The sequence below is a fragment of the Eurosta solidaginis genome, chromosome 1, assembly GCF_040869045.1.
Source record: "Eurosta solidaginis isolate ZX-2024a chromosome 1, ASM4086904v1, whole genome shotgun sequence".
Classification (NCBI taxonomy): Eukaryota; Metazoa; Arthropoda; class Insecta; order Diptera; family Tephritidae; genus Eurosta; species Eurosta solidaginis.
In genome coordinates, this window is record NC_090319.1 from 36,362,694 (window position 1) to 36,487,608 (window position 124,915).

Below are 124,915 nucleotides of genomic sequence, written 5' to 3' on the forward strand. Positions count from 1 at the left end.
CCTAGAATAGGTAAGCCACCTCAGCACAGCAGCTAGGTTTATGTGCAACGATGTAGTTCCCAACAAGACTGACATCCCTGCTTCGCTAGAAGTAACCTACTGGCCAATCGGAAGCACCAAGGAAGATCAACTATTTATCTAACTGTATCAACTAGATAATTAAACTCACTGAGTGGAGACGAAATTATTTGAAGTAAGAATGCTATGCTACGAAAAGTTATACCAGTCTAGTCATTACTTGACTAGACTAGAGGTCGAAAAGTTCAAGAACAAAGTGAAAGTGGTTAGAAGCGATCCCCAGCAGCATTCTTTGAGGCGGTGCAATGACCATCTTAATCGGATAGGCCAAAAATTCAACACAGCTCTATTTAGTAACAGAATATGTTCCTTTGACCAATACTCGAAAAACTTTACCACGACAATGAGTTTTCCCTCCACTTAACTGAAGAAGGTACGTAAAAAACGAAGAATCAAAATTAAGTAGTAAGTTGGCAGATCTTGCCTTTTAGTTAATCATCAGGGATATTCAGAGGGAGATCGTGCAAGTCCAACGCTTTCTTATTTGACTTCAAATTCCCTATGCACAGATCGGGTAGTCCTAGCTCTTGATCAGTCCACCTTATACCTATACCCAAGGAAGGAAAATTAATGAAAAATTGTCACATTTAAAACATGAAGTTCGCCTTAGTGTTTGGAGGCTACAATTCAGCGCTATCACCGCGATCTTGTCACCCTACTAAAGGTTGTGAAACCTCGCGCTTACCCATCTTACACAAGGTCCATCGGTCCCAGAATGTACTACAGGTGGTCAGCGGAATTCAGAAATTTTTGTCATAAATAATTATGGGGTCGACTTGAAAGACTGGCACACCGATGGGGTGGCTTAAATTTTGGCCAGTCGCAAATTCTTTATTTCTATACTGTAAACTCACACCGAATGAAATCCACAAGTTTTGTGGTGAGGATACCAAAAGGATGAACTGATGATGGCAAGTTTGCCGACGATGCTTCTAAACCAATAATCCTAAAACCATTTGGCGATAATAGTTGGGCACCCTACAAGATTTAGGCTAGCTCGCGCTTGCCTATTTAACCAAAGATCCCAGCGCTTTTTCGAAACATGAATGCTTTCGACATGAAAGACTGACCAAGTAAGTTAAATGTTTGAAAGTCAACCACTATTCTCTAACTCTCATTTCACTCCTCCTTCGAGCTAACAAAATAGGCCAGATGGATGAATGGATAAATTTGGAGCCAAAGTGCCCTACGGAACCGTAAGAGGTCGACTAAGCGCTTGGCATATATACTTGGCTAGCAAAATCAAACCGCTCTATGAGCGGCGATAGGTCCGAACTTTCAAGTAACTATAAAACCAGCAGAACTCATAAGACGCGACACTTACCTTGGCATTGGATAGCAGGGTAACAAGGGGAGCAGATAAGCCCACGGAGCTCTCTCTGTTTCTGCTCATTTGGGATAGCCCCGCGGTAGCATCGTGGTGGGTTTGGTTGCTATCCGAATGTGGAGGAGTTTTTTTAACTCCGAGATTGAGTTGCATTGCAACCGGGTGCCATTACCCTTAGAATAGAACAGGTGTTAGATAGGCCTCCAACCCCACCAAAGTGATGGTGTGCCCACTCACATCATCAATTGGCACCAAGGTGAGCGAGTCTTAGGCGCTGGTCAAATGTTGCTTTGATCCGTGTGCATTGCTATATGGAGAGGTTAGGCCGACTACGGCAGGTACTCACGTTAACCCAATCAATTTCACGACCATTCATCTGGTGAATATTGTGGGAAAGATGGCTACGGCGTTAAACAGGCTACGTCATATGGGTTTTTCACCCCTGGTCTTCCACGTACTTACCGTCTTTAATTTTCCTTTCTCTCAAAAGAGATTTAGAGAGTAGACAGGTTTGCTTGGTCGAAGTTTAATAGGAGGGGATTGGAAGTGTTTTATATCAGAATGTCGATGTATGCTACAATTTAAAGCAGCAGGATCAATGTGGCATCTTTCAAGACGAAGCTACCGCTACTAAGGATGCGGTGGGTGGCATGCTATCTAGTGTTACTACGGTTACATAATCGTGCATACGGGTTTAGGCTCATATCAGTATCCGCGGCAACTGAACCGATTGTAGATGACTTTAGAGAATTTAGAGTTCCGTTGGCGACCTTTGGTCTGCTACTGTACAGGCGGGGCTGGGCAGCTTATCAAACGCTGAGCGGACACTACCTCATGCAGGGTATCGAGTTTCTTCTGCCCAAGTTATTGACTTGAGCAAGGCTCATCAAATGTGATTAGAGTTTTAAAGTATCATTGAGGAGTTCGTCTAATAGGAGCTCGTGCGATACGGTCGCATTCACTTCTAGATGAATTATTCAGGCTAGAGATCGGTCTTACTTATTCGGAGCTACGCAAAGATTCTCTATGGCTTACGTTGTCGTTAACTTATTTGGTATTGCAACCGCTCGACTTAATCTAGCTTCATCTGCTGAAGTTCGCTTTGTTGGATCGATATTGTAAAGAAAGTACAGAATAGAAGGCGAGGATTAGAGGGCCAATAACAATGATACGAGTCTCGACTTATTAGAGCTAATAGTAACTGAACAGTCTTTATGGAAATTCTACGAACTTAACGTCTCACTGCAGGGATGCAACAACCATCATCACCTCCTATCCCGCCCACTTGGCAACCAATGGAAAATTGTAAAAGCAGTCCTTACCGCCCGCTCGATTTATCACACCCTGCGTGCAGTATAAGCAAATCAATAAGTGCATGCGAGTATGCAAAAAAAAAAAAACAAAAAAAAAACGGTCGCACTTTAAACAGCTAAAACAACAAAAACGCGATTTTTATAAAAATAAAAATTAAATACAACAACAGCAACGTCAACTGCGGGGCATTCGTGTTCGCAGGCAAAGTTTTTGGTTGAAGTTATTATTTTGCTGACGCATTTTTGTTGTTGTTTTTTCAAAATTTATTTATGTAGACATGTACAAAAAAGCAGCACATTTCTTGTTTTTGTTTTACTTTTCTTCTTTTTTGTTAGTGTTGTTGTTGTTGGTTTCTTTTGCTGATCGTGCAAATGTTTCTCATCTACGCCGGCCGCGGCCTTTGTTGTTGTTGTTGTTGCCGCTGTGGCTATAGCTGCGGCATTGATTTGGTGCCACCAAAAGCGTACACATATTTTAAGCAACAACAATAATAAAAAGATAAAAATAAGAAAAAATCAAAATAAAATCAACAACATCACCATAGCCTTGCAAGCATTGCATACTCACACAACAATAACAAAAGCGCAAAATACCGCGTTCAACAACAAAAATAACAACATCAACCATACAAGCACAGTTAACAAAATCAAAAACCAATACAAATGCAATTGGGCCGTCGCGGTGGCAGCAAAGATTTTTTCGATTCGAACAGATTTGAGCAGAACGTCTAAAGTGTTTTCACAAAATTTTCAGTTGAACATCACAATCCGTTCGAGTCGCGGATAACTCCGATAATAAAATATTGTAAGTACCTACCTGCTGTTACTGATCAATTGACTAACTGTTGTTGATTGTCCGATTGATTGATTAAGTGTGGTGTGTATCAAAAATAAAAAAATAAAAAAATTAACTAACTAAAAAACGTAAAGGCATTGCGCAAATATTTTTTAAATATTTTTTTTTTCAATTAAAAATTAATAATCAATAAAGGATCAGTGGTTCGTGATAAAAATTATTTCTAAAATTTCTAAAAACATAAGTTTATTATAAAAATTATTAAAAATGAAACTAGATGAATTTGTGTGCAAGTGTTTTACAAACAAAAAAGAGAATATTTTTGAATAAAGGTAAAAAATAAAAAATATTAAAAAATAAAATATTTTCAAGGAAAAATATATTTAATTTTTGAGGGTGTATTTGTGCGCATAAGCTCATTTCATGTGAATTTCAGTGTTGAGCTTTTGCTAAAAATAAAATTATATGCTGCGCGAACTTCTCATATACGCAATGTTATGTAATACATGCCTATATATTTTTAAATATTTGCGAAGTTTTATTTTTTTGAAAAACTGCTCGAACAAAAAAAAACACAAATTTTACTTAATAAAATTTTTTTCTTTCATTAAAGCAGCATAAGTCTATAAAAATTTTGCAAAAATCCTTTCCCGCAAACCGCAGTTAAAAAAAAGAAAACAGAGATTTCAAAAATCACTACATGCGCTGAGAATCGATGAAGAGAATTAAAATTGTTCCAGCATAGTTTTTATTACTGGAAGAACATTTATTTTTTCTCAGGACTTCAGAAATGTTTATGAATAAAAAATAAAAATTTTTGTTTTTATCCACCGCAAATAGTTGTTGAATCAATTTTGCACAAAATTGTTGATTCCTTAAACAATCAAATCAACAAAAAAAAAAAACAATTCATAAAATTCAATCCACAGCTCTGTTTAAAAAAATAAATAAATTTTTTTTTCTAATTGAACAATTTTTTTCTAAAGTTTTCGACATTGCTTCTTCCAGGGCCTGAATTCAGAATTTTGGGTGTGTTAGGCGTAGCACTGTTTACTTACAATTATCAATGTCACACTGTGAATACCAATAAAAGCTGTTAAAACAACAGATATCCGTCAACATGAGAATAACAGTGGCTGTTGATATGACCGAAATTAGTCATAAGAACAAACAATGAGCGCTGTGAGCATTAGTTTCTCTTTAAACTTCTCTTTAACAGTTCTTCGTTGTTGAAATGATCAATGAAATCTGTTCTTTTACCAAAAAAAAATCGGTTAGTTTGATTAAGAATCTGCAATTTTTACATGTTAATTTGAGACCAAAAGTTTTTCATCTGTTGAAATAACTAAACTTACTACTTTCTTGAAAATAAATTCGGTTGAATTAACCACAATAGGATAACTTTTACTGAATGTGTCTTAATTAAAGAACAACAAACCTGATCTGTTGATTTTACCATCTTCATTTCTTTCGTTGTGAACAATCCGAATTTTAAAGGATTTCCCGTTATCCCTTATCAAATTTGGTATAGAAACAAGCCGGTTTCAGCATTGTACCATCCTCAGTTCCATTTTTCATGGTTTGTGACTAAACCAAATTTGTACATCCTAAATCAAATTTGTACATTTGTACAATTCTACAACTTTTTCAATACAGATATTTAAAATCGTTTTTGACTCCATTGGCCATTCAATAAAGAAATAATGACTTAATTAAGAATTTGTATTTTGTATGGAAGATTGAGCTCAATTAGAGCTCGACTAATCATTTCATTACCCCTTTATGTGAAATTGGTCTTATGTGTTGTTTTTATGTTTTAGGAGGATTCGGAAAATTTCGAGCTTCGTAAAAAACAAACGCGGTCACGACTTATATCAAATTTGTTTAATGAAAACTCCCTTCCATTTTACGTAAAGGTTGTGTCATTAGGGTGTTCCAATTTCAGACAATATATTTTTCTGCGCTACCTTGGAAAAAAATTAGGACATTTAAAAAAAAAAAAAACTATATGCTTTGTTTGAGGAAACTTTTCAATTCCGTGTGGATTTTTCATTACTATTTTTATTTTTTTATTTATTTTTTACTTACCCTTTTTTTTCAAAAATACGCGAACAAATATTGCAGGCAAGTTAATTTCTACAAAAAATTCCTTCTATGATAATATCATTTGAACAATAGTTATATCGCTGAAGAAATAAATATTAATAAAACTGTTTTTTGTTTTTTTTGTCACAAATGCTCGACAATTTTTACTCATCTAATCCCACTTGATATCCAACGTCATTCTCGAAATATTCTCCAACCTTTCACCGACTCAGTTTTCAAGTTCTTTCTCCATTTGTTCCCCAACCTTTGATACATTTTGAGAAACTTATTGTTCTCGAGTTTATGTCTCCAACATCAGTTTCCAATTGTTCTCCAACCTAAGAGACACTTTCCTAAAATTTATATTCAGGATATATCTCCCAAACGCTTAAGATTCAGCACTTCGTGAAATTAAATATTAAAATGATTACCTTTAATGTATAGTGAAGTTTTTACTTAGAGAAGAAGAAATACACCTGTAACAAATAAAAGTTGAGCGAATGATATTTTAAAGAAACGAGTTTAAAATTTAAGTAAAAACAATAGTCGATATATACCTGACGTTATAAATAAACATATGTTTTATTTGATTTTCATTAAAATACTGCAATATTAGAATTTTACATTTAGCTCCAATTCTCGAATCACGTTTGAGCACAAGCTGAGAGATTCTCCTCAAGCCTAATTGTTTACTGCGATACAGTTAGTAATATTGCAAACGGAATTAACAAATTAGTTTGAATCGGATCTGAAAAAAAAACTCGCTGAAGCTGCGTACAAGTGACACATATCTTGGTTAAATGTAAGATAAATTACGAATAAAATAACGTTGAACATTTTTTTGATCAGCAGTTTAAGCTGATAATATAATTTTTGGAGCAAATAAAGGAAGTCCCAGAAAAATCTATATCAAAATACTTTAGAAAAAAATTTTCAAAGCGAGGTCGCCCTAGAATGTGGCTTAGCAAAACCTCCCATAATGAAAAGCTTCATTAAAATTTACTGAAACCATACGCAGTTTTGGTAGTTTTATGGGTTAGTAATGCCCACATTATCATTTTAGAATTCGTCAAATTCGTCTATTTACCTAATTCTAGAAAATTAATTAGCACAATAAAAAAACTATAACTTAATAAGTTTCACAAATAAGAGCTGCCTTTACCAATTGATATTTTTAACATGTTATTTGTGAAAAGTTTGGTTAATTTGGGCAAATCCTAGGGCCCATTTGGATTAATAATTACGTGAAAAAATTTGTTTCTTAAGGCAAAAAAAAAAAAAGAAAAAAAAAAAACAATTCAAATTAAAAATTATACACTCTAATGTTATGCTACATGCTTGTTGCAAATGGTATCCACAAAGTTCAACATACGAGTGGCATAACCGATAATATAACAAACCGCAAAAAGCGTTTAGAATTACAATATTTATATAAAATAATAGGAAAAACTGTGCAGAAAAGAATATTTATGTGTATTAAAATAAATAGATAATAAAAAAATAAATAAAAAGATAACTTAATAAAAAACAAGTAAGGACGGGACTGTCTTCGGCTGTGCCGAAGACTTCATACCTTTCATGAATGGGGCTGCACAATAATCTTATCCCATTCGTAATCCCCAAATAATGCGCTGTATAAGATAAGAAATATATAGTGAACAGATGTACATGCCTAACCGATTTTAAGATAAATATAAAAAAATGACAAAAAACCCCCTTATCTGAATGATAGGTTGCATGGGATATATATTATATATAGCTCCGATCGAAATGATTTTTACAGGAAATCTTCTATGATATATTAGAATAAATATCACCAAATTTAACGTTTTTATATTGGAAATTAAGGGAGAAATGGCTAAAAATATTTCTATCTGAAAGATCGGTTGTATGGGATATATATTATATATAGCTCCGATCGAAATAATTTTTTCATGAAATCTTCTATGATATATTAGAATAAATATCACCAAGTTTAACGATTTTATATTGGAAATTAAGGGAGAAATTTCCAAAAATCTTTCTATCTGAACGATATGTTGTATGGGATATATACTATATATGGCTCCGATCAAAGTGATTTTCTCAGAAAATCTTCTACGATATATTAAAATATATACCACCGAGTTTCACGTTTATACTTTCTAAATTAAGGGAGAAATGGCCAAAAATCCTTCTATCTGAACGAACGGTTGTATGGGATATATACTATATATAGCTCCGATCAAAGTGATTTTTTAGGATATCTTCTATGATATACTAGAATATATTTCACCGAGTTTCACGTATATACTTTCTAAATTGCGGCAGGAATGGCCAAAATCGTCTTATCTGAACGATCGGTTGTATGAGAGATATATGTTATAGTGGTCCGATCATACCGGATTCGACAAATGTCGAATATAATACAAAAGTACATCCTTGTGCCAAATTTCATTGAGATATCTCAAAATTTGAGGTGACTAGTTTGCGTTCAAACAGACAGACGGACGGACAGACGGACATGGCTATATCAACTCAGTTCGTCGCCCTGATCAATTCGGTATACTTAATAGTGAGTCCATCTTCTATATTTCTCAACGTTACAAACATCGGACCAAAGTTAATATATCATTTCATGTTCATGAAAGGTATAATAAACTGTATTAGAAAGACTAATACCAAAATAACATGACACGTTGCCGCAAAAAAACTAATTTCGAAAATTGGATTTATTTAAGTAACCACTTTGTCTAAATAAACTAATCCGAAAACTTACTATGAAATCTTGCATCGCTGACTTCCGCTGTCTTTTGTCTCACTCCCTTCACCCGCCTCCTCTCCCACTACCTTCTCTCTTCCCTTTTTCCCGATTTTTCCCTCTCTCTATTCATCTTCATTTACGTCTTTCTCTCGCCTCCCTTCCTTTAATCTTGCTTCTGTTTCACTCTAAAAATCTAAAAGTTCTAAATGATCGCGAAATTATCCCGAATTTACCACGAAAACAAATTCGATTTCATCCAAAGAAGTTATCTCAAACTGACCCAAAAAACTGATGCTTGAAGTAAAATAGCCCCAAAAGTATCTTCAAAACGAACCCGAAATTATTCAGCGATAGTGCGTAAATGTTCCCGTAATATTTAACTTAAATACGCTTAAGAGTGGTTACGCTTAGATTTTCAAAATTCAAAACAATCGTCAAACTGTCTCTTCAAAAGTATAAATTTTGAACGCCGAGGCCGTATCGTGTCATACGATAAGTGATCGAATGTAATTTTTTTAATCACTATGGCTACGATATGGCGTACCAGATTGATGAAATATGTGAACTAGGGACAACGAGTACTCATTAGATCCATAATATATTATTATCTTTTTAAATACATAGTTTGATGGCCTAATTTTTATCGCTTGAGTGAAAATAGTTTTCGATCCGTGATCGTATGTTACGATTCGGCCGCCGTTTTTTACTTTTTCAACTTTGGGCTTGAATATCTTTTAATAGTTAAGATAAATTTAAAAAAATCTATCTTTGTCAACCTTATTTGAGAAAAAGGCAAATGTTTTAGAGAAACGGGTAAATGTCAGGGTCTGTATTTTAAACTCACGGTTTATTTGACGACTGTTGCAGTTCAATACATTTACATACCGACTGCTGAGTGGAATATCTCCTCATCTCGGTTGACAGTTGGACAACGCCCTATAACATAATATTTTTTTTCAAAAAGGTTCTTCTCAGAATTGGGTTGTGGGAAATCAGAATTTTTTTTCTATTGCTCTGTCAAAATGCAATGAATTTATGCTCAGATAAGATGTTTTTGAAACAAAGTCTAAGATAGAGCGCTTTTGAATAAGTAGGACCTGCTTCAAACAAAAACTGAAGAAGGAAGTTTCTCAAAAGTTTTTAGATACCTTAGATACTGTTTAAAATCGTCAGCCGAGTTGAGGTGATTGATTTTCCACTCAGTAGTCGATATATGATGTGTACAGTGTCTTATTTGATTTGAAAAGGATTTCATTTGAAATGAAAACAGTTTCAGTTGATTTGAAAGAAGTTTAGCTTGATTTGAATAAAGTTTCATTTGTCTGGAAAACAGTTTAATTGTACCAAATATGATGCTATATAATCATTTTTATATCAGCTGGCAGTGAAATAAAAGACTGTAACGCGCAAATATTTTCCCATTTAAAATAAGAGCTCATATTTGTTGAGTATATCCTGGGTATTGAGAAAAAAGTTTCTTCCGATCACCCTAATTTTACATTTCTATGCATGACCCATTACTTCTTTCTTTACATATACACTTATATCTATGTAGGTAATTCGATCCCTACTTTGGCATTCGGACGTTGGCCCTCGACTGTTAGCCAAGTCATTCAGTACTGTTCTAAATATAATAACGGTATACGTCAAACAAAAAAGCTTCACGCGAGGATCGTGAGTGCACACATACATATATGTGTGTGTGAATACAGACACAGGAAAGCTTTTTAGAAAAAAAAAGAATTTAAAAAAATTAAATTAGTTTAGTCTAACACATGCATACCCATTCCAAGTATAACGTAATGGCAGTGTTGGTGTATTTCTATTTGACACTAAGCAGATGCTTGGAAGCGTTGGCGTGAAACATTCATTAATACATCGGAATATATATGGAAGCAGAGAAATTTGTATCAACGGAATTTTCAAATATGCAAATATGCACATGTTTACATTCATACATACATACATATTTTTGAGGCAGACACATTTTCGATTCTCTGAAATTTCCTAAGAAAAATCAAATAAAAAAAAAAAATGAAAAATTCTTGACACCTATTTTTAGCTCCATAATGAGTTTGGACACTCTAGGCCTCACTGGAGCTGCATACTAATAAAATATGCCGTTTTTTATAAATTGCGGCATCATCTGCTAATTACCGTAGCGTGGTGTGTACAGCGCCACATCATTCCATTCAAAAAAGTTTGTTTCAATGACAGTTTCTACAAAGAAAAGGTGCTCAGCAAAACTAAATGTCGTTCTTCGTATATGCAGCTCGGAGGTGCAACAAAACAGGAGGCATTATAATATGAGTGAGCAGCTCAGCTCAAAACTTGTACGAGCCAATTAAATCTACAGCACTTTACAGTATGTCATGTTATAACATACATTTAGGTGTGCTAGTTTAGGTTAGGTTAGGTGGTAGCTACCCTAATAAGGGGAGCTCACTTGGACAACATGAAGGTCAATTGTGATACCACATGCAATAAAATAACGGTAACGTCGATATAGCTACTTAGAGAATCGTTGGGTAGCAACGACAAAGCTCCGAATGATACCGATCTCAACTTTGGATAAATCCTCGGGAGATCCAAGTGAGTTGCGACCGAAGTACTTTCGCCTAGTTCTGGCAAAAGCTGGGCAATCAATCATAAATTGATTTGGTGATTCCACCTTATCATCCTCCATACAGCTGCAGCAGGATGGATTTTCCAGTATATTGAGACGTACCGCATGGATACCCATGGGACAGTGCCCTGTCAGAACCCCAATGACCATTGATAGGTGAGCCTTAGTGAACCCAATTATTTCGGCAGACCTCCTGACATCCACTTTCGGCCACACAGATCTTGCTACCCTGTAAGACGTGGTATCCGCCCAACGTTTGCTTTGCTGACTCGAGGCCCACCTATGGAGGAGCAATCCACAGGTGGCCAGTGGAATCCCGAAAACCCTACAGCCATATTCATCCGGTTCAGTTGTACCGATGCGGGCTAAGAGATCGGCTTGACAGTTACCCGAGATATCACTATGGCCCGGGACCCAGATAATCTTAATTGTAAAATAATTCGATGCAATCGCAAGCGAAGTCAGGCACTCCCAGACCACCCTCGATCGCACTGTAGTTGAGCTCAAGGCCTTGATAGCCGCTTGGCTATAAGAGTAGATGTTAAATTCCCTAACCGTAGTAGCACTGGATAGCATTTCATCCACCGCACCCTTAATCGCAGCAACTTCCGCTTTCAATACACTGCAGTGATCCGCCAACTAAAACTTGCGGCTTACATTTAGCTCTTGACAATAGACCCCCCTTTCCGTCCAACTTCGACCCGTCCGTGAACAAGTTAACCGGTCCCATGTCCCAGATAATTCCTCTTCCCACTCCTCTCTAGGTTAGGTTAAGAGGAGCTAAATATCCACCTTCTCAACCTCAGCAAGCTAAAACCGGGCACGCAGAAATCTGAGTCGTCTTCTTTGCTGTCATGTACATCGTCAAGAGAAAATGATTAATGGGCTTCTATTCCTTCTCATTCTTATAGCTTCTGCAGAGGGAGCTTGTTGGTATGCGCCACCGTCGGGGCATTGGTCACTACCGCACTTGACCTGTGATAACACCAGTAAATTCTCCTACTGCATATTTGCTTAGTTTGATAGGGATGCTAGTTCATTTCCAAACATGACCACAGCAAGTACATTACCCTAATATAATATTCCTCGATTTTAGTCAGGAGATAGCTCAGCGGTGGTCGTATGGAGCTGGCCGCGTTGCTTATGTCCATTTTGAAACCTTTCCTGGTCACCTCAGCTGCATATTAATTTTTTTCCAAATTGCTGAGATATTGAGACGAAGTGTCATTTTGAGTTGTTGTTTTAACGCAAAATACCGTCCTCGAAGGCTCAGGCAGTCTTAAAAATAACGCCAGTTCTTTGCCACGTTTAATCCAGGCGCTTCGGTACTAGCCCGACTGCCTTCGAGTCTTTGGTGCTCTATATATTAGTACAATTTTACCACAGGTATACCTAATGCTGGAATTTTCAAGGCTCCTTAGTCCGTTGCCCAGGTCTATGCATCATTATCATCAGTGAATGGCGTAACAAGTTACGTTAGTCATAACTGTCGCCTATATGGAGCACAAAATAGTATATAGTCTTTCAGAACATGTCGCTTCTAACTCAGTAGAAGTATCTTCCTTCATCTACCGCGAAACAGGGGTATCGATAGAATACTTTCTAAGCCGGACAGTTTTCACATATTCGCACAACATGGCAAAACCAGCGGAACTATGTAAATACTTGCGTAAACCATGTACAGTCCTCAACTAAATTTTTTTCGATATTCAATTTTGGTACCAGACACGGGACTACAAATCTTCATGAGTGTGGCCGTTCTAAAAAGATTCGTTTCCGGGATCCGCAGCAAAACTATTTCTCTGGGCCGGGATTAGGTTCAACACCTTCCCGGAACAGTAGAGTATGGAGCAGTCCTGCTGCAAGGATCTGCTATGACGATGACAATTTGAGGGAGAACGCAACAAATTAAATGTAATTACACGGAAATGTCAACCTTTGGTCGGGAAACCTCACGAATCGCTCCGGTACATAGAGCCGGCTGCCGTAAGAACCGTGGATGATCTCATCTGCTGCTGTTATCATTCGTTTTTCTGCGTGGTATATCTCCAGCCCAAAGCTCGATTTTGCTCGGTTACATCTTTTGGTCGAAGTTTGCCTCATATGTCTGCGTAGTGCGCCTTTGCAAGAATAGTGAGCCATAGCAAGGAAAGCGGTTGAGCTTCTTATAGCAGGGGCATCGGTATATAGTCCAGAGACTGTCATGCTCATTGGGACCACAAGCGGGAAGAATGGTAATGCCTTTAAATTACTTACTAGCATCCTCGGCGAGTATCGCGCTCTTGCTAATATTAGACAAAAGACATTAAACATGTTTATCTGATAACGGTTTATAGACCAAACCCATTGGTTTTAGCTTAAGTGTAGCATTTTTGCAGTGCTCAAAGAGGGTCGAATATGAACCTTCGCTTAATTCATCTTTCTTTACCGTGCTTTATGTACGCAGGCACCTACAAATGTACATGTGTATGTGCATAGCTATGGGCAATATGAGTCAAGTTTATGGAATGCTTCATATTTAAGACTGTCCATGCAAAAGTCTCGAATATCACATGCGACCTATAGTATTTGGGCATAATGATGTGCATAATGTTGTAAATATATAAATTTACATTTGCATCCATATGAAGTTTGCAGCTTGTATGAACAATACAATATGTACAATGGTGTTCACATAAATAGCACATTTTTATTTTGCAAAAAAACAACTAATGTTATATTTGGTTAATTTAAGTGAACTAGGTGTTTTAGTTCTTAAAACTCTTAACAAAAACTTTGAAATATTTATCAATTTTAGAGTGAAGTTTTTGTCTTAGTGAAGTATGGGTCGTCGATAATAAGTCGATAACACCACGATCACAAATAGGTAGCACGCTGATAAGAAATCGTTAATCTTTCGATATCAAATCGCTAGATTTTTGATAGCAAATCTATCTTCTATATCAAATAGATAACTTTTTTATAAAATATCGATAAATTTTCAATAAATAATCGATAACTTTTGTATAGTTAACTGATAACATCTATTTAACATATCGATTTCTGTTTGATTACGAATCGATAACTTGTCGATAGCTTTTTGGTAACATATTGATAAATAAAAGAACACCTTTCGATGGTAAATCGCTAACTTTTCAATAAAACCGCGTTAACTCTCGATAAAAAATCAGTAGCTCATTGCTAACCAACGAAGGTCGACAGCATTTTTATCTCTCTGTATTTCTGCATTTAAGGATGACTGCCAGGTAGATACCATATATGCTGACTTCTCAAAGGCTTTTGATAAAGTTTTACATCAAATCTTATTGACTAAACTTCAGTATATTGGACTTCATTCTGTATTCTTATCTTGGTTAAGATCGTATCTGTCGAACCGGTCTCTATGTGTTGAAATCGAGGGCTGCAAGTCCCACCCTTTTTATGCAACGTCCCGAGTTCCTCAGGGTAGAATTATCGGGCCTCTGATGTTTGTGCTTTTTATAAATGTTAATGGCTCCTGCTTCTTTTCGTCCTCTTTCTTTCTATATGCAGATGATTTAAAGTTATTTCATAGAATTAATAGCTAACCAGATTCCCTACTCCTACAAAATGACCTAAATAATCTTATTGAATGGTGTAAGGACAATAATCTCTTCCTTAATATGAATAAATGTTTTCACATGTCTTTTAGTAAATCATCTAAATTACATTCCACCTTTTATGATAACTGAGTTGTTCGACTGGTTTCGGTCAATGAATTTATTGACTTATGGTGTTGTTTTTGATACGTATTTTTCTTTTGTCAATCATATCTCTTATATGCTTCCCAAGGCTTACAGAAGCCTTGCCTTTATTCGTAGATTTGCAAAAGTCTTTAAGGATCCTTATAACAGGAAGAAAATTTAATCGTTTTTGTTTATTTTCACTCAACTTTGACGACCCAATTCCATCCTATTACTCGCGCTGCATGCTTATAAATCTCCAACCCCTCGAAACCAGAAGGGTAGTACATCTGCTAATTTTCATCTATGATCTCTTAGCTGGCTCTCTTGATAACCCAGCTAGCTCTCTTAGCGAAGGTGTCATTTAATGTACCTAATCGGAGTCTTCGAACAATTTTCCATTTTAGATGCGTACTTGCAGGTATAGTTATTGTAGTTTTGACCCAATTTTTCGGGCGCTTACTGAATTTAACAGACCTTCAATGAGGTTTTTTATTGATTTTTCTTTGTCGAGAAATAACTTCAAGTCAACTCTGGAAGAGTACCTTTAATTTTAACTTGCAATATCTTGTTTGTTATTCATGTTACTTACGTTTTTCGTTGTAGTTTTAAGTTGATTATTTGTTTTTCAGTATTTAATTACTTTTGTATCCAGTCTGTAAGATTATTTCTAATCATAGACTAAATAAATTAAATTAAACATGAACAAATCAACAGCTCGTCTATGCCTCGTCGATGACGCACCTCGTCCATTACAAACCGATAGCAAATTGAAGGCACGTCATTTTGTTTCGGTTCCGGCTTCATTTTTGGCTTCAGTTTTGACTTCAACTCTTTCCTTTCCTCTCCACTATTTTTCTTTTTTCTTTCCTTTCCTTTGCTTTTCTTGCATTGCCTTTCGTTTCATTCCATTTCCCTTCCGCCCCTTTCCACTTGTTGATGTTTGCACATCAAAAATAGTATGCGCTATTTGTGTGAACAGCGCTGTATGCCTTAATTTTTGTATGAAAAATGTGTTCAGATTAAAATTCAGCTACCATAAATTGCACAGTGTAATCATAAATATGCATTCCCTTGTCCCATGCAGTGTTCTTTTTTTTTCTTTTTGCCCGTAAATAAATTACTCGTAAATCAGTGACGAATAATTGTTGACCAAACAATTTATTTATTTACCTTTCCACACCATCTACTCGTCATTTGTCGCTCCATATTTTCAATTCCATTGATACTTAAGGTGTATGTGCTTTGAATTGATTCCAGCTTACAATGGGTAAAGGAATTTGGGTTCAGTGGCTTAACCCACATCTTAAGAGCGCTTCTGAAATGTATGTAAAATATGTACCATTTCAACTACTACTTTCTTTAACACAAATGATTTATGGTTAAAAATGTATGATAGTAGCCAGAAGAAGATCATGAAATGCGAGCAGGGACTGTAACAGCTTAAATTTTTGTAAAAAAAAAATTTAAGAAACTGACTCTAAAATTAGAGCTTACGATTTTTTGTCGAACACAAGCGATAATCCCGAGACCCGAGAAATCGAGAACTCGGCTTCTCGCGAGATTCTCATGTCTCGAAATACTCGTAAATTTCGCGAGCTTCTCGACATTCAACTTGGTCGCTGTTTTGACAGTATTTATATATTCAATTAAGTTGCTGCAATGGCAGTACTCTACGCATTTCGGTGTTTTTAAACGGTTTTATTTAGCTTGAGTTGACAGGCCGCATGGCCGCATGCACGGCTGCACGGCCGTTGGGAACGAATATTGTAATTGAAATTTAAGTAACTTCCCGATAAGCTACAAGCATGAAACTTGGAATATAGTTCAGAACCCGATGACAATGCAATAATAAGAAAAAAATCGCCGCTAGGTGGCGCATGGATAGAGATATTCGCAAAAATCGTATTTGTGGACCGATTTGGCTCATATTTGGAACACTTAATACATACAAGAATAGAAATCGACCTGTGAAAAAAAAATCGCCGCTAGGTGTCGCATGGATCGAGATATTCACAAAAATCGTATTTGTAGCCCGATTTGGCTCATATTTGGAACATATAATACATACAAGAATAGAAAGCGACCTATGAAAAAAAATCGCCGCTAGGTGGCGCATGGATCGAGATATTCGCAAAAATCGTATTGTGGTCCGATTTTGCCCATATTTGGAACACATAATACATAGATACATGAATAGAAAGCGACCTATGATGCCCGATTTGGCTCATATTTGGAACAAATATTGCATACAGTCCGGTAGAAGTGACATCAAAATATTTTGGAATTGGAGGAGGGACAAGCATACGTGGCGCAGAGTCGAGTAAAGTCTTTGGAAGGATTATGTATTGGGGACTTAGGTTGTAACAAATTGTCAGAAAAGAGTCCTTGTAATAATGAGTCACTAAATGAACTAAATAGAATGAGAAATAATAGGCAATTAAATAAAGACTAAAAACTTGAAAATAAAATAATTAAAAAAAATTTTTTAAGTTAAACGGTTTTATTGAAAACAATACTTACATGAAGTAATAATAATACGAAAAGCTAGAAAATAATTAGGTAGGTCCTAGGTACTAGTCATCACACTCCTTATCAATCTATGGCGTTGATCAGACAATTAAATAAAAGCGTTGGACGCGTCATATTTCTGCTGATAGTGATAAGTAAAACTAACTGAACCTTAATCAGTCACATTTTTAGAAATTTCACGCGCCCAACGCTTTTATTTAATTGTCTGATCAACGCCATAGATTCATAAGGAGTGTGATGACTAGTACCTAGGACCTACCTAATTATTTTCTAGCTTTTCGTATTATTATTACTTCATGTAAGTATTGTTTTCAATACAACCGTTTAACTTAAAAAAATTTTTTTAATTATTTTATTTAAAAGTGATATTGTGGAGATTTTCGTTTGTGCTCCAGAGTAAATCGTAAGCTCTATATAAAACAGCCAACGCATTGATTAAATAGAATTTCGAGAAGCTCGCGAGCTTTACGAGTATTTCGAGATTCGAGAATCTCGCGAGAAATCTCTTCGCGAACCAGTTCGAGAAATCGTAAGCTCTATTTAAAATTAAAAGTTTAACTCTGATTTTATTGATCTCCGACACTTCGCAGCCATGCGCTGGGTTTCGCGCCTTTCCTGCTTGGTCGATCATGTGCAACCCAATGCCATCTGTTTATCTCGCCCAATCGTTTTTTTTTTTGTTTTTTGCGGGAGGACTGAAAAATGCCTAATGCACCATAATTGCTGCCGTCGCAACAACCGTGTGTCCGTAGACTAAAAAACAGCCCCGTTTTGGAACCGTCGTCCACCCCGGTACCACTTTCGCATTACTTCAGGGCGGCGTTCCATATTTCTCATTTTTTAAGAGCCTACTGTTGTCCCTCGGTCCAGGTTCCCGTTATTTGCTCTGAGTGTCGATTTAATCGCCACTGCATTTCTCAGCGTTCCCTCTCAGCATCCATCAGGAGTGTCATGACTATAAATGCCATTTTGCTCACTGCAGCCCGGCACTCTTTCCTCTTACACATTTTTGATACTAAATTTCTCGTGGTAGGGTCCTCCTCAAAAACTCTATTTAAGGCGAGTCTTTCCTCGTGAAAACGGGGGCATTGGAACATGACGTGCTCTGCGTTTTTCAACTCCGTGGTACACATTGGGCAAAAAGGATCTTCCTCTATCCTACGCTTCCATATCTCGCCCAATCTAATTGAAACGTCTATGGTGCTAGCTCATCCGCCTTTTCATTTCCATGTATACCCATATTCTCAGAGGCCCAATATTGATGTATATATTCTCCCTATCCCGATTCTTTGCAGGAACTGCTTAAACTATAACAAATTTTTAGATGTGCTATCAGAGATTATGGACTTAGCTGTCAATGTAAAAATTAACACGGCTGCAGTTTAAGTTATTTTCATCCACTGTTTCTACTGCTTTAGTCGCGGCTACTACTACCGCCAAGCGGTTACTAAGAGAGGCATACAAAGAGCTCCATGAGAGCAACCAACCAAATACCCATAGATTTTACCAAGAAACAAGTTTTCAAAATAATCCACCCTGTCTTGAGGTGGCAAGAAGAAGGAAGCTTCACACCATTTAGGGGCTGATAACACGGCACAGTTTACATAGGCAACAAAATGTCCATACCGTTATTGTTATTTGCGTACAACTACTCCCAGAAGATTTAGAAGAGTGTTAAAGCAATGGGAAATGCTTTGTTGGAGATGAATACGATAGGCCCCTTTACTAGAACCTGCCGCTTCTCATCCGACTGTCGCGGGAACGTCCATACTATATTTCTGTTTAGCGTTTACAATAAGAGACTTTTCAAGTTTCATCAAATGATCACCGACGGATCCCATTCATTAAGCCCTGAGGTTTTGTCGTCCATGCACTCGGACGTAATAACATTACGTTTACTATTTTCATGCTCCTTGAAATACGATACCTTTTCCGAAATCCATGTTATTCGTCCACTATCACGTTAGGTATGCCTTACCAAAAACTGTAAGACTAGATCCCCTTACCTTGCCTCATTAAAGAGCCAAATAATAATAATAACTTGGTACGATATAGCTCTAAGGCGATTTTGGCCGAGCTTCTCTTTCAATTTGCGTCGGGATACTTTTTAATTTTTTCTACAAAGAGGGTGAGACCTATATCCGGATGTATCTAAAAGGCAGATGCCTCAGACAAATAGACACACTTTTTATAAACGGCCTCTTGAACTCAGGATCTTTGTTGTGATAGACTGTAACGCTACTCATCCAAAAAATAGCTGTTGGAAACAAAAATATATTTGATAAGGATCGGAAACGAAGGAACATAAAATTGGTTGACCAATACCAAAAAAGCAGTTACAAGTTGAAATTTAATGAATCTTATACATGATTCTGGGAGACATAAAGTACTAGTTGAAAAAAGTGCGAAAAAAAGAAATATGGGGCAACTCGCTAAGAGCCTGGATTTGTAGAAATCACGGACGAATCCAAAACGGTATGTAGAGTAGCAGCTGGGTTCTTTGCAAAACTTCCAGTCCAGCGAAGGAGGTTCTTGTATTTTTGAAACTTGTCAAGGATAGCATAGCTCAGCACTACCCAAACGAAGCTAATGATTTATGGAATCGTTTCCAGTCCTGCAGAGAGAAGTTTTCCCTAACAATTAACATAATGCAAACTTGAGCTTAGGGTCTGTAATTCATTGTATTCTTCAAAATTTAAACCAGAAAAGTCATACTACGTCCTGATAGTACATTTAAAGGGTAGTATAGGAACTATTTCCAGGATCAGCGGTGAACTGTTCGGGGATAATTTTGGGATATTTTTGAGATATTTGGTAGTAATGTTGAAATCGTTCTGGGACTATTTTGATATCGTTTCGGGATAACTTCGGACTTTATTCACATTGTTTTTGGTACTATTCCGAGAACATTTTGGGAAGGTGTTAGGGAATATTTCGAGACTATTTCGGGGTTATGTCGAAATTATTTTGAGATCGTTATGGGATCACCTTGGCATCACTCCAGCGCCATTTCGCGATAATTTTGGATTTTTGTTAGCGAATATTTCGTAATTATTTCGAGACTATTTTGGAATCATTTCGCAGGGATTGGGAAGACCAATGAATACGAGAAGTTATCGGGCTGTTATGGTTATCGTATTTTTATCGACATGTTATTAATTTGTATAGACGTGTTATCTGCTTGTTATCGATAACAATTTATATCAAAGAGTTAGCGACATATTATTGGTCAATTATCATCGTGTTTTTGGTTTATTATCGACAAGTTATTGCTTTGGTATCAAAAAATATCGATTTTCGTATGAAAATTTATCGATTTTTTATCGAAAAAAATATCAATATTATATTGATTTCATTACAATTTCTGCTGGGAGCAGTTGAAAGAACAAAGTGATAAAACTTTTTTGTAGCAATTCAGTAGCACGTAGTATTTTTACTTCCCTTATATTAGGTCGGTTGAATGTTTGTCCGCTTTTCATACAAATCTTGCAATCGATTTTTAAGTAACTTTTCATTGAGCTACAAACGTGAAACTTTTCACATAGGTTAGAACACCGTGACAATGCAACAAAAGGAAAAAAATATCCGTTAGGTGGCGCACGAATTTGAAAATTTTCAAACCGGCTTTTAAGTAATTTCTCGATGAGCTAGAGACTTGAAATTTCAAACTTAATTAAAAGGTCGATGACAGCCGATAACACGATATAAAAAGATGCACTAGGGGGTGTACGGGATGAGATATTTAGAAAACTCGTACGAAACGGAGGGAATTTTGGAATTGATTTTTATGTAAGTTCTCATTGAGCTACAACTGTATTACATGACAGATAGGATAAGACGCCGAGACAATTTAAGAAAATGAGAAAAAAATTCCGTTATGTGGCGCACGGATCGAAATATTTAAATAAGAATTTGGTGTTTTGAGATCGATTTTAAAGTAACTTCTCATCGAGCTACAAACATGAAACCGCAGTTGAAAGTTGAAACCTGGTTTTAGGTAACTTCTCGATGAGCTAGAGGGTAAAAATTTAGAGCTTAATTCAGAGGTCGATGAGAGCCGATGACACAATACAAAAAGTTTCGCTAGAGGGCGTACGTACTGAGATATTTGGAAAAATCAACCGGAACGGAGGGAATTTTAGGGTTGATTTTTTTATTGAGCTACAAGCGTAAAACAGATAGGTTAAGACACCGAGAAAATGTAAGAAACGGAGAACAAAATAATAATAAAAAAAATTTTAAGCACTTCGTTTATATAAATGGACAAAAATCAGCGAATAATTTCTCCTTATATAAAGACATATTCTTACTAAACTTCAATTTTTAAAATTTGACATAGAAATTGCAAAAATATTTACGAGAAGTAAAAATTTAAAGGTGGAGCGCAATTGATTGACTGATAATATCTCCTTTCCTACCAACTTTCCAATCCAAGTAATGCGCGCTGATTTTTAGCTGATTTTTGTCCATTTATATAAAGGAAGTGCTTAAAATTTTTTTATTTTATTTTTCTTTTTTTACAAAAAGTATGAATGTAGTTTGTATTTGTGCATAATTTGATTGCTTTTTAAAAATGAGTTGTTATAACAGTTACACTAACAAAACATAAATAAGTAGGTAATATTAAATCACTTTTCTTTTCATTTCGCACATGTGCCTATTTCAGTTTCTTCGAGTAAGCAGAGCAAACACAAAACCCAGCCACCATGGATGCCATTAAGAAGAAGATGCAAGCGATGAAAATCGACAAAGATGGAGCATTGGAACGCGCTTTGGTTTGTGAACAGCAAGCACGCGATGCCAACACTCGCGCCGAAAAGGTTTGCGATTTTTTTTTTTTTTTATTTATTTATTAATGTAGTTATTTATGTCTTTATGTAGTATATAGATATAGCCGCCGATCAACTAACAAATAATCAGTTTAACAGTTATTGCAATCGTTCACACGTATGATTAAATAAAAAAAAAATCAAATTTCTATTTAAGTGGCTCTCATTGCAATTTTTTTTATTTTTCCTCAAATGAAGTTTGTATTTGATATATGCGTTTGAAAGATATATTAATTAAAGATGATTTCACGCACGTGTTTACTGCGTCAACAATGCATAAAGATAAGTTATCTTTAAAGAAAAAGGTGAATTAATTGATTGCAATAATTTGATTTTCGAAGCGCTGGTTAGATCGTACAAGAAATATTGGAAAAAAGGGCAAAATTTTTTACGCGGAAAATTTTTCGTGTGGTATGAACTAAAATTTCATGAAAGCCGAATGAGAATAACTTGCCACTTTATTCGATAACATAAAATTTTGGTGCTCATCTAAGCTTAAGCGGCCGAAGTGGATTAAACTTTAGAAAATTTTAACGGAATTTTAAACTCGCACTGAAAAACCGGGCCTTAACCCTAGTTCGGCCGACGAGTCATTATCCCCTCAAAAAATACATTTTTAATAAATTTTTTTAACTAATTTTCCATAACATTCTAACTTAATGCATTTTAAGTAGAAAAAATATAAAATAAGGTTTTATAAGTTTAGTCATAGACAACTGTAACGCGTTGAACACTTTTATTCTTTTTCTGGCAGTCACCGGGGTGACTGCGTCGACCAAAAGTAGTTGTAACAAGTAAGGAAGGCTAAGTTCGGGTGTAACCGAACATTACATACTCAGCTGAGAGCTTTGGAGACAAAATAAGGGAAAATCACTGTCTAAGCTTTGGGCAATTGAGGGCGAGCAGTTTAATAAGAGTTATAAATGAGTAATTTTATGTGCTTGTAAGCGTATGAGTCGTGGCACAGTGGCTGACGTACCCGACCAAACGCCCGGGGTTGCGGGTTCAACTCCCACCAAGCATTCCTTTTTTTAAATTTATAAATTATTATTATTAATGGACTGTATTGAGTTTATGGGGTTTTTGATTTAATGTATTCCATTTATTGAGTTGGGTGGTTTTAGTGTTATTGGTGTGTTTAAGTCATGGGAGGATGCATAGCATCAGTACACCTTTTATTTATTTAATGTGGGGGCGAGCACTGGGGGGCTCTGAGGCTTCGCTCTACTGAGCCACCTCATCCTCTATTTGAAGAACCCTTTAAAATGTGATATGGAGGCGAGCACGGGACGGCTCTGAGGTATTGGCACCCCATTTTCTACAAGAAAAACCTCTATTTATTTAATTTGGGGCGAGCGTTGGGCACTCTGAGGTTTCGCTCTAATGAGCCACCTCATCTTCTATTTGAAGAACCCCTTCAAAGAGTGATATGGAGGCGAGCACTGGGCTCTGATGTATTAGCACACCATCCGAAGAACCTCGATTTTAATTAAAAAACTCAAACTATGTCTTTTGAATATTTCACTAACCAGTTGAGAATTACAAGCACACTCAATGGCTACTGAAACAAACGAACGAAAAATGTTCATAGTTTAAGTCGCTTAAACATACTCCCCCCTTAGACGGCTTAGTCGTCTAATGAAACTTCCATACGAGCCAGTCATCCGGCTCGAAAGACCATGTCTAAGCTTTGGGCAATTGAGGGCGAGCAGTTTAATAAGAGTTATAAATGAGTAATTTTATGTGCTTGTAAGCGTATGAGTCGTGGCACAGTGGCTGACGTACCCGACCAAACGCCCGGGGTTGCGGGTTCAACTCCCACCAAGCATTCCTTTTTTTAAATTTATAAATTATTATTATTAATGGACTGTATTGAGTTTATGGGGTTTTTGATTTAATGTATTCCATTTATTGAGTTGGGTGGTTTTAGTGTTATTGGTGTGTTTAAGTCATGGGAGGATGCATAGCATCAGTACACCTTTTATTTATTTAATGTGGGGGCGAGCACTGGGGGGCTCTGAGGCTTCGCTCTACTGAGCCACCTCATCCTCTATTTGAAGAACCCTTTAAAATGTGATATGGAGGCGAGCACGGGACGGCTCTGAGGTATTGGCACCCCATTTTCTACAAGAAAAACCTCTATTTATTTAATTTGGGGCGAGCGTTGGGCACTCTGAGGTTTCGCTCTAATGAGCCACCTCATCTTCTATTTGAAGAACCCCTTCAAAGAGTGATATGGAGGCGAGCACTGGGCTCTGATGTATTAGCACACCATCCGAAGAACCTCGATTTTAATTAAAAAACTCAAACTATGTCTTTTGAATATTTCACTAACCAGTTGAGAATTACAAGCACACTCAATGGCTACTGAAACAAACGAACGAAAAATGTTCATAGTTTAAGTCGCTTAAACATACTCCCCCCTTAGACGGCTTAGTCGTCTAATGAAACTTCCATACGAGCCAGTCATCCGGCTCGAAAGACCATGTCTAAGCTTTGGGCAATTGAGGGCGAGCAGTTTAATAAGAGTTATAAATGAGTAATTTTATGTGCTTGTAAGCGTATGAGTCGTGGCACAGTGGCTGACGTACCCGACCAAACGCCCGGGGTTGCGGGTTCAACTCCCACCAAGCATTCCTTTTTTTAAATTTATAAATTATTATTATTAATGGACTGTATTGAGTTTATGGGGTTTTTGATTTAATGTATTCCATTTATTGAGTTGGGTGGTTTTAGTGTTATTGGTGTGTTTAAGTCATCCTCTATTTGAAGAACCCTTTAAAATGTGATATGGAGGCGAGCACGGGACGGCTCTGATGTATTAGCACACCATCCGAAGAACCTCGATTTTAATTAAAATACTCAAACTATGTCTTTTGAATATTTCACTAACCAGTTGAGAATTACAAGCACACTCAATGGCTACTGAAACAAACGAACGAAAAATGTTCATAGTTTTAGTCGCTTAAACAATCACCATGTTGGAAAATGAACCTAGGGTAACCCTGGAATGTGTTTGTACGATATGGGTATCAAATTAAATGTATTAATCAGGGTTTTCAAAGGGAGTGGCACTTAGTTGTATATGTGAAGGCGTTTTCGAGATATCGAGGAAAATTTGGGTGACCCAGAAGAACAATATCCCGGCTAAGAAATCATAAGGCGTGAGGTAATGACGGACTATCCGCCGAGCTGTTCAAACATGGAGGTGAAGAGTTGGTAAAGATTACTTATCAACTCCTATGCAAAATATAATCGGATGAGCGCATGCCTCTAGATTGGAATTTAAGTATGCTCTGCCCAATTCACAAGACAGGCGATCCCGCAAAGCGCGCCAGTTACCGCAAAATCAGACATAGTAAATCTACTATTGACTAAATTTTTACGATGCGCCAGATTCTGGGGAAGATTCACTATAAGATAATCGACACTCACCATCTTTTTGTCGACTTTAAAGCAGCCTTTGACAGCGCGAAAGGAAGTTGCTTGTGTGCTGCTATGTTTGAATTTTAGTTCCTTGCAAAGTTGAAAAGGCTCTGCGAAATGCTAATGAGAAACATCACTAGCTCCATAAGGATTGGGAAGGACCTCGCCGAGCCGTTTGAAATTAAAAAAGGTTTCAGACAAGGCGACCTTTCGTGCGATTCCTTTAATATAATGCTCTAGAAGATAATTGTAGCAGCAGAGCTAAACCGCAATGGTACAATATATTATAAGAGCGTACAATTACTAGCATATGCTGAAAAAATTTATAATATTGGGCTCAACAACCGCTCCATGAGTTCGGACTTGTATGGGTCTTAAGTGGGTCTTGTGGTAAATGGGACAAGACGAAGTACTTGCTGTCATCCATGAAGGAATTGGCGCATCAGCGCCTTTGCAGCCTAGTCAATGTTGACGGATATAAATTGGAGACTGTGACGGATTTGGTCTACTTCGGAACCAGCATTAACAGCAAAAACAATGCCAGCTTAGAAATCAAACGGAGAATAACTCTTGCCAACCAGTGCTACTTTGGAAGCTTATTAAAAATAAATCTCTCTCGACTAACAAAAATTACGTTCTACAAGTTCTCATCATACTTGTCTAGATATATGGCTCGGCATCATGGACGGTGTCGAGAGAAGATAAGATGGCCCTTAGAGTGTTCGAGAGAAAAGTTCTCCGGACGATTTATGGTGCTGTCAGTGATACCGACGGCATGTATTAAAGGAGATGTAGTGATGAGATGTATGAACTTTATGTAGATTTGAAGAATAAAAGTCAAAGGCCTCGCTGACTAAGTCATGTTATGTGAATGGACGAAGACGCTCCGGCGATGAAAGTATTTTAGTCGACAATGCAGTGTGAAAGTAGAGGAAGAGGGAGAACTCCACTGAGCTGGGATAGGCAGGTGGAGGAAGACTTGGCCTCCCTTAGTGAAACAGGGTTAGCTGGCGTGGCTTGTTACGAAATCGCTCACGCGGTGAAGCACCAATTAATAACAATAATTATTATATTTCATTACATTGGGCATAATTATAGAGAAGTAGCTAAAATTGATTTCCAAAAAACGTATTCCTCTTTATATGAGTACTTTATAAAATATTTGGACTTTTTATGTGTATGTACCACTATTTCAATAACTAAACTTTTTTTTATTCAATTTGTATTTCTAAAGGCCGAGGAGGAGGCCCGTCAGTTGCAAAAGAAAATCCAGACAGTTGAAAATGAATTGGATCAAACACAAGAAGCCCTCACACTTGTTACAGGCAAATTGGAAGAAAAGAACAAGGCTCTACAAAATGTAAGTAAATCGTTTCTCTTCGATTTATATTTTGTTAGTATGAGTAAGTAGTTTATATGTAATCAGTATTTATAAATAAGTTATAAAATATTAATAATTTTATTATTTTTAATAAGTTGTGGTAATTATCATGAAGCAGGTCAAGTGTCAGGTGAATTTTCTTATTCTCATTTTTTCTGTATTTTTTTTAAATAAAAAAAATGTGCTAAGCAGAAGTTCAAAAAATTGGTTTGGAATGGGCTATATGATATTATACTAGAACATATATATAGAAGGGGGATTTAGAACTCGGAATATACGAAATAATTAACCCCTGTAGATGAACATATTGTTAAGTGCCTCAAAAATGTAAATTTCATTGAAATTGTTCATTCGTTTAAAAATAGTAATGTGGTTGAGTTTAATATGAATTTTAAATTTAAAACTCGTAGTACACCATAATACTGTGGCGAATGTTGACATCACTAAGCTGTTAGTAAATAATCAACAACAACAAATACAGTAAGCAGCCAAACTTATGTACATGCACACAAAACCAGCAGCTCGAAGTGAAGAGATATCTCACACATACACACATGTAGTCATCAGCCGAAGTACACACGCATATGACTATGAGAAACACATACACTACAAATATACATGTATATCGTTGGTAACCAAGCAGGAGATTCTAGAAGGTGAAACGTCTAGACCTTTGGAGAAATATGCTGACGAGGCAACAGAGAGTATAAAAGCAGCGCAAGCTGCGGAATGACTAATCGGTTTGATTTAAACACGCTGTTGTGAAGTACGTGATATCGAAGTATAATTGTACTACTTCCAAGTAGACTACATAAAGACCATATTGCAATACTGAACATTGGAGTGATTTATTTAACAGTTTAGCGATTCGAACGATAGCAGAAGGTTTGGAATAAATGGAGTTTCCCGAAATTCGTTACAATACGATTATCACAGCATGCAACAATTTGTTTGTCCGGAATCTACTTATTACTTATTTTACATAAATCGTTCGGAATCAGTTTATTATTTCTGTTAAAAAATTCTGTTAAAAACTGTTTGCATTACAAGTGACATGCAACTGAATATCATTATTTGGTAGAGCGTGCCCATTTTCGCTCCAAAAGTCGAAATTCGTCTCTCGCTGAGAGCTCAATGCTTTATTTGACGACAGCACTTCGTTTTCTGGAAAGTTTCATGGTCCAAAGAAACAGAAACTTCAGAAAAGTGGCCTAAAAATTGTTAGTCTACCTTGAAGTGCACACAAAATATAACTAGAAAAAAGAGCTGATATTTTCCCTTTCCCGAAAATTTTTTCGGCACACTCCTGAAACCAAAATCTTGGAACGAAAATTCCAATATGAAAAACTTAGGCTGACTCAATTTAAACGATCAGATTTAAACTAAATTTTGTAGATTTGTTCAAGATAAATAAAATATTTTGAGAAGTTCAAACTCGTAGAGGCAAAGATGAGAAGTGGCTTTCTCATTTTGTAGAGTATCGTAACAAATTTTGGGGATTTCCTGATAATTATGCACCTTCTGCTAATGTTCGAATTGCTGAACTGTCGAATAAATAATTCCAATATTCAGTATTGCGAAATGGTCTTTATTTATACTACTTTGGGTAGTACAATTATACAATATTTCGGCGGCCACCGTGGTGTGATGGTAGCGTGCTTCGCCTACCACACCGGATGCCCTGGGTTCAAACCCCGTGCAAAGCAACATCAAAAATTTAGAAATAAGGTTTTTCAATTAGAAGACAATTTTTCTAAGCGGGGTCGCCCCTCGGCAGTGTTTGGCAAGCGCTCCAGGTGTATTTGTGTCATGAAAAGCTCTCAGTGAAAACTCATCTGCCTTGCAGATGCCGTTCGGAGTCGGCATAAAAACAGGTCCCATCCGGCCAATTTGTAGGGAAAATCAAGAGGAGCACGACGCAAATTGGAAGAGAAGCTCGGCCTTAGATCTCTTCGGAGGTTATCGCGCCTTACATTTATTTTTTATTTAATTCGTTTTTTCCCAACTTGCGCTGCTTTTATACTCTCTGTTGCCTCGTTCGCATATTTCTCCCAAGGTCTAGACTTTTCACGACATTGCCTTCTGGAACAGTTTTATCTCATACTTGGTTATTCAATTATATGCGTGGGGATGTGTTCCTTTACTAATTTGTACCGTAATATTTGATGTAGTTATTGTAGACTTATCAAAAAGTGAAGACAGAACAATAAATTGATAAGTTCAAGGCTGATTTTTTTGAGTTCAAGGGAGCGTGAGGAAGAAATTTATGCATATATATGTATTTATATTATTAAAAATATATATAAGTATTTTAGTTTATTTAACGTTACATTTATTTGTATATAATTTCGTTATAATATTAGGATATATTCAAATACTCTTTTAAAATTTTTTGAAAACAGAGTAGCTCGAATTAAACAATTTCCACTTTCCTCGCTTGCACGGTATATATGAAGGAAACTATTTAAATAATAAAATGTATTTGTCATCTTAAGGAAGGCTACGATTTAAAAAAAAATATATATATGTATATTAGGGTGGGTCAAATTTATTGTTGAAAAGGCACATCCAGTTTCTGAATCTTTGGGTCATACTGAGTAATATTGCCCATGGGACAGGTCTGACTGATTAATTTCGAGCCTCCCTAATTTTGTTAGAAAATAGTTTTTTTTAGAAATTTTTATTATTATTTTCGTTAGAAAATAATTTTGGCTATTTAAAAATTGAATTTGCAATATGGAAAAGTAAAATATTCGTCGCTATAGGGCGCTTTCCTACTATTTTTCCAATTTTCTCGCTTCTTTTTGGGGAAAATCGACGAATTTGTTGCAAAAATCGATGAATATTTTACTTTTCCATATTGCAAATTCAATTTTTAAATAGCCCAAAATATTTTCTAACAAAAATAATAATAAAAATTTCTAAAAAAAAAATATTTTCCTATAAAATTAGGGAGGCTTGAAATTCATTTCAGACCTATGGTCTCATGGACCATATTACCGTATGACCCATAGATTCAGAAACTGGATGTGCACCTGAAGTTTTTTCCCCGTACAATTTGACCCGCTCTAATGTATATATGTATATATTCAGTAGAGAAATATTTTTACAAATACGAGATGCACCATTTTTCCAAAAGAACTTCAATGGCACTATCATTTTTACCATCGCTCAATTATACGGTTGGCTCATCTCATTAGTTAATTGATTTTTTTCATTTTCATGGCAAACGCAAAATATAACCAACATATTGACAATTATTTACTGCCGTGGTCGTAAAATTTAAAAAAAAATTTGGTTCATATCACTCTAAGTTATTTTTTTAGTGAATGCATCTAATTTAGGGCATTATTTTCCCACAACACACGAGAATTGGAAAGTTTTATGTCAAGGTCGTAGCCAGAATTTTTTTTCGGGCGGGGGTCCCACATTTTTAAAATGAAAAATTGCTTTGTTAAGTTTTTATTATAAATAATGGAATAAAAATTCATAGGTGTACAAATGCTAATTCATTTAAATGAAAATTATGCACAATAGGGTGGATCAAATATATTGTTGAAAAGGCACATCCAGTTTCTGAATCTATGGGTCATACTGAGTAATATTGCCCATAGGACAATAGGTTTGAAATGAATTTCGAGCCTCCCTAATTTTGTTATACAATTTTATATCCCAATCGAATAGCGGCTCTCACAAATAAAATACATGAAAATAAATGTCAAGTTCGGATTCGCATTGGGATATAAAATTTTCTAACAAACTTAGGGAGGCTCGAAATTCATTTCAGACCTATGGTCCCATGGACAATATTCCTCAGTATGACCCATAGATTCAGAAACTGGATGTGCACCTGAAGTTTTTTTGCCCATTTTTCCCCATACAATTTGACCCGCCCTAATACATAAATATAAACAAGTAATTTTTTTTAAAGAAACAACAAAAAGGTAAAATAATAATAATACGCGTCATACGAAACAAAGACATTGCTTAGTGTACATGTTGCAATTTCTTACTTATTATCCAAACATGTAAGGTAAGTAAGTTTATTAGAATTTCAATTTAATATTAAATTGAGGCATCTGGACCTTTTAGCTGCGAATTCGTTTATTACCTCGGCTGTTTCAATTTGAAACCAACAATGTGTACTCGTTATAGCTAAGCCATTAAGTCTTTGCTCTCCCGTTTTCGTAAACATAGTAGAAATAAAATTTATCTACCCAGCTGGTGGATCGACATTCACCATTTCGGATGATGACAGTTTTTGAGTTTTAAGTTTCAATGATGAGATTTAAAATTTTTTCCATCAATAATCTTCATTAGTGAGAAAATATATTGAAACATTAATATCTAATAAGGAAATTAGAAGGATCCGATTAAAAAAAAAAACTCTTGCCCAAACAAAATAGACAATCAGAGCACACTGTAATCAATATGGGCTTTGAGCACTATTTATAAAGAAAACGGAGAGCTCATATAAACAAAATATGCACTTCGAACATATAAAGAGGAAAGCGATCGTAAATAAACGATTTCCACACAGCTATGAATGCTACCAGAAAATATTTTGACGATTTTGATGACTTCTCGATTCGTTTCACTAATTTGTCAAATAAATGCATGCAAATGCGAATATTTTGCTTTATCCACTATAAAAAGTAATTAGTAGTACAAATTCACCCTTTACTGTACTACTGTCGTATTACACTTACGACGCTACCGAATTTTCATTCTTTCCAAAATTTAAAGAATATGGCAAACGAATGCTTTTTAAATTTTTTATTTTAATTTCGCCAACGAAATTTGGACCTGAGCTCGTATTTGCCCAAATTTTTCCGTAAAATTCGTGCGCCAAAAAAGTTCGAGAGCGAAGTTTCAGTTGAATCAAATCATTCGCCTCAAAATAGTTACATATAAAACTGCAAACGATTTTCTAAAAAATTTGCTGAAATGTTGCCTGTATATTCCATTCCCCTATTACTTTTTGTCTGCGGCTTGACTACATCACCGTAACCAACACCATCATCATTGCTTTAGTAGCGGGTGGAATTTGACAAACAATTTAATATCTTGTCAAAGCGTTGTCAATCCTAAATTCCCTTCGAGGCACTTTGACAGATAACTTATCAAATCTGTTATCGTACATAATGATCCGTACATATTTTCACTCAAGTGTAAATGACCATATTATCTATACCGTGAGCAAAAGTTGGTATTTTGTCTACAAAATTGTTTGTTTAAAACTAAAAATAAAACATATGTAATTACTCCAAATTCCACATTCGGTTACGCTAAATCTATGCACTCAACTGTTTGACTTCATTTATCATAAAAGATTCTGGAATTGCACGTTCAAAAACGTGTCAGTCACGTCAAAAACTCTAAAATAGCTAACAAATTAGTCAAATCCATACGAAATAATCAATCAATATGTCAACAAAACATTCCAGAACATGCGTTAATCCTATGCAATGCAAACACGCCATTAGTTACTCATACGCAATGGCATCTCAAAATGAGCCATGCCCTTCCTACATACAATGCACACATACTACACATGTACATAATTCGGCAACGGTGATTTATAACGAAAGTTATCAACAGAGTTGCTTGAAGCTTATTTCCTTATTATGTTAACATAAAAGTACACCGCCATTCATTTTCAACTAAGCACTAAGCAGTAAAATCTGTGTGGCAGCGCGCGTTGCCAACTACTTCTAGAAAAATGCTTTTTTATTCGTTATGTGTTTTTGGTTATTTTTAAATTAAGAATCTCAGTGTTGTGTGTTAAGAAAAATGCGGAAAATTTACATTTGTATGTTTGCATGTATGTATGTATGTGAAGAGTACCACCCATCTCCATATACGGCGGAAAGAGTTAAAACAACAACAACAATAAAAGCTTTTAGAGTAATATTGAAATATCAAATAACCTATGAGAACAGTGTGTTGGGAGCAGTAAGCAACTGAGCTTTTTCTCTCTGCTGATTTCTGTTTGTTTGTGCGCTTTGTTGAAAGATTATAGCTTGCGGTTATTTCTTTTTGTTTGAAAAGTAACACATTTTTTTAGTTAACCTAAAATTTAGCGACTGTTATTTGCCAGATTTTTTTTTGTTCGCGAAAAATGTTCCATCATTTTCATCTTAGTAGGAAAATGGGAAATATATAGGAAATAAATATGGCAGAATTTTTCCGAAGTGTATGGTCGGCACGTAAATTTTTTAAATGCAATTTCCGAATTTTTTTATTTTTGTTTATGCTGCCGCTCTTAGTTTCGAAAAAAATTTAGAATTTTGTACTAATAGCCACCTTTCTTCTAAAAATGTTCGGCCCAAAATGTAAGGTTTTTTCAATTTTATGTGAAAATTTTATAGAAATTTGTCGAATACTTTGATTGTTGAAAACAAATAACGGAAAATACTTTTATGACGCGCATAAAGCGATGTGATGTTATGCGTAAATAGAAAACTATCGAAATACTATAGGCTCATTCCATTTCAAGACACCCGGTCCGCGCAGGACATGATTTTTGATTTCGATTAAATTTTAATAATTTTTTTTCGGATTTATCGGCAATTGAATTCCATAAAATGCTGTCGGTATTTTATTCACCTATTTTTTCAACAGTCATAGCATATATTAAAAAAAATTGTTTGTTTAGTATTAAGTAAAAATGTATGCATTTTTTCAAAAATTTATTTCTCAAAAACGTTACTTTTTTTGTTTAAACTTTTTCTATATTGAGTGAACAGTTCATATTTCAACTTGGCTAAATGCCTATTAGCTGAAACTTGTTGTTTCGAGATATGAATTTTTGAATATTAAACATTATTTTCCCCCATTTATTGATGCAATGCATTACAGCATACAATAACTTTGTCGAAAATTAACCGATTCTCATGATTTTTTCTTTGAAATGTTTGTTATTACTTTTAATTTTATATAAATTTATAAACAATTGCATATAGTTACAAAAAAATTATATTTTAGTATTTAGTAAAAATTTATGACTTTTTTTCAAAAATTAATATTACAAAAAACCGTAATTTTTTTTTTTTTAAACATTTTCTATATCGAGTAAGCAGTTTATATTTCAACATGGGTTAATATCCCTTCGTCAAAACTCGTTGTTTTCGAAATATGAATTTTTGAATATTAAACTTTTTTTTTTCCATATATTGATGCAATACAAATGAGCATACAAGGCGATCAATGCCAAATGCTTAAAATTAATTAAAATATCACATTTATTATTGAAAACATTCATTTGTTATTATTTTTCTGAAATACAGTGATTTTTTAACAGGACATGGCAAAGGCTCTTGTGACGGTATTGGAGGTTTAGTGAAATATTTTGCCATATTCTGAAAAATAATAACAAATGAATGTTTTCAATAATAAATGTAATATCTTAATTAATGTTAAGCATTTGGCATTGATCGCCTTGTATGCTGTAATGCATTGCATCAATAAATGGGGGGAAAAGTGTTCAATATTCAAAAATTCATATCTCGAAAACAACAAGTTTCGGCTAATAGGCATTTAGCCAAGTTGAAATATGATCTGTTCACTCAATATAGAAAAAGTTTAAACAAAAAAAAAAAATTAAAACATTTTTTGAGAAATTAATTTTTGAAAAAAGTCATACATTTTTATTAATACAAAACAAAAATTTTTTTTAACTATAGGTATGCTATGGTTTATAAAGTTATATAAAAGTAAATATAATAACGAACATTTCATAGAAAAATCATGAGAATCGGTTAATTTTTGACAAAGTTATTGACAGTTGAAAAAAATAGGTGAATAAAATACCGACTGCATTTTATGGAATTCAATTGCCGATAAATCCGAAAAAAATTTTTTTTGAGGCAAAAAAAAAAAAATATACGTGTTTCATTATTTTGACCAAAGAACAACAAATTAAAATTTCATCGAAATCAAAAATCATGTTCTGCGCGGGCCGGGTGTCTTGAAATGGAATGAGCATATTGATATATTCCGATATATTGATGTTTGCTTACTTTCAATACTACGATCGATAATTCGTTGCCATGGATAATAGCCTCTTTAGTGTAAAGTATATTCACATATACACTAATTAATAATATGCTAAAATGTAGCATCACTATCCCGCATTATAAATATTTCAGAATTATTGGTGACACACTTTTTTTCAATTGCACGGCTTTTTCTTTGGCAGATATGCCAAATTTCAATAGTATCAAGTTATCGCAACTGCACATCAATAGTATCGGTACATATCGATAGGCAAAGCTATCGATGGTGATCAACCTCAATTGCTTTGTGCACTCTATCTTTGACGGTATATATTTTCGAAGTATTTTGATGCGGTGTATCGAAATCTGGCCTCAAAATTGCTCTATCAGCTCTGGTTTTTGCGATATCCCAACCTAAAAGTGCAAAAAGCACCGTTTTTGCACATATTTGAGGTTATGTAGCCTTGCAGATGTTTTCTTTCACCAAAATTAAGGGATGGTATCTTTAAATACTTTAAATAAAGATTTCGATTCGTCGCATCAAAATACTTCGAAAATATATAGTCCGGTTTCTGGGTCTGAGATGCTGTCGGCCTGTGTAATCAATGAAAAAATCAATTATTTGAATGTTTTTTTTTTTGAAAAATAAAATAATCAAAATTATGTATAGAAATAATTTCTTTAAATAAATGAGTTAAATTAATAAATTGAAATAAAATGTCTTCACATTACATTATGGAGTATCAAACAGTTTGCTCGCATACACTATAAAAGATGCTTCCATATGAAAATATACTTGACACAGAGCTAGCCACAATTTATTGTTGTTGGCCGCCTGCCATACAATTTCATTCTCTCTGTACACATATGCTCATGACCTCGACGTAGAGAAAGTGGAGCACATAACAACAGCGCTACAAGCAAATGGCAAAATTTTCATATGCTCTCCCACCACACACAAATATACGCACACACACTACACATCAATGTTTGAGTAGAATAGCAATAGGGCAGCGGGCGTATGCTCTGTTAATTCTATTACATACGATCACAGTGGGGTCGATGGGTTGATGGTTGACGGTCATGAATTGTATTGTGCTGCAACTGGCAAGACAAGTGGAAATTTTTGAAAGAGAGACAAACAAAGAAATAAAAAATAAAAATTAGAAAGAGAGAAAGTACACTTTTGCAACGCGCACTATGCGATTGGGTGGAAGTGTGGCGCTGTTATGAGGGTATTCATATGCACAAACAAGCAAACACAACTTAATGTAGTAGGGGGTGTATGAAGCTTGACTCACTTAAGATATGTGGAGATCACAGAGAGTGCAAATACTGTACTCACTGATCATATGGAACACGGGGAGGAGTAGTACCTAATTGTTATAATAAATATATGATGATCAAACTTTAAATATATGTTTGTATGCGTGTAACGTATCTACTACTACTATCTCTCGTACATGCCACATTAGAGAAACGGCAATAGAAGTGGAAGCAGCAGCAGCATTAGCTATAACTATGGTTAGAACTAGTAAGTGCAGCGAAATTAAATCAACCTAGCAATGTGGAAGTGAATGATGCCGCATAATTAAATTCGTAGAGTCATACTACAATTAGGCATATACAGCGATTTTAAGTGGATTAAAAAGAAAATGCGATTGATATAATAAATAAAATTAAAGGAAAAATTAAACTCTGTTTTTGTTTAATGCAAGTTAAACGAAATTTTAGTGTTTGAATTGAGAAGAAAATAAAGAAAAAACAATGAAGTTTGGTATATATGCAAAAGTTGTGTGTAGTGAAATATACGCAAAAATATATTCACATATGTAGAGAAGTTCAGCACAGCTCTCTGAATGCCGGCGCCGGTTATTGGTATTGGATAAATTGACGTAATATTGACGCAAACTCATTTGCAAACGGAAGCACACAAATCGTATAAGCAAATATAAAATTAAAATCAAACAGTTTTGAAATCACGCGAACTTTTATTGTAAAAAATCTATCAGTGGCAAAATCATTTAGACTGAGCAAAATCAAATTTTTTAGTTGGAAATAAGCGCCTAAAAACTACTGAATTGGACTCTCGTGAAAAAAGGGAAAACGATTAATGATTACAAAACTTAAAGAGCAAAAAATTGCAAAACTTTTATTATAAAAAAAAAAAAACAAGCAACAAATTAACAAATTCGCATTACTTGAAAAGTCTATGCTGCACTAAAAAAACTGAATTGGCGGAAAAAGTGATAAGTTTTAAAAATGTATTTTGTGATAGAATACAAAAAAACAATGTGATAACACAAACTAACAAAGCAAATAAAAAAAAAAATGCCGCACAAACAGAATCATTAAAGAAATAACAACTTATGTAAACAAGTCAAAGTACACGAAAACCTATGTCATTGACGGCAAAGACATTTGAAGACAATAACAAGTGTGCAAATAATTAGGAATTGATAACAAATGTCTACATAATTAACAAGTATACAGCTATAACGGTATCACAGTGTAACACAATAAATCAGATTTTATAAAAATGCCAAGACCTAGTTTACATATAACAAGATTACATTCATTTTTTTTCTTAACTCCTAATCGCTAATTAAACCACTTAATTTCCCATATAAATTTTTTGCTCCGATTATCGGTAATAACGCACTAATTTTAAGGGTGACTTATAACCTTAAAACCATAACCAGATAAAACATCAGATCGAACGTACCTTAAGCGCCAAATACACGACACGAACATTTCCGCGAACATTCCCGTTATGTCATGTTTCTGCGACCTTTTCTGTCGTGTATGGTGGTGTTTACCAGTTCGCGCAAATGTTCGCCAGAAATCAAAATATTTTAATTTTTGGCGAACATTTGCGCGAACTGTTCGTGCGTGTATGGCGAAATAGCACATAATCGTAGTAATTTCTGAACGGAACATATGTGCGCGGAAAAGTAAAATGGACAATAAAAAATTTCTGAGTGAATTTATTGAAATGTATAAATCAAGAACTGCTCGTTTTTTAAACCATTCTTTGCACCAAATTCTTTTTTTGCGATCTTCTCTTTTATTTTACGCTTAATTGCCACAGCGAGCAATATTGCTGCAGCACAATTGTTGTCCGTATTCATCGCTGTCTGAAAGAGAACTAATGTTCGGCCAAAAGTTCGTATGGTGTATCGCCAAAGCTGCGAACAAGATTGCGGAATGTTCGCGGAAATGTTCGTGTCGTGTATTTGGCGCTTTAGGGAAATCAATGTAATCGATTAATGGTGCCATACCATAACGCTAACGCCATGATCATACAATAGGCAACCAATTGGTTTTTTGTTTCTCGCCATATCCATAAATCCATAAATAAAAATATTTGAGTTGGTGAATTTAATAATTTTTGTTGATTTTATTCATTGTTTTGGATACGTTATGACTAAAAGACTTATTTTTTGTGGAATATGTTTGTAATTTTTTGTGCTTTCTTCATTTTTCGCCATGTAAAGCTTCGCCTTGCAGATGTCGTTCGGAGTCGGCGTAAAACATGTTGGATCTACATTGGCCAATTGGAAGAGAAGCCTTAAATATTTTCGGAGGTTATCGTACCTTTATTTTTAAAAGTGCATGTGTAATCGTGGTCGTTGTAAATGTTAGGTTATGACTTCACAAAAGTTTCACATTTTATTATAGATGGTTTAAGTCTGGAACCACTTGTCATAAAAAGTTTCTACGATTAGTCAAGTAGTAACTTTCGCATTGATTCAAAATCGAAAAGCTTATATTCGATTTCAATGTAGAATGAGATGGACTAATTGTCATTATTCGAATACTGATGGTTTCATAAATTCAAATTAGTTTTCGGAAACTAGTCAAACAGTGACAATTGATTATTTTATTGGGCAACAATTGCTGATCGATTATTCTAATAGTCGATAATCAAGAGTTCTACCCCTTCAAAAAACGCGAGTACTCTATAAGTAATGTAAGGAGTACTCCTTTGGGAGTATAGGACTGCTCCCAATCTGATCTGTATTCATACAAAAAATGTGCTCCAATTAACATTGCGATGTCCTAGGAGAGGAGTAGGTGATCCCACTCTCGCTTTGTTTGTGAGTATTCCATAGAGTAGATACGTGGGAGTACATTCCAAAGTACTTTCACTGTAGTACTCCATGGAGCACCCACAGAGGATCATATGCCAAAGCACTAAAGAGGAATTGTGTTGTCGGAAAGAATTATCGGAGTGAATTTAATTTAAAATGAAAGTAAATGAAGAGGGGCAATACAACTTTTATATTTTATACTACGAATATTCTTATGTTATTTAGCAATTGCGTGAATAAAGGAACTAATATTTCTCTATACTATAGTATGTATACATAAAACCAGTGCGCTGTTGCATTTTATCAGAGTTGCCATAGTAAAATTTTATCATCACTTATTTGTATGCAATATTTTACTTTTGGCAACTCTGTTCGATCGTCATCGTGTTGTGATCACGGTCGTTAAAAAACGAGCAATGATCGGCTGATGGTGGTCCGTAAACGCGTTGCAAAGGAGTATTGTTAGAGTACTCCAACATGAAGAAAATGGAACACGTAATCGAACAATTTTTGCAGGTACCTCTTACCACCAAATTATTATAGGGGAAATGAAAACAATCCAAGGCGCCGTCATTTATTTGGCCACTACGGTACACATATGTACGATATATCAGTGAATGTCGCCGAAGACTAGATTCTAGAAATTTCAACTCAACATCAGTATAAACCTTTTATGAGTACCTGGACGCGGGAGTATTACAAACATTGTGTGTTTGCAGAGGAGTTTCTTCCAGATTTCGATAAATTTCCGAAAAAAATTAGAGAGATAATTAATTGTGTTTAGAGTAATTTAAGATATGGTTAAAAGTACAATACCACCGAATAATGCATGCCGATAGTGAGATCGAATGAAAAGCTTTACAAGTACCAAGGATGCATCGTAACGTTAGCCATCATCCAATGATTTTTCTAGCTCTATATTTTTCTAGCTCTAAAATTTTGTAAAATAATAAATGGTATTATCTGGTTTATTGCGCTATATTGTGTAACGGTATTAATATTAAGACAGTGGCTATTCGTTCGGAAAGAACTAATTTTTATTGTCCAGAATGAAGTAAATTTAAGAAAAACTGCAAAAAAATATCAAACAAAAAAAAAACATTGGGATATTTAATTACTGAGTTTTCCGGACGAATAGGGACAGCCTGATATCAAATCGAAACAAAATAAATCTAAAACGAAAGTATCTCATTTTAAAACTAAAAATTAGAACACTAAAGCCACAAATGGAGTAGTGAATCACTGGATTTTTATAAACAGAATATTACTAATATTTGCCTTAAATTTTTGGTGTATACAAAATTAGCCAAAAAAAGAAGAAAAACAACTGAACAGCTTGCACTCTCATTATGATTCAGAGAACATTGTGCGATCAAAACAAAGCAAATATTAATGCATGGCAAATAGTGAATTACAATAAAAAGAAAGCGCAAGCAAAAATTATCAGCAAACCAAAAGGAGGAGGAAGTATTGGTTTGAGCGGTAACACAGACCTAATAAATACACAAAATAAAACTACTAAAGCCTCCAATAAATCAACAAAACAACAACAACAAACTATAACTGTGAATAGTCCAAAAAGCTCAAGGACAAAAACTTCAATAAAAGCAAAGCAATTGATTTTGGCACACTGTGCCAGCAGTGCAGTTAAGAAACTAACGCCGACGCCGCGTACACCCACTACCGGTGACCAAATAAAAACAAAAACAGCGATAGTTGGCAATTTACCAAATCAGTGGCAGCAGCCAAAACCAAAACATACACAACACAATCAACAACAACAAACAGCCAGTGCTTCCGTGCATTTTCGGCGGCGACGAGTTCATCAAGAAATTCGGCAAATTAAACGCGCTTACCGCCATCTGCTGACAAGTGGTGGTTGCGATTGGCAACAGCACCATCAAGTGGCCACTAGCGCACCAAACGCATGTCAAGCGAAGCTAAACGTCAAGTGTCAAACGAAAGTGTCAAATACTAGCTGCACAGCTGTGAAAAGAAAGAAAAATCAGAGAACTCAGCAACAACAGCAGCGAAAATCGCAAAATTCTTGTGTAAAAAATGCCCACAGTGGCGGTGGTGCAGGTAACAATAGCAGTGGCCGTGGCCACAACAGAAAACTTAATCAGCACAAAGGTAAATCACAACAGCAAAAGTGTAGAGAAAGTATAGCAACCAACAAGGCACGAGTAGCTTATGCAGAATCAATTATTTCATCGCGTTGGGATTCCATTGAGGAGCAATTGAATTATTTGGATAAATTACTTTATTACTGCGATGATGATGAGGAGAATTTGTGTTGTGTTTGGAATTGTTGTAATATAAACAAAGTAGTTTACGGCCGCAGCAGCAGCAACGGTGGCAATATAAGTGCCACTGATACAACAGAAATATACAACAGAATCGACGACGACGACGACGACGCTGATTACGAAAGTGATTGGAGTATGCAGACAGACATGTCTGCGCCAGGTAATAAAAACGAAGTAAATATGGATGCACAATCCACTACAAGTGGCGCTGAATCTGCATCCACCACAACAAAATCGCCCATTGCAACTACCTCGCTAAAACGACGTGGTCATCAGCATCATCCACGTTTGGCTGGTGCACGCCGTTCTAACATACCAAATGTACAGGAAATACTCGCCGCCCTTTATCGTGGAGATTCACAAAGTGTACTCACCAATTTGCGACAAGCTGTACACGGACAAGAAGAAGAGGATAACAGCAGTTCAACAGGTTTAGCTGGTAGTATATGTAGTGATTTAGAAACAATTGCCTCATCTACAATAGATGACAGCCCAGCCTTTGCAACTGATGTAGCAGCATGTGATGAAGAAGTAGACTTGCATTTGAGAAAAGCATCAATACTGCACTTGCCACTCACCGATTCGGTAACCACGTCAATGGGTAGCAACAGTCCAACGCCTACAGACGATAGTAGTATGGTTGATGAAGGTGTAGTAAGTGCACAAACACCCACGATAACGACGACGACAGAAACCACAAACACAACCACAGAGAATGTAATGCCACCAAAATCACGTAATAAAACTAAATCGAAAAGTAGCAAAAAGGATGAACAACGTTCAGCAGAAAAGAAAAATAAAAAAATAAAAAAGGATAAAAGCAAACGTGCATCTGCTTGTTTAGACTCAGCATATGTTGGCTACGTTGAGTGTAGTAGTAGTAGCACAGGTGCTGATGTTGGTAATGCCACCAATCTGGCGACATCCATTGATGAAGGTATTGCTATCGATGATGATGATGCACAAGCTGCCGAATGGGCGAAGCTAAGGTGTACAAGTGAGGCTGCCGAAATTGTTGCAGCACGTGAAGCGCGGCGTAATAAGAATCGTTGTGCTGATTATCCTGGTTTGGCATTTGGTCGCTCGATCTTCAGTTCAGATACTATGATGAAGTTCAACATTATACGCAATGAGTTGCATAATATTATGAAAACGCAATTGAAAAGGGTAATTACATACATACTGAAATATGAAAAAGGTAGCCTGCGTCGCAAGGTCAGCGATTGCAAAAGATTATATATTTTTATATTTATATATTTATATTTATATATTTTTATTTTATACTTTTTATGAGCATTATATGGTTTTACGAACTTTGTTCAAGTTTTGTATATACATATGTAGAATACGCCCGGTAAGAAGTACTTTGAAATGAACGACTGGGCCATCTCAGATGATTAAACAATGTGGAAGTCTACATAAGTTATTATCACCGTCCGTCTGCTTGAACGCAAGCTTCTAGCAAATATTTTTGAGCTATCTATCTACATTGTATGCAACTCCATGAGTCATGATCATGCGGCTCTATTTTAGGAGTTTTTTAATTACATTTGTTATTCTGTCAACAAGTGACTATTTGTTAGCATATTCTGCTGAGTAGAAGCTTGCCCTGTTTCAAAATTTGGCTTAAGAACGTTCTAAAACAAAATTTGTTTCAAATATAGCTGGCAGAGAGCTGAAAAATTATAAACCACATACTGAAAGAAAAACTTCTTTTTCAAACCGGCTTTTTCGCTCCCTGTTGAATGCGCATTCGTTCCATCGACTTGAGGATAAAAGCACCCGAATGATCAAGCTTCATATTTGGCGAAAGCCTAACAGATAACACTATAAAATCTTGAAAAATCCAGTGTGTAGTATAGTCTACACTACACCTTTTCCAGTTTAAGTTCAGAAAATTACAATTCAAGTTGAGAATTTCCCATTTGAATTCAGAATTTTACAATTTCAAGTTCAGAAATTTAAAATCAAAGTTCAGAAATTCCAATTTAAATTCAGAAATTTAAAATTCAAATTCAGAAAATTACAATTCAAGTTCAGAAATTCCAATTTAAATTCAGAAATTTCCAATTCAAGTTCAGAAAATTTGTCGGGTATTTTTTTTTTTTTTGTTTTTTATCCAATGTAAATAAATGTATGTAAGATGGTATTTATGTGTTAAGGCAGCATTGGACATCTTAACTCGTTTAAGTCAATTTTGCGAGATAGCGAAGAAAAAACTCTCGCTCATAAGAAACATTTGCAATGCCATCCAGCTATATTCTTAGCGTCACAGCCATTGATCTGCACTGAGTATGACAGCAGTGATGACGAAGATATGACCACTTAAACAGTGAACGGAGCGTCCACACCCCCGGAAGCAACGTATAGGTACTGTCTGCATAGATCTTGGCGCCATATGTCAAAATATCTCAACTTATCCGCCATTATCATCATTCATCATAACTGGCACTTAATCGCGATTTTAGAAGTTTCATAACAAATCGTGCCAGCTTTCCCTGTTTCGCGGTAACTGACGGCGATTGGGAGCACCATGAGAGGTCAAGTCTTCCTCCACCTTCGCAACTCTGTGGAGGTCTCTCCCTTCCACTCCTTCCAAACTGCTGTTTCGACTGAAGTACTTTCTTGGCCGTAGCGTCATCATGCACTTGTTGGAAAGAATTATTCTCCATTTGTTTTCAAGGTTCGGGATGTACACACCTTGAAGAAAACTTGGGGTACACTATACCCAAGCCACTATTTTGGCAACATGGTCAACGAAGCATCAACAGTTCCGCAAGTAACATATAAGTTTAAAATTAATTAATTAAAATAACTTTTGATAATGAACACCCTACTTATAAATTTCTGAATTCGAACTGGAATTGTCTGAACTTGAAATGTAATTTTCTGAACTTGAATTGTAATTTTCTGAACTTGAAATGAAAATTCTGAACTTGAATTGTAATTTTCAGAAATAGAATTGCAATTTTCTGAATTTAAATTGGAATTTCTGAACTTGAATTGTAATTTTCTGAACTTGAATTGGAAAATGTGAACTTGAATTGTAAATTTCGAACTTGAATAGTAAATTTCTGAATTTAAATTTGAAATTCTGAACTTGAATTGTAATTTTCTGAACTTGAATTGTAATTGTCTGGACTTGAATTGTAAATTTCTGAACTTAAACTGGCAAAGGTGTAGAATCGTTAACAAAGGGCTGCAGCCGGAATTACATTCCTTCACAATACACGATCAATTCAGTGTTTAGAAGCGATTGGAATCAGCGTTCAATCAGCAGTTTGTTTGGTGCTATGAGTAACCGTAGAAACTTTATCCACGTTCTCTAGGTGGAGGCAGTTTAGTTTTCTAAAGTGCAAGCAATGCCTTAAAGAAAATCGGGCCATTAAAAGGAGTGTTTGGAAGTGAGAGGACAAATAATTCAATTAGGTTTGATCTAATTCGCATGCTCATGAAATGTATGGGAATTTCGGCATAGCCGAAGGCAAAGAAAGTTTTCTTCAATCTGAAATATTTAACGTATATTTTATTTATTCAATATTGTATAACTAATTCACACATTTTATATGCTCGCGTCAAAAATATGTGCAAATATTATCTATATACAAGCAATCTAAGAAACAGTATGGATAGTATATATAAGAATTTTATTTTTAACGTTCTAACATGCGCCTTTCTCTTCAGATATGAACTTTGTTGCTTCCTTTTCTTAGAGAAAATTTCTTGAGTGCAACGCCTCAATTGGCTTATCTCTTCTATATGGGTGTATCAATAAATTTGCAGTACTTTACTTTTTTTATTGTTTTGTTAATAACAATGGATTTGCTTCTTTCCTCCCGCCAACGCTATGAAAAAGTTTGTGATAACATTATGACAACACCACCTTTGATAAATACAACTGTATAGCGATATTTTATAATAATTTCAATATATTTTTGTATATATGTATACCAACCAACGAGTGGAGCTCGCAAGGTGCTTCATTACGCATTCCCTTGCAATGTGCTCACTATCTTAGAGGAACTCTGAAAAAAATCCCATATGAGCACATCCAACAGGGAAAGCTTTCCTTAAGGACTCCTTAAATGCATGTTTTAGTATTCGTCAAGGAAACTCTTTCAGATATTCTCATCTGTCCATATGTGTATTTATATCGCGAGTAACATTTAGATCTAATTTTTGTAAGCATTCAGAAATCAAACTAAATGTTTGTATGCAAGTTTTTCTTTTCCTTACAAATTTCTTTACTTTTTCTGCTTTTAGATAATGGCCTAGTTGTGTTAGTCACACTTTGTCTTTACTTAGGCTAAGAATTTCTTTCGCCGTACATGAAGTGTATTATGTGCATTGAAATTTGTATAAACAAACATACATACATATACATATGTGTATCAGTGTAGATAGCAAGACTATGATGACCTTATTGGCAGTCGTAGTTATTTGGGGACTGAGCTCATTCTTTGTTTATAAGTAAATTGTTCAGCAAAAAAAGTCGACAAAAATTTATTAAAATCTTTTTAATTCTTTCATCAGAACCATGCCCTTGTGTAGTACACGGGCGGCTCTAGGATCCGAGCGAGAATACTATTACTTGCGAGATTTTTTTTTTTTGATATTTTGTAAACCATTTCGAGATTTTTTATTGTTGTCGGGATCCCAAAAAAATGCGGTTCTAAACAATTAACCATATCTTAAACTAGATCGGTTTCAAAAGGATCGGGTTCTAAGAATGTAAAATGTTCCAAAAAAAGTATTTGGTATCCGAAAAATCAGATCTAAAAACCGGTTTGAAAAAAATGAAGAGTTACAAAATACGGTTCTAAAAAAGTACCTGGAACTAAACCAGCAACCGGTTTCAAAACAGCAACCAATTGCCAACTAATTCGTACTAAAAATTCATCGGACCCCGCTTGAAACCAAATTCAGTTCCACAGATTGTCTGTTTACTCAACCACCAAAAAGTATCTGATTCTAAAGAGATAAGGGTAAAAGTATAGTTGAGGGGTCGACTGGTAATACGCTACCAAAAATACCAAGAGGGGTGTCAAACGACGCGTCTTGACATCAGTATTAATAATCCGAAGGCCGAAAATGAAAATTTTAATTCGTTCAAAAGATATTAACGAAAAACCGAAAAATTACCCGCGGGTCCCTCCGCAACAGGGGTTGGTATCCATGGTATTTTTGCGCAGAACATCTTTCTGTCCAACACCGGTTTCGAGACCGAAACTATATCCGCGCAAAACACTTATGTTCACAATTTTTTTGTGGGTACAACAACATTACAACAACCACATGAAAATCGCCAACTTCAACTGCAAATATCTCGAGACAGAGATACAATTTTTCTTTTCCGCCTTCGGATTATTGTTCTCGAGGTAAATACGCGTCTTTTAACACACCTCTCGATATTTTTAGTAGGGTATTAGCAGTCGACCCCTCAACTAGACTTTTACCGAAACGTCTTCATGTTATATGAGCCTATATGGAGAATATTTCCCCAACCATTTCAGCATTGGTTCCCGTGATCAATTTACTTCACCATCATTTTTGAATGTTATCGGGATCGTTTCCTTTGCGAGACTTTGTTTTTGATATTTTCTAAACCATTTGAAGATTTTTTATTGTTGTCGGGATCCTAAAAAATATGCGGTTCTAAACAAATAACCATATCTTAAACTATATCGGTTCCAAAAGGATCGGGTTCTAAGAATGTACCGTTTCCAAAAAAAGTATTTGTTTCCCAAAAAAAAAAAAAAAACAGATCTAAAAACAGGTTTCAAAAAAGTGACGAGTTTCAAAAAACGGTTCCAAAAAAAGTACCTGGAACTAAACCAGCAACCGGTTTCAAAACAGCAACCAATTGCCAATTAATTGTTACTAAAAATTCCTCGGTTCCCGCTTGAAACTAAATTCAGTTCCACCGATTGTCTGTTAACTCAACCACCAAAAAGTATATGATTCTAAAGAGATAAGTTCCAAAAACGTTGGCGGTTCTAAAAAGGACAGATTAAAAAAAAAAAAGTAGTCAGTTCTAAAAAGGGATCTGTTCCAAAACAATATTCGAATCTAAAAAAGTAACCGATTCGAAAGAAAAATCGGTTCAACCGTCTGTCCATTAACTTTGCTTCCAAAAAGTAATATGCATAGGCCTAAAACGATATCGGTTCCAAAAAAGTATTCGGTTCTCAAAGAGTAACCGCTTCCAGAGAGAAACCGGAGCCAAAAAAGTAACGGATTCCAGAAAGCAGACCGGTACAATTTACACAACCTGTATAAAGCAGAGCTGCCATTTTCAATAAATTTCAATAGAAGTCATTTTCAATAAATTTCAATAGCAGTAAAAATGTAGTACACTCTGCCCTGCTGTAATTTAAATAAAATATGTAACTTCTCCCTTATCAAGCTACACTTTTAGTAGTAGTAGTAGTAGAGTTTATTTATTTAGCAATTTAGCTACTTTTTAAATTATAAATTATAGATTAAATGTAGTAATTCATTTAATTCTGAGTCATTGAAAAAAGCTTAAGACTAAAACACTACGAATCATGTATTTCGTACAAAATTTCGCATACGTTCTTAACCTCCTTCTGTCATTACCGATTTGTTTCCACAACATAATTGTTAATGTTTAAAATTGTTGTATGCACCTTTTATGGTTACAAATTGATTGAGTCAACTAAGTTGTGTTGTTTGACATTCAATACCCCTGACCCCAACCACTGGCTCCTCTTAACTGGGTTCCCATTTCAACAAGCAATTCTTGCTATTTTTTGACCAAAAACGATTTGTTGTAGTGAACGTTTTTGGGAAAATGTCAACAAAAAATACTAGTTGTTATCGTGCTTTCATAATTGTTGTTAAGTATATTTAGCTACTTGAGAAATCGAACTCTCACGTTTCTCGTGCCCTCTTCGCAAACGATATAATAAGTATTTGTGGAATCAACGACCTTAGGACGACTGGCGTCAGTCATTGTAGTGACAATTCAAAAAAACATCGTTAGTTACGTTTTAATCCGAATTTGGCAAATGTGGGAAGGTCTAAAAATTGGCAAAAAAAATTACTTTTAATTTCTTTTCACTGTCAATGAACGATGACTATTATTTATTATGCACAATGCGTGCTCGTCGCATTCGTCACTAAAATGGAAACCTTATTCACAATATATTGGCTTATACAGAAACATTTTTTTTTTCTTTTTACTTCTACTGAATTCAAACCCATAATAAAGCGTTACTGGACTGCACTTTTAACAAATCATATAAGTAATTTTTCATAATTTATTACTAACGACATTGAACTCTTGACTTTGCTACCTTGTCGTAAGAGGACGTTGTGTGTATCTTATGATTTTATTACCTTTTATCTTTTGAGTTCCTAGAAGATATTTTTAAACCAGTAAAAAAAATTTGAAGTTCTGTATCACTATTCTCCAAACTGTTTTCTGTTCAAAATAAGACTTTCAAATCGATTCATTTTGTTTGGTTTATTTTCTGAATGTGTGGATAGCTAATGTAATTTTTAACGATTTTGCGTGAGCTCTTTTAAAATTTGGAAGTATATATAGTTCATTCCACCGTTGTGATATGTGGGCAGTGTGGTTCGATACCATACCGTTGTTTCCAAATTCATATTTATGTACAAATAACATCACATGTCAATGCTTACGATAGGTTTTTCAAAACTGTGGATTGGCATACCCCCAAAAATCCCATTTTTTCGTTGTTTTTTTAATTCATTGAATCTGGTTACCTTATTTTTTAGGTACGAGAGAGAGAGAGAGTGAGTGAGAGAAAGCCGGTGAATCAGATACTGTGTTGCCAGAAGAAGAAAACCATAGGTTCTTTTACAAGTCCGTTTTATGATCAGTGACAAACTATTTCCAAAAATTAGAATAATTTTATGATGTGTTAAGCGCCAATTAATGGTGACATAACCATTTACCATAACCAGATAAAACAGCTGATCGAACCTACCTTATGGAAATCAATGTAATCGATTAATGGTGCCATACCACAATCACAGACAGAAGATTGTGCATTCATGAGTTCAAAATTGCTTCGTTCTGCGCATCTACGTCACACTTGACTGCTTCAGCGAATGAAAATTGCCCATAAAAAGCAGCTGAACTAATGTTTACATGCGCAATGCACCACCTTCTATATTTCCATCATGGTGCCATACCATAACGCTAACGCCATAACCATACCATAGCCAACCTAATGGTTTTTGGTTTCTCGCCATATCCATAACCTTAAAATTTGAGTTTGTCAATTTAATAACTTTTTGTAGATTTTATTCATTGTTTTTGGATACGTTATGACTAAGAGACTTATTGTTTGAGGAATATGTTTGCATTTTTTTTGCATATTCTTCATTTTTATGAAATTTTACGATTTTTAGGTTAAGGCACCATTAATCGATCACATTGACGATCGTTATGGATATGATTACGACTATGGCGTTAGGGTTAAGGAAGTTTAATTAGCCCTTTAATTCTAAACCATAGGTGGGCTGCCCAGAGTAATTTTTCAGAAGCACGACCGAATACATGAAGGTGTTCTGCCCAAAAATTCTATGAAACCCACCCTCGGTTTCGAAGTGGCCCGGCATAATTTTTCGTCATTATATTTTGATAGACGCAACATTTTTTTATTCCGCTTTCGAATTCGAAGTCAAACGCGTTTTTGACACCTCTTCCGGTAGTTTTTGACGCTTATTAACAGTTTGCCGGTGTTCTAGACATTAATCAAATAAAGTGCCAGTAAGGGCTTATTGGAGATGGTAAAACATTAAATTGTAACATGTTGAATACAAATTAAGAAATTAAAAAAGCAACATCTGGCAATATCGAACACAATCCGTCTTTAATAATGCTTAAGTGCGATTTCGCTATGCTATATATTGAACAAATCACATTTTAATTTATTAAAATTTAAGTTTTATATAATAGATTTTTGAAATGAAATAAAACTAACATTTAATTATTAGTTAAAAAATATTTAGAAATACTCAAGTATATTTTACCGGCTTCCAGAACACTTCAGCAGTGAACATAGTATTTATCTCGTTTGCGCAACAGCATTCCGAAACCAATTTCGATAACCAATTAAAGCAGTAGTTGGCCTTGTTCAATGCCGTTTTGAGTCATTCATAAAATTAAGGCGAGGCTTGTGAGAGTAGTATATTTGGTTGTTCGCTCTCATTCGGTACGGCAACGTTCATTTTCCAGTGACAGCAACAACATGCATATTTGTCAACGTAATCTTCTTCTGGCCAGTCGCCGCTTCCAAAGAATTCGAATTTTTTCAACGATTTCATTTTGCGATACGAATTCACTGTGCGCTGAGCTCATACATTTTTCCGCTGCGGCATTAGAAAATCTAGACGTGGTATTTTATATAGTAGCAGATATATTTCAATAATATATTTGTGCAATTAGATCGGTTATTAATTTGGTGCTTAGATAAAAGAAACAAAGTGCAATTAGCGCAATATCAAATTTATTAAATTAAGAGCTGCTTTTTGGAAGGGAAAAGTGAAAGAAGCAAAGTGGTAGAAAAAAAGATAGAAAAAGGAGACAGGCATAGCTGCAGAAAACCGGTGGTGCCAAATTGTTCGTGTTTTAGCGTGTTTCGTTTCGTTGTGTTCCGCATTCATCAGCATATCTTCTATTTCTTTTCTCCACCTTTTGTGTCGTAATTTTGTTGTTTTTGTTGGAACTGTCATCACAATCGTGTTCATTTTGTTGAGAGCTAAAAATAAGGAAGAGATAAATTAATTTTTTTTAACTTAACGTGTTTTGTGCTGCAAAAAGAAATACGAAAATTATTTAATAATCAAAAAGTGTACAGCACTTGTAGTGTTGTTGCAATTTCCTCTTAGATAAAGAAGAAACTGCACAAGAGTGACACAAAAATTCGTTTATCTCTATTTTAGTTTCAAGCAATACGACGTGTGTTTGTGTGCGTATCGTGGTGTCAGTAAAAAAAAAACCACAACCGAATAACGATTGTGCAAAAATTTAGTGTAATTAACAAAAAAGAGAAAAAAGTATCAGAAATTAAAAAATTGCAAGCCGCAGTGTTTGTAAAGCAACCTCAACCCCACCTCTTCATCATATATATAAAAGCCTGTTAAATATGACGACCAACATTCCACAAGGCACTCTCTTGGATGTGCTAAAGAAGAAAATGCGCCAGACCAAAGAAGAAATGGAAAAGTATAAAGATGAATGTGAAGAATATCACAAGCGTTTGCAACTTGAGGTGGTTCGGCGTGAAGAAGTAAGTTTTTCTTTTATTTCATTCAACCTTTGGTCTTAGGTCGAGGTTGGTTGGTTCTTGTACAGGTGCTGTTTGTTGTAGCTGTCACCGCGAATTTGGATTTCTATATTATAATAAATTTATGTATTTTATATCGGTTTCTCTTTGAGGTTTGACAAACAAAGGATTTTTTGGATAATATCCTTAAATTGTCCTGCCATTATTTATTTTTTCATGCAATCTTCAGTGGAATTTTGCAATGACAACTACGTGTGTATGACAAGGACAACGCATTTTATAATGCAGCTCTTTGTTTTATAAAAAATTGCTGAATTTATCAATATATTGTCAAAATATTTAGCTTTTTACTATTTTAAGGGGTTTGTTCAGTGAGGAGTTTTTGGCCAGAAGGGTATATATTGCAGGCTGTAGATGGCAAACTCGGCACCAGCTCTTAACCTCCCAAACATTTAACAAACAAGAAGATGTGTCCAAAATATCTTGTTCCAAGATCGCGAATCAAAAAGGATGTTATTTATTATCGATTTAACGATAATGCTGTACGACAGCATGCCACTCCTAATACACGTCCAAAAATATCAAGAGGGGTATCAAAAGACTCGTTTTGGATCCAGGATCGTATAGAATTATCGGTAAAAGTCTAGAGAGGAGACGCGTATTGACCTCAACAAAAATAATACGAAGGCAGAAAAGAAAAATTTTATCGCTGTCTGGAGATATTCGCAGTTGAAGTTGGCGATTTGCATGTGGTTGTTGTAATGTTGTGCCCACAAAAAAAATTGTGAACATAAAAGTTTTGCGCGGATATAGTTTTGGTCCCCACATCGGTGTTGGACCCACCCAGGGTAATTTTTTTAAGCGCGACCGAAGGCCGCCAACGCAGAAAGGTGTTCTGCGCAAAAATACTATGCATACCACCCCCGGTTTCGGAGCGACCCCTGGTAATTTTTCGGTTTCTCGCAAATATCCTTTGAACGAGTTAATTAATTTATTTTCCACCTTCGGATTATTAATACTGATGTTAAGACGCTTCGTTTGACATCTCTCTCGATATTTTTGGTAATGTATTGGCAGTCGACCCCTCAACTAGACTTGCCGAATTACCAATTTAACAATATTTTCTAACTACACATAATTGTAAATATAGAGCCGACAGCCCTGGCAGCTAGTGCTAACTAATTAAGTTAATTAATTGATTTAATAATGTTAATAATGCTCGGTTTTTCAGTACGAGTTTAAACTACAGTTAAAGTTGAGTAGAGTTTAACCTTGCCACTTTCGATAACATAAAACTGGCCGGTCTGTGAGGACATCACATAGACTCAATATATAGTCGGGAATTATTAATATGACCACATTAAACCTTCTAGTCCAACGTCATATTGTGATTATTGTTGTTGCTGTTGTTGCATGTGGACAGTCTTTTACTAAATAGGAATACGTGATCCCCCAATACCTGTACCTGCTACTACTCCGACAGGCACGATTTTTCTTGAATATTCTAAGATCCTTAACCCGATGGGCCAACGCACCCGGAGTAAGAATCCATTCCAAGATAGGCGAAGGTAGTGTACGATGGCTAACTAGCATGTTGTTGTTGTTGTAGCGATACCAATCCCACCCATCTCGGAAACGATTTGTTATGACCACATGCGACCTTCTTGGCCATCTTGCCCTCCCACCGCCTATATCCATGAGATGTTCGGGGTCGCCAGAGCCTCGGCTGTTAATGAAACAGGATTCGCCACGTATAGGTGAGGTGGATAATTGGGTTTGGAGAAGCTGTATTGCGCTGGCAACCTGAAAGGGTTGCGCTACACAACCCCTTTAATCTGGTATTTTTGTCGCCTCTTACGACAGGCATATCTACCACGGGTGTATTCTGACCCCCTAACCCGCTGGGGGAGGTTAACTAGCACTATCCCGACTGCCATATTTTCTGCTTTTATCTTTCATTAACTTACAATTCGCTATAAAGGTCATGCTCAAATTTATTTATACAACCTATGGATAGTAACGAGGTTTAGTCTTCATAGCTAAAAAAAAAGCTACCTTCACCCATTTTTAATTCTTCAGCATGTTCAAGGCGATTTGTTGTTTTAAATTAAATATAACCATCCACTGTGAAATACTGAAGAGCATATGGAAATTGAATTGATCGTAAAAAGAAAAAAATAACCACAATAAAAAAAAAGTAATAATTCGGCAGTTTTAATTTAAATTCGGTAGATACATACATAGGTAACAGGTTGGGAACATACCTACCTATTGTTGATATTCCATTGGCGCTTATTGAGTTTTTTTTTTATTCAGTAGAATTTACTGATTTTCACAAACATTTTCTATCCTCTTTTTCAAATTCTCATTTGAATATTTGAAATTTTTCCGCAAATTTGTTATCTTACATCGAAGTTTTGTAGCTACACGTGCATTTAGGTTCGTTTTTGTTTTTCTTTGCATTCCAGTTTAAAACTACGTGAAATGAATTAAAAATAACTCATTTTTTACGGACATTTATAATATCGTGCATAATATCTACTTGGTTTTATACATGTACACATCATAGTTATCTACATACGAGAAAAATTTTCTGTGGCTGAGCGGCGCACCGTGGGGAGTTTTGAGAAATAATTGTACGAAAATTTAGTTTTCCAGCAGTAGATTGCACTAGAGCTGTAAACTTTCGAACTTTCGTGGATGTCGATTTTAGTCGCCTCTTATGACAAGCATGCCTTACAGTTAGTTAGTTAGTTATTTTATTTATTACAGTCTTTAGACTTAGATTAAATCTATGAGATCACATTTATACATTATACAGTCTTTGGATTATGCATAATTAATTTTGAGTTATAAAATGTATTTCTTTTTTACCTAATCGGTACTCCTTTACAATATTCGTATAATACCCTCTTGAACTCTTACATATTTTCACAATCTTTTAAGTCCCTAGGAAGTTCATTGTATTCTCTTAATACCTCTAACTGCTTACGCTACTGGGGGTTTTCATTTTAGCTAGCGATACTACTAAACGGAGATACACATTTCATTTAATAGAAAAAACGATGAAAATTAAAACATTTTTTATTATAATGTTTCCAGAGGAATGATGTAGCGATGAACACACTCCCCGAAGGTTTTGGGGAGTGTTATGTTGTTTTTGTTGTAGCGATAAGGTTGCTCCCCGAGGGCTTTGGGGAGTGTTATCGATGTGATGGTCCTTTGTCGGATACAGATCCGGTACGCTCCGGTAACAGCACCATTAAGGTGCTAGCCCGAACATCTCGGGAACGATTTACATATATGGCCACATTAAACCTTCAGGCCATCCCTACCTCCCCACCCCAAGTTCAATGAGCAGCTTGGATACGCCAGAGCCTCGAAGGTGGGGTTGACAATTGGGTTTGGATAAGCTGTATATTGCTCTGGCAACCTGAAAAGGTTGCGCTACACAACCACTTGAATCTGGTAATTTAGTTACTACAGGCATACCTACCGCGGGTATATTCTAACCCCCTAACGCGCTGCGGTGCGGTTATCTTTTGCAGGATTTGTTTTTCGATTTGGTCTTGCCAGGATTTGGTCATGCCTGAATGCTAAGGTGACAATAAAAAAAATAAATACAAGTTCACGACTTACAAACAAAACTTAGCGTAGAGTATTATGCTCTATTCCTTGGTGTTTCAATTGATTTTAACACGAACATTTCTTTTAAAAGTCCCACTGTGCGTTGTAAATAGAACAGATGGGGTAGAGAAAAACACTAAAGTGATAGAGTAAACTCTTAATTATTCAACAGAATACACTTATGTAGGGAATTGACCTCCCATATTTGTTAGATTCAATAGGCCGGCTCTCAGTTGTGCTAATTCGTGCTTGAATGTGAGCGTCATTCACACATTGTGCTACCTTTTCCGTTTTTTTCTTTTTGTTCTTTTGAATACTTTTGTTTGCGGAATAAGTTCCCCAATTTGTGTACGCGCTAGCTTTATGATGGAAAAATATTTTGCTTTTATATTTGGGCTATCCATTGCGATATTTCTGTAATTGGCTATTGTTTACTGTTACATATTTCAGTGTAGGTGCTCTGTGGTTGGTTGTAATTGCTCAAACTGATGTCATGAAAATTTTTATTGATTGATGTTTCTATGTGCTTTTTTCTCGTCTTGTTTTTATCACTTTAGATTTAGTTCGTATAATGAAATTGGCATTAACCTTTTGTATAATACAATAATAATATAAAAATGTTTGTTTGTTTGTTTAATGGTGTGTTTAATTCAAACCTGTTAAAGAATGATTACTAATGGTAATGATTAGCCGTTCCATTGATTATTTTCATTAAACGCTATTTAATGATTTATTTAATAATTTGGGAAAAATTTAAACAACGTGACATCAGAACGGACAAGGCGACAGCTGTTTCGATTATACCTTGTAAATCTCTTCAAAGCCTTTTCTCCCGGGAGTGGGAGTCGAACTCGCACTCCTACGATAGTTGAAATGGTTATAAACGCATTCAGCCACGTCATGCCTTAGTTGTTGTAAAGTTTTTCCCAATTGCCTTCTTTTTGCATATTTTAATCTTTTACACATTGCATACTATTTAATGATACTTGCCATTATTTTATATTTTTAATGATTACTTTTCAATTGACTAAAACAATAATCAAAAAAAAAAAACCAAGATTTTTTACGGTTATTGAAAAAAATCGAAAACAAAAAATCAAAAGTAATCATAAATCAAAAAAAAAAAAAAAAAAAAATTAAAAAATAATCAAAAGTAATCATAAATCAAAAAAAAAAAAAAAAAAATAAAAAATAATCAAATGTAATTGAAATTTTTGATTTTTTTTAAATTTTTTTTTGATTATTTTTGATTATTTTTCCGCTTTGTTGAAAGAAAAGTTCTCATTTGTTGCATGCACGGGATAATTTCTACATACAAGTACATTTAGGATGCAATAGTAAATCGTAAGCGCTTATCGAGGGCGAATGGTTGTTGTTGTTGTAGCGATAAGGTTTCTCCCGAAGGCTTTGGGGCGTGTTATTAATGTGATGGTCCTTTGCCGGATACAGATCCGGTACGCTACGGTACCACAGCACCATTAAGGTGCTAGCCAGACCATCTCGGGAACGATTTATGTGGCCACATTAAACCTTCAGGCCATTGCCTCCCTCCCCACCTCCAAGTTCCATGAGGAGCTTGGGGTCGCCAGAGCCTCGTCTGTTAGTGAAACAGGTATCGCCGCGGATAGGTGAGGTAGAAAATTTGGTTGGAGAAGCTACATATTGCTCTGGCAACCCCTTGAAAGGGTTGCGCTATACAACCCCTTGAATTTATTTGGTATTTCAATCGCCTCTTACTACAGGCATAGCTACCGCAGGTATATTCTAACACTCAAACCCGCTGGGGGGGATCGTATCATCTCCACCTACATAGTTTACACAATGAAATTATGAATCACAATATCACATTACAAATTAAGTACTGCATTTCCCGATCAAACAAACAAAGAAAAAAAGTTGGCTTATTGCCAAACAAAGAAGTTTTACTATTTTTTATACGAGATTTGCAACACAAAAAAAAAAAACGCATAATATAAGTAGCAAATTTGAATGGCTTCTATGACATTTGTTATTATCGAGTGTTTTGATTGCGTGACATTACCTATACTTTTGATGTATGCGTACATTCACCATTTCTTTTTTTCAAAATACAGTTAATCTTTCAAGGCAGTTATGCTTTTTGTATGTATGTCTGAATGCGCTTAGTTTCTTTGCTCTTATATAGAGAGTAAAATATATGGGAAAACGGAATCTGTTATATTTTACGCCACGTTGTTGCCATGTTATATTTGTTGCTCTTTGTAGAAATTTATCAATCACATGTGGCTGATATAGATAGATAGATAGATAGATTATTGTGGGTATGCACTGCGTCTTATAGGTTGTTGTTGTAGCGAAGGCGATAGCGTCCTGTAGGTCTATTGTACCTTCATCACAGCACTTCATTCAAGCCAAGCACCATTACGAAATCAAGGATGGTGTACGGCTTTAAAGAGTGTATGTGCTTACTCTCTAGCTTTAGCGATCCGTCTCGCGACGGGATCACATTCGAGAAAGATGTGTTCTACCTTCGCATCCTCGCTATTGCAGAACCGACAGGTTATTTACCATATGCCTAGTTTGCGCATGTGGCTATTTAGTCTGCAGTGATCTGTGAGTATGCCTGCCAAAGTTTTAAGGCTGCTTTTTGGGAGGTTAAACATGGCTTTATGTCGTTTTGCGTTATATCTTTCTATCCCTGGAACTCCACACCAATGCCGTACTCTGTGGCATGCCTCCTCCTGCCCTGAATTCTTACCTTATTGTGTAAGACCCTATCGCCACGATGGGATCGGGCGTCATAGGTCTTTCGGCCGCAGCCTTCCTGGTCAGCCCGTCCGTTTGTGGCCCAGTGCCAAACTGATGGTGTTAGCAGCCTCTAAACGACTCAAACTCTCCACACACGCACTCAAGGATTGCTGATCTAATTTCAACTGACGGTATTGCCTTGGTCGCGGCTTGACTTTAGCTGAGTATAACGATTATCTCATTTGTATAGCCTCATTTCAGGTTGATTTCCGCTGGATAATGTCCGAATGGTATGGACATGTTATTTATGCGACAATAGAACCCCACTCCGATGCCCTCTGGTGTCTTCTAACCATTGGTCTACCAAATGTGAGTGTGCTTTCGGTGAAGCGCTTCTAGTTTGAAAGTGTCCCACCTAACTTTGTTTCCCAGCTCTATAGTAAAACGCTTTTCACACCTAATATGTTGACTGGTGTCATCTCTGGTAAGCTGAATGAGCGGGATTTGTTCTTTCATTATCTCTATATTCCGGGACTGTATCAATTTGCCTCTGCCAGCTCCCTGCTTAGCAATGTTTACCAGCGCGCGTCAATCACTATGTGTAGCGGAGTTAGCTCGAGCAGCACCTCCATTGCTGCCGTTAGGCATGTGCGCATGGCTCCCGCAAATACAGACACACGCCAGGCGTTATAGATCTAGGTATTGGCAACCACTGGTCTAGCTAAACATTTGCGTTTCGAGTGCTTCCGAGAGATGCTCAAATTATGCAAATGTTATATCACTTTGTTGAAAATGCTTTTAACTTAAGTCAAACATTTTTTTATGTTAATATGCTTTTATTACTATTTTATATCTCCCGCCTTTTGCGCCTCTTTATTTGGTTGTGTTAGGTTATTGCTTATGGTTGGGTTTGTTGGAATTTTGTTGTATACAGTATTGTTTAAAACAAAAGCAGTAAAAAAAAAACAAATTAACTTCGTATTTTGTTGTTATGTTTAAGTTGTATTTATACCACTCTCAACTTCTCCTTTGTGCTTAATAGTAAAAGATATGTAAATTTGCCACTTCCATTTAGATTAGGTAGATTGAACGTGGTCTTTTCTTCAAGATAAAAACAACGTCCTTATTTTCGTTTTATTAGATCTATTAGCAGTCGTAGTAGACGTTATCTTCGCCGAACTTTTACTTGAAAATTGAGATACATCTGTTCCGCCTTTGCATTAGCCCAGCGCCCAAAACAGTGGCTGCTTTTTGTAACAATGCTTAGTCCCGCTCAATAGTTTTGATCACAGCTCTTTATCAAAAATCCAAGGAAACTTGCACTTTCAACAGAGTTCTACTACAGAGAAGTTGCTGTGGTGGTGTTGATTCCATATTAAAGTTAGGTGGATGGTTTGTCACAATTGAGAAATCTGCTGGATTATAAGCTGTAAGAAAATTAATTTGCAATGTGGTCTATGTTGGGTCAAGAAATCAGTAAGTAAAAGCGCTCAGAATGGTTTTTTTTCTTTGTTCCACTTCCCGGATAAAAGGTATATACATACATAGCTACCAAATAAATCAATAAAACAAATTTTTTCAAAAAGGTTCGACCTGGCTCACTTCTAAGAATTGATTGATAACAAGTAAAAGTGTCTAAGTTCGGGTGTAACCGAACATTATATACTCAGCGTGAGCTTCAATTGTGCATTTCATTTCAGTTAAATTACTTTTCTATATAAGACGTGGCAGAGCCCGTTTAAAAAAAAATATCTTCCCATTTCCTCTTACAATAAAACTTGAAAAGTGAAATATTATTTGAAAACTATTTTTTGCTAAGTTATAGCTTATTATTTTCGTCTACGACCCTTTTAAAAATCTTTTATATCTGCCGAATTTTGTTACGATTTTTGATTTATGAGTAATAATATTTGTAAAATTGATTTTATCACAAATGGGCGTATCACGCCCATTTAAGAAAAATTTCCAAATTTTTGTCAAGAGTCTCAGTATCAGTCCACATGTCGAATTTCATCATTATAGGTGTATTATTTACTAAATTATCTGGTTTTCCGATTTCGCTCATTTTCAATACCAATCTATTCTGGGTCCAGATAAGCTAGTGTACCAAATTTGGTGAAGATATCTCAATATTTACTCAAGTTATAGTGCTAACGGACGGACATGGCTCAATCAAATTTTTTTCAATACTGATGATTTTGATATATGGAAGTCTGTACCTATCTCGATTCCTTTATACCTGTACAACCAACCGTTATCCAATCATAATACTCTGTGTGCAAAGCATAAATATGCCTATAACCTGCATAGGGCAAAAATATTAGAGCGTATTTTTTCATCAACAAGTTTTTATAGGTTTTTTTGTCGACAAATTTTTTTACACGTCTTTTTTCGTCAAAAATATTTTAATACAACTTTTGTGGATGAAATATTTTTTTGCCGCTTATTTTATTTTGTGCGTCTCTTGTTGTCTGTAGGATATCTGCTTTTGTTTCGAAATTTTGTGAGTCAGCTTGCTTAAGGGTTTACTAAGTGGGTCCCTTCGAAAATAAGCTATATTCTAAGGCTAAGGCTGAAGCCCTTCAACTAAAACTTCACCTTACTTTCCCCAAACTCTTTGCACCAAGACCGTACATAAACCGTGAAAGGAACTTGTCTATCAAATTCAAATGATAATTCGTTTTCAAGGGTTCGAGTTCTGTATTTCGCATGAAGTACGTATTAGTAGAAAACTTAACAAAAAACTTTCAATAAACTTTCAAATGGCAATATTATTTTATTCATTGCTGCCTGAAATCTGCTTTCCCTACATTTAAAAAGCGAGCCCCACTGCCTCTTTTCACTTTCTATGCCATTCTGTTCTACTTTATTTGTTCTTGTTCTTCACCATACCTTATTCCATTAAGCTGCCTCCCAATCCCAATCTCACTCCCACCCCCAGTGCGTTGATCGCTCTCTATTCCATTCCCTTGTAATTTATCTTCAAATTTTCTCCTTTTTTTCTCCATATCTTCCATTTATACCTCCCACACTCTCTACCTATCCCACCTCGATTCCGTCGTTTATGGAATATCTATACCAAATATTGAATACCTGTTTCAAAGAAATTTCTGTATAGATTAATATACAGTGTACATATTGTAACGAATTTCGGGAAATTCCGCTTATTCCAAACCTTCTGCTAACGTTCGAATCGCTAAACTGTTGAATAAATAACTCCAATATTCAATAATGCAAAATGGTCTTTATGAGACTACTTTGAAAGTACACTTATACTTCACAACCAATAGCGTGATTAAATCAAAACTGATTACTGACTACTCAGCTTGCGCTGCTTTTATACTCCATTGCTTCATTCGCATATTTCTACAGTCTAGACGTTTCGCTTTCTAGAACTGCTTCTCCTGCTTGTTAATTGAGCTTCATTTATGTATACCTATTTGTAGTTTATAATGTTTCTCCATATGCGTGTGTATGGCTGAGTAACACTTCGGCTGATGACTACATCTGTGTGTGAATTATCTCTTCGTTGCCTTGTATGTATGTGGGTAAATGATGATTGATTTGATGTACACAAGAGTGACAGGCTTGCTTTATTGTTGTTGTGCCTTTATTTAATAACCGATTAGTGATGTGAGTATCACTTAGTGATGCTAATATTCGTCACAATATGTACATCAGATAGCAATAGATTGAGCCTAATAGGCTCGAATTTTTGGCAAGATGAAGTTTATATTGCCTGGGCGTGGCCTCGCCCAAATTTTCCAAACTTTTTTTTTTTAATTTTACCAGTTAAAGTCGAATACTCATTTCATAAAAAGCGAAAATACTATAATTTACACAAATAAGCTACAATTTTCTAAGAGTGACGGGTCGGTCTACGAAATGACTGGCCTATGCAAGTGAATGAGTTCAGTTTCCAATTTCAGAGAAACTCTAAACATTTTTGTAAAAATTGGCGCTAGTATGTTTTAATGATAATCTAACATCCAATTTGTACATTAACTAGGCTTGTCTTATATCTAACAACGAAAATATAGAAGCTCAATTTAGCTTGTGACGGGTTGGACCAGTTTCATTGGAATGGAATAAATTTCGCATTGAAAATCTTCATTCATCACAACAAATGGATACAACTCCTTAAAAGATAATCATGAAATTACAGTTTTTTTTTATCTGTGGTGACTTTTGTGGCGGAATGACCCTGCTACTATTTTTCTAAACGCCAATGTATGACGCATATGTTTCACTGCTGTGATTAACGATGGCGTAATTTTACCTTCGTTCAAATTCATATCACAATTTGTACATGAAGTATGTTGCTGTGTTATATTTTCTTATGTTTTTTTTTTTTTTTTGGTAGTTTTTGTATTTATCGCTTTAGTGCCCATCCATGCATATATTCTAAAATTTTCTGGATTTTCCCTTTATTTTTTTTTTTTTTTTTTTTTTATTGGCAAATATTTTATTTCTATGCAAGTAATTTTCAATTTGTTAGTGGTTAGTTAGCCAGCTAACTTAACTTGGATTTTCTTGCTCAACTTGTTGTGGCATTTTTGGTGGTGGAAAAGCCACAGCTAACTCTGCTACTGGTCAATGGAGCACGACCTTTTTTGTAAGATTTGTGTGCATTTTTTGGTTTGATCGTGCACTAAAACAGTTTTATTTATTTCTGGTTTTGTCATGCAAAGCTTTTTATTTTGTTACTTCACTCTTTACTTATAAAAAATGTTTACAAAATGTTGGCATAATGGAAAGTGTATCACTTGAATGAACATAACTGTGTTTTTACCTTCAAAGTTTAAATATTAAAATTTCAAATATGTAATTACTGTACTTCCTTTTTTGTTTAACGGTTTGCCGTGTGTTTTTATTGCGTATTGTAATGTTGCTAAGGGCATTACAACCGATTTTTTAACATTTCCAATAGTTCACTGTAGGTAGGAAATACGTCATGTTTAGCTGCGTCTCGTGCCCAATGATGTCATTCAACTTTAATTGGTTTAAAATTTGTTTGTATTTTTTGTTGTTGTTATTTTCACTACGAGTAACAATGCGAAGATAAAGGCGCTTAATGTAGAAAATTGATACACAATTAGCTTTTAAAGGTCGTTTGACGAAATTTGAAATTTAATACAGCGGTGGCTAAATATTTGAGAATATTTTAGGTGCAGAAGAGTGATTAAACAATAGGCCGTATTTCCATATGAAATGTCTATGAAAATACGAGGTTTTTTTTTAATCACTTCTCCTAATTTGTCTTTTTGGTTTGTTGTTAGGAAAAATGTGTTTTAAATTGGTATTACTATTTCTTAAAAAACCAAGAAAGAAAGAGAACTAAAAATATAATTAAAGAAAAAAATGTAATTAAATAACTAAAAGAAACTTACTAAGGCAGTAGAGTAGTGAAAATTAGCATTGCTGTTGAAAACTGTAATCAAAAACAATTAAAAAACTTAATTAGACACAGTAAAATAAAATATAATGATCAAAATTTTTATGTTAAAAAATTATATATAAAAGAAAAAAAGGTATAAATAAAAAAATAAATAAATAAATCTAAGGCGCGATAACCTCCGAAGAGATCTAAGGCCGAGCTTCTCTTAGAAAGAATTTTAAATAAAAAAAAATTATAAAAATGAAATATTAATAAGATTAAACCAAATGTAATTAACATAAATATATACAAAAAAAAAAAAAAAAAGTTGAAAAAAATGAAAAAGATAAACGAACACAAACCAACAGCTAAAATATGCATAAATAAAAATAATGTTTAAGAAAGAAAAACGTAAAAATAAAAGGAAAAAACCAAGTTTTATGATCGTTTTATCTAAATACTAAAAATGAAATAAAAAAATGGAAAACAAAATCAAATAAAAATAAAATTAGAATAGGAAATATAGCTAAAATAAAAATTTTATACAAAAATAAAAAAAAAAATTGTAAAGGTAGAAAAATTAAAAAAAAAATTATATGATTGAATAAAAAAATGCAAAAGATTTTCAACAAAATTCAAAAAATTATCAGAAGTAGAAACAATAGTTTAATAAATTAGGAATTCACTTTGTCAAATTAGCCTTACTTACTTACTTAATTGGCGCTTAAATAAATGTAAGGCGCGATAACCTCCGAAGAGATCTAAGGCCGAGCTTCTCTTCCAATTTGCGTCGTGCTCCTCTTGATTTTCCCTACAAATTGGCCGGACGGGACCTACATGTTTTATGCCGACTCCGAACGGCATCTGCAAGGCAGATGAGTTTTCACTGAGAGCTTTTCATGGCAGAAATACACCCGGAGCGCTTGCCAAACACTGCCGAGGGGCGACCCCGCTTAGAAAAATTTTCTTCTAATTGAAAAACCTTATTTCTAAAATTTTTGATGTTGCTTTGCCCGGGAGTTGAACCCAGGGCATACGGTGTGATAGGCGGAGCACGCTACCAACACACCACGGTGGCCGCCAGTTAGCCAGTTTATTTAATATTGCCAATTTTAAAAGTACGACAATTTGTTTTTTTGCTTTTGTAGTAAAAAATACAAAAAGTAAATAAAAAAAAGTAGAATGAAAAAAGCTGTAAAAAAATCAATTACTTAAGAAGTAGATATTAACATGAAGCAAAATTAAAAATATATAAAAGAGAAAATATAATATTATCAAAAAATGAAAAAAAGTGACTAAAAAATAAAAAAAAATAAAAAAAAAGGAAAACAATATATAATAATAATACAAAGAAAAAAATTAAATGAAAGTAAAAAAATAAAAAAGTAATAGAATTAAAAAAATAAAAATTAAAAAAAAAATTAATAAAAAATGAAAAACAGAAAAATATTGAATAATATAAAAATAAAAAAAAATGTATGAAAATGAGCAAATGAAGTTAAAAAATAAATAGGTAAAAATAAAAAACAAAAACATACCAATGTGCCACAGCCGGCTGGGTATTGGACCAAACCAACTTTTTTGTAGAGATTGAGGCTTAAGTAGACAAAGTACTATCTCCGTTTTGCGAAGTTAGCCTCCAGAAAATAGATATCGGCTTTCGAAGTTCGAAATTCTACATTTCGAAATTTTATTTATTTTTTGTTAACGCGTTCAGCAAATTAAAAAAGAAAAATGTAGTCGTGGTCCGCCTTTTTCTTTTATTTGAATGGCTGAATTCTTTTTTGGAAAAATTAGAGTACGAGCAATTCCAGTGTAGAGTATGTGCCGACATGGAAGTAGTAGCCACTATTATGGGACTATCTGACTTTTCACCTGGTATAACCGCTGTTAAACTAAATTTCTCAAAAAAAGAATTCAGCCCTTCAAATAAGGGAAAAGAGCGGACCACGACCACATTTTTACTTTTTTAATTTGCTGAACGCGTCAACATAATAATTAAAAAGAAGTAAAATGAAATAAATAAATAAATGAAATCGTATGATTGAATCTTAAAATGAAAAAATTAAAACTCTAAAAAAAACTATAGTGTTCAATAAATTTGAAAAGCGTAAGCCAAAACTAAAATGCATAGGATTTTAATAAAAAAAAAAGTACGAAAATCCAACAAAATTACCAATAAAGGAAACAAAAAAATTAAATTTAATAACTTGGAATAATTGAAAAAATGTTATTAAAAAATAACTAAAAAAATAAAAAAAAATAAAAATAAAATAACTAATATAAAAAAAAACATCAAAAAAAAATTTAAATAACTTGCTTTTGACGCAAAAAGACTTTAATAATATATCAGAACTCAAAAATATTAAACGCACTGCGTCGTTCTTGTTCAGTTTACCACCGCCATACTTATTTTGAGATCATACCTACAAATAAATTAAAAAAACTTTGGTATTTGCACATATTTTTGAACGTGACGCGCAATTGAATATTTTTACAGGTCAACATACAGATGCGCCACCAAAACAACAGCTGATTCGATAAAAGCATAATTTTTAAATATAAAAAGAGAGCTAACCCACAAAGAATAGAGATTTTCTTTTAATTTAGAAGAATTTTTTTTTAAAGAAAATAGTAGGAATACTCTTGGTTGTGAAAATTTGTTTTAAAGGGAGATATGTTTTTTGTTGACTCAGAGAAACCGATATTTCTAATGATTTTTATAAGAGTATTTGAGTATATCTTATCTTAAGTTATGTTTATTTATTTTAAGGTATTTGTCAAAAGTTATTTTTTTACATATTTTTAAGCATTATTTAGAATTAAGTTATACACAAATTTATTAGATTTATTTTAAGTAAAAAATTGTATTTGAACAAAAATTCTATTCCCAAATGTTTCGTTTGCAACTTAAAATTTCAGGCCGAATCTGAGGTAGCTGCATTGAACCGTCGCATTCAGTTGCTCGAAGAAGACTTGGAACGTTCGGAAGAACGTTTGGGATCCGCCACAGCCAAGCTTTCAGAAGCTTCTCAAGCTGCTGATGAGAGTGAACGGTTAGTATGCCTTTGCTTGCGAATTGTAACAAAGGATTTTTTTATAATATATTATTCATTAACTTATTTATTATAAAACAATATTAAATTATATTTAAATATTTTTTACAAATGTATTTAGCTGATTTATTTTACAAGATATTTTACGCCTTATGAGTATTTCATGTATGGTTAAATGTTTAAGATTTGTATATATATTTTTAACCCTTGTGAATTCCCTATATATATACGCAGGATACGAAAAGCTCTCGAAAATCGTACAAATATGGAAGATGACAGAGTAGCTATTTTGGAAACTCAATTAGCGCAGGCAAAATTAATTGCAGAAGAAGCCGATAAAAAATATGAAGAGGTATCATTTTCAGTTACTACAAACTACAAAAAAGAGTTACGCAAAATGATGATGCGTACTAGTAGTTAGGGTACTAGGGTTTGTAGGACTTATTTGATTTTAGAGAACTACTGACAAAGTGGTTTTAAATATTCAATGTTTCCTGTGAGGGTGACAAATTTTATTTTTAATTTTTTTTTGTGGGTAATGCTCTCTTTTTCTACAAAGCAAGGTGAATATTTTTTTTTTTAGTTTTAAGTTTAACTTTTATTATCATTTAGTACCAAATATGGAAAGTTGCTGTCGCTTGGACTATGATGCGCCGACTGGATTGCTGGAAACTGTTGATGTATATCTAATTATTTTTTTTTTTGTATATTTTAAGTTCTTTAATATAGTTGTTATTATGTTATTAGGAACGTATGCTGTAAGCTATTCAATATTTAGTTTGTAATTTTTAAGAAAGGTATATTAAAATTAGTTTAAAAACTTATGATAATTTAGTTATTTAGGAATCTATTAAGTATTACATATTGTTTCAGTTCAATTACTTCCACAGTTTGCATATTTTGCAAATATTTTAAACTTTTTTACACTGAAAGAAATGAAGCTAGTAAAATCAACAAATCAGGTTTTTCAATGTTCAATTAACGAAATGGTTAGTTAAAACGTTTTTGAAATGGTTTATTGTCAAGAGAATAAATTTATTTAGTCATTGCAATAGAGGAGAAACTGTTGGTCTCAAGCCAACAGTATTCTTACAGATTCTCGATCAATATGAGTTAAAAGAACTGATTTCATTGGTCATATCAACAGCGGACAAATGTAAATGTTATGCAAATGCATCAGCTATTTTTAAAGAGCAACACAGCGCTCACTACTTTGTACTTATACTAACGCGTCACAGGAATCTCTTTTATATCAACAGCCACTATTATTCTAGTGTTGGCGGAAATCTGTTATATTAACAGTTTTCATTGGTGTTCTTAGGGTGACATTAATAATCGTTTGTTAACAGAGCAGAGCTATGTAGGTGGCCACTGTGTTGTGATGGTAGCGTTCTAACCCTACCACACCGAAAATCCTGTGATCAAGGCCTGGGAAAGGCAAGATCAAAATTGTTAGAAAATATTTTTTTTCAGTTAGAAAAAATGTCTGAGCAAGGTCGTCCGCAAATATTGTATTTTTATTTTTAACAAAACTGTGTCTTGCATTTGATGAACTTTTTTTGTTGATTTAACTAGTGAAACACGCAATTCAGAATCAACAATTTGTGCGTAGTTGAATCGACAACTTTTTCAATGGATAAAAATTGACAGAAATATCGGTTGAACTGACCCATAATTTGATTGGTTTTATCTGTTTTTTTCTTTTAGTGCATTAGCTAACTAGTTCCACCAGCTTTTTACACAAATATTATTTTTTATAGTTTTTGCTTTAGATAGTTCAGCAACTATGGAGAAAATTTATCAGAATTGAAAATAAATTTCGATAAAAAGTTAACATTTTCAAATTCTGTTAAAAAATAATGCAATTTTTCGCTACGTGTCATTTTTGACACGCTCAAATTTATTTGTTTACTTCAATCAAAAACAAAACGAAAAATAGTTGCTATTTATTTAGATCATTTTTAAATAAAATTTATAATTTTTTTTATTTTTCGGCCATTTTTGATCCGTTAATTTTGTTTATAATTCAGTTAAATCATTAATTAATTAAATGTGAATACTAATAAAGCTAATCACTAAGATTATTTTGAAATCAAGTTTGTAATTTTTTTATAACTTTCATGCCTTTGGGTATTTTTTGACACGCTGAATTTTTTATATACTGCATTCAAAAAAAAAAAACTTCAAGCCATCGGGAAGTTTTTGACCCGTTTAAATTTGTTGATTTAATTGAATCAAAACTAAAACGAATAATTATGTGATTGCTAAGATTATGTTAAAGTAAAATTTATTTTGACATATTCGAATTTTTTGACTAAAACAATATGCGGATATGCAAACTAGTGAAATCATTGAACCCATATTAATTAAACAAAATATTACTAGCTCAGAAAAGCTGAACTGTAACTTAAAAAACCTTTCTTATTTATTTCTTACTAAATCTATATAAAATCGATTATCAAATATGACAAATGCTGAAAATGCTATACATACATCGATATGATTTATGGATGCTGACGACGCCACTATATTATCTATATAATTATTGCAACAACAAAAAACCATCAACAAAAATACAATATTAATTCTTCTATGTATACCAACAAATCATAATTATTGTTACTGTAAATTTTTAAAACAACAACAAATACAACCAACGAATCCTTGTGTTTTATGTCGCCATCCAATGTATCAACCACTGTTTGTGTTGTTTAATCAACGTCTATCTACCATCAACCAACGTTCTTCCAATGTCCCCCCATCATAAAATGGCCGCCGACACATCGATGGAAACGCCTGTAATGGCTGTTATGCGCCCTCGCCGTTATTTTTTGCGTCTTGCGACTACGCCGTCGTTCGATCGTCAATTACATAATTGTACGGTCTCCTATGGGCATTGAAATTGATGTGGATAATAATGTGTATTGTGAAAATAACAACAGCGCACGTAAGATCCTTGAGAATCGCGCCCTTGCCGATGAAGAACGCATGGACGCACTTGAGAATCAATTGAAAGAAGCACGTTTCCTTGCTGAGGAGGCTGACAAGAAATACGATGAGGTGCAACATGATAAACCAATTATTGATTTATTAGCTAAGCTTAGTTGTTCTATCGCTGAGTCGTCCTCATTTTTAAGAAATACTATATTACCCACTATCAACACTAATCCAAACAATATTGATAACGACAACAACATCACATCATCATCATCAGCATTAGCAAATGCAATTAATAATATTACTAACATAAATAGTGATAATTTAAATGTAGTTGTAGACAATACTGACACTGAGACGACGACGGTAAAGACAACGGACACCACCACAACGAACACCACCACAACGGACTTGATGAATGCGAATGAGCATGTAAATGTGATTGACAATGACGTTGCTGACGTCGCCGCCATTGCTGATAATGAAATCAATGTGGCGGCGCCGCCAACACCCACGCGAATAACCTGATTTTTTAATTGACGATAAGTGAAAACAATTTAAAAATCTATAACAAGAAAAAACACGAAAATGCATTATTCTTGTACTGTTTAATTCAAGAATTGATTGAAGAAAATATAGACGTGAAAAGGATAAAAAGGAAGAGGTAGGAAAATCAAATACGAACCTGACGTTGATGATTAAGCAATAGTCAAAGCAAACTTGATATGGTGTGGTGTCTGTCCGCATTGAACCCACCACGCGTTCTACATGATTAAGCCGTATGTTTAAAAAACAATGCGCACCTCCAATTATTTTGTTTGTTACAATTTACTCGTGTGAGTTTTACACGCGATACTTAGTGAATGTATAGTCAGTCATAGGCGAAATGGGATAGTAATTAAATTTTTTTCCTTCCATTTTTCTTTTAAACATTTCCTTGATCACTCACTTTATTTTCGAAATAATATATGTACTGTTTTTGTTTTTTTGTACGAAAATACAGTTATTTATAAATGAAATTTCAAATTAAAAAAATTTGTTTTTTTGTCACAAATTCAAAATTTAAAGTAAATTTTTATTTATAAATTTACTGATAGCAAATAAAATATCAGAACTAAGAAACATTATTTTTTCTTTACGAATTTTAAAAATGTATGACTTTTTTTGATCGAAATGTTGAAGAACATTTTTTTTTTATAAATTTTTAAAAATTAATTTATAAAAAATTTTTCAAGCAATTTTTTTTTATCTTTGAAAGAAATGAGTTAATTAGTACTTAAAAATACTTTTGAAATTTAAATATTTCTTTTTTAAAATTTTAGAGTTTTTTTAATATCTTATTTATTTCGTTATGGCCATTAGTATATATAATTGTTCTAATTTACTGAGGTCAAAGGCCAGTTTTAAAATAAAACACTTCATTAAGTGTTTATTTGTTTTATTTTTATTTTTATTTCTATTTTTTTAATATTTTGACTTCACCCTAACTTCAGACATTTGGAATTTTAAGCTATAATAAATAAAATAAAAGCCATTTTTTTAAAGAACTGAATAATTAGAATAAATATATTTTCCAAAAATATAATATTGAAATATCAAATAGTATATAGAGAACTGAAAAAAAATTCTAAAAGAAATTTGATTAAACCAAATCAGAATCTTAGAAATTTTAGTGGGTTCCTGCTCGGGCGCCAGCTTACGAAGCCATTGAACTGTGGCTTCACCCATGGTGCCAAGCGATTCGGCTGCTAAAATATTTGATGAAAATCACTGGTTAAAGATTTCGCTTGTATTTGTCATCACGATATCTAATAAGATCGTTGAAAATTTTTGAAAATTTGTAAAAATGTTTAGCTTCGTTTATAGAAAAAACTGCATTTTTATAAAAATACAAAACTCAAACATAAAGTATTTTAAAAAAAATAGTTCCACCTTGACTGTAACTGGCTGTATGCACATAATATTCACAAACATAAATAGTCACAGAACAGTGGTGGGTAATGCGGCGCTTTCTTCTCTATGAACTTGCAACGCCTGAACGGAAGCGGATATGCCTACTGTTAACTGATATGACGGATATAAAGGAATTGAAACTAAAGATAAAAAACAACAATAATTGTATACATAAATATTTACACTAACAAATTGTCATATCTATGAAGCTTGTGCTGCTACTAAGTTGTATATTTACATAAAATAAAAAAAAAAAAAAACAAAGAAAAAAAATATTTAATTCTTATTCTCAAAATGTATAAATATGTATTTTATGTACATACACTAATGAGCAAAAAGTATGTTAAAGTAATATTCGCAAACCCAATCATAAAAATTAAAAAGGAAAGTGTAAAAATTTTATTTAAAAATATAAGAAAAACGTAGCGCTACGAAATTAGTTTATAGTTTGTCTACATTAAAAAGTTATAAAAATAATTTAAAAAAATCTTAAAAATAGAGCAATGAAAAAGAAACGAACAAAGCTGGAAGTTGTCAATACTTCCTTTAAAGCTTCCTCTAAGATATTTAAAAATAAATACTATTGTTAAATAAATAGTTTTTTTGGCGCATTTTATAAACATATTTTAAAAACACACTTGCAAAGCAGAGTGAGATTTACTGTAATCAAAAAATTAAAAATGCAATATTTGAAATAATAATATTAATTTTATAACGTAATTATTAAAGTGCAATTATAAATACTTAACAGTGCCTAGCCTTGCCTTTTCTACATACAGTTAATATAAAAATTTGAAACTATAAACTTAAAAAAAAAAATGTTTTTTAGATGTTCTACAATACCGTGAAAAATTTTAATTTCTGCCAGCGCAATTGAATCTTGTATATTTTTTTTTTTGTTTCATCGTTTGTTTTTGTTTGAATTATGATTCCAAAGTAATTGACTCAATAAAAAACATTTGATATTTTATTCAAAAAATTGTTTTGGATAGGTATTGGTATGGGAAATTAATTAAAAAAAAAAAAACAAAGATTATTAAAAACATTTTTGAAAAAAATTATTTAAATAAAAAAAAATTATTGAAAAAAATTATTGAAAAAAATTATTAATATTTTAAAGATAAATATGTTTTTTTAAAGCGCAATTATATATTTTCAGCACATGCACTTACAATATTTATAGTTTCTTTTTCATTATAAAGTTATATATATATATTGCAAAAAGATAATAATATATATTTTTATGTTCAATTCGTGCAAAAAATTGTACTTGAAATTTTTAAATCTAAATTAAATTTTTTTCGCATTACAACTAAAAGCATTGTTTTAGTGTTATCAAAATTTGTTTAACCCTGTTCCAAAATCATCCGCTGAAATATATAAAAATAAACATTTATTTCAAAGCAAAATTGATCAAAAAATATTCTGTCTTTTTACTTCTAAACAAGAGAGCAAAGAGAGCATTTCTTCTTCGTTTTTAGGGAATATAATGGTTTTTGTACGCCTACAAAAGTGGTCTTTTTAGATGCCGAACGAAAAAAGGAAATTTAGCATTTTTAGATAAATTTCATGCATTTGGGGTTTGGTATAATTTTCTAGATTGCCATTTCCTACAAACTCGAGATCTTAAATATATGTAGCTTGATCTTGATAACAAATGTGACGCTCCGCGAGAAAAGACTCCTAACTCGAAAAAAATTATCGCTTTTTAACGGTTTATTACAAATCAAAGTTTGTTCTAGAAATTCGTAAAAACAGGAGATCGATATATTCATTACTTTTAGATTATGGGTAGCCAAAGTTGACAGTAATAGTGCCGTACACGGACCATCATGCGAAAGTTAGCGCACAAGAGGTATTGGTCTTTTTTCGCGAAGTGTCGCTTCTGGTGGTCCTTATATATATCAAATCAATCATTTTTTACAGTCTCATACCCCTTAACCACGTTCTATTGGGACCAAAATTCAAATGTGATATTGTGGACCTTGGTATTATCGTCTGAAGGTATGAGACTGGAATAAACAGATGATTTTATTTATAAGGACCACTCGTTTTTTGAAGAAACTACTTTGAAAAAACAGCTTCCGCTAAATAACAATAACAAGATAAAAACCCAATATCCAACGATCGAAGGAGGAAAAACTGGCATGAAAAAAACTTCAGCATACGCTAGTGTGCTGTTAGACACATATGGCCTTACCAGGTAAAGTTGGTATAATTTCAACCTCCGTTTTATGACTTCTTCAAACTCTAAAAACGAATGTTTGCTGGGCGAATCGGATAAACGATGAGAGCACAATTGGCTTGTAGAATGCAGACCCCTGATATAAGGTAACGAAACGGCCAACGAGTTGGCAAAGGAGGGTGCAGCTTTCGAGGAATATACGGTAGACGTGAGAGAGATTAGAAAAAAGGAGAATGAAGTTAAATATTATCAATCAAGCTGGAAAGACTTGGATTGAAGTTCACTGCAGCAAAATCTCTTAAGATCATACATGGGAAAGCCTTCCGATATAAGTCGAACACAATCGCTCCTATCTCTATAGAGAGAAGCCTTGAGACATATGATGGGCGTCTGCACCGAGTACTGCTTTCTGGCGTCGCCTACGCGATTTTGATCATTTCGCAAATGTCGCGGCAGCTATTCCAGTTTCATAATTAACGCCAATTGGGAGCACCAGAGAGATCAATCCTACCTATACGAACTCAATTCTCATCTTCACTCGACAATGTCCATGATTCCTAGCCATACGTAAGGGCAATGATGAGCGACTTGTGATTTTTGTTCATCCAGAGAGGACTATACTTTTCAGTTGCCTACTCACACCAAAACAGCACTTGTTGCCGTCACATAGTTATAAATTTGGACTCGTCAGTAGGAAGGGAAGGGTCATCATAGTGATCAGATTTCGAGTTATAAAATAAGCTCGGTACCTAATTGATTTTTTCCGCTTGGTCGTCAAACAAATTCTTCATTATAACCGTTTTTCTTTGATTGAGTAGTATAAAAAAAGAGCTTATACTTAGACAAACATAAAATTAAAACTTTCGTTAAGCAAACATTCTAGATTGCAATTGTAGAGTAGGGATGAACATATTTTCCGCATCTAAATTAACCGTGCTTTATTAACCGGTGGCTGTTGTTGTTGTTGTAGCAGTGCTTCGCCCCATCCAATAGGTGCGACCGATCACAGATTGTCATCAATATCCTCTAACGGGAGTCCAAGGAAACTTGCTGTTTCAACATGGGTGGACCATAATGAGAGGGGTGTTAGAGGCGTTGGTTCCACATTACAATTAAGGAGATGGTTGGTGTCATGTGGCGACACATTGCAAGTAGGGCATACATTTTGTATGTCGGGGTTGATTCTGGATAGGTAAGAGTTTAACCTGTTGCAGTATCCAGATCGAAGTTGAGCTAGAGTGACTCGCGTTTCCCTGGGGAGTATGTGTTCCTCTTTCACATGTCTTGGGTATTGTCCTTTGAATACTGGATTCACCGGGCAATTCCTGGCATAGAGGTCCGACGCTGTTTGTGGAGTTCACTGAGGACTTGCTTGTGTTTTTTGGATTCATACGACTGAGTTCTCAGGTGCCGTATATTATATTGATGGTGTTCTGGGGACATAAGAAGACAGCCCGTGGCGGTTCTGAGAGCAGTATTTTGGCAGTCCTGTAGCTTCTTCCAGTGAGTAGTTTTTAGGCTTGGCTACCATATAGGGGACGCGTAGCATGCAATCGGCTGGCCAATTGCTTTGTAAGTGGTAATGAGCGTTTCTTTGTCTTTTCTCCAAGTACTGCCATTATGCTCTGCATTTTCGGTACGATTGCGGCTGCATGCTCACCAAATGTAGATCCTGATCAAACGTCACACCCAAGATTTTGGGGTGTAGGACAGTCGGTAGCGTAGTGCCATCGACGTGGGTGTTGAAAATGGTCGACATTTGAGACTTCCATGTTGTAAATAAGGTCGCGGAGGATTTAGTTGGTGATAATTCCAGGTTTCGCGTGGCGAAAAAACTGGAGAGATCAGGGAGGTAGCCGTTTATTTTGTTACAAAGCTCATCGATCTGTGGACCTGGGCCTGTGGCTATTATTATGCAGTCATCGGCGTAGGAAACGATACTAACTCCTTCTGGTGGCGAAGGTAGCTTTGATATGTAGAAGTTAAACAAAAGGGGGATGGGACACCATCCTGTGGCACCCCTTGTTTAATTCTTCCGGTTGCTCGTGGAAGCTACTTTGCTTTGCGCCGAAAGAAAGACACTTATTCATACTGAGAAGTCCGATTATTTAAATGTGTCATAAGCGTCCAACACTGACGACAACAAAGTATCCGTTAATCGCCAACGTTTTACTCCTCTACGTAACCAATTAATTTTTACTCTCCTAAAATGGGGTTATCTTCCATTAGACCATTTCTCATCAGTGAAATGGGGTTACTCTTAAATACATATATAAAAAACGAAACTTCATTGAAACTCGATTCTTGATTGCTTTATTAAGGTGATTGTATTGGGTTTCTTAAAATTTTTAGTGATTTCATCGTGTACCCTTCGTATTGATGAATCATGTTGATTGAATTTTTCGAAATATTTATGTACATACATACTTATCTACATATTCACTTACTTTTGTGCATATGTACATGAAAAATGTGTGATTGTTTAGTATATTTGCAATGGCCACGAACATTGGAGATGAGCACGTGAGTGAATATTAAATCCCGATGACGCACATCCCGAAATTTCACTCTTTGTCCCGTTACTGCTTATCTTGTTCTTGTTGTCGTAACAGCAAAAATCGACATCGAGTTCATCGGTGGACCTAGCATGGAGTTTCCATAGGGTGTGATCACAGCGATATCGGATGATATCAAGCTGGTTTCATAAATGATGTGCACCGGTAGTCCACATCACGTGGGTATATCAAGACTTAGACCTGATCGTTAGGAGTTCAATTTATTCCGGCATGTAGATTGAAGAGCGCAGAGGAAAAGTCTTTACGTCTCGAACGGCAAAACAATTCACCATAAGCTGTCGCCTTACAAAGGGTTTTGAGGGTTTCTATAAAAGACAGGTTCATTTCCAAGCATTTTTCATACGGGTCGCCGGAAAAAGAGTGTTTTAATCTTGGAATAAAAAAGGGTAATTTGGTCCGGAAATTTGTATCGCTACTATGGCAGTACACAAGAGACCGCAGAGTATAGCCACATACACCAACAACCGACACTCATACCCGTCTTTTTGAGGGAAATCAGCCTGCATGAAGTGCTCTAACTAAATTAAGGTACTTCGCAGTGGCCCGTCGGTACACGCCTCATGGAGTTTCCATCGCATTCTGTCATACATTCACCCAGACAAATAACGTCTGCGGCATTGTGGAAGTTCATAGCACGGTGTTCTCAGAAACCTGAAGCTTGGCATAATGCTTGTAATGTATAGCTCATAACCGATCGACCGATTTCCACTAGCGCTTCTAGATTTCCCCCCTGCAACTGTCAGCAAATACTTGAAGAATTGCGACGTCTATCAGATCAGTGTAGCGGGTCCCCAAATCCTACTTATAACGTCAAATTAAAATTCTCCTTCGCAACCCGTTCTTTCACACCCAATCTCTAATGCGCATGATAGAGCTATGCGTATGCACAAAGCGACCTGTTAACTTGGAATTCGTATTTGATTTGTAATTTCTCTACTTTACCATATTTGGTGCGATTACTGGATCAAATGCCATAATGGCTTTGTTCCATTGATAAATATATTTGAAGACGCAAATGAAGTATTGATATAGAAGGAAAGGCTATGAATTAGTGGTTAACATTTTGTGAATTGCATTAATATTTTTGCGGCTGCTGTCAATTGTACACATCTCCTCCGAATAACGAAGGTACTTCTAGCCTCATTGGTTCCGTATAATACATATTACTTGCGCCTTGCCTAAATCAAGACCCAACCCTGTAATATAAGTGTCGCTTCGCTTATTAAAAACCTTCAAGACAGGAAGTCACGGCGCATTTACCGGACGCTGAGAGCTCCATAGGGAAATTGATAGCTGAACTGTGGCTTATCTTGTTGGCTTTTAATCACTAATCGCATTTTGAGACCAAATATATTTTAGAAAAAGTATACAGCCGGATGGAGTCCTTTCACCTCTGCTCCCCAATTTGTATCCTCCAACTCGTTGATGGATGCTTACTTCATTCATGTTGATGACATTTGCCCAATACTCCCTTAACCATTTAGGCCTGGTTTTTCAGTAGTTGGTTAAACTAAGCTTAAACTAAGTTTGCTTAAACTCTAGTCAAATTTAAACTCCAGTTAAACTACTGAGCAGTTTTTCAGCCACAGTTTAAGGCCGTCTTTGGGGTATGCTTTTTTGTGCGGCAACATTGGTTTTTTTATTATCTAGATAATTTGTAGATACGGAAACAGCTGGATTTTGTTCACCCAACAATCATGGAAAAAAATTCTCCAGCGAAATTATATATATACATAACGGAAATAGCTGGATTTTGTTTACCCAACAATCATGGAAAAAATTCTCCAGCGAAATTATATATATATGTACATACATAGTTCCGGAAGTGATATCCAACATCATTATTTAATTATTCTTAAACCATATAGTTCTCGAGTTGACATCCAATTTCATTCTCCAATCACTATCCAACCTTTGAGAAGTTTTGTAAAATTAAAAGTTTTCGAGTTGATCTCCAACGTCATTAATATATTCCAATTAATATCCTAATTTCGAGAGCTTGAGAAATGTACAGTTCTCAAATGGACATTCTCCAGTTGATATCCTGCATGGTATATCGAGTTGAGGTGGAGTTGAAAAAATCACCAAGGTAGTACCACCAAAACCAACAACTGTTTATTGTGAGAAATATACACCTGGTTGATAGCGGTAATGATGCGTAAGTAATTAAAAATAAATTATATAGGCGGCCGCCGTGGTGTGATGGTAGCGTGCTCCGCCTACTACACCGAAGATCCTGTATTCACGCCCCGGGCAAAGCAACATCAAAATTTTAGAAACAAGGTTTTTCAATTAGTATAAAGTTTTTCTAAGCGGGGTTGCCCCTCGGCATTGTTCGGCTAGCACTCGGTTTGTATTTTTGCCATGAAAAGCTCTCAGTGATAACTTATCTGCCTTGCAGATGCCGTTCGGAGTCGGCATAAAACAAGTAGGTCCCATCCCGCCAATTTATAGGAAAAATTAAAAGGAACACGACGCAAATTTGAAGAGAAGCTCGGCCTAAAATCTCTTCGGAGGTTAGCGCGTCACATTTATTTATTTTTTAAATTATATATATTTCATTTTATTTTCGTGAAAATACTGTAGTATGGAATCTTACATTTGAGTGCAGTCAAAGAACCACAAGTTGTTAATTAAATTGTTTCAACTTAAGTAATGGCATTTTCTGCTTTATAAAAAAATCCCTCTTTTGCTGAGTACGCTACAACAAACAACTCTTGAGACTTTAGAAGTATGCCTAGATATCAACATGAGCTCTAATGGTACTCAAGTCCAAATGCTTGTTGGATATATTCGACGCCATTTCCAACGAACGCAAATCACCGATATGTTAACTAGAGTTTAACCCTGCCAGATCGGCCGCTTAAGCTCAGCTTAAACATTAGTTAAAATAGACTGAACAACGGCAGAATAAGTATAAGCGTAGTTTAACTGACAAACTGAGTTGAACTTGTACTGAAAAACCGGGCCTTAGTCGTTAAAAGGCAAACGATATTTATATATACATCAAGGCATATAACTAGAGTTGGCAAATGTTAGTGGGGCTGTGACATTATGATGAGTTTGAAAAAATCCAGTTTAATCGCAGCGTGGTCTTTGCAGAAATCACTGTGACTTCTACAAATTGAACCTGCGATTTATGCCGCGACTCTTACAGACACGTATACAAATATCTGCTATTGAAAAATCACAGCTCCCCAAAAATTACAGCATAATTCAACTTTTCGCTATACAACACAAGAAGCCCCTTCAATCAATCACTTGTATTAAGTCTCGACATGGATCGGTCAGAGATACATGCTAACCTTGACAAGCATTCCTTGCAAGCTCTTTTATATGGAACCTTCCTACTCCAGTTTAGGACATAAGGACTTCCCGTGATTCCATCGATTTGTTGTACAAAAGAAGCTTTCGGGCATTGCTGTTTAGGCCACTTAATACCTAAAAAGATCCTGATCTTATCTTATGGGGTTACACTGAAATGACAGTCCTTGGTCGGGAAAAATCCCTAGTCGATCCAGTACATAGAACCTACTGCCTTGGGAAGCATGTCAATGGCACTACGCTACCGACTGTTTACACCCCAAAATCTTGGGTGCGACGTTCGATCAGGATCTACATTTTGGTAAGCATGCAGCCGCAATTGTACCGAAAATCCAGAGCCGTAATAAAATCCTCAAATCTCTTGCTGGCAGTACTTGGGGAAAAGATAAAGAAACGCTCATTACCACTTACAAAGCAATTGGCCAGCCGACTGCATGCTACGCGTCCCCGATATGGTCGCCAATCCTAAAGACTACTCACTGGAAGAAGCTACAGGCCTGCCAAAATACTGCCCTCAGAACCGCCACAGGTTGTCTTATGTCCCCAGAACACCATCTACATAATGAGGCGAGAATACTCCCCATCAGGGAGAAAAATGCAATCCTAACCAAACAGTTCCTGTTGAATACCCAGAAACCTGGGCATCCCAACATACATCTGATTGATGAGCCAACACCGCCCAGGGGCTTAAGGAGTCATCTCCGCATTATGAGGAAACACGGCACCGAAGACGAACACAAGCAGGTCCTCAGTGAACTCCACAAACAGGCGCCGGAACTCTATATCGGGAATTGCCCGGTGAATCCTGTACTCAAAGAACAATACACTAAACTTGCAGGAGAAGAACGCACCCTCCCTAGGGAAACGCGAGTTACTCTAGCTCAACTTCGATCTGGATACTGTAACAGGTTAAACTCTTACCTATCCACAATCAACCTCGACATAGAAAATAGTCCACCCCTGTTGAAACAACAAGTTTCCTTGGACTCCCGTTAGAGGATATTGATGACAATTTGTGATGGTCACACCTATTGGATGAGGCGAAGCACTGCTACAACAACAACAACAACAACAAGCTCTGCATATGGAGTTCATGTGGCCCTTCTTAATGTTGGGAGTTAATGTTGCTAGGAGTTAAACGTCTTATAAAGAAAGCTTATTATACATGAAAGACTTCACCCAATTCCTTAGAGCGCAGTTGAAGCCGAAACTCAACGCGATATATTTTGGATAACATATGTTACTTTTACTTAGGCGACGAGGATAATATCGCTGTATCAGAGGGACAATCTCAGATATAGTGAAGGAACTAAAAGTACTGAAGATGAGGGGTTTTAGCATCGAAGCTGCGCCTGAATCTTTTGAGGAAAAATCAAACTTAAGAGTAAGCGGCGAGTCATCCGTTCGAGGAACAAAAATTATAAACTGAAAGCGAGGATAATAACGCTCACTAAAAGAAGTTAAGCATATCTGATTTGAACTGGATTTTAATAAAATGACCATACATGAAGATCTTGAAACTGAAAACCTGTCAATTTTAAATTGTTGGATAATAGTGCTTTGCCATAGTAAAAAACATTCAAAGAAATGCGAGTACGTAAGAAATGCAGTTGTTATGCTCGAAGAATGATCACCCCTAGGGTTGGGAGATTGAACATTTAGTGAAGGTGTCGATGCTTTACCGAAATCCCTAAAGGTATGCGTAAGCTCAAAATTATACGGAATATTTGTATGGCTCCCATAGGAATAGGGTTGGGAGAGTGGCTTTAAGTCATGCTCTCGACTAACTAAATCCTAACAGGTATGCGTAAGTTCAAAATCACTTTTAGAGAGCAAACCACACAGAGAACACGTGCCGCGTAGGCTAATGAGAAACAAAGTCATCATTTCAGAAACAGGTGGCCCACAAAGAATGAATAGAGCATGGAACAGGTGCAAGTTAGTTCGCGATAATCTACATGAAAGCATCGAAAACGTAGTTGAACCTGGTTTTCGTACGAATTTTATGCAAATAAGATAGACATACCCCTTTCCGAAATCATGCAGTAGGAGTGTGTGCTATAGACATAGCCGAAGTATACCAATCTTTAAAGCATAAAATCAAATGTACCAAAATCGAAGATTATATGGAATTGTCGTACGTAGGCGGCTTCTCTGCGCCGTAAGGAATTCCCTGATGAGGTGGACTGAGAAGATTCTAAAATAGATATTAATGTGACAGGCAACTTTGTGAGTTCTGTGATATTGCTACAATATTCCAACAATGGATTGTATCGAATAAATTCTAGGTCTCTGCGATGATGCGCACTGTGAAAATGTGCGAGAATGTGACAACAAATGTCTTTCTAAAAATCAAACTTGGACGGAGTGGGCAAATGAAAACTAAATTCCCTCTTGACTCTATATAAGTCCCTGATCATACCCGCCTTGATGTATGGCTCCGAATAATGTATGGTGTGGAGAGCAAATGTGATGACCCTTGGAATATTCGATAGAAAAGTGGTCCAGAAGATTTATGGCTCCGTCCGTGATGTCAATGAAGTGTATCGAACATACTGCAGCGAACAAAATACCAAAGGCTTCGCCAACAAGGTCATGTTATCCGAACGGAAGAAAACGCTCCGGCTCCCAATTAGCGTCATTTAACGCAAAAAAGGGATAGTTGGCGTGATTTGTTAAGTAATAGGCAAACTCGCCTTAGCACCGATTACTGATTATGATGATGACCCAGCGACTATGTGAAAGTTAACCGTAGAGTTCCAATACCAGGCAAGCGTTTCTTGCATCTGCCGATCCCATTATGACAGTCAATGGCAAACTCTGTTTGCCTCAACAACGACGTATTTCTATACTTTTGTGTTTGCTAGTTGGTAGACTCCAGTTTCCAGGAACTTAGATGACCGCGATAAAATTGGTTCAAGTACATTCTTAGAATTTTTGGGGCCAGCGCTGTTTGTTCTGCCAAGTTCTCTAACAATTTTGAAGTCTTTCTCGAGTCCCAATACTTTCGCAGGGAAAAGTGTAGCCGCATCAGAAAAATGGAACGCCAGTAAGATTTTTTACTGCTACAGAAAACTTCTGTTCCTACACAGTAGCTCAATTTTGCAGCCGTCTGTTTAAATTGTATCCTTCTTAAGCACTCTCAAGCCTTTTTGAAATGAATCGCATCTGAAAATGTCAGTACAAGTTCAGCGAGTGGAAAATTGATTCTGAAGTCGTTTCCACACCGGACATACATAGACCAATTACCCTCTTCTTACAGTAACTTGATGAATATACCCATATATTCTGTTTAATATGATTATATCATTAAGTCACTGTTTAGTTAGTCTTAGTGATGGTAATTATAAATGATTTAAAGATTTTCGCAGTTCAAAATACAGGGGGAGAGGAAGGCGTATAAAAACCATATATAAAATGAAGAAATATGCTATTTAGCTCAGTATTCAAAGACCATCTTTAATATAATACAAAATATTAGAAATTATATCACTCGTTTTGCTAAAGATTGAAACAATGTGACTTAAAATCAGTTCTAGTCTTATTTACTGAAATAATTGTAGTTTTTGACATTTTTTTTTACTATAAAGTAAAGTAATCTGTAGATGCGTAACATAAGTTATAAAAACGAAATTTGACGAACAATGCAATTTAGTGCATTCGTAAAAATTGTAATGCAATCTATATATATATATATCTTTTATCAGTGAGTATATACCGAACTGTTGATGCCAAAGGGCAAAGCCAGTCATAAAAAACTCCAAATATTCATTATTAAATAATTCAGTTTAATAGTGAAATAGTAAAATATTTTGATAAACTTAGTCATGACTAACGCAAAATAATAATAATCATGCGATTAATTAGTCATGACTAACGAAAAATTAATGGAATCACTTGTGATTGCAATCATATAAATAGCAATTCAAAAAAGAGTGCAATCCTTAACAATTATGTATACAACAAAAAAGCGCACAAGTTTTATTTATAAAACAAAGTTTATTATACACTACGTAAAAAAAAAAAAAGTACTAACTCCCAAATTTCAAAAGTTCCTCTAATATTTTGTGAACCCAATGCCGGAAGTATTCATATGTGTTTCGCGTCTGCTCCCGCATTTCCTGCGCAAAAAGCTTGTTTAAAAAATAAAATAAAAATATGTACTTATATATGTTTATATTTTGTATCTCAATTTTCCCAAAATTTCCAAAACAACAATCAATACTATAATACGAAACTGAATTGAACACAATATGAATTCTTGAAATACAAAAGGTTGCCCGTAAATTGGCCATGGTTGAAGCTGATTTGGAACGTGCTGAGGAACGCGCCGAACAAGGAGAAAAGTATGTTTTTTTTTATGGCAAAACAAATGCAATCCGTCAATTTTGCTCTACCGTCTGGCAATAGAGATGGGAGCACTAACAATTTGTTTGTTGTTAGTATTCTATTTTTTTTTTTTATATTTTTTTTTTAACCGATTTTGCTTATTTCGTCTGCAAATGCAATTTGTATTTTGTTAAAAATATTTATATTTATATACCTAAAACAAAAATATGGAATTTTGTAAATTTAGTTTTAAGTGATACGAAAATTTATATATTTATGTATACTTTGAAAAGCTGTTTATTTTTTGTGTAAGCGACTAACTCACACAACCGCAGAAACCCAACCTAAAAAATTTTGCATTTTACTCGTTTTTATGTTTATTTTTTGTTTGTATTTAATGTGTCCCTTTATATATATATTTTTTTAAGTTTTTTATTTATTCTATATGTTTATTTTTTGAATTTTGACTGAATGCCAATGTTAGCTAGCTAGTTAGAGTTGAACATGGAATGAATTGGAAAAATGTGAATAATTGTATGTTTTTTATTAAAAATGATTTAAAAAATTTTGCAATGCATGCCCCTCTTTTTTGACTGTAAATAGAAATTAAAAATAAAAATTATACACAAGTCCCACAAACACTTCATCATATAAAAAAAAAATAGTTGTATAGACACATTTTTAGGCGTGCACTTTCAAACTTTTTAAATTCTTACATAAATTCACATTTTTCATAATTCATAAATCACAATACACAATTTTTCATATCAAACAAATGCTAATTGTATTTTTTTATTTTCCTAATTCCAATTACTATCGTTAAATGCTAACATACTGCAAACTAAAATCGCAAACGAAATGTTTCTAACAAACGAATAACACTATTCGTTCGCTCGCTCGCCCATTGCCTTTGTTTTGACACTGACAAAACATTGCTCGCTCATAACCAAACACCCTATGTTTTATTGTGTTTTGCCTGTTATGTCATTCGCTGTGCTGCTCCTAACTGTCGCAAATGGAAATAACCTTATGAATATAAAAGGTTGCCAGAAAATTAGTTCTTATGGAACAAGATTTGGAACGTTCTGAGGAAAAAGTGGAACTTAGCGAAAGGTTTGTGTTGTTGCTACACATTTTTTATTTTTGTTTTTTATTATTTTTATATGTTATGCAACTTGCTGCTACTAAACTTTTGAGATATTTTATATTTGTAATGTATATGTATATATTTTGTAGTTGTACGAATTCGCAGAGGTATTGAAGCCAATTTTCACACAAAATTTTTTTAACTTTTTTAAAAATAAATTAAAAAATTTGAATAAACAGAACTTTAAAGGAAGAAAATAAAAAAAAATTACATAAATGAAATAAAAAGATGTTAAAATAAATAAACGAACAAAAAATTATTTGTTTTTAGGATTTTGTTCACTAATTATCGAACAAAAAAAACTTCTATAAAAGCTATGATATCAAAATATTTAAAATAATGCACAAAAAAGTAAGAGAAGAAAAGATAATTTATTTAAGAAAGTAAACTGTAGAAAAAATTTTATACAAATGTTAAAAAGAAAAATAAAAGACAAACGAGGCAATTAAAAAAAAATATTTACAATTTAAATAAAAACAATATAAGTAAATATGCAAAATAAATTTAAAAAAAAATAATATGTATTTAAAAAAATAAAAGAGCAAAGTTTAAAAAACAACAACAAAATTAACAAAAAATAAACAAAATATTTGAATGACGACATATTTCAACTTGTTTTAACGGGCGTCTTTTTTCTAAAACTTCAGAATTTCAATTCAAAAGCAATAACAAATTAAACTGCTCGCTTAATTTTTTTTGTTTAAAATTTTTTTCCAAGCAAGCAGAGAAAATTTTGAAGCTTAAAAAAAAAACACCCAAAAAACCATAATAAATAAAATGATGAATCAAAATATTATAACATAAACAAAAAAATGTATATAATATAAGGAGTAAAATATGATAGAAAAATATAATAAACACAATTTAACAAAACAAAAAAATGGGGTAAATAAAAAAAAAGTTAAAATAAAAAAATGGAATAATAAAATATGAAAATAAAACGACTAAAAGTGTAATAATTGAAAAAAAAAATTATTGATAAAAAGATAAAATTATATGATTATTTTGTCATTCCCAAAAAACTAAAAAAATTACAAAATGTATATAACTGAAAACAAAAATAAACGTAACGCAATAAACATTCAAAGAAAAGAAAAACAAATTTAGAACTTAAGAGCCTAATTTGAGTTGATGAGGTATGTTTAATTAGCTTGAGGCCATACAAAAGATTAAAACCGCAATGTCTTACTTTTTTTAAAGTATAATATTGGCGTGATGCAGTCGATCAAGCATATCTATGCAATCCTGAATCGAAATATCGACCAAATACATTATATTAAAAAAAGTAAAACATTGCAGTTTTAATACAGCCTCAAACTCATTAAGCATACCTCAAAAAAAATAAAAAAAAATAAAATAAAATAAAAACATAAAAATAAATTAAATCAGGATACAAATAAGTATAACTTGAAATAAAACTAAAAAATTGAGTAAGAATTTTAACAAATAAAAAATATTGATTTTAGAAAAATTTGAATTAATTATTTTGTGATACAAACAAATAATTTTATATATGTACATACTTTAATGAAAACTTTAAGCAAAAAAAAAAATCTTAATTTCATGTAATAATAAAGAAATATAAACTAATAATTCAAATATTGAGAAGTGAGTATGAAATAAAAAGATAAAAGTATAAAAAATTTAAAGCTAAGGAAATAAATCAAAAATTCCAAAAAAAAAAAAAATATTTTATTAAAAATCAAAAATTCCAAAAAAATTAATTTTATTAAAAATCAAATAATAGGAAGAAATAAGAAAATAAGAAAATTAAATTGAATGCTAAAATAAAGTCGTTTAAGAAAAAATTTAGTTATATGAGAAAAAAACACAAAGAGGAAAAACAAAAAAATAAATTGAGGATAAAACAAAAAATAAAATAAAACAAAAAAATTTGAGTTAAAAAATAATAAATAAAAGCAAAGGAATAATAAGTATCAACCCTAAATTTTATGAAAGTCAAAGACAAATAAAAGTAAATAAACATACATAAAAGAAAGGACATAGATAAAAATAAAAAGGTGAAAAGAAAAAAACAGAAAAAAATGTAAATTATAATACGAAAAAACAGTATAAAATAATAATTAAAACGAAAATAAAAAAAAAAATAAAATAAACGGGGAAGGATAGCAGACAAGTGCAATATTCAAGGTGCTCAATATGAAATATAAATAATTACTCACAATTTTAGTTATTAATTAAGTTTTCAAAACAGAAACAAAGTCACAGGTTGGACTACTGCCCAAACAAAACTTTGAAGATTTAACCCACACATTTTTTTTACAGAATGAAATATATTTTTATTACAATTTTATTAAAATAGCACGAAACTAACCAAAAATACCACACATCCGTCCAAATTTGTCAATAATTATACTCTGAGGCAATTATTTACATGCAGCTGTTTGTTTTTATTAAAAACTTCATGCTTGTCAAACTTTTTAGCTCAAAAACGTGTGAGAGTGATAAATAAACGTAATAAATGTTTAAATTGCTCAAGAAAGAAGTCTTAAAAATATTTTGTAAATTACCATTCCAAAAGAGTCACGTCCTTACCGAAAATTTATCTTCATTCATACGCTTTTATGTGGAATACACATGAAATGTGTTTTCACCTTTTGAAAATAATTTTTTTGTTTTCTTATTGGTTGTGCTGATAAAAGTGAGAAACAGCAAAAGAAAGATATTTGCAGTGAATTCAGTGATTTCAAGTACTACACACACACACAGGCACATACAGATGTACCTCTATATGTAACTCTTTTTCAATTGAAATATCTCATTTAATGTAGTTTGGTTGGTTGGCATTGCATGTTTTGATTTTTTAACTTTTTTCACTGAAATCACTTATTGCTGGGCGGCCAAAACGGTGAAACGCCAAATCAACATTTAGTGGTCCAGCCAACATACAAATCAGCCTTTTAATTTACTTTCAATATTTATTATTCAAACATTTAAATGATAACCAGCAACTGCTGTAAAAAAAAATTATAGGTATCTATTGCGGAGTGTGGTTTTCTGTTTTGTTTTGTTTTGTTATCTAACATATGTGAGGTAATATTTTGTTTTGTCGGCTCATTTGTGCTTTTTAGCCGCAAAACAAATAAAATCGTTTCATGCCCGAAAAAGAAATTTACATTCAATTTACGCTGAGCCTTTTTTTGTTTTTATTCATAAAGCGTGAATAAAACCTGAAAAATATGTTTGATTACAGGGTGTTACACAAAAATTATGCTGGTCTTGTTGTAGAGAAGGCCCCTTTATGCTACTAAATACTTGAGTACAAAATGAACTCTAGACAGTCTAGTGTTCTGTGGCTCCATGACAGACCAACAATTCTAAATGAAATCCATTGCGTAATTCTTATGTTTTCATTTGTGGCTCAGTGTTATCTTTTGCTGCCTTTGAAATGTGTACACGCATTTTCTTAAATTATTGATTTTACTTTTTTATTTATTTTACTTTTTATACTCAGTTGAGCAGAGCTCACAGAGTATATTAAGTTTGATTGGATAACGGTTGGTTGTACATATATAAAGGAATCGAGATAGATATAGACTTCCATATATCAAAATAATCAGGATCGAAAAAAAATTTGATTGAGCCATGTCCGTCCGTCCGTCCGTTAACACGATAACTTGAGTAAATTTTGAGGTATCTTGATGAAATTTGGTATGTAGGTTCCTGAGCACTTATCTCAGATCGCTATTTAAAATGAACGATATCGGACTATAACCACGCCCACTTTTTCGATATCGAAAATTTCGAAAAACCGAAAAAGTGCGATAATTCATTACAAAAGACCGATAAAGCGACGAAACTTGGTAGATGAGTTGAACTTATGACGCAGAATAGAAAATTAGTAAAATTTTGGACAATGGGCGTGGCACCGCCCACTTTTAAAAGAAGGTAATTTAAAACTTTTGCAAGATGTAATTTGGCAGTCGTTGAAGATATCATGATGAAATTTGTCAGGAACATTACTACTATTACTATATGTACGCTTAATAAAAATTAGCAAAATCGGGGAAGGACCACGCCCACTTTTAAAAAAAATTTTTTTTTAAAGTAAAATTTTTACAAAAAATTTAATATCTTTACAGTATATAAGTAAATTATGTCAACATTCAACTCCAGTAATGATATGGTGCAACAAAATACAAAAATAAAAGAAAATTTCAAAATGGGCATGGCTCCGCCCTTTTTCATTTAATTTGTCTAGGATATTTTTAACGCCATAAGTCGAACAAAAATTAACCAATCCTTTTGAAATTTGGTAGGGGAGTAGATTTTACGACGTTAGCTGTTTTCTGTGAAAATGGGCGAAATCGGTTGATGCCACGCCCAGTTTTTATACACAGTCGTCCGTCCGTCCGTCCGTCTGTCCGTTAACACGATAACTTGAGTAAATTTTGAGGTAGCTTCATGAAATTTGGTATATATGTTCCTGGGCACTCATCTCAGATCGCTATTTAAAATGAACGATATCGGACAATAACCACGCCCAATTTTTCGATATCGAAAATTTCGAAAAATCAAAAAAGTGCGATAATTCATTACCAAATACGCATTAAGCGATGAAACTTGGTAGGTGAGTTGAGCTTATGACGCAGAATAGAAAACTAGTAAAATTTTGGCCATTGGGCGTGGCACCGCCCACTTTTAAATGAAGGTAATTTAGAAGTTTTGCAAGCTGTAATTTGGCAGTCGTTAAAGATATCATGATGAAATTTGGCAGGAACATAAACCTTATTACTTTATGTCTGCTTAATAAAAATTAGAAAAATCGGAGAACGACCACGCCCACTTTTTAAAAAAAATTTTTTTTAAATTCAAATTTTAAAAGAAGAGTTAATATCTTTACAGCATATAAGTAACTCCAGTAATAATGTGCTGCAACAAATTACAAAAATAAAAGAAAATTTCAAAATGGGCGTGGCTCCGCCCTTTTTCATTTAATTTGTCTAGGATGCTTTTAATTCCATAAGTCGAACAAAAATTAACCAATCCTTGTGAAATTTGGTAGAGGCTTGGCTCCTAGGACGATAACTGTTTCCTGTGAAAAAGGGCGAAATCGGTTGAAGCCACGCCCAGTTTTTATACACAGTCCACCGTCTGTCCTTCCGCTCGGCCGTTAACACAATAACTTGAGCAAAAATCGATATATCTTTACTAAACTTAGCACACGTACTTATCTGAACTCACTTTATCTCGATATAAAAAATGGCCGAAATCCGACCATAACCACGCCCACTTTATCGATATCGAAAATTACGAAAAATAAAAAAATGCCATAATTCTATACCAAATACGAAAAAAGGGATGAAACATTGTAACTGGATTGGTTTATTGACGCAAAATATAACTTTGGAAAAAACTTTGTAAAATGGGTGTGACACCTACCATATTAAGTAGAAGAAAATGAAAAAGTTCTACAAGGCGAAATCAACAGCCCTTGGAATCTTGGCAGGAATACTGTTAGTGGTATTCCATATATAAATAAATTAGCAGTACCCGACAGATGATTTTCTGGATCACCTGGTCCACATTTTGGTCGATATCCCGAGAACGCCTTCACATATACATCTAAGGGCCACTCGCTTTTAAAACCCTCATTAATACCTTTAATTTGATATCCATATCGTACAAACACATTCTAGAGTCACCCCTGGCCCACCCTAATGGCGATATCTCGAAAAGGCGTCCACCTATAGACCTAATGCCCACTCCCTATTAAAATGCTCAGTAACACCTTTCGTTTGATACCCATATCGTACAAACATTCTGGAGTCACCCCTGGCCCACCCTAATAGCGATATCTCGAAAAGGCGTCCACCTATAGACCTAATGCCCACTCCCTATTAAAATGCTCAGTAACACCTTTCGTTTGATACCCATATCGTACAAACATTCTAGAGTCACCCCTGGCCCACCCTAATGGCGGTATCTCGAAAAGGCGTCCACCTATAGACCTAATGTCCACTCCCTCTTAAAATGCTCAGTAACACCTTTCGTTTGATACCCATATCGTACAAACATTCTAGAGTCACCCCTGGCCCACCCTAATGGCGATATCTCGAAAAGGCGTCCACCTATAGACCTAATGTCCACTCCCTCTTAAAATGCTCAGTAACACCTTTCGTTTCATACCCATATCGTACAAACATTCTAGAGTCACCCCTGGCCCACCCTAATGGCGATATCTCGAAAAGGCGTCCACCTATAGACCTAATGCCCCCTCTCTCTTGAAATGCTCAGTAACACCTTTCGTTTGATACCCATATCGTACAAACATTCTAGAGTCACCCTTGGTCCACCTTTATGGCGATATCTCGAAAAGGCGTCCACCTATTGAACTAAGGATTACTCCCTTTTAAAATACTCATTACCACCTTTCATTTGATACCCATATCGTACAAACACATTCTAGAGTCACCTCTGGCCCACCCTAATGGCGATATCTCGAAAAGGCGTCCACCTATAGACCTAATGCCCACTCCCTCTTAAAATGCTCAGTAACACCTTTCGTTTGATACCCATATCGTACAAACATTCTAGAGTCACCCCTGGCCCACCCTAATGGCGATTTCTCGAAAAGGCGTCCACCTATAGACCTAATGCCCACTCCCTCTTAAAATGCTCAGTAACACCATTCATTTGACTCCCATATCGTACAAACACATTCTAGAGACACCCCTGGTCCACCTTTATGGTGATATCTCGAAACGGCGTCGACCTATGGAACTAAGGATCACTCCTTTTCAAAATACTCATTAACAGCTTTCATTCGATACCCATATCGTACAAACATATTCTAGAGTCACCCCTGGTCCACCTTTATGGCGATTTCTCGAAAAGGCGTTCACCTATAGAACTAAAGCCCATTCCCTTTTAAAATACTCATTACCACCTTTCATTTGATACCCATATCGTACAAACACATTCTAGAGTCACCCCTAGTCCACCTTAATGGCGATATCTCGAAAAGGCGTCCACCGATAGACCTAAGGCCCACTCCCTCTTAAAATGCTCAGTAACACCTTTCATTTGATACCCATATCGTACAAACAAATTTTAGAGTCAGCCCTGGTCCACCTTTATGGCGATATCCCTAAATGGCGTCCATCAATAGAACTATGACCTACTCTCTCTTAAAATACTCTTTAATACCTTCCATTTGATACACATGTCATACAACCACATTCCAGGGTTACCCTAGGTCCATTTTCCTACATGGTGATTTCCCTTATTTTGTCTCCATAGCTCTCAACTGAGTATGTAATGTTCGGTTACACCCGAACTTAGCCTTCCTTATATGCTTGTTTGAGAATCTCATTTGTTGACATCATTTTTAAAAGCAACCGACCAAACCATTGATGTCGGACGTTAAAAAAAATTTTAATTTTGCTAAGCTATACAATTTTTTTGTTACTTGCATTTATAGATCTTATATTTACTTTTTGAGTAATAAAACAAAATCGCGGTAAAACAAAACAATCATCACAAGACTTTTCTTATTTGATTGCAAAGATTTAAACTGTTAAAATTGGCTTCAAATTTGCTGCGAATTTACATTAAAAAATTGTACTTCAATTATTTTTTTTAGAATTTTACTATTTATCTCAATATTTTATTCAACAGCAAAATTGTGGAACTTGAAGAAGAACTCCGCGTTGTTGGAAACAATTTGAAATCTCTTGAAGTATCAGAAGAGAAGGTCAGTATGCATGTGTTATAAATTTTAAGTATTCAAAAAAATATTAAGTATTCAAAAAAATATTAAAATAATGAATTAGAAATCTCTAAATATAAATTTTAAAAAAACATAACGGTTATATGTTAAAATCTAAATACTTTATTTTAAGATAATTATTATAATGAGATTCATATATTTTTCTAATTTGAAATTTATGTAGATTAATATGGGAAAAAAGTATATCAGTATATATTTCGCCGATAGAATAAGCATTCGAAAAAAAAAAAATGTTCTAAACCTACAATGTTTTGCTAAATCAAACGGTATGTGATTTTTTTTTTTGATCTACATACAAACACAAAAATAGCAACGAAAAAAAAACAAATAAATGTAAGGCGCGATAACCTCCGAAGAGATCTAAGGCCGAGCTTCCTTTTACCCTACAAATTGGCCGGACGGGGACGGGACCTACATGTTTTATGCCGACTCCGAACGGCATCTGCAAGGCAGATGAGTTTTCACTGAGAGCTTTTCATGGCAGCAATACACCCGGAGCGCTTGCGACCCCGCTTAGAAAAATTTTCTTCTAATTGAAAACCTTATTTCTAAAATTTTGATGTTGCTTTGCCCGGGGTGTGAACTCAAGGCATACGGTGTGGTAGGCGGAGCACGCTACCATCACACCACGGTGGCCGAAATTATTAACACATTTGATCAGTTATCCCCCTATTGCCTGTGTTGATCTCTGTAGAAAGGAGAATGCTGGGCGATAATCGATTAATTTCAATGAACAAAAGGTATGAAAAAAGTTTCGAAATCTGTTTCGATAAACTAACTGTTTATAATGGTCCATAGATTTTGAAATAAATTTGCACAATTGCAAAATTAAATGAAAAAGATTAGATCGACAAATAGTCCATTCCATTCCGATCGACAGTCGCAATAGGGGGTTTATTTTCCCTTTTATTTATTTACAATAATTTCAAAAAACACAATTGAAATTATTTGTATAAAACAATTTCAAAAACAAAAAAAAACCATTTTCGAAAAAACCTAAAAATCGATAGTTCTTGCGATGTTGAAAAAGTTGAAAGAGTGGCACAAATATTTCAGCTTGTAAAATATATGAAAATAAAAATTTCTTCTGGCTTAGCATACATATGTAGGTTATAGCGAGCACTCTACTCACTAATAAATTTTTCCTGAATAAGTGGGATAATTTTTATTGCTTTACACTCAGAGAAAAGATATGTTCCACAATGCAGCACTAGTGATTTTTTTTGTTTTCGTCAACTTCAAAAGCGCAGTGCTATTGCCTCTTAAGCTAAGGCTCTCATTTTTCTCCGGGACCATTAAAAAAAAAAATGTCACGCCAATATCGTTCTCACGCGAAAAATCTCGCTCTAACTCCAATTTTGAGGAACGCCATATCTTGTTGTGGGAGTGTTAAAGACGGTGAGTGCTGTGGATGTTCATAGCCGTTTTCCGGATATAGATCCGGTAAGTTTCAGAATGGCTATTCCATAGTTCTGTTATTTATTGAACTAGAGTACTACATACTTTTTCCCATATCAAAGCTTTTAAACTTCATTATACAAGTTATCATTACTTTTGCTCGTATTATTATTATTATATTTATTTTCAATATTATTATTATTTTATAAAATAAAATATCTAAAATATTTAAATAATTTCTATATATTAAATTCTATATTTCTCTTAAAAATCATTAACCCGTTGATTTGATGCACTTTTTTGGCAAAAATAAAAAAATTTAAATAATGGAATATTAACATGTAAAGGCCAACCAACGTGAGGAAGAATACAAGAACCAAATCAAAACTTTGAACACCCGTCTAAAGGAGGTATTAAAAAAAGCAGTTCAAAGAAGTTATAAATTTTTCGAGTTGAATAAAAAATGGACCCTTATAAAAAAGATTTTTCAATGGATGCTTGCCAAAATTACACAGAAAGCGTTATTTCTAAATAAGCGACCATGTAAAGAAGATACTACCCACCAGTTTTTTTTAATAATTTGATACATTCTTTAATCAACTTCTGATTCAGTTTTTTTGATCAACTTTTCAATCAATTTCTTGTTGAATCGAAAAATTTACTAGTGTCAACGAATTGTGCGATATTTGCATGCAACAGTTGGTAGCAAGCTGACTTGAATTAAATTCTGAATTCACAAACAAACAAAAAAAAAAACGTTTTTTTTTATAAATATTAATTTATTTTTAAATCTTATACATATTTTGTGCTTTTGGTACAATAAATGCTGCCGCAGTTCTGCTGTTACTGTTATTGTTTTTAAAAATTATTTAAAAATTTTTTTTAACTTGTGTAAACTGCAGATTGTCGCGTTGGTTCTACTGTTCTACGGTACCCATACATACAATTGTATATTTCTTATAATACATATACATATATATGTACATTTTTATTTTATATATTGTGTGTATAACATTATAAAGTAAAAAAATGAAAAAATTTCTACTAACAATGTTAAATTATTTATATTTTTGCCTTGCATATAAAATATCTACCGATTTTTTCTTATCATTATTGGTAATATATATTTTTTTAATAAAAAATTATATATTTTGTTACAATAATATTTTGAAAAATTTTATATTCTTTTGTTTATTTACATGTGTTATTTGTTGCTGTTTGCTGCCCGCTTGCTTGCCTGTTGTTGTTACAATGAACTTTGTTGTTGTGTTATGCAAAAATCGATTATTGCACTGCAAACCGATGACACCTATTATCGATACAATGCCAACAACACAACAACTGCGAACAACCTAATTGAAAAATCCCGTCCGTTAACAACAAAAATTAATTACAACAACCGCTATCAACACCGCTGCTGCTAATGAAAATTGAAAAAAAACCACCCTTTGTTTGTTTACCCCGTTTTATTGTTGTTTTAATGCACAATATTTAACAAAAACACACTAAAACTTGTAAATTTCCTAACCACTAAAACTTATTGAACAATGCAACCGTTAAAACCGTTATCGGCTGCTAAATTTAAACTAACCGCTTCATGCCTGTCAATACCAAAACAACACCGAAATGTTTTGCCCCACTCTGCACTATTTTCGAACTTTGTTCGTTACTGTTGCGCGCTTTGTGTTGAAAAAAATATGGAAACTGTAGGCTACACAAAAAGAGGAAACTTTCGAGGGTCAAATAAGAGTTCTGGATCATCAATTGAAAGAGGTATTAATGCGATTTCATTATAAAACTTTTTTTTTTTTTTTTTTAAATATATGTAGTAAAGTTGCGGTAATTGGGTAAAATATTTTGCTAATGAATTTATTCTCTACTAAGTTTATTGCAAATCTATCTAATCTTCATTATCTTTACTTATATAAAACTCTAAAAAAAAAAATTTAAAAATGTACAGCAGCAGCAGCGAACAGACAAATAGCAGTGGCAATCTTAATAATTCGTCAATTAAACTCCTTTTTTATTCTCGATATTTTAAGAAAAAACCTACTTGAATTTTGTAACTAAAAATATGCAAACCAATCTCAAAAACCCTTTCGAAAAATTCTATAAAACTTTACAAAAGTTTCGAAAGTTTTATTTGGAGTTCTTTAAATTTGTTTGAGCATGCAGTTTTGTTGTAGCCTTATCAGTTTTAGTCTAACAAAGTACAGGCTATAGTCTCTTCGCATTTCCACACCATTTGAGAAAGTTTTTCTTTTTTCGAAGGGTGTTTCGAATGTCCTTCATAAAAAGTGTGAAATATTTATTTTTTATATGGAGGAAAATCTAAACCCATGCCGGAAAAAAATTTTCACAGTTAGACTAAAACACACACTATGCACTTAATCAGTCTATGTGAAGTGCTCACGGGTCGGCCAGTTGAATCTAGACTAAAACCGATTTGGCTACAAAACTGCAAACTGAAAAAAATTCTCTGAACTCCAAATAAAAAGTTCGAAATTTTCGTTAAATGTTTTTCAAATTTTTTCGAAAACGTTTTTCAGATTGGTTTGCAAATTAGTTTTAGTAGTAAACTTCAGAGAGATTTTTTCCCTAAAATATCAAAAATAAAAAAAGAACAATTGCATTGACCAAGTTTGATAAAAATTGCCCCTGCTAATTTTTTGTTCGCTGCTGTACATTTACAGTTCTGAATTCCTTTTCATTTATTTTCTTTCTTTTTTTTCCTTCAAAGTTTAATAAATGGTATATTAAAACCTATGCATACCAATTTCAAAAACATTTTCGAACAAATTTTCACAAATATTTCAAATCTTTTAACTAGTTGCCAGAAACTTTTTTATATGAAGTTGTCTTCCAACAATCAATTGTAATGCAACAAATTACAAGCGTGAACTCTCAAAAGTCGCCATAATTTTGAAATTTTTTTGTTCGAAGAACAACCGTTCTTAAAAAATGAACCGCCAACAACAAAAGCGTAGCTTTGCTACAAGCATACATACATAATTTGGCTATCCAAAGAATAAATCTATGCAAAAGAGGCAATTGGGAGAAGTTGCACAACAACAAAGGCATGTTGGTGACAAAATGTGTTTCTCAACAGTACAATCGTCGCAGGAGTGCGGCTTCAAATCTCACTCCCGGAAAAAAGTCTTGAAGAGATTTACAAGGTATAATCGAAACAGCTATCGCCTTGTTCGTCCTTATGTCTCGTAAAAATTTTTTCAAAATTGTTTAATAGATATAATAAATAATTTTAGAATTTTTTCAACTGTTTTCAAGATTTTAATATATTCATTAGGGTGGGTCGATTTGTATGGACGAAAGTTAACCGATATCGCGCCATCGATGTTTCGATAGGATTTGGGCTCAGGAAAAAAGGTCCACTACGCATACCCAAAATAATAATTTTCGAGCCTGCGAAATTTAATTTTTTTGGCTTTTTTCGACTTTGATTTTTAAGTTTTTTTGCTTGACCTACTAAAAAAATTTTCATATGTATACCCTGTCCGACCCAAAAAGGTCCGCTAAAAACGTCGATAACTGTTTTTTGAAAAAAAAAAAAAAAAAATATTTTCGACAACGTTTTTAGCGGACATTTTTGGGTCGGACAGGGTATTCATGAAAATTTTACAATCAAATGAATAAAGTAAAAAAAAAAAAATGAAATTTCGCAGGATCGAAAATTATTATTTTTTTTTGGGTATGCGTAGTGGAACTTTTTTTCTGAGCCCAAGTCCTATCGAAAATCGATGGCCGATATCGGTTAATAAATCGACCCAGTGTAATGTTCATACAGCAGGCCTCAGAGGATAGGCTGTAAGTTTGGTCGTTCTCTTATTATTATGCACATACTCCAAATATAGCTACCCCGAATTCAGTTATTGCTTGCAACATCCTTTTAAATTATTTTGTATTTTTGCATTGCTTAAAGTTGAAAAAAATTCTCTGAACTCCAAATAAAAAGTTCGAAATTTTCGTTAAATGTTTTTCTAATTTTTTCGAAAACGTTTTTCAGATTGGTTTGCAAATTAGTTTTAGTAGTAAACTTCAGAGAGATTTTTTCCCTAAAATATCAAAAATAAAAAAAGAACAATTGCATTGACCAAGTTTGATAAAAATTGCCCCTGCTAATTTTTTGTTCGCTGCTGTACATTTACAGTTCTGAATTCCTTTTCATTTATTTTCTTTCTTTTTTTTCCTTCAAAGTTTAATAAATGGTATATTAAAAGCTATGCATACCAATTTCAAAAACATTTTCGAACAAATTTTCACAAATATTTCAAATCTTTTAACTAGTTGCCAGAAACTTTTTTATATGAAGTTGTCTTCCAACAATCAATTGTAATGCAACAAATTACAAGCGTGAACTCTCAAAAGTCGCCATAATTTTGAAATTTTTTTGTTCGAACAACAACCGTTCTTAAAAAATGAACCGCCAACAACAAAAGCGTAGCTTTGCTACAAGCATACATACATACTTTGGCTATCCAAAGAATAAATCTATGCAAAAGAGGCAATTGGGAGAAGTTGCACAACAACAAAGGCATGTTGGTGACAAAATGTGTTTCTCAACAGTACAATCGTCGCAGGAGTGCGGCTTCAAATCTCACTCCCGGAAAAAAGTCTTGAAGAGATTTACAAGGTATAATCGAAACAGCTATCGCCTTGTTCGTCCTTATGTCTCGTAAAAATTTTTTCAAAATTGTTTAATAGATATAATAAATAATTTTAGAATTTTTTCAACTGTTTTCAAGATTTTAATATATTCATTAGGGTGGGTCGATTTGTATGGACGAAAGTTAACCGATATCGCGCCATCGATGTTTCGATAGGATTTGGGCTCAGGAAAAAAGGTCCACTACGCATACCCAAAATAATAATTTTCGAGCCTGCGAAATTTAATTTTTTTGGCTTTTTTCGACTTTGATTTTTAAGTTTTTTTGCTTGACCTACTAAAAAAATTTTCATATGTATACCCTGTCCGACCCAAAAAGGTCCGCTAAAAACGTCGATAACTGTTTTTTGAAAAAAAAAAAAAAAAAATATTTTCGACAACGTTTTTAGCGGACATTTTTGGGTCGGACAGGGTATTCATGAAAATTTTACAATCAAATGAATAAAGTAAAAAAAAAAAAATGAAATTTCGCAGGATCGAAAATTATTATTTTTTTTTGGGTATGCGTAGTGGAACTTTTTTTCTGAGCCCAAGTCCTATCGAAAATCGATGGCCGATATCGGTTAATAAATCGACCCAGTGTAATGTTCATACAGCAGGCCTCAGAGGATAGGCTGTAAGTTTGGTCGTTCTCTTATTATTATGCACATACTCCAAATATAGCTACCCCGAATTCAGTTATTGCTTGCAACATCCTTTTAAATTATTTTGTATTTTTGCATTGCTTAAAGTTTTTTGTTACATACTTCTAAAACGCTGTAGATAAACGCGTGAACAGGACTCCCAAAAATTAATAAACAAAAATATTAAAAAAGTGATACAAATATGTTGCGTGTTTAAATATGTTAACATATATATATACATTTTTAAAAATATTGCACAAATTGTTATTCTCAATTTTAATTAATGTACATAAAAAACGGTGTTAAAAATTTCGAATGTATTTTTTTTTTGCTATAATATTTTTTAACCTCAGCTTATATTTAAAATATTTTTTTAAATTTACAAACATACACCCCTATTCTGCATTTCGATTACGTTCCCGTTCTACGCTCCGCTTTAATCGAAGGTGGGCATTCTGCGTTACGACGGAATCGTAAGGAGAAGAGGAAGAGCAAATGATTTTTCGAAATCAGCTGTTTGTACGGAATGTGTGAACATTGGAACAAAATAAATTAAAGAAAATTTGTAAAAACACTGAAAAACGTTCATATTTTATTATCCACGCCATTTTGTACAAAAATAAGCAATAGAATATATTGCCGCAGTGTTATATTTTTTTGAATGAAATGCTTTCATAATTATAAGTGTGCTTTTGTCGTACTTTTGGTCAATTCCCTGTCGTGGCCACCAAGTTTTGTTAAAACGGATTCCTGCACGAATATAGTTGACATTTTCTGAATTTTATGGATGCTAATTTCATTGCACTGGCCTAAAATACTTTATAAAGATTTATTTATTCTTTCCGCAAGGATTGTTTACGTTTTCGCTTCACCTTCCTCTACTCCGGCAGCTTGCTTTGGGATATAATTGGACCCAACGAACAGACACAAATTATAGCTTTCTATTAAATCAATAGCCGCGGTATTATTTGTGGAGTTGGAAAGCAACGCATACGAAAATGGCCAGGCTAGAATGGAAAGGCAAATATTGCGAGATTTGTGTAAACCATTTGAGATGAGTGACGAATTGTAAGAAATTGAACTTAAAAGTTGTAAAGTTTAATGACTTATTTTCTTATTTAGGTTTTAAAAAATACTTTCGGTTTAATAAGAATGCTTTCAAGTATATGTTAGATACTTTTGCGGGGCAAATAAGTCCAAGGACTTCAACATCGACTTGTTGTTTTTGGAAACATATAAAAAACAATCATGATCGAGCCTTTTACGTTTCTTAACAAGTTTTACTTACATTTTTGTTAAAATTCTGGTATAAATTAATAAAAAAATAAAAAGAACATATTTTTCCGCCAACGAATTTGCAACTTAGAAAAACGGAACTACGATCGAAATGCAGAATACACAAAATCGAACGATTCGAAGTTGAATCGAAAGAGATTGGAACACAGAATACCAAAATTGCCAAGTCGAAATGCAGAATAGGGCTGATAGATATAATTATGTGTATACACTAGAGGTGGGCAAGCACTAGGTCGCCAAGAACCTCATGAAATTGGAAATGCTACTAAGCGCTGCAAAATTAAGAAAAGCAAACAAAAAGTTGCTGGCACTGAAATTTACTATTAAAAGAAAATAAAATTGGCCATGCAAACTTTGTCCACCACTGGTTCATACTATAAATTACTTATATACATTTCTTCATCTTAGTTGTTTGTAAAAGTACGTACTAAATATGGTACCCAAACAGCAACAGCGATCAACACACATCAGAAAAATATATCATGGAAAATAGAACAAAAAAAAAAAAGCAATGCAAAAAAGAATTTAATTATAAAAATTAAATAAATAAATTTTAAGCATACACTCAAACTGGGAAGCATCAAAAAATGCTTAATTAAAACTTGAAGTAGCACTAAAAGTGTTTTTTAACAAAAATTTTGAAAAAAAATACTCCTTTTAAATGACAAAAAAAAAAAAAAAAATAATAATAATTGAAAAAAGATTAAAGAAAAAAAGTTATAAACATTATATTTTTTATTTGTTAAAAAAGCAAGTTGAACATAAATAAAAAAACAAAAACAGTTGTTTACGAACAAAAAAGTATTATAAATGTACACTTGCATAAAATTGAAAACAACTTTTTGTGCATAAATTACCAAATTATGGTAAAAGTTTACACGAAAAGTGCAAATATAAAAAAAGAAGGCACAGCTTTTGTACAACACTGTTTAAAAAGCATAACCTAGCTGTATGCTTAACAGTGTTTTGTAAAATATCTCTAAGATACTAAATAAATGGATGCCTCAATTAATAATTTGTTGAAAAAAATTTATATATATTTTGTATTGACTTTCCCACTAAATAATTTTTTGGAGCTTTTTACACTTGAAATTTGTCCTGCTGCCTTGAATAAATTTTTGTTTAATATTTGTTAATTTTTAGTTTTTACACAAACAGAACAGAACATCACTCCAAAATTATAAATTATCAAACGATTTAAATTTCTTCGGTGGATATTTTATACATTTTTTTTATAACAGATATTCTATTCGAAAACGGACTGTAATTTTTTAAACATAAGTTTTTTTTTTTAAATCAACAAAGAAATGATATATTTTTCTTTTGTGTTCGTGTGCTTATGCCTATTGCGCCGATTCATCGTCACGTTGTTGTTATACGTACATATTTAGGCTCGTGAATTGCAAAAAGAAACCGAAAAGGAGGTTTCACAAATGAAAAATAATTTAGAAACTGTAAGTTGAACTTGCCCCGTTGAAGCCTTTTGAATTTATATAGTAAAACAACAAATCGAGTTTATTTCCATCGTAGAAGCCGCTGCTGGTGAAAAACAAATAATAAAACAAAATTGTAGCAACTGTAGGTGGTAATTTAACACTTAAACTTGTAATAATTTGTTTCGGCTAAACAAAAAAAATCAATTGGACAGTAGTATAAAAAGCTATTAAAAGCTTTACATTTGACACTACTCGTATTTAGTATTTGGTTTAAACTCCCTACATACTAAATTAAGTGAATAAAAATTATGTAAATTTTTTTAACCCATTAACGCCCATTACACGCAGATAAAAATGCTATTTTTCGAAAATAGCTTTATACGAATTCCTGCGAAGTGATAACTAAATATTTAGAGCTTCACACTTTTGATGTTGGCATTAACGGGTTTATATGCATACATATATCATTCTAATGTTCTAATTTTTTTTTAAATATATTGCATACTAAACCTTCGCTTATGGCAAATTCCTAAGTGTCATTACTCTCATTATTTATTTTCTATTCAAATAATATTGCCGTTTTATTTCTTGAATTGTATTTAACAAATTATGAACTAACAATAATTTAACACTTTATTTTAACTTAAAGAAATTAAAACAAACAAAAAAACGAATGTATTGAGCAGTGAACAAATTCGACATATGTAACTATATTTTAACGCTGGTTTTGGTAGTATTTGAGTAGATTTTGTACCCCAACAACATACCAATATAACTTACATATGAACATACAATGGTAAAACTTATGACAAAAAAAAATTTTTACAAAAAATTTTAAATGCTAAAAAGTTTTGAAAAACATAGCTTTGAAAGAAAAAAATAACTAAATAACAACTACGACAAAAAATAATAAAAGAATTGAAAATGACGAAAAATAAATATGAACAGCAAAACAAATAGAAAGCCAAAAAACAAAAAAAGATTAAAAAAAAAATTAAGAAGTACAACAAAATTAAAAACAAAAAAATATTGAAATCCGAGAAAAATAATTAAAATAATTTATTAAGAAAACAAAAACAATTTATTTAAAAAAAACTAAAAAAGGTGAAAAAATTTAAGAATTGAAAAAGAAGAAATATAAAAAAAATTTTTTAAAAATATAAAAAATTTTTTCAAAAACAAAAATGAATTTGAACCAAAAATATTTAAGAACTTATAAAAAATTTTTTTAAATTGTTATAAATGAATTAAAATAAATCATTTTTTTTTTTAAGTAAAATTGAAAACAACAAAATATGAACCAAATGAAACCTATAACATAAACAATAATCGATTAACAAATGTTATAAATGGTGTTGAAGATCACCAGTTTTTAGAAATATTACAAAAAAAAAAAAAACACACAAAAAAAGGAAAGACCAAAATTCCTTTAATGAAAAAGAAAAAAATTTATTAACAATTAAGTTAAAAAAAATATATAAAAAAGGGAAATGTAAAAGAATGATTTAAAAACAAAAAATAAATAAAATAAATTTATAAACAGAAAATTTTATTTGAAGAAAAACTTTAAGAAAATTATTAAAAAAAATTAAAACAACAAAAAATAATATTGCAAATCACTTTATAGCTAAATAAAAATCTATGAAAATAATCCAACAAAATAATAAACAGCTGAAGGATTTCTCCAAAAAAACTCATATAAAATTATGCGATTAACTTCTTTCGAAGCGAATACGCTTAAAAACAAGTAAATACAACTATACAAAATTTTATCATTGTATGCGTATGTTTTTCGTCATCCGATTGTCCATTTTTTATTTCCTCTAAAAAAAACTTTATTTCTTAAAATTCGGCCATTCATCTAATTGATCAAATGATTCGTATCTGCGTAAGCGGGTTTGCCCAGCTCTGTTTCTCATACAAGGCTTACGCACTTTATGCGACATTTGGCGATTTGAATGAACAGGTCTCAAATTTCCTTTTTTTTCATATACTAATAAATATTTTCTTTATATTTCATGCTGCAAAAAAATCTACGTTGTGCCACGTTATTCAATTACAACAACTTAGGCTGAAGCCCGTGCTGAATTCGCTGAACGTTCAGTTCAGAAATTGCAGAAGGAAGTCGACAGGCTTGAAGGTATGTACTTTAAAGTTTTATTTATTTATTTATTATACATAAAATATTTAATATTTAGTGAGATTATTAAAAAAAAAAAATAGCCTTAGATTAAGTAGCTATAGCTACAATTTGTATGTATGAAAAATAGTTTACATTTTACGCTTTAGTAAAAATATTGGTATATTTCATAGTTTATTTTATTTATATTTAATTAAAAGTAATTTTCTTAATATTTTTTTATTTTATATATTATTCACTCATTTAATAGGTTGTAGCGCAATTTTTTATTATTTAGAATTTATAGATAATCAAAAAACACGCACACATCTATCCCCTTGTTTGTGTGTTTCGGTGTTAAATTTGTAGTTATTTTTGTGGTGTTTTTCAAATTTATTTATATATTGTACTTTTAAATATAAAATTTTTAAAATTTCGTGTAACAGGTGAAAAATAATTTTCAAAGATATATAAATATGAACCAAAATCATAAACTAAAAAATTCAAAATATAAATACAAATTTGAAAGGATAAAAGACTTAAAAATAATTTTTTATACTTATTTATTTGAATTGAAAATTAAACGCTGAAACAAATTTCAAAATTAAGGTAATTGAAATTAAACTTTTTATTAAAAAACACAATAAAAAAGAACAAAAACATTAAAAATCTTTTGTTCAGAAAAATTTTATGTTTTTAATCCTTTGGTTTTGTAAATATGTTGTGCAAATATTTAAATAAATATAAAAAAATAAAATAAATAAAAAAATAAAATAATACAATTAAAAAAATTACCCAGAAATAAAAAATAAAAATAAAATAAAAAATAAAAATGAAATAAATATAAATTAAGATTTCAATATTGAAGTAAAAAACAAATTAAAATAAAGATTACGACAATTAAAGAAATAAAAATTAAAAGATAGGAAAAAATTTTTAAATCGATAACAGATAAAAAAAAAACAGCAAATACAAGAATGAAACAAAAACAATATTATACAATTTAAGACTTAAGAGAAAGTAGTATGTAAAAAAAAAACTTAGCCATAAAAACTTAAAGATAAAATTATTTAAAAATCAAAAAACTAAAATTGCGAGAATGTAAAAGAACAAATTTTAATGAAAAAATACTATTAATTTCATCAAAAATTTTGAAAAAACTAAATTGCAAAGCGGATAAATATAGCAAATAAAATAAAAAAATTTAATTAAGCAATAAGCAACAAAAAATTTAAGGGTAATGTACAAAAAAGTTTAAGTAAAGATCTAATAAGGAAAATATGAAAAATTAAAAGAAAGAAATACAAAACTATTAAGTGAAACTGTGAATTAAATGACCTCTTGAAATTTTTATGACTTAAAATTATTATGAAATTATTATTAAAATTTTTGAGATTTATATTAAATTTTTTTCAATGAACTTTATTTTGTTAAATATTTTTGTTTTTACTTTATTCATTTCTTTAAATAAACACGTATTTTATTATAACTTAATATGTATGATTTTGTTTTTATTTAAACTAAATATTTTAAAAATTAAAAAACCAAACTTTGTTATTATTTTTCATTTTATGTGTTTGCCTGCTCGCTCGCCCACCTGCTACGCCTATTGCCTGCAAAAATTTTGCTATTCCAAAAAAAAAAAAAAACTACTAAAACAAATTTTTGTGTTACAAAATATTATTAATTTATTTTAATGTTAACTGTATTTAAATGTATTGAATATTTATTGTTTTGTTATTTATTTGTTTATTATTTGATATTTTGTTTTAAAAACTATGTATTAAACTGTACTTTCAAATTGCAAAAAAAAACATCTAAAATTTTGTACACTCAAAATACACAAATTGTAAAACATTACACACACGACCAACAAACAATATTTGCCTTTTATTGCGCTCAGATGACTTGATGAATGAACGCAATAAGAATAAACTGCTGCAAGAAGAAATGGAAGCCACTCTGCATGATATTCAAAATATGTGAAAAAGAAAATGTTGCTAAACCTACGCCACTGCCACTCCCACTACTCGCTTCAATGTGGCCTCTTCCTAAACAAACATAATACACTCCACTTTGTAATTTACTACGTTGAAAGACAGCATGAAAAAAAGACAAGAACAAAAGCTAGACTTCGTATAATAAATATATTAAAAAAAAATAAATTAAAATAAAAAAAAAAAACAAGTATGCAAGTAAAGTAGTGCCTTTGGCTGCCTATGAGGTGTCTATGTTCGGATCTGGCCTATCCGTTAACGAGTCAGCGGAGTGGGCATCCTTCCATAATTATAAAATAAATAAAAAATTAAAAATAATTATAATTATTTAAGAAATGTTTTGTTGCAATTGCACTATAAATGTGTGCAGCAAAGTATGCAATCTAGCGCAACAACAGCAACAGCAAAGATACAAAAACAAGACAAAAATTTGCACAAAAAAAAGACATTTATTATCATTCCCTACGCTGTAACTAAAACAAAATTATAAAAAATTGTCATTACCTTGTTTTTTCTAACACACAGTAAAAGTATTTTAAGTACTACACATTAGACTGGGTCGATTTAATAACCGATATCGCACCATCGATTTTTCGATTGGATTTGGGCTCAGGAAAAAAAGTTCCACTACACATACCCAAAAAAATAAGTTTCGCCAACGTTTTTACAATTTTTTGAAAAAGAAAATATTTTTTGGGTTTTGGGTAGTATTTTGGTCGAAAAATTTACCCTTTCGCCATTTTTTTTCGCAGGCTGGAAAATTATTTTTTTTTTGGGGTATGCGTAGTGGAACTTTTTCCTGAGCCCAAATCCTATCGAAAAATCGATGGCGCGATGTCGGTTATCTTTCGTCCATACAAATCGACACAGGTTACTACACATGCATATTTTTGACTTCAAATGCGCATTTTAATTACATTCCAATTATTGAAAACATAAAAATTCACTTGAATTGAAAAAATAAAATATTTTGTTATAATATCATCGCCACACGAAAAAGTGCTAATAGTGCCGTGCGACAAAATGAGATGACGGGGAGGACATGAAATTATTGAAACAGTTTTGAAAGTGTAAGAATTTTACAATCGGTAGGGCAAACGTTTAACCTGGGTTGGGCCTGTAAACTGTTTACATTGTTTACAGGAACTGTGTAACAACAATGTAATTGTTTACAAGCTAATTGTTTACGTAAACAATTCATTTTTGTAAACAATTGTAAACTATTTTTTTTTGCTTTTTTTATGAGTCAGAAACAATCTACTATGAATTAAGTATTTTCACTATTTTTCAAACAGTTTTAAAGAAATAATAAAAAAATACGCTTTAATATTTAATATTTTGTATTCATTTTCACTGTCCGATTCTTCATTGTTTTGGTCAATTTTCATTTTATAATAAATAAAACGTAAATTTTTGGACCTTTCAAATCCATCTGTTTGACTTGACAGTTTACAATATAAGTTGAAATGACATATGCTGGTAAATATTTACAATTGTTTACATTTACAATTATTTACATCTGTTTACAATGAAAGTGTAAACAATCCAAAAAATGTTGTAAACGCGCAACCCTGGTTTAAACCCATTTCAAGCACGTGGTTATAAGCTAATGTTGGCCGATCCCGTGATTTGTGAGGAACAACGTGATCTCTGATTGTGACCTCCCAGTCACAGCGGTTTTTAACCTTGAATATGACGGATTCAGAGCAAAAACCGCCAAAATTGGAATCAATTCTTTATATTTTTCTGCTGATTTATTGCTAGATACGTAGCATCAGTAATAATATTATGATATCAAGATCAGGCATTTAAGTTTTTGTCTTTTTTTGAAGTGTTCAATTGTCAAATTGTTTAGAACACACCGTGAGAGGCCTCTAGAACGAAACACTATTTGTAACTCATCCGATTAAGAGGCCTGTGCTACCAGATATACCGTTCATTCGTCGATATAAATTTTTGGAATGTATATTTTTGAGACAAGTTGCAAGCGGTTAGGCCACATTGCTTAGATGTGTGGTCTCCTCAGATAATCGAATATTGAGATTTCAAGCAGTGCATGTGCTTTAAATAGAACTTTTATAAATTTAACCGAACAAAATATTTAAGTAAAATTTGTTTTATTTTTCTTGAATAAGTTTTGTTGTGATAAAGTTGTGTTAGAGTTGCCTGATTCCGCGATTGCTACCGAACAGTAATAGAAAAGCAATAATAGTGGACAAGTTTTTTGCAACAGCAGTATTCCTTCACTTTAAAAAATTACACAGCCGCGGCTGTGTTTGTCGCATGGCATAATTGTAATAAGATTAGGATCTAAAAATACACTATAAATATTAACATATGCCAGTAAAAAAGTAAGAAATTTTAAAGGTTTATTTGATATCATAGATGCACAGTTTTCATTACACTTTAGGCCAAACTCGATTTTTTTTGTGAGTATTGGACCAAATAATTTTTTTTGTTACGGTGGAGCCATAAGCAAAAAAGTGATTTCTCCGTTTTTCGAAATTAGCTTTCGGTTTTTTTTTTTTAATTAACTTATTACGAAAATTAAAAAAAAAAAAATGTGGCCGTGATTCGGCTTTTTTCGCATTTTAAGGCAACAACTTTTTCTTTGCATATTTATATAACAGTTGTTATGCGGTTACAAAGTCTAATCTTCGAAAAATTCAAAAGCCACATATTTCTGAAGTTTTTCCTATCGTTTATATAAATTTTAAAAGAAAAAAATGCATATCTTTCAAAAAAAAAAAAAGAACGCCTTTTTATTCCGTTTTTTTTTTAGTAAATGTTAATGAAAATTGCCCATCTATGCTTTATATCAAGTAATACCCATATTGTGCTTGCAATATTTATTTATTTTTTGTTTTATGTATTTTAATTTCAATGTTTAATTTTTCTCTTTGTTTTAAGATTGTAGTTGTGTCTAGATTTATATTTTAATTTTTATTAAATTTATTTTATTTATTTATTTATATTTTTTAAAATTTGTATTTTATTACTGTTGCTTCTGCTGCCACTTTATATAAAGCAATCCAAAAACATTGTAAACAAAATATGCATACATATTTTTATTATCTAATAAAGCATTGCAACAACAAAAACGCATTATTATGTTAAATGCGACGACATTAATTTATAATTATATATTTAAATAAAAAAAAAAAATTATTATTTTATTTTATTTTATTTTTTGAACTTTGTGCGCTTGTATGTGACTTCTATGTTACTGCTATGTACGTATTAATAATGACATATTTACTTGATTATTGTAAAGTATAAACACAAAAAAAAAAATTTCAAGACTATATACCGTTATTGGTATACATGCATATATATTCCCAACAACACTCTTCGTTCATACATTCTCTAAATATCATTGAATCCTTTAGATGCAAGTACAATGCCTTTCTCCAATTTTCAAATTTTCAACAGAAATAAAAAATTATAATATTTTAGCAACAAATTGTAAGCAACAAACAAACACAAAACATTACCTTTGCTGTTGTTTAAAAAAAAAACTGCATGTAGTTTTGCATTAAAAAAAAAAAAGAAAATACTTACACATGAAATCAACTAGATTACGTGAACAAATTACAAATATATTTATGTTTTTACATGCGATACATTTACATACATACATATGATTCAATTGCAATTTGCACAAATAAAGTATTTTTTCAAAAATAATTTTATATTGTTTTGAATGGTTGCGCACTTGTCAGAAATATGAATGAATGTTGCAAAATTAAGATTAAAATCTTATTGTTGTTGAAAAAAGCCAAGATATTTTCTGAAAACTTTTAAGATTATATAAAATATTCAATTGTTAGTTCAACAACCGCAATAATACAAAATTCATCATTCTGGCTAGATCGTAACGATATGCGAATTTCGTAAAACTAACTAATTTGTGTTCCAAATCTTGATGATTAATATTTTTTTATCACTGTAATAACATAGTGCAATAGCGTTTAAGTTGCAGAACAAAGCCAACTCAAGCTGAACGAAGCATACAACTTTTTCAAAAGTGTTCCAAGAATTATATTTATGCATGTTGTCGCTAGGGGTTATAATATCCCTGCAAAAATGGCGAGTACTTCATGCATGCATGTATGGAGTACTCGCTATGGACCAAGCGAGTGCTCCAAAATTAACCACAATTCATACAAAAAATATGGTCCAATTAACATTGCGATGTCCTAGGACTGGACCATATACAACAGCTCAGCATTATATCAGAGTAATCCATAGAGTGCTCCAGTATGACACAAGTGGACCACATGATTCAACGATTTTTGCAGGCATGTTCAATAATTATGTACCCTAATATTTTACCAAATCCACAAAGATCCACAAAAAATTTTCGAAATTTACCGAAAAACTTTGAGCGTGTTCGCTAGAGGGTTAAATTTTTTTTTAAGAATTGTTGATTGAAGTTTTTTGCAAGGGTCTTCTTGCAAAAGAAAAGAAAAAAATGTGTATACAAAATACGAAAAGGGCGCAGCAAAGTCAATTTCACATCCTAAGTATGCAACAATCGTTATAAATGTTCTCCCAAGCGTTCTGTTTTCAAGCCCTGTTTCGAAAGTTTTCAAAAAGTTTTTAAGTGGCCGCTAGAGAATAGTACAAGGGATCTTTTTAAATAAAATTTTTATACAAAGTACGTAAAGGGCTATAAAAAGTAGCAAATACAGTTTACCCCTTGAAGTATGCAACACTTGCTTCATGTTAGTTTTTTTTGTGGTATTTCCTTTGCTTTACAAATATAAGTAAAACACTATCTTACAAAAACATTTATTTTTACGAGCCTGACCCGTGCGCATCTTGCGCAGCCAATATAAAAGTCTCTTATCAAATATCGACAGAAATCAGCTGTTCTATTAACTTACAGCCTGCGCTGTCATCTAGCGTGCAATACAGTTCGCGCTGCCATCTAGCGTACAATGGCAACTGCCGGCAATGCAGCGCAAATATTCACAATAGTGCCATAGTACAAATACATTTTTTTGTGTGCTCACAATCGTTTATTTTTAACAAATTATTATAATAAAATATAGCTAAAGAAAAGCACTACAACCAACATTGCCATAAGCTCGCTTTTTACAACCAAAACTTTATTTATAGATTTGGATCCCAAATAAGAGCGAAAAAGGGGCCCGTACATAAAAACAGCAATTCGAAATAATATATACGAGCCTGACCTGTGCGCATCTTGCGCAACCAATATAAAAGTCTCATCAAATATCAACAGAAATCAGCTGTTCTATTAACTTACAGCCTGTGCTGTCATCTAGCGTACAATGGCAACTGCCGGTAATGCAGTGCAATTATTCACAATAGTGCTATAGTACAATATATTTCTTTGTGTGCTCACAATCGTTTATTTTTAACAAATTATTTTAATAAAATATAGCTAAACAAAAGCACTACGACCAAAATTGCCCAAAGCTCGCTCTTTACAACCAAAATTTTATTTATAGATTTGGATTCCAAATAAGAGCGAACAAGGGACCCGTACATAAAAATAGCAATTACAAATAATGTATATGATGATATGATAAGTTTGAATCAACACATTTTTTTCTGTTTTCGAAGGTTCGAAAACATGGGTTTGTGCTTTCAAAGTACGAAATTGTATTTTTCAACTCAACTTGTTTTCTCATTTTAATGGTATAATTTTTTTTCTTAACAAGTTTAAACAGTAGGCTCGAAGTCAGATCTCGAAAAAAGCAAAAGCCTTATAATTCGCAATTTTTTTCCTACTTGCCACCTAAGAAAACGCATACCAATTATAAAAAAAGAAAACTTTCCGTAATAGAAATATTTTTCTGCATTTGCAGGAACTTAAATGCTTTCAGCAAAAATTTTATAAATTTCAGAGAAAATTCTAAGCGAAAACGTTACAAATTACTTTGGTTTTAAGGTTTCGAAGCATATTTTCCAAAACTTTGGTGTTTTCCATGATTCAATTACTAGAGGTTTGTTCTTCAATGATGACAGATCTTTGACACTCCCAAATTGAAAAATCTGGAGGGGTTGCTTTTACGAAGTAAGGAAAACGGGGAATAATTCAATCCCCTTCAGTGAAATTGTGTAGACAAGTACCTTTAGTAGTATATTAGTAGTGATAATAAATTTGTAAGTGGCAAAAATTTTTGGGAAAATAATTCATTTTCGTCTAAATATTTCGTGTTATGTTGGTTTGGTCCTTCTTTCAGATATTGTTTGAAGAATGCCGTATGTTAGAATTTTATTCAAAAATGCACTATCTCAAAATTTGGTTCCAAAACTCCCTACATGAGCATAAGTTCAATGCATTTTGTCATAAGAGGTAGTTAATGAAAAGTATTCTCAGATGAATCGTTCTTCAATCTAACTCTAATATAGGGTGGTTTTGTGGGAAAACCTGAATTAGGAAAATTTTGAAAAATATTTTGAGATAGCATGATTTTTAACAGGCAGCCGATATTGGGTGATACGCTACTCAGCAGCCGCAATGAACTGAAAAAAACAAAAACAAAAGAAAATGGCTTATTGTCTTAGAACTTTATATTCCTACATTGACTTTGACAGAAGAGTTAAGCTTTTGTTCGGTTCTGCTACACAGGGTGTATTCACCTCTTTATTCTGAAATTTCGGAAAGCTCTTTTTCGTTAAACGGATAAACCGTTAATTTAGAATATTCGGGATACATTCATTTGATACTACCTCACGAGGTCCGAATATGCATAATATTCCAAATATAAACTGATTCTCCAAATTCTAAAATGGAGACGAATGTTCCGAACATACGGAATTAATAGAACAGAAGTTCGACTTTTAATACGCGCCCAAAAATACCGAGAGAAGTGTCAAAAAACACGTATTGACTCAATAACAGTAATTCGAAGGCTGAAATCAAAATTTTAGCTCGTTCAAAAGATATTGACGAAAACCCGAAAAATGACCCGGGTTGCGTTGGCGGCCTTCAGCCGAGTTTATAAAAAATTACCATGGCCGGCCCACCAATGAGGTGGGATCAATATTAAATGCGTGCAAAATCCCTTTGTACACATAATTTTCAGTGCACAAAAACATTATAACAACCACATGAAAATCGCCAACTTCAATTGCAAATATCTCCGCCTTAGGATTATTGTTGTCGAGGTCACCTCTCGATATTTTTGGACGCGTATTAGCAGTAGACACCTGCTCTAGACTTTTACCTGTATAATTTAACATTCCCAATGAGTACATTTCGTTATGGCATCTCCATTATTTACTAATGACATTTTTACGTGAATCGATTTAATAGCCGAGGTTTTGACGTTGAACGATGAATTTTGATTAGCTTAGGTTTCGTATGTTCATAGGTTTACGAAAGTGCAGGATTCCTTGGTGTCCGTACTTTTTATAAAACCTATGTTCAGCCACACTAATAGATCATGGCAGAGTTCATAAATTCGTCATAAAATAAATGTTCTAAGGAATTATGCAGTTAAGTACTTATCGGGTATTTGTAAAATAATTGCTTCCTATTTCTACTACTAATATTTTTCAAAAATTCGCAAAGAAACAACACAGTTAACGGATGTCAATTCGATTTGGGAGCAAAATTGCTGCAATTGTCAAAAAATGTGTCTGTCGAGCAAACCTCTTGTGATTGAATCATGGGTGTTTTCGAACAGGTGGACAAATAAAAAAAATTTTAGGGCATACGAAATTTCGACCCCTTTAGTGCCTTAAAAATTCTCAGACATAAAACTTTTAGCTGTAATGAAAACTTATTTGAAAATACCACTGCATGTTTCTAGGCCCTTCAGCTTGAGTTGGAGCTTGAATTCCGCCGAAAAGGCATTGACACGGAAACTGTTTGTTGCACGGTGTTTGCAATTATCGTAGAAATTTTGCGTTATTCGTGCTGCTGTGTTTCTTCCACCTTAAACAAAATTTTTCTGTTCTCCGAAATAATTTTTTGTCTACACAAGTCACTTCAAGACACTAAGGATGTATGTATTCAGCGATAATAGTAAACGCTTTAAAGGTTCTTATTTATAGCTTAATTTTTAATTTTGTCTTTTTTATTTTATTTTTCACTATTTTACACATCTTGCCACATCATTTGCCGCTTTCGTTAACTTTTACTGATAAACGTTTACTTAACAACCACCATGAAAAAATAAACCGTTCGTTCAACCAACCAACCAACCTACCAATTAAAAATAAAAACCCAACAAACAACCAATCATCCAACGTGTGCTCCAAATTGACCCATAAACTACCTCGTCGTCGCTTTGGGTTCACACCTTCAACCACCCACCGCAGATGAGATGATTATAGAGAAGGAACATTATGCGCTGATAGGCGACAGTCTCGATATGGCATTCGTTGATTTAATGGGAATGGAACCATTCTACACCGATCGTAATCCCAAACCTAGAACACCAACTCCAACAGCAGAGGAAGTTGCTGCTGCCGAAACGGCTGCACTTTTAGCCTCGGAAGCTGCCGCCGATGCAGCTGAACGTGATGCCGCAGCGGCTGCAGAAGGTGGCATCGAAGGTGTCGAAGGTGCCGCGCCAGCTGGTGAAGGTGCTGCTGAGGCCGCTGAATTTGTACCTGAGGCACCAAAAGAACCAACACCACCACCACCACCGCCACCACCATTCGAATATTCCATCGATTTACCACCAGAGGGCGCTGAAGTGCCATATGTAAAGAACTTTGATCCTTCGTCAATCCCACCACCACCAACTGAAGAGGCACCAGCAGAGGGTGTTGTAGAAGATGAACCACCTGCGGAGGGTGCACCACCTGCGGAGGGCGCACCAGCTGCTGAAGGTGTCCTGGCTACTGATGGTGTTGTACCTGCTGAGGGTGCTGCTCCAGCTGCAGAAGGTGTACTTGCTCCAGCGGTTGAGGGTGCCCCGCCTGCAGATGGTGCACCCGCGCCAGCACCAGCTGCTGATGCACCACCAGCCGAATCTGCCGCAGAAGCAGCACCTGCTCCTTCTGCTGATGCGCCACCGGCTTAAGTACCTAATGGGAAAAATGAATAATTGAGATATAGATATATGTAACTGTGATTATTGATTTAGTGCGATTGTTTTAAACAAATAAAACTTGAAAGCAAAATTGTAATCACTCTAATTGGAAGTTTATAGTTTGCTCGACGTTTTAAACTTCATTGGATGACTGAATCGATGTGCTCTTGCTGTGTGTGTTACAAATAACGCTTTCCCATTGCCTGTCAATTGTTTCACTAACCAAACCGAAAATACTTTTATTTATTATTAATTTAAGGGTTTTGCTTCTGTCACATGTTTTTATTTCTTATTAATTTGCACTTTACTATATTTTCTAATTTTACGGCTCGCATGTTCTTGCTATCTTCCATATCATCGCTCATAAAACAAATCAACCTGCTACTCTAAACGACCATAACTTGAACTCCGTGCTACATGCAAAGATGAAATAATTGTGGAGAAGGAACGTTATTGCTTAGTTGGCGACAGTCTTGACTTGGCCTTCATGGATCTAATACCGGGACTCGAACCATTCTGGACACCACGTAATCCCAAACCACCAACACCAAAATTACCAACGCCTACGCCTGAAGAAATTGCTGCCGCTGAAGCTGCCAAAGCGGAAGCAGAAGCAGCAGCTGCTGCTGCTGCAGAAGCTGCAGCTGCTGAGGCTGACCCCGCCGCAGAAGCTGCTGCCGCTGAAGAAGGTGCAGAAGGCGTGCCAAGAAGAGCTTCCAGAGCTGCTCCCGCAGGTGAAGTTGCTGAACCAGAGCCAGCAAAGGAACCAACACCACCACCACCACCTCCACCACCATTTGAGTATTCCATCGATTTGCCACCAGAAGGTGCTGAGGTGCCATTCGTGAAGAATTATGAAGCACCACCACCAGGTGCAGAACCAGCAGAGGGTGACGCTGCAGCACTACCAGCAGAAGGCGAAGCTGCTCCTGTTGAAGGAGTACCAGCAGAAGGTGCTCCAGCAGCAGATCCAGTGGCTGCAAGTGAATCAGCACCAGCTGCAGCTGAAGGTGCACAGCCAGCAGCACCTGACGCGGAAGCTGCTCCACCATCGGATGCAGCGCCAGCAGCAGAAGCTCCAGCCGAAGCAGCGCCAACAGCTTAATTTTGCTCAAGCAATATTCGAAGAAATGAAACCTGAAATTTCCCAAATTAGTTAAGAGTCAACCGTATTTAAATACACCAAAAGTGTTCGAGTTATAACCTCTGTTTTGGACATGATTATGACATAGGCGATAATTTCAGCCGCTACACAAAGCTGCCAGTTTTTAGTTGTTTGCATGAAAACGTTTAGTTTAGATGATCCTCAAGAGATATTGTAAACATATTAAAAGCTAAATATTCAATTTGAATCAATGCATTTGCTACCTTTTTTTGATTTATTTATGATTAATAAAAAGTATGTAAAACTTATTTGAAAGCTCTTTAAACACATACAACTAAGCCTGATTGGTAAGCTGCGTTAAGGGGAACGAAAAATTGTTGCTTGCGGGTGTTTTTTTTTTTTAATTCCGATTTCACGCTAACAGCAACTTTTCAGCTTAATAATATAATAAAAGCAAATACCGCAAAACGACGCGGCTGCTGCACTAACAACTTCAATATGCCATTGCCAATGAATGATGCTGCTGCTTATGAATCCTGTGCCGTCTAATGATGCAAAAGAGGTAATTTAAATTTTTTTATTTGAAAAAATTTTTTATTTTGCATTATAAAGTTTATGTTGTGTATTTATATTTTTTATTTTCTTATATAGGTGTAAATTTTGTCTTATTTTTTCTTTTTGTTTATGTTAATTTCGAAAATTATTCAGTTATTTATATTTTTAGTTATGTGTATGTGTACTAACCTGGGTCGATTTGTATGGACGAAAGTTAACCGATATCGCGCCATCGATTTTTCGATAGGATTTGGGCTCAGGAAAAAAAAAAGTTCCACTACGCATACCTAAAAAAACAATTTTGGAGCCTGCGAAAAAAAAATACTCTCCAAAACCCAAAAAATATTTTTTTTTTTTCAAGAAACTGTTGTAAAAACGTTGGCGATAACTGTTTTTTGAAAAAAAAAAATTTATTAAATTTTGATGAGCTCTAGGCAGTTTAAAAACGTGAAACACAGTTTAAATGTTTGTATTTCTAATTTTATTTGGTCGATATTTCGATCTCTTTCTGAGGTCATCTTCAGGAAACCGACTGTCGGTCAAACATATTCAATTGTTTCCTGGAATGAGATCGAAATATCGACCAAATAAAATTAGAAATACAAACATTTAAACTGTGTTTCAATTTTTTAAACTGCCTTGAGCTCATCAAAATTGATAAAATATAATATTTGAAGGCAAATAAAAATATTAGAAAAAAATATTTTTTGGGTTTTGGGGTGTTTTTGGGTCGAAAAATTGACCCTTTCACCATTTTTTTCGCAGGCTCGAAAATTATTTTTTGGGTATGCGTAGTGGAACTTATTTTCCTGAGCCCAAATCCTATCGAAAATCGATGGCGCGATATCGGTTAATAAACCCAAACTAATTTGTACATTTTATATTATAATGTATCGCATTTTTTCTGTCTTTGGTGAATTTCGTACAAACTTCGAAAACTACTCAGTTCTTGTTTGTCTAAATAATTATGTTTTTTATGGTATTGCAAAAAAAAAAAAAAATAGTTTTAAAATTTTTCGAAATAAAACTTTTGCAAATTACGAAAATATATCCAGGTTCGGAACTAGAGTTTTGCAAATATTATTTATTGCATTGATTTAGTATAATCCATTATCTAATTAATAATTTAGTTGTTTTCTAATTTTGACAAAGATTATTTGAAATTTTAAAGCAATTGATCTGCTTCGAAAATAAATTGAATGTCGTAAATTACGAAAGTTTATATAAATTTATTGGTGACAAATTCGAAGATTTTTTTTGAAAATTAAAAAAATATGTTTGAGATTTTGGAAATATTTTAAGGATCGACTGTAAGCATTTCAAAATCGATTGCTTTTATTGTTTTTTTTAAGGCACAAATATTTGAAGTCGAGAAAAATTTGCCACATGTTTAGATATAACTTTTTTTAAATAATAAAAATTTGAAATGTACATATATTGTTCGGAGTACCGAAAGTGAATAATTCGAAAAAAAAAACTGTTTTATTTTCATCGTTCGCGTTTTAAAAACGTGTCTTAATTACAATTTAATAAAATAATTCAAAATGAGTCAAAAGTTTTCGAATTTAATTTATTTCGAAGTTAACGGTTTTTAGTATAAAATTCATATTTCAAAATAAAAATTTTGCCACGAAACTATTAAGACGTTTGAAAGCATCCTGCATTCGTCTTTTTTTTCATAGGCTTATTGAATTTATTTCAGTAGTTTCGAGCAAAAAAAACGATTTTTTTTATTTTTGTACATAGCTCAGATTTCGAATTTATGTTCGAATTTTTAAGATATGCATAAGTTTCGAAAAGTTGTCTTATTGGTTTTTTCCAAGATTCAAGCAAAGTTTTAAAGTTTTTCGAAATTGCAATGTTCACTTTTTTATGAATTAGTAGATAGTGAATATTTTCGATAGAAAAATGTGTTAGGAAACTGATATTAGGTAACTACTTAGTTTATTTTCATATGCAAAAAAGTTTTGAAATCCCATTAAATTCGAAAGGAAAGCCTATTCATAAATAGCGAAAACTAAGTATTTCAATTCCAATTTTGGAAAAAGAACGGTGTTCTAAATTTTTTCTTACAATTTTTATGTTTCTTTTTTTATAAAATAATAAATATTTTACCAATGAATAAATCGTAATAGTATTTCGATATTATTATCGCATTTTTTTTCATAAGCTTAAAAACGTCGAAATTGAATTTCGACAAAATTATCACTAGTTGAAATTTTGAGTTCGGTTTGAAATATCGCAAATGGCTCAAAAATGTTTCTACAAATTTGTTTTTTTTTATTGCACAATTTCAAGAAAGGAGCTTTTAAAATTTTTCGAAATTCTACAATTTCCAAACTATGTTATATCAGAAAAAGTTCGTTTAAAACACTAAAATTTTTTTTTTTGCATTTTGTCGTTCTGTAAAATTATTTAGTTAGAATAGTCTTCACTGGCACTTGAGTCCATTCACTAATACAAAGAAAACTGATTTCGAATTTCGAATGTCGATTGTGATAAAAGTTTAATTTCCGAAAAATTGTATAAGCTTCGAACTAAGTTTTTATTTTCAGATTTTAAGGAACAAGTTTTAAAAATTTTAGAAAATAATTCAAAAAATTCGAAGTCAGATTTTATCAGAAATAGTTCGTAATTTAACAAAAAAAATTAAAATAAAAATTATTTTCCCGGTTTTGGCACTGAAGGTATAATAAAACTAATTTCGAATTTTAAAATGATGTCGACTGTGGCAATAGTTCGATTTTTGTTTTAAAACTTTTCGAAATTTATTCATTTATTTTGAAGTCAACTTTTTTCAAAATTAGGTAGCATTTAGAAAATGCACTTCACTTCTTTATTTTGTATAAGTTTAATATCTATTCGAATTTCAATCAATTTTAAAATATTAACTTGTTTGAAGTTGGGATGTGTTTTGAATTTGGAAAGTTATTGAAATTGATAATAGATTCTAGTTTTCGTGTTGTTTTTGAAAATTGGAATATAATTCGCGTTAAGAAAATAGTTCGAATTGTTCGATTATCATTTATGATTAACGATTAAGGACAACTTTTCGTGTTATTTTTGAAAATTTAGTATAAATCGTGTTTCGAAAATAGTTTGAATTGTTCGATCATTATTGATCGATCGGTTTTAACGATTAGGAGACAACTTTTCGAATTTCAATCAATTTTAGAATATAAATTTCTTTAAGTTAGGATGTGTTCCGAATTTCAAAACTAGTCGAAATTGATTATTAATGATAGTTTTGAGGTTTTCGTGTTTTTTTTTTTAACGATTTCCAGACAGCTATTCGCTTATCAATCAATTTTAAAATGCAAATATTTTGCAATTTAAGATGTGTTCGAATTTTGAAAATAGTTTAGTTTTACTGTGGTGCTAATTTAAAATTTTTTCTATTCAATGTTATATGTACTTAAGTTTCTTTCAATGTAATTTATTTATGTTTTAATTTTTTCAAAAATATTTTTTCTAATTATATTTTTCTTACAACTTTTGTTTTATCATTTTTCTTTCAAACTCTTCACTTCATTAGACGATCTTGTCTTGGAGAAGGAACGATACAAGGATATTGGAGACGATCTCGATACCGCTTTCGTCGAGCTCATTCTCAAGGATCATTAAATGTTTCAACCGCCACCACAACCACAAAAAATGCTCTACAACGTGCAAACGAACAACAACAAAATCACCAACAGCAGCTACAACAAACAATAATAAAGCAACAACATTCAACTTTGCTTATAGCGTGCCTACGAAAAAGTTTTTTAGTTTCGAATATTACCCAGGCATACACACATCACCAACAATGGGCAAATAGTGCTTGATTTATGGCTCATAATTTTAGAGTTTTTGATTTGTACTTTTTACACCACCAATATTATAAAAATGTATGTAGTTTATTGTAGCTGTTTGTAGTAAATTGCCTTTTTGGCTCGTTGTAAAGATTTTCGAAGATGTTTTAAGTAAAGCATAGAAAGTGGGGAAATATTGAAATTTGTATTTTTTATTTATTTATTTATTTAGCTTTATTGTTTGCATATTTTTCATTTCGCTACACTACTGGTTTATACCTAATTATTCGTATATGTATGTCATTTATATAGAAAATACACGGTTTTGTAAAACAAGAAAAAAGTATATTGAATAAATATAGCGTTAACCAGCAGATATATATTAAAAAAAAAAATATTTTGTGTTATTGTTTTATTTTACATTTAATATTTTATCTATAGAGGCGGTAAACAAATTATGAACGTGATGTAATGACAAGATTTCCTCCTGAAGAAAATTAAATTTAAATTTTCGAAACTAGTTCGAATTTGAAAAAAATCGTTTCAATTGCATAAATTTTTCTTAATCTTTTTACGAAATAAGCAGTGTTTCCATTTTTTTTTTTTAATTTACGGCCGCATGGTGTGGCGGTAGCGTGCCCACTCCGAGTGCAGTTCGGCCACGTAAAATTAGTGCTTTACAATTGTCTATTGGAGTCGGTATATAACACGTAGGACCCGTCGAGCAACTTTTTCTTTTTAATTAAATTTTATATTTTAGGAATTCATAGATTCGTTGTATGTAGATAGTAGATATACATAGATAATTGGTTTCTTGCGAAAAAAAAGAAATTTAATTTCGAAATTCGTAGTTATTGAATTAACTTTACCGAGATCAGCTCGAATTCCGAAAATGTTGGTTTCAATTTCATACATTTTCCTTAATCTTCTTTCGTTTTGAGAAAGAACTTAATTCAAATCGGAAAACGGTAGGGAACTCAGAGATGACCAACCCCCAAAACGGTTTATCTGAAATCAAAATTTACAAAGAACGGCGCAAAGTCTCAAAAGTTATTCAAATTTTTACCCTGCAAAAAACATTCAGCATTGACAGCGAAAACATTAGAAAAATATAATCGAACTTCAAATTTCGAAGTTCGGTATTATTGATTTACCTCTTTCGAAAATAGTTCTAATTTCGCAAACATTGTTTCAATTTACAAAATCCTTTGAAACAAAAAAGTGCGCACAGATATCTGAGTCACTTTGTTCGCAATCGGCAGAAAAAGGAATGGATTCACTCTCCACATGTTACGATATTGACAAAGCTTCGACAAAGTTGTGATGACGCCATCACTTCTGATTTTGTTTTACGCAGTTAAAGAAGGTCCCAATCACCACAGAAGATAGGCCATTGATGGTCGTACGTAGCTACATATTGTAACGAATTTACTGCAATTCCCTTATTTGCAATCTTCTGCTAACGTTCGTATCGCTAAACTGTTGAACAAAAAAACTCCAATATTGAATAATGGAAAAATTGCCTTTATTAAAGTACTTCACAATAACACTTATACTTTGCAACTAGCTTGCTTAATAACCAAATTGACTGATAGCTTAAATGAAACTGATCTCTCGCCTCTACTGTTGTCGCCGTTTTATACTGTCCGATTTCCTCGTTGCATATTTCTAGGCTTTTCTAATTCCAGAACTTACTAGTTAGTTATAAATTTCTCAGCTACAACTACAGATGTATAATTTTTATAGCTTCTCTCATACCCCATGCGCTTGTATGTGTGAGCGACACTTCCACAATTATAATTGCATACCTTTAGGAGCATCTCAGATAAGATATCTGCATGTGGTTGTGCATCTCTTCTCCGCTGCGTGTACGTACATAGGTGTAAACAAAATGATTAAATTATTGATGTGCATTCACGTCACTGCTTAGCATCGGCATAGAGATGGCAGCACCCCTTAGTGTTGGCAACATTCGTAACACTGCCCTCCACCTAAGTCTGATCGTCCCGATCAGACAAATCTCTCGATCTAAACGCTGCTAGCATCTCCAAATGAACCACCCTTCTACTTCGTGGTTTCCCAATTGTTTGTATGCGGTAGATGGTGTCACTGATCCTCTTCACAATTTTGTACGGGCCTTCCCAACTGCACCGAAATTTGGATGGAACACCTTTCCGCCGGTGAGGGTTGTATAACAGTACCAAATCTCCCGCCAAGAAACCTTTCGAATTATTGTACTCATCGTACCTGTGTTTCATCGTACTACTCAATACCCTGGTTCGTTCCTGTTGTTTGGCCAATCAACTACTTCGTAGAGCTTGCGCTGGACGGATTTTCTTTGCATAATCAGTATCGTTCCGACGCTTCACAGCAGTAGTGTGCCTTGGCTTGAAACCATCCTTGCATTCTTTCTGCGAAATTCTTTCCTTCGTTTTAGTACGTCCGTTAGGGCTTTTCAATGCCAGTGTTTCTCTCACAGGTACCTTCGGTTTTGATTTGTTTGGCCCATTCGTTCCATCAACCCTTGCCCGATCTGCTGCCTTTGACTTTTGCGGTTTTTGTCGGATCTCTTTCACCAGCACTCGATTACTGCGGAACCCTTCTTCCAAACTGAAGTTAAGTGGCACATCCTGGTTCTCATAGCGCATAATCTTTCTTGGCATATCGATCCTGATGTCATGGTCAACTAAGAAGTCCACTCGCAATATGACTTCATCAACGATCTCCGCCACAACGAATTTGTGTAGAACCATGACCTTCCCAATTAGGACTTCACATATCACTTCTCCCTGGACTTGGTTATACTCGCCTGTTACCGTACTCAACCTTGCCCCAAGTAACGGTTTTACTCTCCTGTTGACTAAATCAGATCGAATCAAGGAATGAGATGCGCCCGTATCTACAGTTAGTACACGCTTCTTGCCATCCACATTCCCTCTGACGGTAAGACTGCTTGATTTCCTTCCAGATACCACAGGACATTCAATAGCTGGAGCTAGCTCTCGATTTTTACATATGGCACGCTCTTGCTCATCTCCTCCAGCTTTGCGTTTACGGCCACCCAAGTTGGAACTACCAGGACCAAGATCGCAATGACGTGCAATGTGACCGGGCTTCCCGCATTTGAAGCATTTGATAACTCTTTCACTCCGCTTTTGCGATCCTTTCAGCGCCTCCAATATTGCGTCTACCCACTCTGGCCTTTCTACTTCCACACGGCGTGCTTTGAAAACTGGCTTACACAGAAGCGACGCTGTTTCCTGAATCAGAGCATGAGATACCGTTTCTGGGAATGTTGGCCTTGGCTGTGCGTATGTAGCTCGCTTTGTTTCGACGTCCCGTATGCCATTTATAAAACTCTGAATTTTTACCCTCTCGGTGTATTCCACGGGTGCGTCCGCATTTGCCAAATGAGCCAACCTTTCACTATCTGAAGCAAACTCCTGCAATGTCTCATTTGCTTTTTGGTAGCGGTTTTGCAACTCAATTTGGAATATCTGTTTCTATGCTGGCTTCCATAACGTCGTTCTACAGCAGCTATCAATGCTTCATAACTGTTCCGTTCGTACTCTGGAATCGTGTGTAAGATTTCCGCTGCAGGCCCTTTCAATGCCACGAACAGTGCAGCAACTTTATCTTCCGCATTCCAGTTGTCCACTGCTGCGGTCTTCTCAAACTGTAGCTTGAAAACCTGGAAAGGAACAGAACCGTCAAAGGATGGTGTTTTTACCTTTGGATTACTCGTTGAAACTGCTGGGCGATTCAGTTGGAACTGCCCGATAGTCCTCTCAAAGCATCCACCTCGGCCTCGATGTTTTCCTCAAACTGTAAAATTTTTTTATCTTGCGCCTCCAACTTCGAGGAAATACGACCTTATTGCTCTTCCAGTTGAGCAGAGATCTGCGATGATATCTATGCTGAAATTTGCGCCTACATTTCGGATATTCGTGCCTCTGGTGCTTCAATCTTCGCTGTTATACGGTTGTCCTGCGATTCCAGCTGAGTTTCCATCTTGCATGTAATCTGTGTCGACATTTCTGACATACGCGTTTCTTGTGCTTCAATCTTCGATGTTATTTCTGACGACATTTCTGACATTTGCGACGACATTGATGTTACTGTCGATATTTTTGCAGATATTGCAGCCAAAATCATGTGCAAGTCTGTGCTCGTAACTATCTGCGTAACTGTCTCTTCCATTTTTGTTTTTTCCTCACCATCAAGATGAAAAACATACTCTTTCACGTCAATTCCATTGCCTGTCGTATTCGTTCCTGAAGTTCTAGTTTAATGCCGGTTGTATTCACTCTACGGCTCTCCAACTCCTTCTTCAGTTGCTGGATCTTCAATTCACTTAACTTTGGCATGTCC

At 33.8% G+C, this 124,915-nt stretch overlaps 2 protein-coding genes and 1 long non-coding RNA gene across 17 annotated transcripts; 1 reads left to right on the forward strand and 2 right to left on the reverse strand.

The window, feature by feature from the left end:
* The first annotated feature begins 3,367 nt into the window (after window positions 1–3,367).
* Window positions 3,368–120,746, forward strand: Tm1 (tropomyosin 1). Of its 15 annotated transcripts, none has more exons than XM_067786689.1 (10): window positions 3,368–3,523; window positions 21,868–22,021; window positions 26,691–26,816; window positions 66,177–66,310; window positions 66,545–66,662; window positions 84,657–84,727; window positions 92,403–92,478; window positions 95,623–95,685; window positions 104,022–104,091; window positions 105,974–109,243. In XM_067786689.1, the coding sequence occupies exons 2-10, from the start codon at window positions 21,908–21,910 to the stop codon at window positions 106,054–106,056; spliced, it is 855 nt and encodes a 284-aa protein (XP_067642790.1). In that variant the 5' UTR covers window positions 3,368–3,523; window positions 21,868–21,907; the 3' UTR covers window positions 106,057–109,243. The 15 variants fall into 15 exon arrangements, with proteins under 15 accessions (XP_067642790.1, XP_067642784.1, XP_067642776.1 ...); XM_067786683.1 differs by lacking the exons at window positions 95,623–95,685; window positions 105,974–109,243 and adding exons at window positions 94,260–94,322; window positions 120,286–120,746 and having other exon boundaries at window positions 3,369–3,523; XM_067786675.1 differs by lacking the exons at window positions 66,545–66,662; window positions 84,657–84,727; window positions 95,623–95,685; window positions 105,974–109,243 and adding exons at window positions 69,253–69,370; window positions 83,561–83,631; window positions 94,260–94,322; window positions 120,286–120,746 and having other exon boundaries at window positions 3,369–3,523.
* Window positions 15,562–37,643, reverse strand: LOC137251875 (uncharacterized). Its single transcript, XR_010953381.1, has 3 exons — window positions 37,560–37,643; window positions 15,843–15,987; window positions 15,562–15,661 (listed from the first exon to the last, which is right to left on the reverse strand). It is a non-coding gene; the product is annotated as an uncharacterized lncRNA (long non-coding RNA).
* Window positions 115,517–116,088, reverse strand: LOC137251869 (uncharacterized). The gene has a single exon (XM_067786780.1). The coding sequence runs from the start codon at window positions 115,898–115,900 to the stop codon at window positions 115,541–115,543; it is 360 nt and encodes a 119-aa protein (XP_067642881.1). The 5' UTR covers window positions 115,901–116,088; the 3' UTR covers window positions 115,517–115,540.
* Window positions 120,747–124,915: the final 4,169 nt, after the last annotated feature.

Coding starts and splice junctions, on each gene's coding strand:
- Tm1 (XM_067786598.1), top strand. CDS start 40,278: ATGATTCAGAGAACATTGTGCGATCAAAACAAAGCAAATATTAATGCA. Junction 42,405..66,176: donor TGAAAACGCAATTGAAAAGG/GTAATTACATAC, acceptor TTAAAATTTCAG/GCCGAATCTGAGGTAGCTGC. Junction 66,311..66,544: donor GCTGCTGATGAGAGTGAACG/GTTAGTATGCCT, acceptor ATATATACGCAG/GATACGAAAAGCTCTCGAAA.
- LOC137251869 (XM_067786780.1), bottom strand. CDS start 115,900: ATGGAATACTCAAATGGTGGTGGAGGTGGTGGTGGTGGTGTTGGTTCC.